Genomic DNA, 144179 nt, shown 5'->3' on the forward strand with positions numbered 1-144179 from the left:
AAACAAAGGCCAAAATTCCATTTGCCTTCCCTACTACCTGCTAACTTTGGATGCTAGCTCTTTGTGATTCAGGGGTGAGGACTCCCAAATCCCTCTGTTCTGTAGCTTTTTGCACTTTTTCTTCACTTAAACAACAGTCAGTTTTGATTTGATTTTTATTATCACATGTACCTAGGTACAGTTAAAAGTTTGTTTCATGTGCGGTATAGGCAGATCATACCATATAAAACACATTCTGTAATAGAACAGAGCAAAGAATACAATGTAACGGCTGCAGAGAGAGGGAACAAAAAGTGAGATCAGCATTAAATTAAAAATTTGAGAGGTCCATTCAGAAATCTAATAACAGCAGGGAAGAAGCTGTTCTTGAACCTGTTAGTACATGTCTAAGCTTTTGTATCTTCTGCCCGACTGAAGAGTTTGGAAGAGGTTATAACCTAAATGGGAGTGTCTTTGATTATATTGGCTGCCTTTCTGAGGCAAGAAGAAGTATACATGGAGTCAGTGGACAGAAGGTTGTCTTGTGTGATGGACTGGGCTGCGTTCACAACCCCCTGCGGTTTCTTAAGGTCTCGGGCAGAGCAGTTGCCATACCACATGTGATGCATCCACATAGAACTCCTCTACTTTTCTTGCCAAAGGGCATAATCCCCACATTATATTCCCTCTGTCAATTCTTTGCCCACTCGTTTAACCGGTCTGTATCGCTCTGCAGACTCTGTCATTCTCATCCCTTTTCCTTCCCATCTTCTCATCCATAAACCTGATTGTAGTACATTCAATTTACTCATCCAAGTCACGAATGTATATTTTAAAAAGTGTAGCACTGACCCCTACATCTGTTGGCTTTTAAAATAAAGACTTCATTTGTATATTAAAAAAGTACTTAACCTACTAGATTCAATCATTTCAATTCTGCAAGAGTACAATGGAATTTACTGCACCCTCAGGAAACCAAGATTCAATGTCATTACCAATAGACTTGCATATCCCACTTGGAATAAACATATTACTGTGTGCAATACTAGAAACCAAGGTCATTGTTAGATCCAAACGACCCTACAGTCTATCCACATCACACTGGGCATGACTTACACACATGGTTTCTAACACTACTATTAAAAGCCTGATCTATCACGAGCTGTAAACCATTTGGCTTGTGGCTTTTAAATGATGGTTTTCTGTTTTGTGAGGTATGTTAAAAACATGAAATGTGGGAATAAGATCAATGAGGGCATCTATTCATAACCTACACCAAGGCATGTTAAATAGTACACATTGTTACGGACCAGACCAAACCCCCTCAAAATTTATTAAGAAGATACCTTTAAAATAAGAAAATGTTGGCGAGTAGGCTAAGTCTAAAGAGTTGCATTCCAGAAGCAATTCCAAAAGGTCAAATCACCGGTTTAAAGCCATGGCATCATCACCACATCAAAAGTTCAAACTATGGCAGTCTTGCAATGATAAGACTTTTCTCAACTCCTCCCCCTTTTTGAAACTACCTGCGACAAAATAGGCATAGGACACAAATATTATATTCCCTGCTGAAATATATTTTCCCGTGTGTAGTCATCTGCAAAGAAAAAATGGTGTGTGTGTGTGAGAGAGAGAGAGAGAGACTAGGTCGCTCCTGCTAATTATTGAACACAACCCCTGTAGATATGTGAAACTGAGTTCCCTCTCCGAAGGGACAACATCCCTCCGACAGCCAACGTACAATCTTCTCCGACGAAGTAGATAATGAAAGAAACCAGTTTAAAAAGTCAACCCCTTGAGGAGCGGGATTTAAAAACGTACAAGATGATTTGAACGTGAAAGCCCCATTATTTTCGTAGTCACGAGAAAATAGCTGTGAGGAAAGCAGATGATCCAAAAATGTTGCGGTAACAGGTTTCTGGCAAAGCTATCAGAAACAGGAGTAATGCATCCAAAAGTGTACTTCCATTCCAATCTAATACCTACAATAAATATTGATTTTGCTGCATCATGCTAATTCTACCTTACTAAAGGTGTAAATGAATACCTGCAACACAATGCACCATCTGATAAACGCAATCCTTCAGAAGTGACTCCCCCCCCCGTCAGGGGAGGCTGCTTGTTCCCTGATGGAAAAGTTAATTGGCCCTCGCGGGAAAAGCCGCTTGCCTAGATAATAAGTTACTGCAACCCGTGATCCTAGTCATCTGAGCTCTCGTCCAGGCGCTGGTACAGTAAGGGATGAAAGTTTCAATGTATCCCCGTGTTTGCATGTCAAAACTGAAACGTTCCGGTGATTTACCAGCGAATGACAACTGTTTAGGAATATAGAGCAGTGTTTAAAAGAAAAATAAATATTGTGGGCATTTCATCAAGAGCGATGAGGACTACAGTGACCCTGAGAGCTAGGAAAAGGAGAACAGATGTGGTTTTTCTTGTGGTGGGAGTTAGTGTGGTCCTGTATGGAATAGCACATCTTCTCCACGAACTAGCCGCCTCTGGATTGGGTACTGCTTCAAGAACTCGTCGAGATGTTTCGGGTATTTGATTTCTGTTAAAGTCGAAATGGGTTATTTAAAGAGAGTGTTGTCCTCGGTTGTTAGGCTGGTGGTTTGAGAAATTCTTGCCAGCGTTTAATATTTACGATCAGCAAGTTCGTGTGTCTGATTTGTGTGGTTGTTTGTGCTCACATGCTAATTCGAAAGCACTTTTTCTTTTCTCCCCCTCCCTCACTTTAAGCGGATAATGTAACCAAGTGCGTACAGGCTCCTTCATCCGAATTTCCTGAAGGATTCTTCACACTGGAAGAGAGAAAGCAGGGAGGGATCATTATTCATTTTATCATCATCCTCTACATGTTGTTGGCTATAGATGTCGTGTGTGAAGAATACTTCCTTCCTTCTCTAGAGGTCATCAGCGAGTGTAAGTTTTTCTTAAATGCTAATTTGTATATAATCTTGTATTTGCACTCGAGATTAAAGTTTTGCCAGGCGTCATCATACTTGTTAATTGTCGTTATAAATTCCTGTTTTCACTTTTTAAAAAAAAATGAGTTTACATAGTTTATTTGTTCATGAATGTGGGTGTCACTAGCCAGGCCAGACTTTATCATCTATCTGTAATTGTCTAGAGGAGAGTTCAGAGTAGGCTGCATCGCTATGGTTTTGGAGTCCAATAAAGGCCAGAGTTCCTTCCCTAAAGGACATTGGTTCTAAAACTATTTAGATAAATCGTAGTGCTGCAGGATATTTTGCAAACTTAAATTCTAACTTTTTTCTCTCTACTACCTAACTTTCATTTGACTTCTGTATTAACTATCAAAACATTTGTATAAAAAATGCTTTTTAAAATCTGCAATCCTTGATCCATCTCTTGCCTCTCAATGCATTTGTCCTCACTTCCTCCTAGTTGTGTAAGAGCATAGGAGGTGTACCTCTTTGTAATTAAGTAATAATTTCAGACTTTTGGATAAAGTAAGAGTTGAGAATTCTGTCAATTCAGTCAAATCTGTACTACCAATAAAGTGGAGAATACAGGTGTGCAGTTAATATTCTTTGCAAAATCTGATAGCAGCAATTTTTTTTTCTCTAAGGATTATATGTTCTGTCATTTGAAAATGGATTTGAATGATGTCAAGGAACAAGTTTGGTCATAATTGTTCCAAACTAAATATTGAAGACAAACTATAGGTGAAGACCAACACACATTCTCAGGGTACTAATTCCATCGAGTGAGATCAAACAAGTCTTAAGTATTAGTTCACACGTGATCCTGAGCTGAATGGCCGTGCTAATGCTGTCTATTTTCACCTCCTGCAGCTTTGTCCTTGGCTCAGTTAATTTTGCTGTTGCTAAAACCCTCAGTTATGCCTTCCTTACCTCTGGACTCAATAATTCCTAACTGATATCTCAATATGTTATGCTCCATAGACTTGATTATCCAAACACTCTCCATGCCTTAACTTCAAATCCCATTCACCTTTTGTTCTTCTCATCGACTCTCAAGTGCTCAATAAGAGTGTTTCTTTCAAAAATAAGATCATGCTGGAAAAACACAGCATGTCTAGTACCATCTGCAGAAAGAGAAACCGAGTTAATGCCGGAGTCTGGTAAAACTCCTTAAACTTTTATTTCTTAAGATCTGCTTCAGTTGTGCATGCATCATGCATTAACTTCTGTATTCCACCAACATTTATAAATGTGGTTAACAAGTGATCGCATAGTTCTTTTTTGTAGTGATATTGGTTGAGAGAGCGCCCTGGTGAAAACTCCCCTGCTCTTAGAAATATTGCCATGGGACCTGCTGTGTGCACCAGAATAGGCAGATGGGACCCAAGTTTGATGTCTTGTCTCATGAAAGATGTGCCTCAGTACTGAGGGAGTTCATGAATCAGCACTGTCAGTGTCAGGCCTGGTTTGACATGTTCAAGCCCTGCTGTGGGACTTTAACCAATACCTTGCAATGGGTCCTACTAACTAAGCCACTGGTGACTCATCTAATCAACTTGTTCAGCAGTCTTATTACACATCTCTGGAGAGGTGGGATTTGGACTCAAATCCCCTGACCAGAGATAGGGATACTACCACAAGAACCCCTATGGCTCTGAAACTGTCCCTACACTTTTTTTTTCCCCCTCATGCAGATGCTCTTTAAAACCCTTTTCTTGGTCATCTGATTCAAAGTCATAATTTTGTTTCTCCATGTTTCTATGAAGCACCTTGGGAAAAGTTCTAAAACTCCAAGGCATTTCAAATTGTTGATCATTCCTCACTCTGAAATTATGTGCATTTAGGATCACCTTTTTAAAACTAAGTGTCACATTCAAATTAATGTGTGCATTCTACATTTATTGAAGTTTAGTTTTAAATTATTTTGTCTTTGAAATGGTTTCAGTTTTTTTTAGTTTTATGTAGTGCACATTTTTATTCTTGACTTCAGGAGATAAGCTTTGCATTTAATGAAGGAAGAATTCATTGTACTTTTGACCAGAAAACTCAACTCTACTGCAGTGGAGCAGTCTCCCCAAAGTTATTTTCTTCAGGCTTTTTTTATCATGTGCTCCCTTTGCTAAGAAAATGCTTTAACTTTGTTTTTGTCCTCTACCGATGGCATACATTGTGCCTATTACTCGACCTGGCACAGAGTCAATAGCTTTAAGGTTTGAGTTGTAACTGATTGTACAAGTGGTCGTACAGTATAACTATGCAGTTGTTATCTCACTCTCTCATGCATTTGAGACAAACCATGTGAGACCCTACAGGCTGACCATCTCTCAGACTTGTGCTTGTTATTCTGTAGTGTACACAATTCCACTGCAGTCTGAAGCCAAGTTTGAAAGTAAATCTGGGCCTGCTGAATGTCAAACATTCTGTCGAGTTGTTACATTTCTAGCTGATTTCAGTTTAAGTGTGTACTTGATTCATTCAGAGAATTTCAGTGTTGGAATAATTGCATCTTGTCATTGATTGTTAGGTCTTGGTCTCTCCCAAGATGTTGCTGGAGCAACATTTATGGCTGCAGGAAGTTCTGCACCCGAACTGGTCACAGCTTTTCTAGGTAAAGTGTGAAATCTTCCTTTTTTTATGTACATGGGTAGATGTTTTCAAACTAATATGATACAAATGTTATTATGAATCTCTGGAGGAGGTGGGAATTGAAATTTGGTCCCTTGGTCCAGAGCTAGGGACATTACCACGAGTCCTTGGGTAATAAATTTACACAGCACATTCCAGTTAATCACTTGCATCTGGTATGGGTTTTAATTCAGCATTTTTTTACTTCATCTAAAATGTCAAGTAATAAAATTTGCTTTTAAAATTTTCCATGTAGAACATGGGGAAAATGCTTTTTTAATGTGTTTTGATTCCATTATTTAAAAATACCTAAATATTTCAAATGACCTGTGCTAGTTTATAATTGTATGAGGTGCAAATACATAAAATTACATTTTGAGCTTCTGATTAAGGTGTATCCTTCAAAACATTATTGAATATTTGCATTTTAGCTCTGTAAAACTTCTTACATGAGACAGTCATGGAAACCTTTTAAGATATGCAGAGTTTATTGTTTAACTATATATTTTGGGAATCTTCATTCCAGGATTTTTTTTTTGTCTGATATCTCTCTTGTATGCAGGGGTGTTTGTGACAAAGGGAGATATTGGAGTCAGTACAATAGTTGGGTCAGCAGTTTACAATTTGCTTGGAATCTGTGCTGCATGTGGATTATTAACTACCATGGTAAGTAAGGAGGATCTCAGTGCTGACATGATCAAGAGGTGAGAAAAGGTCACACCAGTATCTTGGTTTGGTACTTGGTGACCAAGTTGAAGATCTTTGCAATTTTTCTGAGTGCAGGAATAGCTAACCATTTATATCACTCAAATCTGGTAGGAGAAAGTGAGGACTGCTGATGCAGGAGATCAGAGCTGAAAATGTGTTGCTGGAAAAGCGCAACAGGTCAGGCAGCTTCCAAGGAGCAGGAGAATCGACGTTTCGGGCATGAGCCCTTCTTCAGGAATGCTCATGTGTTTCCAGCAACACATTTTCAGCTCTATCACTCAAATCTGACCAGTTCAAATTCATTTTAACTCAATTTTAGAATTTATTCAAGTGAAGCCCAGTTTCATAAGAATTATTGAAACACGTGATCACCAGTTGTGCATTGAAGTATTCTAGATTGGAGGTATACTTGTGGTATAAAACTTTTTTTTAAGTAATTTGGAAATTTATTTTGTTAAATGTCATTTATTGGGAAATGCCTCTTCAGAGCTGAAAAGTGGTTAAATTCCTGTCATGAGAATTTTAAAACATCTTTTCCAGGTTTGCAGGTTGACTTGCTGGCCACTGTTCAGAGATTGTGCAGCTTATGCGATCAGTGTTGCAGCACTAGTTCTTGTTATCTTTGACAATGCAATCTACTGGTAAGGAATCTGTCAATTATTAAAACATAGCTTTTTAAAAAAACTAATATTCTTCACCACCTAATTGAGTGTAAAACACAGTGAAATTGACTGTATGTTCCAGAAAGATCCCCAACTGTCATTTTTAGTTTACTCAATACTCACTTCTGAGTTTCAGCATAATTCTAAGGAGGGAGACTTTGCCCTTGGAATTATCAAAGGGCACCCTATTTTGGCTAGTTCAGAACATTAAAGCCTTCCATTCAAAGCTGTAGATGCTTCATCAGAGGGATCATGGAGGGTTTCATATATCAAAATCCCTAGTGTATCTTTTGCGGGCTGTGCTACAGTTAATCTAACGTTACTTCATCCAGCTATTGAAACTTTAAAAGAAAATAGCCATGTGACTGTGTGTGTGTGTGTGTGCTACCAAATCCAAACAGTGGGTTGTCAATCATTTACGTCCCAGAACCTATTTTTGAATCTGACTATGATTAGTGTGACAGTCAGATCAGTTCTCTGGAGCCTTGTAAAATAAGGTTAGGGTGGTTTCAATCTTGCGGCCACGCATGCTATTAAATTTACTCAGCAGCCACTGGATGATTGATTGTGGAAAAGTGAAAGATTCAGTGCTGCATGTATTTTTAAAAAGTCTCCTTTTAAAACCTGGGGCTGTGTGGAAGGAGTTTTAATCTGCATTTAACTGGCGTACATGGAAAGGCTTTTTGGCTAATGCAAGATGCCAAATAGTTAATTGATAGAAACATAGGAATATAAGTAGACCATTTAACCCGTTAGAGTGTGGTGCTGGGAAAGCACAACTGCTCAGGCAGCATCTGAGGAACAGGAGAATTCTATTCTTGCAGACGCTGTCTGAGCTGCTGTGCTTTTCCAGCATCACACTCTTTGACTCTGATCTCCAGTATCTGCAGTCCTCACCTTTTTTTTCTTTCCACCTCTTAAAATTTGTGGCCTATTGAACACTTTGCCCTTTACCCACATGTCACATAACTTCAATACTATTTACTCTGCCTTTAAATGTACTCAAGGTGTTCACAGCTCCTGGAGTAGAGAATTCTTGAGATTCAAAACAAATTTTTGTCCTTCCCTAAGTGTCATCACCCCTGTTTTGAGGTTGAAACCATGCCAGCTGTGATCTTATTGGAAGGTGGAACAGGCTCTGATGGCTGAGGAGCAACAATAGGCCATACATCTGGCTCTTGACTCTCTGACAGAGGAAACATCTTGCCTGTATCTATTCTGTTGCTTCTGTGAACTATCTTGTAGATTTCAATAAGGTTACTATTTTGTTCTTAACCACAGAATTCAGTTCCAGTTTACCCAGGCACTCAGGATAGTCTCTCCACGCTTCAGGCTCACTGCCTTTATTCCTGATGAAGGGCTTTTGCCCGAAACGTCGATTTCGCTGCTCGTTGGATGCTGCCTGAACTGCTGTGCTCTTCCAGCACCACTAATCCAAGTCAGGATAGTCTGCCATCCTAGAACAAGCTTGATGAACATTGTGCTCTAAGGCAGTAATATCCTTGCTGAGGCAAAAGGACCAGAGGACCAAAGCTGCACAAAGCAGTCCTGGTGTAGTACAATTGAAACAAAACTTTACTGTGCTGTATTTAAATCCTCTTATGATAAAAGCTAATGTTCACTTAGCCTTGCTAATGATTTGCTGCTCTTGTATGTTAGACATTTGGTTATCTATTGATGAGGACACCAATGTCTCTTTTACCACTTTAAGAAATACACTGCCCAATCCTACTTCATACCAACATGGACACCCTCCCATTTTCTCCATTAAATTCCATTTACTATGTTCTTGCCCACTCACTAAGCCTGTCCAAATCCCCTTGAAACCTCTTTACATCATATTTATAAAACATAAAGCTAAATGTGAATATCACATACACTTTTGATCCCCACCTCCAAATCACTGATGTATATTGTGAACATTTGGGGTCCAAGTACTGATTCTTGTATTACCCCTATTAATTAGGGGCCCTCTTGTGGGCTCAGTGGTAGTGTCCATAGCCCTGAGCCAAGAGGCATGGGTTCAAGTCCCACTTGCTCCAGGGATGCGTAATAACATCTCTGAACCAGTTAATTTTTTTTTAAAAGCACACGAGTCACAGTCTGCCTAGGCAAGAATAACCAATTTATTGCTGGTTTATTTCCCTTTTAGCCAGTGATTAAACCATTCTGGTTATGTTACAGCTTTATTCAATGTGCTTTACTTTTGTTAACCAACTTCGCTGGGGGACCAAAAGCATCATGAGAACCCTGGTGTACTAAGTCTTGTCAACTCCCCTTTTTGGAGTAGAGTGGTGCTGGAAAAGCACAGCAGTTCAGGCAGCATTTGAGGAGCAGGAAAATCGACGTTTCGGGCAAAAGCCCCTCATCAGGAATAAAGGCAGAGTGCCTGATGGGTGGAGAGATAAATGTGAGGAAGGTGGGGTGGGAGAAAGTAACATAGAGTACAATAGGTGAGTGGGGGGGGGCAATGAAGGTAATAGGTCAGGGAGGAGGGTGGGGGAAGGTAGCAAAGAGTACAATGGGTGGATGGGGGTGGGATGAAGGTGATAGGTCAGAGAGGAGGGTGGAGTGGATAGGTGGAAAAGATGATAGGCCAGTAGGATAGGTCATGGGGACGGTGATGAGCTAGAAGTTTGGAACTGGGTGAGATGGGGGAAGGGGAAATGATGAAACTAGTGAAGTCCACATTGATGCCCTGGGGTTGAAGTGTTTTTACCAACTCCCCTTTTTTTGCCAATTTTGTTAGTAACATTCTCAAAAAAAAATCTAATCAGGTCATTGATTATCGAAGTATCCATTCACTACATTTTTATAGAACTGAAGTGCTGAAGAAGATGCCTTTTGTGTCTTGAATTCATCAGGACAGTTTACAATATTACCTCTTCAATGATCCCTAACTGTTTTGAATGACCCTTTGAAAACTTTGCAAGCAGCCGCTCCTCTCTTGCAGGGCAGAATTGATGTTGCTACCTAGAAACTCTTGGACCTATTTGTTCCATAAATGTTACCAGTCTCAGAATGTTGCCTAGCTTAGAGCAAAAGAAGCCAATACAAATAGAGGATTTCATTGCATGAATATCGAAATTTTAAATGGGTAAAATGCTTTCAATAGGAAGCAAGATAACATGCAAGTATTCTCCCACCTTTCCTCATAATTTACCAAGGAGTCAAACTGTACCTCAAGACAGGTGATTTGTGAATCTGAATTGACCTTGGAACTCTAGCTTGAACCTCTTGGTCTGGTATCTATATACAGGAAGCCCAGGATTTAATACGATCATAACACTTTTTAGCTCTTGCATAGAAAATAAATCTGCTATTTTAGCTTTTTAAGATTTTTCTTTTCAGGAAAATAAACTGTTCTTCTGCTTGTTTGCACATGTGATGACATTATTGATACCTGCAATGATAAAATAGAACAGAACAGACCCTTTGGCCCACAATGTTGTGCTGAGCATTTATGTCAATTTGCCTGTCCAGCTGTTGCTTAAATGTCCCTAATGTCTCTGACTCTACTACCGCTGCTGGCAGTGCATTCTACACACCCACCACTGTCTGCGTAACAAACCTGTCTCTGACATCTCCCTTATACTTTCCTCCAATCACCTTAAAATTATGACCCCCTCATGACAGCCATTTCTGCCCTGGGGAAAAGTCTCTGGCTATCTACTCTGTGCCTCTCATTACCTTGTACACCTCTATCAAGTCACCTCTCTTCCTCCTTCTCTCCAGTGTGAAAAGCCTGAGTTCACTCAACCTCACTCTTCATAAGACAAGTTCTGCAATCTAGGCACCTTCCTGGTAAATCTCCTCTGCACCTTATCTAAAGCAACTACATCCTTCCTATAATGAGGTGACCAGAACTGGACACAATATTCCAAATGTGGTCGAACCAGGGTTTTATAGAGCTGCAGCAAAACCTTTCTCTCTTCAATTAATTCCCCTATGAATGAAAGTGAAAACACCATGCGCCTTAACAATCCTATCAACTTGGGTGGCAACTTTGAGGGATCAATTTATGTGGAGTCTAAGATCCTGCTGTTCCTCAACACTGCCAAGAATCCTGTCTTTAACCCTGTATTCAACATTCATATTTGACCTTCCAAAATGAATCACTTTGCATTTATCCAAGTTGAACTTCATCTGTCACTTCTCAGCCCAGCTCTGCATCCTGTCAATGTCATGATATAGCCTGCAACAGCCCTCTATACTATCTACAACACCACCATTTGTAATTGGCAAATCCACCCTTCCACTTCATCCAAGTCATTTATATAAACTACAAAGAACAGAGGCCCAAGAATGGATCCCTGCAGGACACCACTGGTCACTGACCTCCAGGTGGAATACTTTCCATCCACTACCACTGGCTGTCTTCTTTCAGCTAGCCAATTCTGTGTCCAGGCAGCCAAATTTCCCTGAATCCCATACCTCCTAACTTAAAATTTCAGGTACTTAGGACTGAAAACAAAAAATGCTGGAAATCCCAGCATGTTAAGCAACATCTGTACCTCTCTCCACAGATACCGTCTGACCTGCTGTGATTTCAACACTTTTTTATTTTCAGTACAGATTCCAGTATCTGCAGTAGTTATCCAGAACCTAGGATATGGGTTGACTTTTATATTCAGTATTGTAATACTTAAAATTAAGTAATGGCCACTATATGACTGAATTAGCTTAATTTTATGATTTTTGCCTGTTCTACCTTTTTAGGTATGAGTCTGCTTTGTTGTTGTTGATCTATGCACTGTACATCGTGGTTCTGTGCTTTGACATTCAAATAAATCAATACCTAATGGAGAGGTTTAGCCCATGCTGCACCTGTTTAACACGAGCAATGGAAGAAGACAATGAACAGCAGCCACTAATAGATTGGCAAGAGAAAACTGGGCCATTGGTACGTCGCCATTCTCGATCAGACAGTGGGATTTTTCAAGAGGATTCCGATTATTCCCAACTCTCTCTCAGTTTACATGGGCTCTCTGAAAAGATTGAAGGTAACAAAAATAGTAGCCATTTTGTTTTACAGGGAACAGTTACCATATGAATTCATCTCCTTTATGGATATGTAGAATTTTGAGGGCTTTGGCCAAAGTCAGGGATTTAAACACTACAAAATTATCCATTTGTGTTCTTCAGAATGTGTCCAAATAAACAGGCCACTACATATACCTTAAAGTATCTATTTAAAACAATTTGTTAGCCTCTACCTAATTTTTTTTTCTGTTTTGTTTTGCCCCAAGTCATACTTAAGTAAACTTGGCTATTTATTAAACTTTGTGCTATGGACTTCACCACATGAAAGGCCGTTTTTTTTTTCATCTGATATTGTTTCTTTAGGTTTTCATATGTCTAATCTCTTTAAACTTTTTTAAAGTATGCTTTTGTCAAGTGATGCTATTTTGTGTAGCATTGTCTTTGGTCTCCATTTATAGAGAAACAAATCTAAGTGAGTTTTGAGAAGATTTGTAGCTCAGGTTGAGGTAGTGGATGTAGATTTGCTTGCTGAGCTGGAAGGTTCATTTCAGGATGTTTCATTACCCTATTAGGTAACATCTTCAGTGAGCCTCGGGTGAAGCACTGCCGATAATTCCTGCTTTCTATTTATACCTTTGGGTTAGTGATGTCATTTTCCTGTGAAGTCACTTCCTGTTTTTCTCAGAGTTTTAACACCGAGTTAGACCCCATCTACCATCCCCTGAGGAAAAAGAATGGGAAGTGATGTCACCACAGGAAATGGCATCACCGCCCCAAAGAAACCCAAACATATAAATAGAAAGCAGGAATTATCAGCAGTTCTTCGCCTGAGGCCCACAGAAGATATTACCTAGTAGGGTGACGAAATGTCTGGAAATGAACCTTCCAGCTCAGCGAGCAAACCTACATCCACAAACAAATCTAAGACTGCACCTAGAGTGTTGCATACAAAGTTGAGGAGGGATGTAGTTGTACAGGAAGCAGTTCAGAGGAGATTTCCTAGATTAATTCCAGTGTGGTGACACTATAGCTTTCAAAGTTGTTTTTAAATATGTAGAAAAGTTCAGACAGATGATTAAGTTATCTTTTCCAAGCCAAAAAGTAAACCGCTTATGAGACCCTGGGGGTTTTTAAGTTTTTAGAACCATCATGAACATGGGAGCCTGACTCCATCCAGAAATAGGGTTTTAGGTTTTTTTGTTGTTTTGAAGTTGTGGTGTAAGCTGCCATACATCTCTTAGCTCATTAAAAGCTTCAGTACAGTGTGTGGTGATCAGTCGCTCATTCATCTGCCCCAGATTTTGTTTCCTCTTGTTCTTTCCACCTTTTATCTGGAGAAACCATTGCCTATGAGGCAATCTATTTTCCTTAATTTGCCTTTGCCTCGTCTCTTTATGGAATGTTACTAATATTGGAACAGTTGCTGTTTAGTAGTTAAATTAATCTGTTAAGTTCTCCAAAAAAGTTAGTCATACCAATTCTTGTTTGTATCTTAACTGGGCGGAAGAATAAAGTGCTTTGCTTAAAGTCTAGTGGTGTGACCAATTGAGTTACAGTTAGAAAATACCATCCGTTTTATACTTGGCTTTAAGTAAGATAAAAGTTAGGGTCTAGGCTATCTCCTTAGTATATTTGAAGGGGTTTGGGTTCATAATACCAGAGATAAGGGTTTTGTCTGATGAAAGTGAGCAGTTTAGGAGAATGAGATCTAACTGAGGCATACAAGATGCTAAAGGGGAATGACAAAGTAGACAAAGGATATTTTTCTCATGGGGCAATCGAGAAGGAAAGGTTATAGTTTCTAGGGTAAAGGATAGCAGATTTAAAACGGGTGGGGAGAAGTAACTTCTCCTAAATGGTGGTGAATCTGTTTAATTTACTATCCCAGAGCATATGAGTGCAGGGACATTGAGTAAATTTGAGGAGATACAGTTTTTTTTTATTTGAAGAGTTATGGAATGCAGGCAGGAACGAAGAGTTGAGCTGAGATGAGGTCAACCACAATTTGTCTCCAATAGTAGAATTGCCTATTCCAGCTTCAAATTCTTGTGTCCATAACAGGATGGAGTAGCTGAGTGGGTCTTGGATAATTCTGAACTGGCCATAGGTATGATAGATCGAATGAATGATTCAGTGTGGGATATTAGCTTGATATTATTTTGGAAGGCTGCATGAGATCAGCAGCTTGAAAGTGTCACAAGTGGTGAGCAAGCGTCCTGTAAGGGTTAATACTGTTTGAACGTTGCTCATGATATGACCTGATACGGGTGTATAGTTTTAGGATTTCAAATAGGCACTAGGTCTCTTTCTGCAACAATCACCACGTAATCCATAATTATCTGCTAACATGCAATAAATTAATTCCACTAGAAGAGCATGTTCCAGTTAAACCAGTAAGAAGTACTCTTCTGAGAGCAAACAGGCCCAGTACATTCCACCTTTTTTCTTAAGGATGGGAGGTAACCTACTCCAGTGAGGTATAGACTGTTTAACACATACAACATTAAACGGTGATTAAAATGGGCTGGTGAATGTGCAAGTGTTTTCTAGAGTGTTCAGAACTGAAGGAGTCAATGGAATTATCTATGTAGTATTTTCTAATTAATGAAAAATATCAAGAGAATTAATTAGTGTGCTAACGTGTGTGGAGCATCAAAAACAACTTTTTGGAAATAACTTGTGTTCATAATAGCTATAACTTCAAGCCACTGATGCAGCTTTGTACAAAGCATGTTTCCTCACCCCAATATTTTAATCAGTTGAAGGGATTTTGAAATGATGGTCATACATATCTGTATTTTCAAAAATGTATTGAGATGTTTAATTCTAGAAGGTAAGCAATTCTAGAAGGTAATAGCTCTGAAAAGATTAATGTTCATTGTCATATTGACTTCAACCATTCTACAGATTTCACCTACAGTCTATGGGTAGAGTCAAAGTTCTACTCTAGCTTTTTGGAGAGAGTAGATGTACCTCTGTCAACTATTTATGACCTAGTAATCATACGAGACAAACACAGTTGGACTACCACAAGGTATTAGCAATGGTCTTCTAGGGAAGTACAATTTAAACCATTTTTTACACATGGAAAGAAGATGGCAGCAATATCAGATAAGGAATCCAGAGCCCCAGTCTAAAATGCTCTGGGGTCATGAGTTTCAACTTCACAGATGGTGAAATTTGAACTTGGTTGCTCACTATTAGACTAGCTTTAATTAGAAATTGATTATGAAACTATTGTCAGAAAAAACGGATTTGTTTTCTTTTAAACAGAAGGAAATTTTGTTATCCTTATCTGGTCTGGCCTTCATTGTTCTAGGCCTGGAATTTCAATGTACACATTGTTCATTGTTCATTATAATCTATGAATGTATAACTTAAAGTATTTGTGTGAATACAAGACATGGTTTTAATTTTTGAAAGACCTGACTTATGATCATTTCCGGTTATTTTAAATAGTTGCTTTCCATCATCATAAAATCCCTACAACGGGGAAGCAGGTCATTTAGCCTATCAAGTTCACACTGACCCTCTGAAGAGCACCTCAGTTTATGTCACAAGTCGCAATTACACAATGTTCAGCGCCATTTGCAAACAAACTTCTCTCTTCATGTACTAAGGCTGCTGTGTACATCTGTGGTGATTACAGGTATCTGGATAACTTCAGGATTGGACTGATTTGTAGAGTAAATGTTACTTGCCAAAGGAGGATAGGTAATAACCATCATCCCTTAACATTCAATGGTATTACCATTGCTGTAACTTCCGATCAACATCCTGGGTGTTATTATTGACCAGAGACTGAACTGGACTAGTCCTAAAAATACTGCCAACAAGATTGGGTCAGGGTGGGAATGCTGTGGATGTAACCTGTTGGTGTTCCCCGACATCAACATGTCCATTCAGCATCCACAAGGCACAAATCAGGAGTGTGAAAGAATTCTCTCCACTTACCTGGATGAATGTAGAGCCATGAATATTCAAAGTTCAGCACTTGCTAGAACAAAGCAGGTTACCTAGTTTGTACCTCATCATCCAACACCTTAAATATTTATTCCCTAAATTGCTACATAGTGGCACTAATAACAAAATCACAACAGCAACTCAGTAAGACACCTTGCAATAGCACCTTCCAAGCCAGAGACATTTACTGACTAGCAGGAAAAGGGCAACTGATGCAAAGGGAACACCATCTCTAAGCAATACACATTCTCTCTTGAAACTGTCAGTATTGCTTTATGGGCATAGGATCAAAGATACTGGAACTTCTTTCCAAGCAGCATTGTGGAATAAGTATAGTGTAAGGATTGCAAAGGTGCAGGAAGACAGCTTAGCACTACCTCCACAACATTTAAACGTTGACCCTTGGTAGAGTCATTGGAGCGATTCTGTGTGGCAATTAGCAATTTGGACTATCAAATTCACACTAATCCTGTGAAGAGGATTTTACCCAGACCCAGCCCCCTACCCTATACCTGTAACCCTGCATTTCCCATAGCCAATCCCTTAACCTGGACACCTTCGGACTGTGGGAGGAAAGCAAACCACACAGACAATTGCCCGAGGGTGGAATCAAACCCAGGTTCCTGACACTGAGGCAGCAGTGCTAACCACTGAGCCACTGTGCTGTCCCATTTAGTCACCCTGATCTACATCTCATGAATGAATTTTTTAAAAATGTACATTCTATGGTAACTAAATGGAGTTGAAACTACTCTTAAATAAAAACCAAATGTGCATTTCACAGGATAATGATGCCAATTACTATTAAGTCAACCAGTGTGTTTCGTGGTTTCTGTGCCATGTAGATTTCGGACATTTTGTGACCTACTCTGGTCTGTCAGATATTGACCTTCATATCAATCCTCCATCCCATTTATTATTAAATAATCTTGTGTCCACTTGTTCTGCTGTCACAATTCAATATGGAGCTACCAATCTAAAGTGTGCATTTGTAACAAACAAAAATTTAGATTTCTAGATGAAATTGGGCCAGTGGACATTAGTTTTAAATTGATTTGGCAACAGCATAAGAAACGAAATAAGGTAATGGATACATGGAATAAAGAGTGAACTAGCCATTTGTATACAGGTCTGGCTGGAAGGTAGAAGACAGGGTACTAGTAGAGGGTATCTTTTCAGACTGGAGGCCTGTGACCAGTTATGTGCCAAGAGGATTAGGCTTGGTCCACCCGCTTTTTTGGGATGTGAACACAGGACGTAGGTTAGTAAGTTTGCAGAAAACACCAAAATTGGAGGGGTAGGGGACAGTGAAGAAGGTTACCTCCAAGTACAACAGGATCTTGATCAGATGGGCCAATGGGCTGAGAAGTGGCAGATGGAGTTTAATTCCGATAAATGTGAGATGCTGCATTTTGGGAAAGCAAATCTTAGCAGGACTTATACATTTAATGGTAGAGTCCTAGAGGGTGTTGCTGAACAAAAAGACCTTGGAGTGCAGGTTCATAGCTCCTTGAAAGTGGAGTCGCAGCTAGATAGGATAGTGAAGGCAGCGTTTGGTATGCTTGCATTTATTGGCCAATGCATTCTGTACAGGAGTTGGGAGGTCATGTTGCGGCTGTACAGGACATTGGTTAAGCCACTGTTGGAATATTGCATGCAATTCTTGTCTCCTTCCTATTAGAATGATGTGAAACGTGAAAGGGCTTAAAAAAGATTTATAAGGATGTTTCCAGGGTTGGAGGATTTGAGCTTTAGGGAGAGGCTGAACAGGCTGGGGCTTTTTTCCCTGGAGTGTCGAATGCTGAGGAGTGACCTTATAGAGGTTTATAAAATCAGGAGGGGCTTGGATAGGATAAATAGACAAAGTATTTTCCCTGGGGTCAGGGAGTCCAGAACTAGAGGGCATAGGTTTAGGGTGAGAGGGGAAAGATATAAGAGACCTAAGGGGGAACTTTTTCACGTAGAGGGTGGTACATGTATGGAATGAGCTGCCAGAGGAAGTGGTGGAGGCTAGTACAATAACAACATTTAATTGGAATATGGATGGGTATATGAATAGGAAGGGTTTAGAATGATATGGGCCACATGCTGGCAAATGGGACTAGATTTATTTAGGATGTCTGGTTGGCATGGATAAGTTGGACCAAAGGGTCTGTTTCTGTGCTGTATATCTCTGACTCTATGAAAAGAAAATTCATTGGAACCGGTGGTTAGGATTTGGAATGCAGTGTTTGACGGTATGGTACTGGCAGATGTGATTTTGTGCCACAAAAGGGAATTGGACAATTAGCAGAGGGGAAGAATATTCTCGAGGAGAAAAATATTTCCAAGGCTTTGAAAGGGGGTGGAAAAAGGTCAGTGTGGGATATTAGCTAAATTGTTCTTATTGACAGGAGGTCATTCAGCCTGCTGTGCTCTGGAGTTATTTTTCATATGGTTTTTGAACTCTACAGGGAGCAGAATGCTTTTGACAAGCCAGTGACCACTCGATTAAAGACTCCATTTGGACGTTGACTCCAGATTTGAACTCTAACATGGTAATATTGTTGAGCAGAATTCTGCTGGATAGAAACTATTGAAATTGCAGTATAAGGGGAACACTATGAACAAAATTAAATAGTTGTAAAATTTATGGTTAAAATTATCTCTCTGTCCCAAAAGAACCAAAATTGTATTGTGAATAGTGTAGTGTAATCCTATCAGTCAGTATCTGTGGGGAAATGGTTGATGTCTTGAACTAGTCTTTCTTCAGTACTGAGAAAAATAAACAAGTCTAATAATAGAATTGGAAAATGGGAGGGTAAAGAAAATGCCGTAATGTTTGTGGAACATCTATCTTTATTCGGTAACCTTGATGTAGGAATGCATCATCTCAATCAAATAATAGAACAAAATGCTGAAAAAGCTTTATATATTGAGGTGTGAATGGCCTGGAAAGTGGGTGATTTTTAAGAAAAAGTGAACATGTGAAGTGCTGAAGAACCTCCAATTTAAAAAAAAACAAAAGTTTAAAAAGTATCCCAGAAAAGAAGAACCCCAAAATAGAAAATTTTGATAACATGCAACTGTTCACTGAGGATGGATGGATATAATTTTTTTTTGGATATGTTTTTAGTCAAAACTAAAAGACCAAGTTCAAAATGAAAACACAATATAATGGATAAGTACATCAAATTTTAAAATGGAGAATAGTTTAAGAACATAACAACTAGGAGCAGTAGTAGGCAATTCAGCCTTCCGGCCTGCCCTGCCATTTAATGGGGTGTTCCTCCTGCCCGTCTACCTTTAGTACAATCCTGGCTGTTCTCATCTCGACCTTGTGCCTGCTCTCCATATCTCTTCAACATATTATTGATTGAAAATCTCTCTGTTTGTTCCTTTTAAATTTATTCAATGTCCTGGTGTCCTCCACACTCTAGTGTAGTGAATTTTAGACTCACCATCTCTTTTAAATCTGCTACCCCTTATCTTGATTCTATGACCTCTCATTTTTAGATTGCCTTGTGACAACAAACATCCTTGCATTCTTGGGAGTTTGAAGGATTGTGCAAAGCTGGATTTTTTTTTTAGATCAATGAAAGGGAAGTGAAACATGTTTTTATTTTCAGTCACCTTGAACAGTTTGTTTATTGTGAGCCCGCTGCCTGGGGTTGTACCTTCTGCTTCAGAGTTTGTTTATTGGTTTAGATTTTTCAGCTGGTGAATATCCTGCAGGAGAGAAGAGTTTCCCAGTTCAGATCTCCTTTTCCTGAATGAACTCTTGTTATGGGTCCAAAGTAGTAGTTGAAGCTTAGGTCTAGTTTGAACTCTGATTTGTCCTCCTGAAGAACAATCTTTATCAAGCTCTGTTAGTTGTGATCCCAGGTGACAGCCCAACTTTGTGTCCATGAACATCCGACCAGCAGACATCTGCATTATCCACAACCTATACTTTTCTTTAACTTCAAGAACTAGACATACTGGTTGTTTTTAACCCTGTCCTCCCCAACCCCACAGATTGAATCATTGCAAAGAAAAATCTGTTATTCCCTGTCACCTTCACCTTGTATGTGAGAATTTGTTTTAAATTAGTCAGAGGGTTAAGATTTATATCTTTTTATACTACAAAATGTTGACCAGTTTTGCATTGTCACTAAGTTTTCTTTGTTTATAGTCAATAATTTGGGCTTTTTAGTAGAAACCTGACTGATGGATTTTAAGTCTAATAGCATACAAAGGCATAAAATTGCCTTTTAAGAAACTAAGTAAAACCATTAAACCAGTGGAGTAGTGGGACCAGAGAGCGAGAGCACTCTTCCCATCTCGATCATAAACTAACATTTTGGATGAAAGTTCTTTCCTTGGATAAGATATACATTAGCCATGATCAAATTGGATGTCATATAGGTTCAAAGAGTAGCTGCTGTACATTTGATGACATTTTATCAAAATTATTCCAATGAAGAATATACCTGAAATGTCAGCATATCCACTGGGAAGTGAACTATTTCCATTGTTGTTTTGTTTCAATGTCATCAACTTAAATGTTTTATCTTTCTAACAGAGAAAATCATGACCAGGTTCTTCACAGAAATCCAAGAGGATGAAAATAGTTGAACTAGATCAGAATAATTTAAATGGATCTCATTGTGCTTTCAATATTGGAATCATATGATCAGGCCATTTTGTTTTCATACAGACAAATCCCATGTTTTTGAAGTGCCTGAATCAGATACAAAGCGAATCATGTGGGTACTATCGCTCCCCATTGCTGCTTTGCTGTCCATCACTACCCCTGATTGTCGTAGACATCAATGGAGAAAGTGGTTCATGCTCACTTTTTTCCTGAGTGCTGTGTGGATTTCTGGATTTACATATGTGTTAGTTTGGATGGTATCCATTGTAGGTAAGAACAACCTATTATTCAGTTTGTTGTCCTTTTGGTGCAAATTAAATATAAATGAGTCTTGCTGTTATTTACTCACTGCTATGAATGACCTTTTTCCTGTTCTTCAATTTGTCCAATCATCTCAATTATACAATGAACCATTGAAAACTAAGATGTGCATTCGATACATTCTCTCATGTAACTAACCTTGTACATTGATGTTTAGGTTGTAAAACTTCTACTTTTGTAGAATAACCTTACCCTGATCTTTGTATAAGTGGAAATACGTGTTGCACAACTTACTTAGTTACTTATTGACAAAGCAAGAGGCAAAGTATTAGGACACTTCACCCCATAGAGGTTTTTGTGTAATGTTTTGATAAACTTTGTGCAGAATATCAATGGACAAAATGGTTTCCATATCCTCATTGACAAATTTAACACATGGTTATGTAGATCTAAACATGTTGGTGACACTGCTGCACGAATCTTTAGTTGAAATAAATGTTGACAAATTGTTATATTTTGAAGATGTGAGTTGGTCAGGTCACAGGAAGAACTCCACTTTGAAGAATGGTATGATGTACTTTGAAACCAGTTGAGACTCCCCTTTGCTGCCTTAGCCAAAGATAGCACATCGACCTCCTTTGTTGGAGTAGTAAAACATTATCCGACCACTGTGTTCACATTTTGACCTCATTGTGCATTACAGTTGAGTAGTGCAAGAAAAATACATTCACTTTCCAAACCATTGTTAAAAATAGTAACTGTATATATTACATACCTGCAAACAGGCAAAGTAATGATTATCTAACTAGGCAAAGGCATATCCTTTTGTGGATCGAAATACAATGTTAACCTAACCTTCTGAGAATTGTCAGAACTTTTTGTTTCACTTTTTGTTTATATAGCATGTTGTACAATTGTGTTTTGAACTTGGTTTTTGTTCATGTAAATTAACTGAAAAAAAAACTACATTGGTAAAAGCTTTTTGAAAAATAACATGAGAGCCCAACATGAAAAATTAGCTAAGTCTTAAATTATGGCCATATGTTACAACTTGAAGTCTGAAACATATTTTTGTAGAACTTTTATTATTCAGATTATAACTAAAGGGGTAAGCATAATTCTACAACTTTCCTGATCAAATGTGGGCCTTGGACACTGAAAATTTGTATGCTCTTATCAAAACATGTCACATCAACTAATTTGAAATAACGTTATTGTGCTGAAATTGTAGAAGACAACCGTATCATATAATCAAACTTTATTTATTATAAAGAACTTGTCTTGTTTCACTTCAAAGATTTTGACTATTAATAAATACAGGCAGTGAGAGGAATGTTCCCTAACTCCAGACAACTCAACGTTACTTAATTACTTATTATTCAGGTGAAACTCTAGAAATTCCTGAAACAGTGATGGGGCTCACGCTGTTGGCAGCAGGCACCAGTATTCCAGACACAGTGGCCAGTGTACTTGTAGCCAGAGAAGGTATGAATACACTTTGTGAAAAGGTTAATGCAAAAAGCCAAGTAATCAATACTAGAAATGTGAATCAGCATATTAAAAGATAATGAATTTGTTCCTTACGGTATTACTGTACCAAGATTCTTTTTAAATGTGAAATTCTAATATAGAAAAAATTATAGCACAGAGAAGCCATTCAGTCCTTCATGTCTGCGTCATCTGAATAAACTAGCTGTCCATAACCTCCTACTCCAGAGCTGTGTAATAACATCTCTGAACAGGCTGATTTAGAAAAATAGGTCTAATACTACTTATCAGTACCTTGCAGATTGTAGCACTTCAGATGCAGATGCAAATTCCTTCTTTTAAATGAACATTTCTGTCTCATGCATCAAACCAACCAGTGAATTCCAGGGACCTACAATCCAGCCAGAAAGATTGAGGTTTCCTAGTCATTAAGAACAAAAGGATTTCTTCTTTAGATTAGATTCCCCAATATGGAAACAGGCTCTTTGACCTAACAGGTCCACACCGACCCTCTGAAAAGTAACCCACCAAGACCATTCCCCTACCCTATATTTACCCCTGACTAATCCACCTAACACTATGGGCAATTTAGCATGGCCGATTCACCTGACCTGCACATCTTTGGATTGTGGGAGGAAATCCTGAGACATGGGAAGAATGTGCGAACTCCACACAGACAGTCGCCAGAGGCTAGAATCAAACCCTGGTCGCTTGTGCTTTGAGGCAGCAGTGCTAACCACTGAGCCACCATGCTGCCCCATGGAGAAAATGAAATGATTTTAAAACCCAAAGAAGAATCCTTGTGTTCTATTATGATTCGGAGGATCATAGCCCTACTTGTACTCAAGTTATATCTTGTCTGCTGCATAAACTGCTCTTGGTGAAAGTACAAGGCAAGTGATGGTAGAAAAGACCTGGCAGATGCACGTTATAAAAATTGTGGCTCTCCATTAATTTAATACAAGAACTGATTATTTATATTTATCTAACAATGGCACAAAAGTCCTTTTCAAAACTCCAGCTTTGGCATAAAAGTAAGGCTGATACGGAGTACAGAGAAGCTAATGTTAGCTCTCCTCAGCTGAGAAATTAGATTAGATTCCTTAGTGTGGAAACGGGCCCTGCAACCCAACAAGTCCACACCGATCCTCCGAAGAGCAAACCACCCAGACCCATTCCCCTACATTTATCCCTTCACCTAACACTATGGACAATTTAGCATAGCCAATTCACCTAACCTGCGCATTTTTGGACTGTGTGGAGGGAACCGAACACCCAGAGGAAACCCACACAGACATGGGGAGAATGTGCAAACTCCACACAGACAATTGCCTGAGGCAGGAATTGAACCCAGGGCTCTGTGGCCTCATTAGTATTATTCCCATTATCCTGGGCAAGAACTATGTCTAAACCAATATTATGATGACTGGATCATCTGTTTTTAGTAAAGTGCTGTTTGTGGGTGCTTGCCTTGTGCAAATTGACTCACTTGATTTACATGCACTTTGGCTGTAAAGTGCTTTGAGGTATCTGGTGGTGATGAGACGCCATACACATCTTCCAAAAAGCACAAACTGCTGGAAAATATCAGCAGGTCTCACAGCATCATGGAGAAAGGGTGAATGGTCTGATATGGCAATTCTTCAGAACTTCACCTTGGAGTTTAATAAGTTATATTGGACTCAACATTAACTCTGCTGTGAGACCTATTCAGTTTTCTCCAGCATCCATGATATTTTGCTTTTTATATAGATTTTTCTGCCTGCAAATTCAAAGAAGGTAAGCCAATAAGAAATTAAGTTTAAATAGAACAGGTTTCTCCTAGGACATAGATACCCTTAAATCTAGTCTAAGGGTTAGACTGCAATTCAGACACCCTTGCTCTGGAATAGTGACTTTTTAAAATTAAAGAATTTTTGAAGGAGTTTGGTCAATTGGTTTAAATTTCCTGATTTGAAGTTATTGTTTTTTAAAAACAAATATTTCTATCACCTCTTCCAATGGTTATCGCTGCTATTGACCTTCAGAGCTGCAAATTCCATCTATTAAACATTAAGGCTGAAGCTGTTGCCTTCAGTACCTACCAATAGTTTGACTATTTGTGAATCTTTGGATATGTCTTTTTTTCCATGATTTTGTCTTCCTGCCAGCTAGTTTCACCTTTCTTCTCTAGACTTTAACCTCAGCATTTCCTCTAGTTCTAAATGAAGCTTTATACTCTGTGACAAAGCACCACTTTTATCTCTATCCCATCGCCCATTCTGTTAGAAACCTCAACACTACCATTTCAGTACTGAAGCTTAATCAAAATTTTACACACTTAATCATACATCACCTTAGCATCTATATTACAGAAGCTGGTATACCATAATCATCTTGAATCTCTTCAACGCCCCACCTTTCCATCTCTAAGTTTCAATAACCCTCAACCCCAGATACTGTTTCTCTTAAACATGGTCCTTTGATCTCAGAAAATACCTTCACTTTTGACAACTTTCAGATGCAATTCTTGTACTGTCTTGTCTGAATTCAGACATTTTGTTTAAATAACAACATAAGGTATTGGAAATGCATTGCTCTAATAGTGAATACAATTTTTTTTTAATACAGGCAAAGGAGACATGGCCATGTCGAACATTGTTGGTTCCAATGTATTTGATATGCTCTGTCTTGGAGTACCTTGGTTTGTTAAAACTCTATTTGTGGACCCATCACCTGTACAAGTGAACAGCAATGGCATGACCTATACAACTGCTTCTCTCCTCCTTTCCATTATCTTTATATTTGTGGCAATTAAAGTTAACGGATGGAAGTTGGACAAAAAACTTGGAACTGCATGTCTGCTTGCCTATGTGGTTTTTCTCACAATCTCAATTCTAAATGAGTTGGGAATATTAGGCAATGTTCTTGTAAGAACATGTGACTAATGCTAAAGTTCAATTGACACTTGGCTATAACCAAAGCTGAAATTTTTAACTTTTATCCTTTTTAAAATTGGAGTTTGAGGATAAGTGGTATCAGCTCCCATCATCTTCAATCTCTGTTTTCACTCAGGCTACCATTTACCTCTGAAACCTTTTGCCCAGTTTTCTCAACTCTGGTTTGAAGCTCAAGTATCCTTCCTACCATAGTCTTAGATCTCAAATAACATGCTTATTGTTTTCTGTTGGTCTGTAACCATGTTAATCACACCATCCACTTGAACACCTGTCCAGTGGAGTATAGCTACGTGGCTATATATAGCCATAATTAGAGAGAGAAAATCACTGCACAATGCTCTTTTCCACCATCTATCATTCTTTCCCTTGTTTTCTAGGCTCTTGGTACCAGCGTTATGCTGATAACTGTAATTGCCACCTTTTCTAGTATGATGTCAGACTTTTATTATCCATGCCTGGAGGGGCCAAATTTTCTCTTGTTTAAATACCAGGATTTGGCATCATTAGAAAGTTCTTCCTGAGGCACAAGCTGGACCCTTCAATCTGGGACAGCAGCCAGAGAACCACTGAGCTGATGATCTAACATTTACCTCGGTCATAATTACCCTTTCATTTCACTCCTGCCTCTGTTCAAACATCCTCCCTCCTTTGAAATTTGTTCATCCATAACATTAGGATACAGGTAGCAAATACTGTGATTTTTGACCAACATGGCTTTAGCCCACCAGCTTCCTAGCTCTAACCTGAAACAATGTTTTGACTGAGTTTTGGGAGACCTCCTAAAATTCAGCTTTAGATCCATGTCCACTTTTACATTATTCTTGAACGTTTGGGATGTTTTACAGCAAATGGTTCTATTGACATACAAGTTGCTGTTGATTAAAGGTGACAACTTGCCATGGACCATTTTTGCATGTAAAACTATGAATACAAGAATTTGGTTCAACAAATGTTGGTAGAGGGTTCCTAAGAGTAGTTGGGAACTTTCTAGACATAATGAATTTGTATGATGTGTTAAACTGTATTGTCTAGAGATTTTAACCTTTAAAAACCAAATCAAAATACCTCTTGTGGGATACTTAGTGTTTATTTAACATACTGAGATTTCATTTTGTGCTTGTTCAAAAGACCCCTTTTTTCACAAAGGGACATCTAGGAAAAAAAAGACAATGGATTAGAGTTTTATTCCAAGCCAATTTGGGGCAGAAAGGTCATTAAGTTTTTGTGATGCTGAAAAGATAATCAACATGTGAGAATAAGCTTTTTAGGGTGGCATAAAAGGGCAGTTAGCAAAAAACATTCTTGACCTATGCAAGGGAGCACACATCATAAAGATCCAACACAAACATTTCCTCACACTTACAAACAGCTATTTTCTGCTTCATTGCACATCAGGGGTGTATTTATTCTCCACTACAAAAACAAATTGCTGGAAAAGCTCAGTAGGTCTGGCAGTAGGTCTACAAAGATAAAATCAGTTAACATTTCAGGTCTGGTAAGCCGTCCTCAAGGGTCTGAGGAATTGTCATTGGACCCAAAATGTTAATTCCGACTTCTCTTTACAGATGCTTTCAGACCTGCTGAGCTTTATCAAATTTGTTTTTGTTTCTAATTTATGGCATCCACAGTTCTTTCAGTTTTATTATCCACTACTTTGTCTGGGGAATTGGCAAGAGATTCCCCAAGAGAGCATCACAAATGGCTTGAAGCAGAATAATTAATTTGCCTACATACATCATAAGTTTTCAAAAATGCACAAACTTTTAATCCTTCATGCAGCATTTAATTTACTTTGTGAAAAGCAAAGCGAAAGGTAAACTTTTCAGGTATACTCATAACTCCAAATCCTCCCTGGGAACAAATTTGGCTGAAGTAAAAATTGCATTAAGTGCTACATTTACTGAATGGTTATTAGAAATCGATGAGGATTTGCCAAAGCTTTGTTCTATAGCAAGCTCAAAAGACTCATTTTGGAAGGGAAGGAAGAGGAAGAAAAACATTTGTGACTGTAGGTGATTGGCTACACGAATGATGTTATAGTCACCGTCAGTAAAAAGTTTAATCTGACAACATTTTATTAGAAACAGTTCATCCATTCAAACAGAAGTGATCAGCGATGTATTGTTTATATATATAAAAAAATTAGACATCAACAGAAATTACAAACATACACCAGTCTCAATGTTCACTTACAAAGGTTGGCAATCTTTAAAATTACTTTATAGCTCTCAGCAGGCAAGCTTCCACTAGGCTGTTGGAAATAATTTCAGTATAAAACAAAAAGTGGAACAATAAAGCTAATCAGACATGCTATAATTTTCCTGTACATCATATGGTTTTCATTCGTGCATTGCGATCCATGCGTACATCTATCTCTCTGCCATTAATTTTTGTGCCATTCATCATCCTACATGCTTTCTCTGCAGCTTCTGGGGAATCAAAACGCACAGTCCCACAACCCTTGGATTTGCCATTTTCCATTTTTATTTCAGCAAACATAACGTGACCTGAAATAGGATGAAAAAATTAATAAGAGTAAAAACATTAGGGTACAATGAAAGCATTAAGTCAAAACAAGAATAAACACTCACCACACTGACCAAACGTTTCCTTTAGCTTCTGCCACGTTAGGTCATACGGTAGCTGAAAGAGGAGTTTACAGTTATTTGCACATGTGCCTTTCATTTCAAAAGGAAAAGCTTGGGGAACAAAGTTATGTGCTGCTTACATTTCTTGCAAAAATCTGGCAGCCTCTGAAACTACTTCCATGGTCTCTTCCACTTCCCATTGATCCACTGTTCAAGCCTCCAAATCCACGTTCCATTTCTGCAGTCCTGTCAATTCCTACGCCCATTCCAGTTGCCATTCGGTCAAGGTTGGAACCCATACGTTCCATACCTATCGCCATGCCTCCTGCTATATTGTTCATGGCAGGCATTCCACCACCTAAGCATACAAAAACAGACCAAAAAAGTATTGAAGAGGCGTGGATATACTTCAAATAAAAATACCAAATTATCTTACAAGCATGACTGCTTTCCTGAACTGAGGCAGAATGTGTTGAAAGGTTGTGAACTCAAGCCCTCCAGAATCTGGGGTACATAAGCTGTTAAATCAGTGCAGCAGTATGTGATCAGATGGGCAAGAGAGACGTTTGTGAGATAAGTATCTACCTCCTTCGACCACATCGCAAAACAAAGTTATCACATCATAAGTATTTTGTTTGTCATACTTACCACTTGCAATTTGGTTGCCACATTTCCAAAGTATGACAGTGACTACATTTAAAGTGCTTCAACGTATGCAAAGCTGAGATGTCTTGCATTTGCAAAAGACGTTATGCAAACACACATTAAAATGGAATCACAGAATCCCTACAGTGTGGAAAGAAGCCATTTACTCATCGATTCTCTGAAGAGCATCCCACCTAGACAGAGCCCCTGACTCTATCCCTGTAACCCCACATTTTCCAAGGCTAATCTACCTACCCTGCACATCCCTAGACACTAAGGGCAATTTAGCATGGTCAAACCATCCACATTACACATCTTTGGACCGTGGAAGGAAACCAGAACACCCAGAGGAAACCCAAGCAGAGACGGCGAAAACGTGCAAACCCCTGACAGACAGACACCAGAAGGTGGAATCAAAGCCGGGCACATTGAGGCTGCTATGCTATCCACTGAGCCGCTGTGCTACCCTACATCTAAGTCTACATTGAGATATTTAGCCAAATTCTAAAAACAATTCTTTTTACATTAAGCACCTAAAATTACCAGCATTACCAATTCAAAGAAAGAACAGAGTCTTTGAATATTAACAAAGTATCTCTCAAATGTGACTTCTCAACATTACACTTTCCAGAAATCATTTTGTCTTAATGAGAACATTTTTGGTGCCTCAACCTCATCGAGGCAGGAACAATTAGATAAATACTCTACTTGTTTCTGGATGCTACAAACAAGACACAACATTGAAATAACAATGATTGGCCTGAAATTGGTATCCCCAGAAGTCCGTTTGGTGCTCAACTTTTCATGTTTATTAACAACTTGGATGAAGGCAGAAAAGGTGCATAACTGAATGTGATGATACTAAGCAGTGCGACTTTCTGCTTCCATGGGGCAGGCAGATTAGGTTTGTCAGATTTATGTCAAATGGTGTTCAACAGGAGGAGGTCACTCAGTTTGAACTGCAACAAGACGTATCTATACATTTTCTACATGACATAGCAGTACCCACGTAGGAACAAGTGGAAAACAATGCACATATCATGAAAACCCTGATTTAAAAATTAAAACAGCTTAACTGAACATGGAGGAGTTGGACCGAAGCTTCTATTTCTGTGCTGTACCTCAGACTCTACAGTCTTCAGCTTAATGGAATTGTAATGTAAAAGGGAAGTAAATAGTATTAGAGCCATATAAAGATCTTTTATTGAACCCCATCAATAATGGGGCTAGTGTGACTACTGAGGTTATTATGGTCACCATATGGAATACAGGGACAACTAGCCATTTAGATACAGAACTGGCTCAAAAGGTAAAGACCGAGGGTATCTAAGCTGAATGCTTTTGGAACACAGCACATTAGTATCGGGGGTTGTCGTTTGGATCAGACAGTGGACAGGATGCCTTGTGGACCCCCAACTATTTCTTCGTAAATCAACCACCTGTTTGGCCTATGTGAGGAGTTAGAGCTGATGGATATTTAGATGTCTTCACCCTACCGGCAGAGACTTCACCTTTCTTTCAAACCCACATAAATGTCACACGAGGACTGACCTCTTTCTGGCTCCCTCGGCCGTTCTGGATTCGATTATGGGTTGTAAAATCGCGAATATAGGTGTCTCTGATCACGAGGCAGCATATTTGGAGATTAAGGCCAAGAGTGAGGGGCTAGGTTTGCAGTACTGGCATTTGGACCCTTTTCTCCTTAAGGAATCCAAATTTGTGGAATACTTTTTCAAGGAATTTCAAGAATTCTTGACTATCAACTCAGGCACAGCTAGTAGTCCAATCTTTGCTATGGGAGACTGCTAAGGCCTTTGCTAGGGGATTATCTATTTCCTATTCGGTGAGCCAGAAACAACAGAAGGAGGAACAGCAGCGTCTACATGAGATGCGATTGGAAGCCGCCGAGGCAGCACATTTTGCGCGGCCTTTGGTGACTAAACTACAGCAGATCACGACCTTCCAGGCAGCCTTGAATTCAATACTAACACAAAGTGCAAAAAAAACCTTGCTTTTGCTAGGCAAAGGCAGTTCAAATATGGCGATAGGCCAGGGAAGTATTTAGCATACTTGACTAGGAAACAGCATGCTCCCCAATCCATTACTGCAATCAGAGACAGCACCAGGGTCCTTACATACGATATTAAAAAGATTAATGGAGCTTTTACTCTGAATTGTATCGATCTAAAGGTTGCAAGGATAGGAGAGCTAAAATGGAGGCCTTAAGAACCTGGACCTCCCAGGGGTAACCTTGGAATGGGCACCTCTCCTTCATGTCTCCTGAATTTCCTGTACTGTCAAGGGGGCAACTAAGCACCTTCAGAGTGGAAAAGCACCGGGCCCTGATAGAATCCCTATAAAACTCACCCGGGAGACTGTCAGGGCCGATGTTGGAGATGTACAATCATTCCTATATGCATGAATACCTACCACCATCTTGGAGAGAAGCTAATATTTCCTTCATTCTTAAGGGGAAGGTTCCTGAGGATTGTGCCTCATACAGGCCCATCTCTCTATTAAATTCAGATTTCAAGATTCTGTTCAAGATTGTGGTGCTGAGATTGGAAAAGACGTTGCCCCATATTGTTAAAGAGGACTAAACAGGCTTTATAATGGGCCATAGGTCCTCTAATAATATTAGAGAGTTGCTAAATATGATCCAAGTTTGTCAGCAACAATCGATTCAGGGGTTGGTGATTTCCTTAAATGCCCAGAAAGCATTTGACAGGGTGGAATGGCCATACCTTTTTTAGGTTTTAGAGCAGTTTGGGTCGGGTGGGATTTTTGCTAGGTGGATGGAAGTTTTATATCACTACCCTCTGGCTGCAGTCATCACCAGAGTAAAATCTAGGAATTTTAGGATGGGTAGGAGTAGTCTGCAAGGCTGCCCCTCTCACTGCTGTTTATGTTGGTGACAGAAGCCATTTGTCGGAACGTCCACATAACTGCTCTGGGAGTGGGATCAAAGGCACACAAAATTACATTGTCTGCGGATGACGTCCTTCCGTTTTTAATCGGACGCAATGACCTCTGTACCCCATTTGATACAATGCATCAATTCATTTGAGGCTATTTCAGGATATAAGATCAACTTTGCAAATCGGAGGCTATACCTTTAGGGAACCTCAAGAATGTGCCAGAAATTGAAGGTGGCCCTAAGTTCCCTTTTAAGTGGTCACGGGCAGGGTGACCTAGGCATTTTCATTACCCCCGAAGTTTGATCTGTTATTTCGGACTAACTTTGCTCACTTGCTTGACAATATTAGGGGAGGCATCCAGAGATGGGAGGCTCTACCAATTTCATGGCTGGGTCAAATATCTCTCATTAAGATGAATGTTCTTCTTTGCTTGCTTTAACCCATGTGTATACTCCCTATAATGTTTCCCAATTCAACACTGTGGAAGCTTTGGGATGGTTTGGTTCCTTTGTCTGGCATAGTGTGCGGCCCCTGATCAAACTTACTAAATTGCAGTTGCCTCAAGGAGGTGGAGGAGTTGATTTCCCAGACATCAGGAGGCAATAATTGAGTTCCCCGCTGTCCTTTGTCTGCGATTGGGTAGGTTACGATCCAAACTCCATATGGCTGGATATTGAGGCCTCCCAAGCAAAGTGCCCTCTTATTAACCTGTTGTTCATGGATAAGATAAGGACAGTTATGGACCACTGCCGGAACCCCTTTGTCGTCATTAGTACTGTCAAGGCACGGAGGGTGATGCGGCAGAGTGAAGGTTGCTTATTCAAGACTTCGCCACTTACACCTATAGTTGGCATGCCAGGGTTCCAACCAGGGATGATGGGACTCAGGGTTCAAACTATGGGCAGCGAGAGGAGTTTGTTTGAGGGGGATGTTATGATGTCTTTTGAGCAACCGAGCCACAAATACAGGTTGCCCAGAGATCTTCATAGGTTTTTTTTTCAGGTTATGGATTTCATCCAGAAGAAGATTACACTTCTCACTAAGCCCGATACAGAGAGGTTGTTGCTACATTCCACAAGCACCCTTTTGGTTAGTGCCCTCTATCACCTGCTGGGTAGCAAGGCCTAGCAGGATATTAACCGGTTATGCGAGGTCTGGGAGCAAGAGCTTGGAGTGGAGATCTCTTCTGAAACATGGGAGAATGCTTGAAAGATCTCAATCTGTAATAGGACGTGCGCTACGCAGTTAAAAGTTCTGCACAGGGTTCATATGGCACCAGACCATCTGGTGAAGTTTAAAATAAAAGGGGCATCTTCAGTGTGCCCCAAATGTAAAATAAGTGTAGGTACTCTTATCAATTGCTTCTGGACATGCCACAGGCTCAGTGTTTATTGGAGCACGTGGCGGGAGAGATAGGGAGGGTATTGAGGACTGAAGTCAAAGTAGACCCAATAGCTCTCCTCTTAGGAAAACCAAATTTACCATCTTTAGACGGGCACGGGAAGAAACTAATTCATATTCTTGCATACTGTGCACAGAAGAATATTCTGATGAACTGGGTGCCTGAGAGCCTGCCAGGCTTGCTGGGATGGCAGAAATTAATTATGGAGCACATTCCCTTGGACGTTTTTTTTTTAAAATCAAAAATGGTGCATCACACAACAGACCAACTTTTATAAGACACAGCAGCCCTACTTGAGTTATTTAGATATTGATTTGTCAGTCATCTTAACTAGGGCATTTGTTTAACCAGAATAGTTAGATTTGTCAAGCCCTGGGCCCTGAAGGAGGGTCTCCTGAGTTAATATCAGTATATATACACAATGCTCCCGTTCCTCTGTTTGGGAGTTTTGTGCCGAGCATAGCTCTTTTGTATGCTTTCTGTTTTTGATCTATTAGTTATTTACTTATTTATTCCTTTAGATTAGATTCCTTAGTGTGGAAATAGGCCCTTCGGCCCAACAAGTCCACACCAATCCTCTGATTTACCCCTTCACCTAACACTACGTGCAATTTAGCACGGCCAATTCACCTAACCTGCACATTTTTGGACTGTGGGAGGAAACCAGAGTACCCAGAGGAAACCCACACAGACACAGGGAGAATGTGCAAACTCCACACCGACGGGAACTGAACTCAGGTCTCTGGCGCTGTGAGGCAGCAGTGCTAACCACTGTGCCATCGTGCTGCCCACAATTGGTGTTGCTTTGCAGAGTGTTATGGTTTGTTTTGTATCATAGGGTAGGTTAGTAGTTTGTATTGTATTGTAATGTAATGTAATGGGTGTTTTTTTTCTTTTTATTATGCTGATATTTGTTACTGATTATAAACATATAAAATTATTGAAAAATACAAAGTTAAAAAAATTTGCTAATTAATATATTTACAAAAAAAAAAGGGTGGTGATGGATGATTGCTTTTCAGACTGGAGGCCTGTGACAAGTGGTGTACCAGAAAAGGTCCGTGCTAGGTCTGCTGTTTTTTGTTATTTATATAAATGATTTGCATGTGAACATAGGAGGTACGGTTAGTAAGCCTGCAGGTAAAACCAAAATTGGCAGTGTAGTGGACAGCGCAAAAGGCTACGTTAGAGTACAATGGGAACTTGATCAGATGAAGCTTAACTTGGTAAATGTGAGACAGTGCATTGTGGTAAGGCTAAGCAGAGCAGGACTTATACACTTAACAGCGAGGTCCTGGGGAGTGTTGCTGAACAAAGACACCTTGGAGTGCATGTTCATAGTTCCTTAAAGGCAGAGTCACAGGTTTCCATGTTGTATAGCTCTATGACATGCTGAAAAATCCACCTTAATTCCAACTTCAGATTTCTATTGTAGTGGAGAGGAATGTCAATGTTCAACACTCATTTTTATCTGGAAATAAGATTTGAAGCAGTGATAAAAGTCAGCTTTCTATAAACCTATGGACTGTGTGACAAGAACTGATGGTTTTGTGAAGGCAGCGAAACTTTTACAAAGCCAGAACTGAGAAAGCTGGCATGGACTAAATTTTCATCCAGGTTTCATATCTCAAAACAATTTAACTGCAGAGTACTTTGAGTCGTAATAAGCTGTTAATAATACTGGCAACCAAGCCATCAATTATCACAGAAGTACCCCAATGTAAAAGTCTGTTGTTGTCCACCCAAACAATTCACAATTTTTAAACTTCTTGTAATATTGTTATTGCACTTACAGGTCAAGGATCTGCTTCAAAGGGTAGTTTTATGAACAGGTGGTCATCTCCCAGGACAAACAAACAATTTGAAAATTAGATGCGATGCATAGTTATTAATGTAATTTGTGACAATTCCTGGTTGGAAAGCAGGAATTCCTGATTACGAATTAAAACTTACCCAATCCAGATGCCATTGGGCCCATACCAGTAGTACCCATTCCACCTCCCATGTTTCCCCCAAGACCTGCAACCATTCCACCTCCTAAAGGAATAAATCAAATGTAAAATGTTTATAGATATCTCACTTAAAACAAAAGTACAATTTCTATATTGTGAAAAACAGTTAGACTAACTTGCAGCCAACATTATTTCTAAGCTGCACACATGCAGCTGCTCCATTTACCAGATTTGAAAGACACTGCAATGCACAGACCTTAGACAGCCCGAAATAAAATTAGTGGGAATGCAGTTTATGGCCTAGCCACCGAAGGAGGTAAAAATACATTTGTAACTCATTTTCTCATAGCAAAGTTTTGTAAAAGAGAGTCAAAGTCACAGAAGTACAGCACAGAAACAGACCCTTTGGTCCAACTTGCCCATGCCAACCAGATATCCTAACCTAATCTAGTCCCAATAGCCAGAATTTGGTCCATAGCCCTCTAAATCCTTCCTATTCACGTACCCATCCAGATGCCTTTTAAGCGTTGTAATTGTTTTCAGTCTCTACCACTTCATTCCATACACACACACAACCCTCTGCGTGGAAATGTTGCCCCTTTAGGTTCCTTTTAATTCTTTCCCCTCTCGACATATGCCCTCTAGTTCTGGACTCCCCCACCCCAGGGAAAAGACTTTGTCCCTCATGATTTTATAAACCTCTATGAAAGGTCACCCTTCAGCCTCTGACGCTCCAGGGAAAACAGCCCCAGCCTATTCAGCCTCTCCCAATAGCTCAAAATCCTCCAACCCTGGCAACATCCTAGCAAATCTTTTCTGAACCCTTTCAAGTTTCATAATGTCCTTCAGACACGAAAGGAAACCAGAACTGCACACAATATCCCAAAAGTGGCCTAACCAATGTCGTGTACAGCCACAACATGACCTCCCAATGCCTCTATCCAATGCTCTGACCAATAAAGATGATCATACCAAATGCTTTCTTCATTATCCTATCTACCGTGACTCTACTTTCAAGGAACTATGAATCTGCCCTCCAAGGTCTCTTTGTTTAGCCACACTAGAACCTTACCATTAAGTGTACAAGTCCTGCTCTGCATACCAAACGCCTTCTTCACTATCCTATCCACCTGCGACTCCACTTTCAAGGAGATATGAACCTGCACTTTCTTCAGCAACACTCCCTAGGACCTTACCATTAAGTGTACAAGTCCTGCTAAGATTTGCCTTTCCAAAATGCAGTACCTCGCATTTATCTATATTAAACTCCATCTGCCACTCCTCAGCCAATTGGCCCATCTGATCAAGATCCTGTTGTACTCTGAAGTAACTTTCTTTGCTGTCCACTGCACCTCCAATTTTGGTGCCATCTGCAAACTTAGTAATTATACTTCTTATGCTCACATCCAAATTGTTTACATAAATGACAAAAAGTAGTGGACCCTGCACTGATCCTTGTGGCACTCCGCTGGTCACAGGCCTCCTGTCTGAAAAACAACCCTCCACCACCACCCTCTGTCTTCAAGCCAGTTCTGCATCCAAATGGCTAGCTCTCCCTGTATTCCAAGAGATCGAACCTTGCTAAACAGTCTCCCATGGGGAACCTTGTTGAACACCTTACTGAAGTCCCTCTGAATCATGTCCACTGCTCTGCCCTCATCAATCCTCTTTGTTACTTGTTCAAAAAAACTCAATCATGTGTTTGAGAGACACGATTTCCCATGCACAAAGCTATGCTGACTATCCCCAATCAATCTACACTAATATTTCAGATCTTAAAAAGGTAGATAGCATTCAAGGCGATATGGTTGAGTTTATGCTATTAGTTTTTGATAAAAAGGCCATGCATTTCCCTCTAAATTCACTGCAAATAGATGAAGAAAATATTCAAGCAAAATAGATTGGGCGTCTCATCTCAATAGATTGCAGCAGCAACCATTTCATTTGAGAAATGAACATGTAGCATGAACAGCAAATGTTGAATATTCAAGCGGAAGATAAACAAAGAAAAAAAAAGGTGTCACTTAGAAAAATAAATTTTCAGCTCCAAAACAAAAATACAAGCATGGTTTGTTCAATTAAATTAGATAAAAGGGATCAATTTAAGCACTTAACTCTTACTGGTAATACTGAAAGTAAAAATATTTCAATCAATTTCTATAAGTTCTCCACTGACTAGACATAACTTCTGTCTTCAGCAAGAGAAGAGATTTTTACCAGGAAATTGATCAAACCATTTGTGCATCCAGAATGGTGTAAGTATTTTGCATGCTTTGACTAGCAATTCCCATCAGCCCTGCTGTTAAAGGGGAAGGCAGTGACCTCAAAATAATGCCACTGGACTAGTAATCCAGAGCCTCATACTAATGTTCTAATTTAACAGAGGGAGAGGTTGAACTCAAAAATCTGGATACACTAATGTCCAACCCTTTCACCAATGCAGTTTAAAGGAACAAATATGATGTACTTAGCTGGAATGGCCTACAATCGGACTCCAGATCCACAGACATACTCCTAATGTACCAGTCATTCCAGGACAATCAGGAATGTGCAATATATGATTGCCTAGCCGAAGATGCTGACATGTCATGAACAAACAAAAAGCATCTCTGCTGCAGTGTCTCTCTTCTTACATTGGCTTTGATACTCTTTCTTAGGCTAATTTTGGAAAAGCTTGCACGGAACAAAAAGGTCTTAGCTTCTTACCCATTCCTCCAGATGAGTCCCCAAAGCCTCTGTTCATTCCCATTTCACTTCTTGCAAATTCTCGATCAAAATTGACTCCCATGCCGGTTGAGCCCATTCCTGCACGATACAGATCTGAAACAATTACAGAAAATTAATATTCTTGATGTGAAAAGCAAAACATTGTTAATTTTGATGAGGTGGCAGCAGGAACCAAAGTTTCGAAAGGGCTTTCCCACGTGTTCAAACTTTGCTGTTTACTAAAACAAACCCCAAGAAATGGTGAGTTACATAGCTGATTCAAGTTTCTGAGAATTGGAGTTTAATTCAGCTCTTCGTACTTAGTCCCATAGAATTATACAGCATAACAACAGATCTTTGATGCACATGGCCAGACGTTAATAATTTAGAGCATTAGACCATCTGATTCAGAGCTCCTCTAACATTCCTCTGAAGTACTATCCAGTAAAGGGGTTGCTGGACAGTGATGAGGAACAGGCCCTCTGACCCATTTCCTCCCAAAGTAACAAATAAAAAGCCCAGGAGACTGAAGGACACCAAAAGTCAATTGGTACACTCCTCATACTAAACTATACAAAACACTAACTAAACTTTTGACGTTCTTAGTTTAAGCTCAGAGTCAGTGTATAAATTCATTGAGCATTTGGGGAGTCACAATGTGATTTAGCTTGATGTTCATTTAATGAATACATCAACAAACTGACAAGATATAAAAGTATGAAAACATTCAATGCACTACAAAACGTTAAAAAAGAAATCTTACCTGCTACATTGCTCCCCATTCCAGCTACACTGTTTCCCATCCCTCCAATGGCACTCATGTTGTTGCCCATTGCTCTCATATTTCCACCTAATCCTGGCATGTTTGCCATTCCTGCAGCCATATTTCCTCTGAACTCATCCACAGTACCCATACCTACAAGACGAAATGAAAAGGTCACCCAACATCTCAAAACATAAAGCATCAAGACAAACAAAAGAAATAGAAAAATTACCTGCCATTCGACCCATATTTCCCATGCCCCCCATGTTTCCGCTACCATATCCAATATTGTTCATTGGATCCATTCCACTGTTGAAACTACTGTGACCAGTCATTCCTTCAGGGAGTGAAAACAGAAAAAAGGAGAGAGATTTGCAGTAAAAAGATAAATAAACAAATTTACACTTCAAAAATTGGGTCAGCACTCAAGACAACTCACCTCCTCCCATTCTGTTCATTCCTCCAGAGGAATTGGAATGGATGGACCAGCCTAAAACAAAAAGAAGAGGTAAACTAGTAATAGTTAAGTACCAGTAGATTAGATTATTTGTAGTGTGGAAACAGGCCCTTCGGCCCAACAAATCCACACCGATCCATTTCCCTCTGACTAATAAGCCTAACACTATGAGCAATTTAGCAAGGCCAACCTACCTGACCTGCACATCTTTGGATGTGGGAAGAAACTGAAGCACCCGGAGGAAACCCAAGCAGATAATGGGAGACTATACAATCTCCACAAAGACAGTCGCCAGAGGCTGGAATCGAACCCGGGTCCCTGGCGCTGTGAGGTTGCAGTGCTAACCACTGAGCCACCGTGTACTGTACAAAAATTTTAAAATGTTCCTACAAATATGGTCTGCAATTTTCATTCAGAAAATATTTCTGAATGCCATACCTCCAGATCCCATATTTCCCATTGCACTGTTCATATTCATTTGATTTGCAGCTATTGGCTGGCCACCAGGTCCAAGACCCATTCCAATACCTCCAAGCCCACCTGAAACAAATATGAAAATCAGCACTTTAGAGACATCATGCAAATCAGCAAATTTCTTAATGTCAAGCACATCTGAACTGATTTCTTAAATGGTTCATAGGGCAGTATTTTGTATTCGACATACGAGGTAACTGTGAGGTTTTGTCATCCACGGAACGAAAGTCATCATGTGGAACGGATCGATCATCCTGCATGACAAAGAATTTGGTTTGTAACTGGAGAACCAATCTACTTCCAAGCTCTTCCACATCACAATTGTAATGTATCATAATCACTCTTACCATTTTCACATGCATTGGTCTGTCAAACAAAAGTTGTCCATTGAACATAGCTGTAAATGGGTCAAGGAAACTACAACAGCAACAAGTTGGCAGTGCCAAAGAATAAAAAGGGAGCTCAGCTGTTTAGGAAATACATAAAATTGCAAGATGTGCCCATCACATATTCCAACAAAGATGCATCATTTGTACAATTTTATTTTAACATGGAGTGTAATTAGTTGATTTAGAGCTGAAACTGTATTAGTTACTTTGCCCAAAGTTGATCCCTTTGCTAATTTTACTTAGTAACTTCAACCATGTAATACTAGCTAGACTTCTACCCAATTGTACACAGAAGCACCTATGATCAGAGGCAAACTCAAGGATGGTTAATAAAAACCCTTGTCAATGTCACACCAAATTAAAAAGTTGCAAAGATAAACAGCAGAACTGATGATTTTATTCTTGCCATTAGGTAAGTTTTCCTTTTGTCTGTTATTATGCCCCTTTTTCCAGTCAAGTCATGAGTAATGGTGACATGGGCGATAAACATTCTACTGATCTTGTTCACTGGTATATTGCAGGCTTCACAAAACAGTGCAATGAAGTATCAAACATTGAGAAAAGGTTCAAATAGCAAACTACTAGAGGATAACAACTCACTGCCATGCAAACTCTGAAGTTTCTCAGAAATGTGGGTATTTGCCTCTTCAAAATAAGGAAAAGGGCTTGTTTTCAGAATTAATGAACTCACTGAAGCAATTTTCAGTATTAACCAGACTGAGGTTATGAGCAGACAATTGTAGAGATCACTTTTTCAAATGTCATGACGAATAGCAATGATGCTATTGCATTAAATACGCAATTGCATTAACTTAGTGAACAAAAATAATTGACTAGAATTATCTGTCTAACAGTGTACTCTGTGATGCCCCACCCAAGAAAATTCTTAGCCTAACACCTTGCTAACCTGTTTGGATTTCATAGGCGAAAGTGAGTACTGCAGATGCTGGAGATTAGAGTCAAGAGTGTGGTGCTAGAAAAAGAGCACAGCAGGTCAGGCAGCATCCAAGGAGCAGGAAAAACAAATTGACATTTCAGGCAAAAGTCCTTCATCAGACCTGATGAAGGGCTTTTGCCCAAAATGTCGATTTTCCTGCTCCTCGGATGCTGCCTGACCTGCTGTGCTTTTCCAGCACCACTCTCTTGACTTTGGATTTCATGTCAACATTTAAAGACAATTATGGCTCCTCCTTTAAACTGCAGATACTGAACATTACTTAGGAAAGTATTTGCAAAAGTGTTGATCTTAAATAAGTTTGGAGGAAAAAGATACAGATAGCTTGAACAGCTTCCAGAGGCTGTTCAAAAATCACAGTGCCTATTCCACGACTCTTGCCATCCTGGTTTTCTTTAATATCTGCTCGTTTTACTGTCCCAGCCATGGAAAATACTTCTTTCAGCTTCTTCCAACCTACTTTAAAGTCAAGCTAAACACAAAACAGGTCATTGAACAATTATTTAAAAATAGCAAAAAATTGTCTTTCAATTTCTGTAAAGGAAATAAAAAATATATTGTACTCACATTAGCAACAAATACAGTCGGTAGAAGTCTTCCAGCCTGCAGAGCAGTCAGAACCTCAGGGGGAATATTTGGATTATTGACAAGATTTCGAGGCAAGTTGACAATTGGTGAACCTATATCTGGCCCAGGTCCACCAAGGTACAATCCACCACCTCCACGCTGCATCGCCCTGCGGGCATGCTGTCCATCAGCATCCTACATAAGGCATCAAAACAATACAAATTGCATTTTCCAAGAGTCACATCACCTCAGAATTGTTATCACTGCTTCAGATGAACAACATTGAAGCTACTCATTTATGCCTATTTTTGTGACACCTAACTTTGTACATATGTTCTAAAAGAGGAAAATTGAAAAAAGTGATCTGCCTGTGATACACTACTGAACATAGAAGGAATCGAGGGATAGCAAGGTGACAGTTAGCAATGTTCTTCCCTCTTGCACGCGATGCACTTAAGAAAGAGGAGCAAGAGTAGGCCTTTCCCTGCCATCCAACAAAATCACAGTTGATCTGCCCCAGGTATTAATTCACCTTGTGCCAACTCATCTAAATCAATCAACTCCAATATTTCAAAAATCTATTTAAATGCTTTCACTAATTAAGTTTCCACAAATTTTTGGGGTAGAGAATTCCAGATATTCACTACTGTCTCAGGTCGGAGAAAGTTCCTTTGCATCTCAGTTTTAAAGGAGTTTCCTCATATTCTACAAATATAACCTCTTTTTTTGAAATTTTCCCACTAATGAAGCCTGCTCAGAATCTTATGCTTAAAAGACATTTGGGTTTTAGATTACAAATGTTTCATAGACTTAGTATCACAAAATTCCAGGCAAGCTTCTTCCCCTGCTGAACCATTACCTACCAACAGCTGAATAAATTGAAAACAAGATCAGAGATTGAGCAGAAAACTTTTGAGTTTACTGGAATGCATCACACTATCACAGGGCAATTTGGATTTCATCAAATGGGATCGAACATACAGATTCAAACCATAACCAGGTGTTTAATTAATAGTGCCTGCATAATTTAAAATATTTTTTAAAAACTTGTAAACCCCACAAGACTCAAGAATTTAAATAAAACCCGAGTATCTATAACATATTACTTTCATCATTTATTATTACAGCATCAGGCAATATTTATCAATAACATTAAAACCACTGAGCCAATCTTTTTAAGTCCACTTAAAACCTGTTAAAACTTCCCATGTCCACATCATTAGACATTTATCAATATTAGATCACTATGCCTTGTGAATTAATTTTTTTTAAACACATTGGACTACAGAAATTACTCAATACTCACCTCTTTTATATTAAGTGGTCTTCCACCAAGATCGTATTTGTTCATAACATCTAGAGCTTTTGAAACTAAATCTTCAGTTTTGAACTCAACAACTCTGTAGGTTTGAATGAAAAAAAGTTATTTTTTTTAAAAAAGTGGAGTAACTTATCCATTTTTAGATAGTACAACAGTGGGTCAGTGAATGTGGGATCATTTCGTGCATCTTGCACAGATTAATATCTCGATAACCTAAGAATTAGATAACATATACAGCTCAACACTGATAGCAAATCAGCAATTAGCTAGGTGCTTCAAAAGTAGCTGAAGTTATATATAGGTTTGTCTCATACATGTTAAATAAGCCACATTTTCTTGAAATTATTAAACAAATACTCTGGACACTGGAAAACAGTGGTCAAATATGTGGTAACTTATCTTTTCCATAGGTTTCCAACAGACTTTCAAAACGTTTTTAACAATAGGGTGTGCAAGACCAAATTGCTAGCAAAATACAAGACAGTTCTTTACAGGATGCTAAGCTGTTTGAGTAATGCAAAAAGAAAGTTCTTAAATAATACAGCATTGCAGCATCAATTGCAAAGGATAAATTTTGCTGTTGGGTTTGAAACCTATTTTGTAAACACACACAGACCAAGTGTCAGGAACTGGTCATTCAGCAGCAATCCCCAAGTAAATCTGCCTGATCCAATAAGATCATTCATCACCAACAGGTATTCATGGTCACCAATTTCAGTAGTGAATCCAAGAAGTTTTAAATGAGATAATTCACAAGTTTATGCAGTCTGTACCCTGGGAAGAAGCAGCACCACATGCACCCCTCTGATGCCAAAACAAATGCGGATACTAAACCATCTACATAATTATGGAGTCTAGAGCTTTATGCAGAGTTCTTATACATGATACACTGAAGTGTATTACTCCAGGGAACAAAAAGGGGAAATAAGTGTAATTTTTAAATATATAATCACATGAAATGGAAAGAAACACCAAAACTGATTAACAAAGATATTAGTAACTTACCCACAACCCTAAATTCAGATGACAGGCAATGCAAAAGGAGAAAGAAGAAAAAAATAGTTATAGCACATGAACAATTTAATGTTTTATTTTAAAATGTTACAATATGTAGGACAGGATTAAAAAAAAAACTGTTGTAATTACTATAACAGGCCCTTGCTGCAACTACCTCCTATATTTTAGGATTACTTTTCTGTAAAAGCAATGCATTACAACTTGTTTAAAGTAACACCAGTCCAATCAATTAAACATGAAAATATCCACTACAGGCCTGCAGATTATCCCTTTCTTAGTGCCAGACAACACAACCAAACTCCAGCATAAGCAGAGTTGGCAATAAATACAAGGGTATCCTAGCTAACACGACACCTTAAAATTGAGCTACCTGTACTAAACAATAAATTTTAAAAAAACTGCTGAGGACCTTATGAACCCCCAAGCAGATTTTCCCACTTACCCTTGACTTTCCTTCAGCATCCTTAAAGAGTTCCACGTATATAACATCACCAACTACATGAGATATACAGAGGGGAAATACCAAAAACAATGCATTTAAAAGACCACACACTTACTTCACTGTTGCCGCTTACACAACACTACAGAGGAACAACCCATTATTCACCAACAATCAACACCAGACCAGCACACCTCCTAGTAATTACAATACATACAATTTTTGAAATGAAAATCAAAGATTTGTCACCTGCATCATCCAAATCAGATTCAAACAACATTTACTATCATATAACAGCTACTTAAACAGATTTGGCCTGTATGATATAGTTGGTGAACAAATAACAAATATTGTTACTACCATTTAATAAACAATCCAACATTGCTAAAACAAGTTACATTATCCTATCAAAGCCAACTTTGTGGCAGTCAAAATACACTGTTTTAAGGTGACAAAACTTACAACCCTGGATGTGTAAAGTCACAAATACATAAACACAATACTGCAATGAAAATGCATATTGCACAACACACAAAAGCAATAATTCAGCCATATCAAGGCATAAAAGTCTAAATGCAAATCCAAGACATTGAGCGTCACAATTAAAACTTTGTGTCACCTTACAACAGATGCAAACATCAAAAATTATATTGTACTTAGCACAAGATCATTTTAAGCTCCAACAGTTGGCTCAATAGTAAAGGAATTAATAATAACAATACTTGGAACCAAATTCCATCTTACTTAATAAAAAGGACGATAAAGGAAGTAAATCAACTTCCAGGTTTTCTCCAATAACTTAAAAAAGGCAAGCATCAGTAATTTTCTACTTTTTCTTGTCCAGATGCAATTTCCTTTCACCAGAAAAACCCTACATTGCCATATGCACAATATGGAAATTTCACCGTCTATGTATTTAGAAGTTACAATGCTCAACTATCTATTACAGGACTTCAATAATCCATTTTGAGGCCTAAGCAAAGCCCAGAATTATACAATTGGCTGCAAACAAAACAAATCCTGATTTAGGCGGCCTTTACAATGTTAGATGCCTGGTCTCCCATGTCCACACGGCTCTGCTAGACAGTCTCAAAATTACTCTTGGTCATTCATCAATTGTAAAGTCAGTTTGCACAAAATATGCAGTTTTGGATAATACATTTTAAAAATTATGCAGTTTTAAGTTGTAATCATCCATGATAAACTTCTATCATTTACCAACACCACTGTCGCAAAGTGTGAAACATGTCAGTACATTACTTTAGTAACCTACCATAGCTGCAATTTTTAAAAAAAATGCTCTCTAATATAGTTCAGACAAATAAGACAGTTAAAACTCTAAGAGAAAATAGGAATGCTGTCCCTTAAGAGCTTTGTATCATGCTGTCATCAAGTGCTCTACCTGTATCCATTTATTCAACATTCGGTACATCCTGGAGTCGTGAAAAATTCTAAGAATAAATAAGGATTTGTCTAGTTATAATTGAAGAGGGGAAATAAAGAGGGGACCTTTGCATGTGGAACTGAACAGTACAAAACAAAACAAAACAATGAGGAAATACCACATCTATATCAGGCATTTAATATTCATCCTTTAAACATAATACTGAAACTTGTTGAAAGTCATTGGCCAACCAGCTCAACTGCAAAATTACCCAATGCGTGAAGGTTATTCAGAAAGGACTCACCATCAGAAGAATGTGTTGTTGCACTGAACAGCTGAGATGGATTTGTCACAAACTTTCTTAATAGATCCCTAACAGCCAGGCGGCAATACACACCAGACAATGTCATTGTCATTAAAAAGGAAAGCATTAGCAAAACAAAAACAAAACACAACTAACTATCTACCTACTTCTTTCACTGCCCAAACATCAACTTCCCTTCGATGCAAATCTGGACTTTTGAAACAGGATTTCTCAAACAGAGATTTCCAAACTGCCAACTGATGGAATCTTTTAAAATAAACATGGCTGTTAATGAAGCTCAACACTCTGGATCTGAAATTTTAATACGATGACACCACTAAGTGTGAAACTACATTCCAAGAAAGCTGACAAGGAGCATAAAAACTCCAACCATGTCTTCCAGCAAAGACAGGCAATGGATGAAATAATTACCAACTAAATGCCAAGCAAGCAATTTGATAAACTCTTATTATACAATAACTAAGTCAATGCGCGGTCTTGTAATACATGGTTTCTTTCATCTATTTAAAAAATTACGAACCAAAGACACCTAGTTATGTCCTATTTTTCTCTTGATTTCTCAATCCCAGTGGTACACAATATGGATTGTAATCCACACTAACAGCAGACAAAAACAATTTAATTTTTGTATCATTAGGTGTTTACAATGCAAGGTCAAGATTCCAGGAAGTTTCTGCTAGAATTTTCAATCTATTTGAGGGGTGAGGGGCATCACCAAATTATATTAAAGCTCTATACATCTAGACAATATAGGCTATAGCTAAACAGTAGTTATTACTTCTTTTAGCTATTTTATTGCTTAAATCCTTTTTAAGATGCTTGTTCACAAAGAATACTGATTTCACTTAAAATATTCAGCTGCAAAGCATTGAGAAGGAGCATACAGTTCAGTATATATAAAGATTTCTTCTCATCGTACTAAGAGAGGTACATCCAAGTTCATATACTTCACTACTTTCACACGTCCCAGATCATAAAGGTCATTAATTTAGAATTTCACTGACAGCCAGAGCTCAAAGCTAAAGTTATCTAACCTCTTGGGTATGCCATCAAAATGGTCTACAACGTATTAACATCTTAAACCTCACTTTCAAAGAACCCAGAATCTTTAGAACCAATTGCCCAATTCAATTATTTTAGATATACATTTATATCCAAATCACCAGGCAGCTAGACCAAATATAGATTCCATTTAAACAATAATCGAGACTCAAAGTACCCAGTGGTGACCAAGTTGTACAAATGTGTGGCTTGAAAATGCAAAAATGTTGATGGACTTCCAGGGTCTAAATTTTTTTTGCGAAATTAGTAATTCTTACTATCCCAAGAGACTGACTTACCTATCTGGGATAGGGAAAGCAGGCTCAAGAAAGAGTTTGAGTTTGACCAATCTGAGGAGCAGCACAGATTCCATGAGAAATATTTCTCAGCCAAAAATGAATTTGTTTCAAATGACTCAACATGTAATCCACTGGAATTTACAACTCTCACGAAATGATGATTCCAAATTAATGCCAAGCAAACAGAGATGTCACTCTTTATTGCTAATGCATCTCTTAGTGCGAATCCTCCTTACCAAAGAAAATTACCCTTGTCTTTGGAAAAGAAAGAACACAATGCAAGTTTGCTTTGGAGCTAAATTTTGAAAGTTTCCAGCAGAATTTTGATGGCTATTAAAGGATTTTAGAATCACCATCTCAACAGACATTTCAATAAATAAACTTTCAATTGTACGATATCCTCAAAAGAGAAACATTTCAGTTGGTATCTTTTCAATCCCACGAGGAATATTTTTGCCTGACAAAATATCTTAGAACTGTAGCTTTCCAGTATTGAGGGTCTGATTATTTTCCTCTGCCATGTGTTTTTATAAGAAAGAATACACAAAGTCCTGATTGCACATCATGGAACTGATGACACTTTTGAATGAGTTCTCTGGACAACATTATCATAAAAGCTTCACTACATTCCCACTTGTAAAGTTAGGCAATTAAAGCACATGAATTAGCATGATGTCAAACCCTTAAAGTATTTCTTGTTCCACTCCACAAGGTACTTTCCATTTTTATGCATAATTGATTTTAAAATTACAGATAAATATTACATATTTGTTTGAAAGCAAAAGATCAACTTTAACATCTGCCCTGATGTTTCACATAAGCTAAACGTTTTAATGCTAAATTCAAAGCACAAAAAAGTCTCATTAGTGTTGACTGGATCACGAATACAAAGTTCTCCAATTTTATTTATACTTGCAGTTTGCTATACCATCACTAAAATTAAAAGAAATCTCTTAAACTTTAGTAGATGAAGAAATGTAAATTAATTTTGGAAAGTATTGTCGTTATTCATATAGAAAAAAAATCTTTCCATAAATTACCTTTTTCGCGCATAAGGTCTTTAATCACTTGCCACTTTGTATCATATGGAATGTTGCTGATAAACACTCTGTTCTGGTTATGACCCTTTTTGTCTCCATTTGTCACCTTCTCTTTTAAATATGGATGAAATCGATCAGACTTTTTGTTTCCTGTGGATTTTTCTTTCAAACTTAAAGTCTCTTCCTTTGGTGGCTCATCCTCTTCACTAGGTATTAAAAGAAAAATACATTAACTTCACAAAAAACTATTCAGGTGTTCTCAAAGGAGCCATTTGTTTCAAATGTTAAAATATTGCATCTTTCAACATAATAACCAGATCTTAAACGGTGCAAAAATTAGACAAAATTTCAAATCTTTTCATCATGTTCTCACAAGAAGCGGAGTTAAAATATATGACAGAGTTAAGAGAGCATGAGGGGAAGGTGGTGATTATGAGGCCAGCCTTGCATGGAGATGCAGAAAGATCAACCATCAATCTGAATTCAAACCAAACAGGTATATTCCGATTGGTCCGGGTATTGCCATGGGAATGCAGTAGCACTATGTTCACTTAAAAAAAGAGACTATGCAAACACAAATTCTTTTGTCAACATATAGAGAGTGTCCTGTGTGCCACCGCGTAGTGGCATTATCGCTATTAATCTGGAATAATCCAGCTAATGCTGTGGGGATCCAAGTTCAAACCCTGCCACAGCAGATGGTAGAATTTGAAAAACATTTTAAAAAAAGAATCTAAAACAAATGTCAGGTAACAACCACTGGCAATAACAGACAAACTAACCACCACCCTTGACAGTTAATGGTGTTACCATCACTGAATTCCCCCACTATCAACATCTGGGGGCGGGGGGGGGGGGGGTACCATTAACCAGAAACTCAACTGGACTCGCTATACAAGTACAGTGGAAAGTAGAGCAGATGGGGATATCTGGTCAGCGTGGAAGAGTTGGAACGAAGAGCCTGTTTCTGTGATGTATTGCTGTATGACTCTAAGAGCCGGTCAGAGGGTAGGAATACTGTAGTGAGTAACTCACCTTCTTAATTCCCAAAGCTATCAGGCATAAGTCAGCATTGTGATAAAAATACTCACCATTTGCCTGGATGGATAGAGCTCCAACATTCAAGAAGCTCAACATTATCCAGGACCACTTAACCAGATTGACTAGCATCATATCCACAAGTATCCATTACGTCCACCAGATGCTCAGTAGCAATAGTGTGTATGATCTACAAGATACCCTATAGAAATTCACCCAAGATCCTTAGAAAACACATTTCAAGCCACAACCGTTTCCATCTAGAAGGACGAGGGCAGCAGACACATGGGAACACCACCAAGCTCCCCCACATCATTCACCATACTAACTTTCTTCATTGTCACTGGGTCAAAAGCCCTCCCCAAGAGCTTTGTGAGTCTTCAAATTTTGTGCGAAGATTTGTAGCTCGGGTGCTCATTGTTGTGGTTCTAGGATGTCACCTAGACAGGGGACAAAACGTCTGCAACACAAATTCCCAGCTCGGCGAACAGAACCACAACAGCTTTGCGAGTCTACTTGTAGCATTTGGATTGCAGCAGTAGCTCATCACTACCTTCGAGAGCAGCTAGGAATAGGCAATAAATGCTGACCAGCCAGCAACACCCAGATTCCAGAGAATTAAAAATGTACAGTGTCACAAATGCGCAAACGAATTACATGGAGTGGATTTTTTTTCCTGCTTGGTGACATGTTTTCACGCAGAACTATTAGGGCAGGCTGAATGAATGTTTAGATTTAATGGAATCATATGGTATAGAAGGCGGCTACACTGATAATCTTAAATTGGTTTCTAGTGTGATTCTTTGCACAGCCTTAATTAATTAATGAAGGATTTCCAGTAGCAGAATCTCATATGGTGGAGATACTTTTCTCAGGTTTGCAAGCACAGACGGGTTGAGCACAATCAGAACACTGCAAATTATCAATGGAACATGCTGAGAATTACACCTTAAAAAAAAATTTAAAGACCACTGCACTGTCATGCATTTGCAGATTGTACAAATTCCATAAATTCAAAACAGTCCCTGTTTTATGTAACCAAGAAGAGCTTGTATATTCATTGCATTTTTTCATGGAATTAAAATGGGTTATGGAAACCACAAATCTCTGTTGCTTTCTCATGACAACATCCTGACCACAGTCTGGTCTAAGAATTAAGATTAACTGCCCTTGCTGCATTTTCATGCCAATGATAGCAGAATCAATATCACTTTCTTCTCAAGCCGTATAAATTGGTAGCCGTTTTGTCTTCCCTAAATATGTTGCTCGCATACTCGCTCTACTAAGTGCACAACTTAAAGCTTAGACTTTCTTCTTTTAGCAATGTTTACTTTTTGTACTACCAAGCATTTATTATACATATCACTAATAATATTATTCTTAAATATGAAAAAAAATCACTTTACACATCAGAAAGTTTAATATTAAACACTTCAAGATGTTTCAGATAGAACTGAATTCCTTCCACAAACAGAATAAGTCTGGACCAGGAACTAGTTTTATGATTCATGAGCTAATAGTCTATCCTTGCCCCAACTCTCAACTTCTCATCCTCCCTTGTTAATGATAATAAGCTTTAAAGAACTGCCTGAAGGATACTAAGAAATAGAAACAGGATAGGTCATACTGCACTTTGGGTCTATACAATTATGGTTCATTGATTAGCTCAACTCCACCAACCCATGCCATATCCTTCAATTCTTGTTGTATTGAAGTATCTGCCTTATGCATACAGAGCATATATGACTCCATTGTACAAGAAAATTCCAAAAGAATAATTACAACTCTCTGAAAAAAAAATTGTCATTTCAGTTGCAAATGGTTAAATACCTTATTTTGAAGTGGTGACCCCAAATTAGAGATCCCCAATCCAGGGAAACATCTTTCTAGTATGCACCCTGTCAAGCTCCTTAAGAATTTTATATTTCAATCAGATTTCCCAATATTCAAAATGACAGAACATAATCCTAGTCTACTCTACCATTCTCAAAGAACAGTCTCTGCCATCACAAGTATCAGTCTAGTCAACACACATAACACTCCCACAAAAGGCAAATATCTTTTCTTTAGGTAAGGAGTGCTAACTGTACATTGTTTTTCCAATTTGAGCCCTTCCGGTCCCTTACACAATTGCAGCAGTATGTCTTCACTGTTACACTATAACCACATGGTAACAAAATCTAAAATACCATCTAATTTCTTCCAATTAAATGTTGGCTAGTGGACCACGTGTTTACAGATCTCACTCAAAACTTTGTTCTCTGACAACAATCAGAAATTAAACTAGTTTGCTCACAACTTTGAGTCACATTTAATTCTGAAATGAACTTCTGACTTCATTTTCCTACAACCAAGATTGCCTTCGTCTACCTCTGGAAGCTTGCCCAACTTTGCCGTGATCTTAGTTTATCTACTACTGAAACCCTCATTGATGCACTTGTTATCATAGAATGTCTCGTGCAGAAACAGGCCATTAGGTGCAACAAGTCCACACCAACCCTCCAGAGAGTAACTCACTCAGACATACTCCCTTACCCTATTATGCTACATTTATCTCTGGACAAATACACCTAACCTACACATCCCTGAACACTGTGGACAACTTCGCATGGCCAATTCACCTAACTTGCACACCTTTGGATTGCGGGAGAAAACCAAAGCACCGGGAGGAAACCCACGCAGACACGGGGAGAACGTGCAAACTTGACTCAAAGTCGGCCCAGGCTGGAATCAAACTAGTGTCCCTGGCGCAGAGGCATCAGTGCTAATAACTGAGCCACCTGTCTCCACACACCCTCAGCTGGTATCCCACATTCTACTCTCAATTTGTGGTCATCAAAAACTCAGCTGTTTCTGCGTTAATTTGCATAAAGTTCTGTTCGCTATCACCTTTTTGACAGACTTACACTGGGTCCGGGCAAAGCAATGCCTTGATTTTAAAACGCTTATTGTTTTACAATTCCTTCATAGCACTGCCTTTACCAACCTCAGACTTCTTCCAATTCCACAACCCTTCCTTAAATTACAGCCTCATTAATTCCCAAGTCATAACTGTGTCATTGCAATGGCTTATCTTTGCCATACCTTCAGAACAAAAGAATTAAGAGTTTACAGCCCAGGAATAAGCCCTTCGGCCCTCCAAGCCTGAGCCGATCCAAATGTACTGTCTAAACCCGTTGCTCAATTTCTAAGCATCTGTATCCCTCTACTCCCCACTTACTCATGCATTTATTCAGACATCTTAAACATCTCTGCTGGCAACGCGTTCCAAATGCCCACTACCCTCTATGTGAAGTAGAAAGTCTTCAACCATAGACTTTCTATCTAGTCTTATTCTTTATCACTCCTTTAGAACTACCTCTGACCAAATTTTTGGCATTGCTTTACATGCTACAGTATCATACCTTTTTATAAGTTTTGTTTGAAGTGGTTTGGGATTAAAGGCACTATATAAATGCAAGTTGAAAACTGCATGTTGTACCAGCAACTGACAGCACACTATAATTGTAGGCTGCAGGGGTCTACTATAGGCAAAAAAAAATCAAAGGAAGTCATGATTTTACAAAATCATGGGTAAGGATAGGAATATTGTGTTTTAGAAAGCAAATTTAAGAAACTTATAATCCAATAGGCCAAATCTCTTATATGACTGAATTTTAAAAAAATAAGCAGGTGTTTGATGAAATGAAAGGACACAGTCAAAAGTTGAAGTTCAGACAACCAAGACCAGCAACCTTGCCACATGTCTCCTTTATATTTTCAAGGGACGAAGAGGCAAAGCCAGCATTTATTGGCCATTCATAATTGAACAGGATGGCTTGCTTAGCCATTTCAGAGGAAATCGTGGCCTGACAGGATTGACCTGGGTCTCTGAATAACTAGCCCAGTGACTTTACCACTGAAACACCACCTTGCCTGCACAGAGGATACAGATAATGGGATGATGGCATAAACGTAACATGATAATGACAACTCTCGTCGATTGTTGTAAAGTTCCATCATTAACGTCAGAGAGAAATCCATCATCCTTATCTAGTCTGGCCTACATTCAACTCCAAATCAGCATTGTGGTTAATTCTCAACTATCTAAGTAGCCCCAGAGTTACTTTGTTAAAGTACAATTAGGGAGGGATCAAATGCTGGCCTTGCCAAGGACCCCACTTCATATTAAAGAACAGAAAGGCAACACAATAATTCCCTACTCATGGGAAATTTACATTTTCACAGCTCATCTTTGTGACATTAAATTTACCTGGAGGTTATTCATGTGGGGAAAAACCACAAAACTCTACTCTCCACATAATATGATGGGATCTGTCATGTGTATTTAAGATCCTTTTTTTCACTTCACATTCACATGGCACTTCTAATATAGATTAGATTACATTACAGTGTGGAAACAGGCCCTTCAGCCCAACAAGTCCACACCGAACTGCCGAAGCACAACCCACCCATACCCCTACATTTACCCCTTACCTAATGCTACGGGCAATTTAGCATGGCCAATTCACCTGACCTTTACATCTTTGGACTGTGGGGAGGAAACCCAGGCAGACACAGGGAGAATGTGTGCCCCACACAGTCAGTCGTCTGAGGCGGGAATTGAACCCGGGTCTCAGGCACTGAGAGGCAGCAGTGATAACCACCGTGCCGCCCACAAATAGCACATCTGCAGCTCAACTGTGCTGACCCTGCAACGGGACTGGAACCAACAACCTAACCTGGAATAATGCTATTAACCGAATCTTGTAATTTAAAGTGTGTGTGTGTGTGTTGGGGGGGTGGGGGAAAGAGTGGGTACCAATCATTATCATCTCAACTATTAAAAGCAATTTGACTCTCACAAAAACAAGACGCTGCTGCTTATATTGCTCAGTTCGACAATGCTAAATTGGTTGTTTTGGCGTGGTGCTGAAACAGACAGGAATGTTCCCTCCCAGTTGGGGGAACACTTCAGGACATTCGACCTCGACCTTCAGGTGACCATCCTCCAAGGCGAACTTCGGGACAGGCAGCAGAGGAAAGTGGCCGAGCAGAGGCTGATAGCTAAGTTCAGTACCCATAGGGAGATCCTCAACCAGGACCTTGGGTTCATGTCACATTACAGGTGACCACCATCGCACCCCACACACACACAGGCATCCTCTCAGAGACTTAGACGACTCAACATTCATGCACATACTCTCTCTCAGACACTCAACCCCCCACCCCAGACACACACACACATTCCCACACTCACAATCCCCAACCCAGACAGACACACACAGACAAAATCCCACACGCACACATTTTGTGGGGTGAATTTGTACTAATAGTTACATTGTACTTTGCTCAAAAGTGCATGAATTCATGTAAAACTGTTATCTCACTTTTTAGATTAGAATCAAATCTAGACATAACATAGACAGAGAAAACAGGAGACTAACACCTTCAACATATTGGTAAAAACAATGACTGCAGATGCTGAAAACCAAATACTGGATTAGTGGTGCTGGAAGAGCACAGCAGTTCAGGCAGCATCCAACAAGCAGCGAAATCGACGTTTCGGACAAAAGCCCTTCATCAGGCATATTGTCTAGCTATCACCCATTGTTACAGCTAACCTGAGAATGCAGCTTTTTAAAAAAGGGTTTTGTGATTTACACATGAAAGAAGTGAAACAATCATGATATTCAAACAGATGAAAGACTTAACAGACATCAAGGTATTTTCCAATGTATAATTTCAGTTACATCACACAGTAAATTTTTGCTAAAAATTCTGATTTAGGATTGAGTCCTCCACTATCACCTGAAGGAGCGACGCTCCGAAAGCTAGTGCGCTTCCGATTAAACCTGTTGGACTATAACCTGGTATAGTGTGGCTTTTAACTAGGAAAAATCTGTAAACTGTGGAATATATTAGATAATTATCTGGCAGCTTGATAAATCGGGGTTGCACTATTAGCTAGAAACAGAAACAGCGTTCCAATGGAACTAGCAACAGGGAGACGATAAATCGGCTAAATTCATTACCATAAGTTGGCTATTGGATAAAAGCTACTTGTACCGTTGCAAGGACTGTACAAAACACCTAAGCAATCGCAATTTTCATTAGGACAGTTTTCCCACAATCAATCGTAGAAAATGCTCTCATCCTCAATGTTACTATTAAAGTGCCTTATTGCAGGCCGAGAAATATTTTATTTCCAATAGGCAATTTTGTTGTCTACTTATATTTAAATATGTAAAACGTTTACCGAGAACCACGTGCGCATTTCTTTGTTAGACGGACAACGAAACAGTTGCAGCAATTCCCCCAGATTACGGGGGGAAAAAAAAGTACAAGAATAAAGAGGAAAATATTTCGAGAATAAACGGAAAAGAGAGTTGGAGCCAGGTCGTGTGATGTGCAGTTTAGAAACGACTACATACATTAACTTCCCCACCTACATTAGGAGAATTTATCTCAAAAGGACGAACAAATTCCTTTGCCCAAGGCTACAAGTAAAACTGCCTCCCGCCACACTGTAGCAGCCACAATTACAATTCACGTTTCCACATTGTAACTACCTTCCCATCAAACTGGAAAAGACAAAAAAAAAACGCGAATTTACGTTGTGTATAAACTGTAGAGAGAGAAAAAAAAAACCCCGCGGGGTTAAAACATCAAATTTTCAGGCGATAAAGTAGAGGTTCGGATCAAACTGCACCACAAAGCGAATACTACATGGCGCTAACTGTGACAGAGGGGTTAAAAAGACCGGCTTCTACACCGACTGGAAACTTCAGGCCTCCGAGAGGAGCCGGACACACAGTCGATTTAATAGTAACAATTTTAAAACGGGACAGAGAGAGAGGGAGAGGGAGGGGGGGGGGAGAGGGAGGCCGCCTGAGCAGACAGCCTGGCCCCCGAGGCCTGGAACCGGGGGCCCAGGGACACTCGCGAATGGACCCCGCGGCTGGATGCGACAATATTCATTTACATTTTAATGGGCGCCTCGTGGTCTTCGTGCGGAGTATTTTCCGGGTTCGGCTCTGGCTGCGTCTCCTCTTTAAGCTCCTCCATCGCGATTCTCGTTGAAAGGGAGAGCGAGCGAGCGATCGACCGTCCGAGTTCACGGCCTTTGAGGCAGGAGCTGCCGCCGCCACCGCGCGCCCCTCCCCCCACGTCACGTCACGTCACCCTCTGATCTCGCGATAACTCCCGACCCCTCCACTCACAAACACCCAGCCTCCCCACCCTACAAGCCTCAGCTTCACACAGCAGCACTGGGGTCTTCCAAAAATCAGCCGGTTACACCACAGGCTGGTGTCGTGTGATTTTTTTATTTAAATTTTGTCCAACCCCGCCACCTCCAAACCTGAACAATCAAAGTGCTCTCTCTGCCAGTGGTCAGCACGTAGCGTCCTTGAGACCCTTCGGGAAAAGGAGAGGGCGGATCCTGTCGAGCGGTTCCCTGAGCAGACTGTCAAAGCCATTTGGCAGAATGCCTCATCGCCAGAACTTTCCAACAAGCACCAAGACGTGGCTTGGCTGGTGGTGAGAAGGGCTCTGCCTGTGAGATCCTTTATGCACGCCCGGACTCTCTGCCGCACCGCACGCTGCCCTCGAAGTGGCTGCGGGGGGGACGAGACTGTCACACACCTCCTTCTGGAATGTGCCTATGCAGAGGAAGTCTGGAGAGGAATGCAGTGGTGCTTGTCGAGGTTCGTCCCGAGCAGCGCCGTGACGCGGGACTCCGTGCTCTACGGCCTGTTCCCCGGGACTCACACCGAGACGAACATTAACTGCGCCTGGAGGATCATCAACTCGGTGAAGGACGCTCTCTGGGCGGTCCGAAACCTGTTGATCTTCCAGCTGAAGGAGTTGACCCCGACCGAGTGTTGCAGACTGGCACATTCCAAGGTCCAAGACTACGTGTTGAGGGACGCGCTGAAGCTTGGGGCAGCTGCCGCCAAGGCGCGGTGGGGAAAGACCACTGTGTAAGATCGGCCTGCCGAAAGAAGAACAGGGGGCCCATACAGACGTTTTTTTGGGCTCTGCTGATGCCTCAGCCAAATATATGTATATATACAAGATTGAAAAAATGCACAGGATTGTAAAGGACAAGAATAAAGTCGAATCTGTGTTTGTAAATATGGACATATGTATGGCATGATCCAATGTACAGACCATCAAATCATTTATGAATAAAGTATATTTTTGAAATAAAAAAAAACAATACAGTGTACCCTAGGGCTGTCAACAAGGTAAAACCTCTCTGTGTGCTTGACAGGGGGTGAAAATTCCTTATGTTCACTTTATTTGTGAAATTTAATCACTGGAAGAATTTTCCTGATCACATGTATGTTCTAAAGAGAAGGGTCTGTTTCCATGCTGTACAGTTCTATGACTCTATAAGTGTTGTGGACTTGAAACAGTCTGGTCGTACCAGACTTGCTGAATTCCTTCAGACACCTGTTTTTGTGCGTTACTGGAGTAAACTCGTTTGGTTATGCATCTTATACATGTCAACTTTGGTCACGTCCTTTATTTATGTAAAAACCGGAAGAACTCCGGCTGTTCTAAATCATTTATTTATATATTTTTTATGTAATACAGTATATTTTTGAATTCAAAACTGCTTCTCAGATGCTGTGCATTTCCAGGATTATTTTTCAATTTTGCCATCAAATAAACGGTTTGACATCCAGTAATACCACACAAATAGAAAAATAACTGATTTCTCCCATTGTTCAACTGCACATATTTTAATAATTATATGGAAATTATGTCAAAGAAAGAGACTGACAAATGGAGAGATACTACTACAATTTTATTCAACACTTCTTGGGATCAGAGTACATGAATACTTGTCCATAAAATTTGTGCGGGTGTTTGCACTTGAGGTTACAATTAACATCCATTTCAGGGTAACTCCCTCCACAGGGGATCTGAGACGTGGGAACAGAATAATCAGCATGGGTAATGAGTCATGTAGAGTCTAAATCAGGCAATGCAAGTTATTACAAATAAAGAACTGCAGATGCAGGATAGCTAAAATAAAGACTGCTGGAGAAACTCAACCAGCAGCATCTACAGAGAGAAAAAAAAAGAGTTAATGTTTCAAGACAGATGTGACTCTTCCTTGGAAATGAAGGGGGCAAAATAAGGTTGGGGAGGAAGAGTAAACATAACAGATTGGCGAGGCTCATAGCAAAACACAAAAGGATAGTCCTAGATATTTTCAAGTCACTGTATTCAAAGATGCTACAATACACCCTAACAGCATCTGAGACTTGAACCCAGGCATCCTGGCTCAGAGGTAGGGACACTATCACTGCACCACAAGGGCCTTAAAAGGTGGTACAATGGTATTACAGGACCATCATAGATGTCTAACAGGTGCAGAAAATTGGTCAATTCTGCTGAAAGCAAACCCATTTTCATGCCTAGTAGAAAGTGAGGACTGCAGATGCTGGAGATCAGAGTTGAGACTGTGGTGCTGGAAAAGCACAGCAGGTCAGGCAGCATCTGAGCAGCAGGAGAATCGATGTTTCGGGCATTAGCTCTTCAGACGTTGTCATGCCTCACTAAGTTCATGCACTGGAAATAAAGCCTCACTATTTCCCAAAGTGTCACAAAAATTAAAATTTTCTTCAGATTACACAAAGTCCCGATTTACCTGCTGGATAAACCTAAGCTTGGTTAGGGTCAAAACAAAAACTGCAGATGCTGGAATCCAAAACAGACAGGCAGGAGGCTGGAAGAACACAGCAGGCCAGGCAGCAACAGGAAGTGGAGAAGTCGATGTTTTCGGTGTAACCCTTCTTCAGGACTGGGTGGGTGTGGGGGGAGCTGCAGATAAAGGGGGTGGTGGAGGCACGGGTGAAGTAGAGATAGGTGAAGACAAGTAGAGAGTATGACTTGGTTGGTCAGTGGAAAGAATGAATCCAGTTGGTGGCAGGGACCAGTGGAAGGGAGGAGTAGGGGCCTGGAAGGGAGGTTGTTTGAAACTGGGGAACTCAATGTTGAGTTCTCCGAGCTGTAGGCTGCCTAGGCGGAAGGTGAGGTGTTCCCCTAATTTGTGCTGTGGTTCGTTTTGGTAATGGAGGAGGCCAAGGACGGTCATGTCGGAAAGGGAGTGGTTGGGGGAACTGAAATGGCCAATAACTTCCCTCCTCATCCCTGACTCCCTTCCCAGCCCCTCCCCTGTTCCACTGCTCCCTACCACCAATTGGATTCATTCCTCTCCCTGTCTTCACCTATCCCCATTTTATCAACCTGCCCCCCTACCACCTCCTTTATCTGTAACTCCTCCCCACACTCACCGCCAGTACTGAAGAAAGGTTACACCTGAAACATCGACTTCTCCACGTCCTGATGCTTCCTGGCTGGATAAACCCAAGCTAACAGAAAACATTGACCAGATTTCTGTAGTTAACAAAATCAATGTTTTATTCCAAGTAAATAGATCTTAATCACAGACAAACAACTATAAATTGTCAATCTGTAATTACAGTCATAGAGTCACAGAGATGTACAGCATGGAAACAGACCCTTCAGTCCAACCCGTCCATGCCGACCAGATATGCCAACCCAATCGAGTTCCACCTGGCCCATATCCCTCCAAAACCTTCCTATTCAAATGCCCATCCAAATGCCTTTTAAATGTTGCAATTGTACCAGCCTCCACCACTTCCTCTGGCAGCTCATTCCATACACATACCACCCTCTGTGTGAAAAGGTTGCCTCTTAGGTCTCTTTTATATCTTTTCCCTCTCACCCTAAACCTATGCCCTCTAGTTCTGGACTCCCTGACCCCAGGGAAAAGACTTTGCCTATTTACCCTATCCATGCCCCTCAATTTTGTAAACATCTATAAGGTCACCCCTCAGCCTCCAACGCTCCAGGGAAAACAGCCCCAGCCTGTTCAGCATCTCCCTATAGCTCAAAACCTCCAACCCTCGCAACATGCTTGTAAATCTTTTCTGAATCCTTTCAAGTTTCATAACATCTTTCCGATAGGAAGGAGACCAGAATTGCACGCAATATTCCAACACTGGCCTAACCAATGTCCTGGACAGACACAACATTACCTCCCAACTCCTGTACTCAGTACTATGACCAATAAAGGAAAGCATACCAAATGCCTTCTTTACTCTCCTATCTACCTGCGACTCCACTTTCAAGGAGCTATGAACCTGTACTTCAAGGTCTCTTTGTTCAGCAACACTCCCTAGGACCTTACCATTAAGTGTATAAGTCCTGCTAAGATTGGCTTTCCCAAAATGCAGCACCTTTCATTTACCTGAATTAAACTCCATCTGCCACTTCTCAGCCCATTGGCCCATCTGGTCAAGATCCTGTTGTAATCTGAGGTAACTCTCTTCGCTGTCCACTACACCTCCAATTTTGGTGTCATCTGCAAACTTACTAACTGTACAGAGTCTAGATTAGAGTGGTGCTGGAAAAGCAAAGCAGTTCAGGCAGCATCTGAGGAGCAGTAAAATCGACATTTCGGGCAAAAGCCCTTCATCAGGAATACAGCTAACTGTACTAACTGTACCTTTTATGTTCGCATCCAAATCATTTATGTAAATGACAAAAAGTAGAGGACCCAGCACCGATCCTTGTGGCTCTCCACTGGTCACAGCCTCCAGTCTGAAAAACAACCCTCCACCACCACCCTGTCTTCTACCTTCGAGCCAGTTCTGTATCCAAATGGCTAGTTCTCCCTGTATTCTGTGAGATCTAACCTTGCTAATCAGTCTCCCATGGGGAACCTTGTCGAACGCCTTACTGAAGTCCATATAGATCACATCTATCCCTCTGCCCTCATCATTCCTCTTTGACACACATATACAGACAGACAAATGAACCACTAGTTATAGAGTCATAGAGATGTACTGCACAGAAACTGATCCTTTGATCCAACTCGTTCATGCCAACCAGAGATTTGTATGTGAACACAGGAGGTACATTTAGTAAGATTGCAGATGATATCAAAATTGGAGGTGTAGCGGACTACGAAGAATGCTACCTCAGATTACAACAGGATCTTGATCCGATGAGCCGTTGAGCTGAGGAGTGGTAAATGGAGTTTAATTTAGATAAATGTGAAGTGTTGCATTTTGGAAAGGCAAATCAGGGCAGGACTTAAGACACATAATGGTAAGGTCCTGAGGAGTGTTGCTGAACAAAGAGACCTTGAGGGGCCCAGCAATCACTGCCCTAGCTTCCCAGAGTTCTAGGTCATAGAGTCCGACAGCATGGTGAGCAAACTGTTGACCAAAACACCCATCAACACTAACTCCACTTGGCCCATATCCTTCTAAACCTTCCCTCTCCATGTTTTTATCCAAATGCCTTTTTAAATGGTGTTAATGTACCCGCCACAACCACTTCCGCTGGCAGCTTATTCCATATTCATACAACCCTCTGTGTAAAAATGCTACCTTTTTATTCTTTCCCCTCCAGCCTTAAACTGATGCCTTCTTGTTCTTGATTCCCTAATCCTGGGAAGAAAACAGAGTGCATTCACCCTATCTATGCCTCTCATGATCTTATGCACTTCTACAAGATCCCCCCTCAGTCTCCTATGCTCGAAAGAAAGAAGTCCTAGCTTGCCCAACCTCTCCTTATAACTCAGGCCCTTGAGTCTCAGCAACATCCTTGCAAATTTCATCTGCACTCTTTCCAGTTTAATAACATCCTTCCTACAGCAAGGTGACCAAAACTACACACAATACTCTAAGTGCGGCCTCACCAACGTCCTGTACAACTACAACATAGCTTCCCAACTTCTGTACTCAGTGCCCTAACTGATGAAGGCCAGTGTGCCAAAAGCCTTCTTCACTGCCCTGACTACCTGTGATTGCATTTTCAGAGAACCTGAACTCCACTACACTCCTGAAGGCCTACCATTCACAACTAAACTCCTCCCTTGATTTGACTTTTCAAAGTACAAGACATCACACTTATCTATATTAAACTTCATTTGCCATTTCTTGATCAGCTGGGAAAGCAGGCCAAGGTCCTGCTGCAAATTCTGAGAACCATCCTCAATGTCCACGATACCACCTATTTTAATGTCATCAGCAAACTTACTAATCATGCCTTGTACATTCTCATGATATAGATAACAAACAACAATGGAACCAGGACTGACACCTGAGGCACTCCACTAGTCACAGGCCTCCAGTCTGACAAGCATCCTTCCACTATTACCCTCTGCTTCCTACCATCAAGCCAATTGTGTATCCAATTTGCTGGCTCCCCCTAGATTCCATGCAATCTAACCTTGCAGAGAAAATTACCACGTGGAACCTTATCAAAGGCCTTACTTAAATCCATAGTGACTATGTCTACCACCCTGTCCTCATCAACCTTCCTGATCACTGCATTTGTGTTAGCATGATTTCCCACGCACAAAGCTATGCTGACTATGCCTACTCAAACCCTATCTTTTCAAATGTACATGTATCTTATCTCTCAGATATTTACTTACCACAGATGTTAGGCTCACTGTTCTATAGTTCCCAGGTTTTTCTTGCAGCCCTTCTTGAATAAGGGTACAATATTTGCTACTCTCCAGTCTTCCGGGACCTCACCTGTGGCTAATGATCATGCAAAAATATCAGCCAGGGCTCCTGTAATTTCTTCTCAAGCCTCTTGCCGCGTTCATGGATGTATCTGGCCAGGACAAGGAGATTTATCCACCTTCATACATTCTAATACATCCAACACTTCCTCTACTCTGATTTGGACATTCCAAAGTATCTCCACTAACCTCCCCAAGATCTGATGTCTTCAGACTTTCTCCATGGTTAACACAGAGGAGAAATATTCATTGACAGCCTTGCCCATCTCCTGCAGTTCAACACATACATGTCCACATTTGTCCTTGAGGGGTCCTATTCTCTTCCAGTTATTTCTTTTCCTTTAATATACTTAAAGAACCTCTTTCGATTCACCCTAATCTTCTCAGCCAAAGCTATCAGGTGCCTCATTTTTACCCTCCTGGTTTCCTTCTTCAGTAAATTTCTGTATCCCCAACATACCTTTAGAAATTCCCTTGACTCAAGCTGCCTGCACCTGAGCCATACCTCCTTTTTTCTGGTTAAAGCCTCAATAACACTTGTCATCCAGGGTTCCGTATTCCGGTCAACCTTGCCTTTCACACTCTCAGAAACGTACAGACTTTGAACTCAAGCTATCTCAGTTTTAAAGGCCTCCCACTTGCCTTAGATCTCTGCCTGCAAACAAACTAATCCAATCAAACCCCACGAACTCCTGTCTAATTCCATCTAAATTTGCCTTATCCCAAGTTAGAACTTGAACCTGCGGACCAGTTTTGTCCCTCTCCAAAACTATTTTAAAATTAATAGAACTATGGTCCCTGGTCCCAAACTGCTCCCTCAATGTCACCTCCAACACCTGTCCTTCCCTATTTCCCAAAAGTAGATTGAGTTTTGCCCCTTCCCAAATAGGACCCTCTATATACTGCTTGAGGAAACTTGCCTGAATGCACTAAACAAATTCCACCCCATCTAAATCCTGAATGCTCTGGCAATCCCGATTTATGCCAGGAAAATTAAAATATGTTGACGATGACAACCCTATTGCTCCTGCAAGTCTCCCCAATCTCCCTACATATTTGTTCCTCTAATTTCCATTGACAGTTGGGGACATATAGTACAACCCCAATAACACCACCATCCCCTTATTTCTTAGCTCCACCCACAAAGTCCCACTGGATGATTCTTCAGTTATTTCATTGCTGATTACTGCTGTGATACTCACCTTAATCAAAAATGCAACTTCCCCTCCCTTCTTTCCACCACCTGTGCCCCACCTAAAGCACCTGTGTTATAGGTGGAGGAAACAACTGAGAAAGCAGTTAAATAACCCCAGTCCACATCGTTCACTAAAATAATTCATTTGTTTGCCATCACTTTCTGTTCTTCATCAATCTCTCCTCCAGGTTCTTTTCACTACTTCACAAGAGGCACAGGCAATTGGTACACTAAATGCAAACCCTCTTACTGGTAAAAGGCCACAGTTTACAACAACTGATGAGGGAAAATAATCAGCTCTGTTCAAGCTTTAGGTATTTTTCTGGACAGAAAGACAAACTATCTGTCTTTGCAGCCATCCAAAGGCTTCTGCTCCAATTGTTTACACCCACAAGCTATTCAGCTACCCAGCTGCAAATCATGTAGTTTTTGTCAGGCTGATGGTCTGTGGCATCCACAATGAGTCACAACCCCAATTAGCTAGCTGAATCTCATTTGGCACACACCCCTGGGGTCAGCCCATCTACAGACAGCTTCCCCCACTGCTTGAATGAAACAGCAGTGTTAATAAATTTACATTGAGTTTCATTGAGTTGCATTTCCGTCCACAATTCTTGGTTTTAAAATAGTGCTTTTCCTATTTCAGTCCACAATCAAAAGTACAGAAAAATAAGAAGCTACAGTCTTTACACCATGGGGTGGGGGAGTTGTAATCAAAATGGAGGACACTGTTCATGGATTGAAGTTGTTGAACTCATAAATGAAAGCTGTAAGGTACATAAACAGAAAATGAGGTGTTGTTTCTCCAGTTTGCACTGTGCTTCACTGGACCACCACAGCAGGCCCAGGATAGAAACGTTATCATAACAGCAAGATGCTGTATTGAAATGGCAAGTAACTGGATAGTCTGGGTCAGTCAGAGTCAGAGAGTCATACAGTACGAAAACAGGCCCTTCAGCCCAGCTCATCCATGCTGGCCAGATTTCCAAAACGGAACAAAATGCGTTTACCTGTGTTTGGGACATAGCCTTCTAAACCATTCCTATCCATATATACCTATCCAAATTTTTTTTAAAAGTTCTAATTTTTTTCGTCTCTACCACTTCCTCTAGAAGCTTGCTCCATATACATAGTCTAATGGCAGAATGAAGGTGTTCCACAAAGTCACCCAGTCTGCACTAATCAGTCCATAAGACATAGGAGCAGAAATTAGGCCATTCAGCCCATTAAGTCTATCCTATCATTCAATTATGGCTTATACGTTTCTCAACCCCATTCTCCCACTTTTTCCCCTTAATACTCAAGAACCTATCTATATCAGTCTTAAATATACTCAATGACCAGGCCTCCACAGCCTTCTGTGGCAATGAATTGGTTAGATTCACCACGCTCTGGCTGAAGAAGTTTCTCCTCATCTCTGTTCTATCTTCCCTTTACTCTAAGACTGAGCCTTTGGATCCTTGTCTCTCCTACCAATGGATACATCTTCCCAATAACTACTCTGTCCAGGCCATTCAATAGGCTGTATGTTTCAATTAGATCTCCCCTCATCCTTCGGAACTCCACTGCGTACAGACCCAGAGTCTTCAAACATTCCTCATATGTTAAGCTTTTCATTCTTGCGAACCTCATTTGAACATGCTCCAGGGCCAGTCTATCCTTCCAGAGATATGGGACCCAAAACTGCGCACAATACTCCAAATGTGGTCTGACCAGAGCCTAATGGAGCCTCAGAAGTACATCCCTGCTTTTATATTCAAGTCCTCTCAAATAAATGCCATCATTGCATTTGCCTCCTTAACTACTGACTCACCCTGCATGTTTACATTGAGAGAATCCTGGACTAGAACTCCCAAGTTTCTTTGCACTTCAGACTTCTGAATTTTATCCCTATTCCGAAAACAGTCCATGCCTCTATTCTTCCACCCAAAGTGCGTGACCTCACATTTTTCTACATTGTACTCCATCTGCACTTTGCCCACTCTCCTAACCTGTCCATAACCTTCTGCAGCTTTCCCATCTCCTCAATGCTACCTGTCCCTCTACCTATCTTTGTATCAGTTACATGCTTAGCCAGAATGCCTTTGGATCCTTCATCTAGATGGTTAATGTATAAAGTGAAAAGTTGAGCCTTGCGGAACGCCACTTGTCATCCTGAGAAGGACCTGTTTATCCCCACTCTCTGCTTTCTGCCAGACAGCCAAGCTTCTATCCATGCTAACACCTTGCCTCTAACACCATGGGCCTTTACATTACTCAGTAGCTTCCTGTATACCAACTTGTCAAAGGCCTTCTTGAAGTCCAGGTAGATAACATCCATTGGCTCTCCTTGGTTTAACCAGCTTGTCACTTTCTCAAAGAATTCTAGCAGATTTGTTGGGCATGACCTCCCCTTAATGAAACCATGCTGACTTTGCCCTATTTTACCATAAACTTTCAAGTATTCAGAAATGGGATCCTTCACAACCAATTTACCCACGACCGAGGTTAGGCTAATTGAAGTATAATTTTCCATGTTTTGTCTTACTCCATTTTTAACCGGGGTGTCACGTTAGTGATTTTCCAGTCTTCTGGAAGCCTCCCTGATTCTAGCGATTTCTGAAACATTTCCACTAATTCAAGGTTCACGTAAAAATTTGTAGCTCGGGTGCCGTTTGACTTAGTTGTGGGTATGATCGCTAAGCTGGGAAGTTGATTTGCAGAAATTTTGATCCCTGTCTAGGGGACATCTTTAGTGCTTTGAAGCCTCCTATAAGCCGCTGCTGTGCTGTGTCTCTGGAATATATTTGGTTCTGTTCCTGCTGCTTCCAGTTGTTCATTGTATTGGCTGGTATATTGGTCTATGTGCTTGTTGATGGAGTCGATGGATGAGTGCCATGCTTCTAGAAATTCTCTTGGCTGTCCTCTGTTTGACTTGTCTTATGATAGTGAGGTAGTGAGTTACATTGTGGAATGTCCTCATGGATTTGTTTGTATGTTAGGCATCTGTGGATGAAGTTGCGGGGATATCCATTCTTGGTGAATACTCTGGAGAGGTGTTCGTCTTCCTCCCTTCGTAGGTTGGAAGTGTTGTAGCCCTTTTGAAGAGGATCCTAATGCAGCTTCTTTTGTACGTGTTCAGGTGGTTGCTGTTGTAGTTCAGGATCTGGTCGGTCTGTGTGGCTTTCCTGTGCACTTTTCTGGTGCATTACCTCTCTGTGTTCTTTCTACTGTTATGAAGATGTGGAGGTGCTGTACCTTTAGGAGAGTTAAAAGCTAGCAGTGACAGTACCAAGTGTTCTCAATAAGATACAATGTAAACATGGCAGTTACTCAAACACTTGGGTGTGTCAGAGATACAGACAAATGCAGTAGAGGTAGAAAAACTTAAATTACAATTGAGGAAAATTGAGTTACAAGATAAACAAAGGGAAAGTGAGAGAAGAAAGAGCAAGAGGAGAGGGAGAGAGAGGAAAAAGAGAGAGAGAAGGTTCTTGGCTGAGCAAAGAGAGAGAAGAAAGGGAGAGAGGAGAGAGAGAGAGAGAGAGGAAAAAGAAAGAGAGAGCAAGTTCTTAGCTGAGCAAAAAGAGAGAGCATTTGAACTTGAGAAGTTGCGACTTAGCAAAGTCAAGTTAACAGGATGGAGATTAAAAAAGAAGGTAGTAATATAAATAAATATGTCAAAACTCTGCCACATTTTAATGAGAAATATGTTGAAGCCTTCTTTATTTCATTTGAAAAATTGGCTAGACAGATGAAGTGGTTCGAGGATTTATGGGTAATGCTAGTTCGAACTAAACTGAAAGGCAGAGCTAGTGAAGTATTTGCTGCACTGTCAGATGAGGTGTCAAGAGGTTAAACAGGCTATTTTAAGTGTTTATGAAGCATATAGAGAGCGGTTCAGAAACACAATGAAGGAACCAGGTCAGACTTATGTAGAGTTCGAAAGAATTAAACAAAGTCATTTTGATTGATGGGTGCATGCCTTGAAAATAGACAGGACACTTGAGGCTCTCAGAGAGATTATTCTGCTGGAGGAGTTTAAAAACTCACTTCCAGAGATGGTAAGAATTCACGTAAAGGAACAGAAAGTTCAGGAAGTGAGAAGGGCAGCAGAATTAGCAGATGAGAACACGTTGGTGCATAAGACAAGCTTCAGGCCAGAATTTCGACCTGAGAGGGATAGAAGTTGGGAGAAGGGGAGATCCTATACTATGAAACCGAGAGTATCTTATCACAGGATAAAAAAGAAACCCAAGAGGATGGAAAGGAGGTGAAAAGCCTCAGGTATTTCTACTGTGGTAAAATGGGACATGTAATCTCATGGCGCTGGTCGTTAAAGAAAGGTGCTGTGAGAAAAGATGTGGTAAAGGAAGCTAAGCCAGTGGCATTAGTGAAGGTAGTAAAGGAGACCCCAAGAAGAGGCAAGGAGCTACAGGAGAGTGCACAGTCTAGGCAGGGGCTGGGTATGGAGTTAGTACCTGATCTCTACAAAGAATTCACCTCTGTGAGTTTACTCAGAAAGGACAGGGGGAGAAGGACAAGAGTTATGATTTACAGAGATACAGGATCTAACCAGTCGCTGATAGTAAGAGATGAGCGAATATGCACTCTTTCTGATATGTTACCCAAGAGTGTGGTAATTTGTGGGATAGATGGACAGAAATGTAGTATTCCCCGAGCAGGTTGGAGTCCCAACTCCAGACTGAGGAAGTTACAGTGGGAGCGATTGACAGAATGTCAGTTCCAGGAATTCAGTGTGTTCATGGGAATGATTTAGCAAGATCTAAGGTGGGAATGACACGCCTTGTTGTGGAGAAGCCCAAGAAACTGAGGAATTAAAACAAAGATCCTGGCATTTTCCGATTCTGTGTTGTAATCAGAACCACTATCCTAAGTCAAGAGAAAGATGAAGGAGTTCGGGTTCAGTTAGCAGATACCCTGCTGACGTAATGATGCAGGGAAAACCTGAACAGGCAGAGGGTCAGACAGAAGTGTTTAATCCTGAAAGGCTAAGAGACTTGCAACAGCAAGACAAGACAATAAAAGATATAAATGCAAATGCATACTCTGAAAAGGAGGAATATTCCAGAGGGTTATTATCTGAAAGATAGAATCCCAAGGAGAAAATGGAGATCACAGCAGGTTAGTGCAGTGGAGAACAGAGCCGAAGTGCACCAGATTGTGTTGCCAGTAACATACATGTAGGAGTTATTACGGGTAGCACGTGAACTACCTGTAGGAGGTCACCTAGGGGTACAAAACACTCAGGCTAAGGTACAAAACCATTTTTATTGGCCTGGAATGTACAAGGATGCGGTTAACTTTTGCTATACATGTCATACATGCCAAAGGGTAGGTAAGCCATAGGCGGTAATAAAACCAGCACCGTTGTTGCCAATTCCTGCATTTGAAGAACTTTTCACACGGGTTATAATTGATTATGTAGGTCCCCTCCTGAGAACTAAAAGTGGGAACCAGTACTTGTTAACAATTTCCGGACGCAATTCCATCACAGAGTATCAAGGCAAAAAGGGTACATAGAACATTACAGCGCAGTACAGGCCCTTCGGCCCTCGATGTTGCGCCGACCTGTCATACCAATCTGAAGCCCATCTAACCTGCACTATTCCATGTACGTCCATATGCTTGTCCAATGACAACTTAAATGTACATAAAGTTGGCAAAGCATCCCATACCTTACTACTCTCTGAGTAAAGAAACTACCTCTGACATCTGTCCTATATCTATCACCCCTTAATTTAAAGCTATGCCCCCTCGTGCTCGCCATCACCATTCTTGGATTGTCTCTACTCCCCTTCTTGAACAGGGGAACCACATTTGCTATCCTCCAGTCTTCTGGCACTATTCCTAGATAACCTGTCAGGTAGGGAGGAAGCTGTAGAGTGCGTGAGCTGTGGTTTAAGAAGGAAGTGGAATCTCTGGTCAAGAGGAAGAAGGCGGCTTATGTTAGGATGAGATGTGAAGGCTATTGTAGACAACGACGATTTAAAGATCAATGCCAAAGGCTCAGCAATCTCCTCCCTGGCTTCCCAGAGGATCCTAGGATAAATCCCATCCAGCCCAGGGGACTTATCTATTTTCACACTCGGCAGGATTTCTAATACCTCTTCCTTGTGAACCTCAATCACACCCAGTCTAGTAGGCTGTACCTCAGTAATCTCCGCGACAACATTATCATTTTCTAGAGTGAATACTATTGAAAAATATTCATTTAGCGCTTCCCATATCTCCTCTGACTCCACACACAACTTCCCACTACTATCCTTGATTGACCCTAATCTTACTCTCGTCATTCTTTTATTCCTTAAATACCTATAGTAAGTCTTAGGGTTTACCCTGATCCTATCCGCCAACAACTTCTCATGTCTCCTCCTGGCTCTTCTGAGCTCTCTCTTTAGGTATATCCTGGCTACCTTGTAACCCTCAAGCGCCCTAACTGAGCCTTCACATCTCATCCTAACATAAGCCTTCTTCTTCCTCTTGACCAGAGATTCCACTTCCTTCTTAAACCACAGCTCACGCACTCCACAGCTTCCTCCCTGCCTGACAGGTACATACTTATCTAGGACACACAGTAGCTATTCCTTGAATAAGCTCCATATTTCTAATGTGCCTACCCACTGCAATTTCCTTCCCCATCCTATGCTTCCTAAATCTTGCCTAATCGCATCATAATTGCCTTTCCCCCAGCTGTAACTCTTGCACAGTGGCATACACCTATCCCTTTCTATCACTAAAGTAAACATAACAGAATTGTGATCACTATCACCAAAGTGCTCACCTACTTCCAAGTCTAACACCTGGCCGGGCTCATTACCCAGTACCAAATCTAATGTGGCTTCGCCCCTTGTTGGCCTGTCTACATTATGTGCCAGGAAGCCCTCCTGCCACACTGGACAAAAACTGACCCATCTATAGTACTCGTGGTATAGTGTTCCCAGTCAATATTTGGAAAGTTGAAGTCCCCCATGACCACAACCCTGTCTCTCTCACTCCCATCGAGAATCATCTTTGCTATCCTTTCCGCTACATCTCTGGAACTATTCGGAGGCTGATAGAAAACTCCCAACAGGGTGACCTCTCCTTTCCTGTTTCTAACTTCAGCCCATACTACCTCAGTTGACGAGTCCCCAAACATCCTTTCTGCAACTGTAATACTGCCCTTGACCAACAATGCCACACCTCCCCCTCTTTTACCGTCTTCTCTGTTCTTACTGAAACATCTAAATCCTGTTCAAGAAGGGGAGTAGAGACAATCCTGGAACCTACAACAACCATTCCTGTCCCTGCTCTAACCATGTCTCCGAAATGGCCACAACATCGAAATCCCAGGTATCAACCCACGCTGCAAGGTCACTCACCTTATTCTGGATGCTCCTGGCGTTGAAGTAGACACACTTCAAGCCAACTTCTTGCTTGCCGGTGCCATCTTGCGTCCCTGAAACTTGATTTTGGACCTCCCTACTCTCAACCTTTTCTATACTCAAACTACAATTTTGGTTCCCATCCCCCAGCTGGATTAGTTTAAACCCACCCCAACAGCCTTAGCGAATTTCCCCCCCAGGATATTGGTACCCCTCTGGTTCAGATGAAGACCATCCTGCTTGTAGTGGTCCCACCTACCCCAGAAAGAGCCCCAATTATCCAAGAACCCAAAACCCTCCCTCCTGCACCATCCCTGTAGCCACATGTTCAACTCCTCTCTCTCCCTATTCCTTGCCTCACTAGCACGTGGCATAGGCAACAAACCAGGGACAACAACTCTGTTCGTCCTAGCTCTAAGCTTCCATCCTAGCTCCCTGAATTTCTGCCTTAAATCCCCATCTCTTTTCCTACCTACGTGGACCACAACTTGGGGCTGCTCACCCTCCCCCTTAAGGATCCCAAAAACACGATCAGAGACATCAAGAACCCTGGCACCTGGGAGGCAACACACCAACCGTGAGCCTCTCTCGTCCTCACAGAACCTCCTATCTGTCCCCCTAACTATGGTTTCCCCAATGACTACTGGTCTGCTCCTCTTCCCCTTTCCCTTCTGAGCAGCAGGGACCGACTCTGTGCCAGAGCTCTGTACCCCACTACTTTCCCCTGGTAAGTCGTTCCCCTCCAACAGTATCCAAAATGGTATACTTATTGTTGAGGGGAATGGCCACAGGGGATCCCTGCACTGCCTGTCAGTTCCCTTTCCGTCCCCTGGCTATACCTTAGGAGTGACAACCTCACTGTAACTCCTCTCAACAACCCCCTCTGCCTCCCGAATGATCCGAAGTTCACAGCTCCAGCTCCAGTTCCCTAATGCAGTTTTCAAGGAGCTGGAGTTGGGTGCACTTCCCGCAGGTGTAGTCAGAAGGGACACTAGTGGTGACCCTTACCTCCCACATTCTGCAGGAGGAACATTCAACTGCCCTAACCTCCATCCCCACTATCCTAAATTCCCGAAGAGACTGTTGAAAAAAATAAGGAATAAAAAAGAACTCGTTACCTTACCAATCTGGCGCACAGGTCCTTTTTTTTGGTTAGAGGAGGAGGATGGGTGGGAGACACTACCTGAGTGGTGTTTCGGGTAATGCAACCACACAAACTTCCCTCGGTAGTAGAGAGTTAGTAGCTTTCTTCACATGGCATGAGCTACATCAGAGAAATTCAATTGGAGCAAGGGTCAAATTTTATTGGTAGGCTCTCTAAGGAGGTTATGGATAGCTTAGGTATACAGCACTTTAAATCCAGCGTGTATCATCCTGATTCCCAGGGAGCTTTAAAAAGGTGGCATCAGACCTTGAAAACCATTTTGAGAGCATACTGTCAGGACTACCTGAATGATTGGGATAAAGGTATCCCATTCATATTGTTTGCCATGAGAGATGACCCAAACAAATCTACTCAGTTAACTCCCTTTGAGTTAATATTTGGTCATGAAGTGAGAATCCCTTTGAAATTAATTAAAGAAAAAGTGACAGGACCAAAGTCTGAGATCTCACAATTAGATTACGTATCGGAGGTGAGGGAGAGACTAAATCAAGTAGGTGAGTTAGCTAAACAGCGCTGAAAGAGGGCACAGAGTAGAATGAAGCAGGTGGCAGATAAAAGCTCTGAGACTTGGACGTTTCCCGAGGGGATGACGTGTTAGTACTGTTACCAGTGATAAGAGATCTGTTCAAAGCAGGGTTTCGTGGTCCCTATCAAATTGAGAAAAAGTTGAATCAGGTGAACCATTTAGTAAAGATGCCAGGTAGAAAAAAAATGTATCAGATATGCCATGTGAACATGCTGAAACCATATTATACTAGAGAGAAAGAACGAGAGAAACAGGTGTTAGTTACTTCCCTGCAGAATGAGGAATCACGATTATATGGATTTTGATCTGCCTCAAAATAGATTAAAAAGGAAGGAGTCCTTATTGAATGGAATAGGTTAATAAGCTATCTGCTTCAGGAGCGTAGAACGCAATTGAAAGATTTGTTACTGCATATAAGGACTTACCAAAGAATCAGGTAAGGAGGAATAATGCTATTGTACATGAAGTAGACATAGAGAATACTGCTCCAATAAAACAACACTGCTATTGGCTTAATCCTTTCAAAGCCAGACAGGTCCAGAGGGAGGTGGGGACCATGCTCAACGAGGTCATCATAGAACCAAGCCAGAGTGAGTGGAATTCACTGAACATCTTAGTTCCCAAATCGGACAGAACTCAATAATTCTGCATGGATTATCGGAAGGTCAATACCATTACAAAATCGGATTCATATCTAATTGAATATGAGGATTGGAGGACTGTATTGAGAAATTCAAACAAGCTAGTTACATCACCAAGTTGGACTTAATGCGTGGTTACTGGTGGGTATCTTCATCTGAGACGGTGAAAGAAATTTCTGCATTTGTAACCCCAAATGGGCTATGTCAGTTTAAAATGATACCCTTTGGAATGGAGAATGTGCCCGCCACAGAGTTGTGGCTAGGTTAACAAACTGCGCAGTCTTTTTGGACAACATAGTGACCTTTAGTAAGTCCTGAAAAGATCACATGGTACAGTTGGCAGAGCTCTGGAAAGTCTCCGATACAGTCACATAGATGGATTAATTCCAGGAAAGGTAAGAGAGGTAGGCAGCCAGTGCAGTAGTCTTTTGTGGATATACCGGTTTCAAAGAGGTATGCTGTTTTGGAAAATGTAGGGGGTGATGGATTTTCAGGGGAACATAGCACGGACAGCTAAGTTCCTGGTATTAAGGTTGGCTCTAATGCAATGAGGGGTACATCGGGTTCCAAGAGATCAATTGTGTTAGGGGATTCTCTAGTTCAAGGTACAGACAGACATTTCTGTGGCCAGCAGAGAAAAAGCAGAATGGTGTGTTGCTTCCCTGGTGCCAGGATCAAGGATGTCTCAGAGAGGGTGCAGAATGTTCTCACGGGGGAAGAGAGGCCAGCAAGAGTTCATTGTCCACATTGGAACCAACGGCATAGGAAGGGAAAAGGTTGAGATTCTGAAGGGAGATTACAGGGATTTAGGCAGAAATTTTTAAAAAGAGGTCCTCGAAAGTAGTAATATCTGGAGTACTCCCAATGCTTCGAGCTAGTGAGGGCAGGAATAGGAGGATGGAGCAGATGAATGCATGGCTGAGGAGCTGGTGTATGGGAGAAGGATTCACATTTTTGGATCATTGGAATCTCTTTTGGGGTAGAAGTGACCTGTACAAGAAGGACGGATTACACCTAAATTGGAAGGGGACTAATATACTAGCAGGGAAATTTGCTACAGCTGCTCGGGAGGATTTAAACTAATAAGGTGGGCGGGGGGGAACCCAGGGGGATAGTGAGGAAAGAGGTCAATCTGAGACTGGTACAGTTGAGAACAGGAGCGAGTCAAACAGTCAGGGCAGGCAGGGACAAGGTAGGACTAATAAATTAAACTGCATTTATTTCAATGCAAGGGGCCTAACAGGGAAGGCAGATGAACTCAGGGCATGGTTAGGAACATGAACTGGGATATCATAGCAATTACAGAAACATGGCTCAGGGATGGGCAGGACTGACAGCTTAATGTTCCAAGATACAAATGCTACAGGAAGGATAGAAAGGGAGGCAAGAGAGGAGAGGGAGTGGCATTTTTGATAAGGAATAGCATTACAGCTGTGCTGAGGGAGGATGTTCCCAGAAATACATCCAGGGAAGTGATTTGGGTAGAACTGAGAAATAAGAAAGGGATGATCACCTTATTGGGATTGTATTATAGACCCCCTAATAGTCAGAGGGAAATTGAGAAACAAACTTGTAAGTAGATCTCAACTATCTGTAAGAATAATAGGGTAGTTATGGTAGGGGATTTTAACTTTCCAAACATCGACTGGGACTGCCATAGTGTTAAAGGTTTAGATGGAGAGGAATTTCTTAAGTGCATACAAGACAATTTCTGATCCAGTAAGTGGATGTACCTACTAGAGAAGGTGCAAAACTTGACCTACTCTTGGGAAATAAGGCAGGACAGGTGACTGAGGTCAGTAGGGGAGCACTTTGGGGCCAGCAACCATAATTCTATTAGGTTTAAAATAGTGGTGGAAAAGGATAGACCAGATCCAAAAGTTGAAGTTCTAAATTGGAGAAAGGCCAATTCTGATGGTATTAGGCAGGAACTTTCGAAAGCTGATTGGGGGCAGATGTTTGCAGGTAAAGGGACGGCTGGAAAATGGGAAGCCTTCAGAAATGAGATAATGAGATTCCAGAAAAAGTATATTCCTGTCAGGGTAAAAGGAAAGGCTGGTAGGTATAGGGAATGCTGGATGACTAAAGAAATTGAGGGTTTGGTTGGAAAAAGAAGGAAGCATATGTAAAGCATAGACAGGACAGATTGAGTGAATCCTTAGAAGAGTATAAAGGCAGTAGGAATACACTTAAGAGGGAAATCAGGAGGGCAAAACAAGGACATGAGATACCCTGGCAAACAGAATTAAAGAGAATCCAAAGGGTTTTTACAAATATATTAAGGACAAAAGGGTAACTAGGGAGAGAATAGGGCTCCTCAAAGATCAGCAAGGCGGCCTTTGTGTGGAGCTGCAGAAAATGGGTGAGATACTAATTGAGTATTTTGCATCAGTATTTACTGTGGAAAAGGATATGGAAGATATAGACTGTAGGGAAATAGATGGTGACATCTTGCAAAATGTCCATATTACAGAGGAGGAAGTGTTGGATGTCTTGAAATGGTTAAAAAGTAGATAAATCCCCAGGATTTATCCTGATCAGGTGTACCTGAGAACTCTGTGGGAAGCTAGAGAAGTTGTTGCTGGGCCTCTTGCTGAGATATTTGTATCATCAATAGTCACAGGTGAGGTGCCAGAAGACTGGAGGTTGGCAAACGTGGTGCCAATGTTTAAGAAGGGTGGCAAGGACAAGCCAGGAAACTATAGACCGGTAAGCCTGACCTCAGTGGTGGGCAAGTTTTTTAGATTAGATTACTTACAGTGTGGAAACAGGCCCTTCGTCCCAACAAGTCCACACCGACTCGCCGAAGCGCAACCCACCCATTGCCCTACATTTACCCCTTTTACCTATCACTATGGGCAATTTAGCATGGCCAATTCACCTGACCAGCACATCTTTGGACTGTGGGAGGAAACCGGACCAACCGGAGGAAACCCACACAGACACGGGGAGAATGTGCAAACTCCACACAGTCAGTCGCCTGAATCAGGAATTGAACCCGGGTCTCTGGCGCTGTGAGGCAGCAGTGCTAACCACTGTGCCACCGTGCCGCCCACTAAGTTGTTGGAAGGAATCCTGAGGGACACGATGTACATGTATTTGGAAAGGCAAGGACTGATTAGGGATAGTCAACATGGCTTTGTGCGTGGGAAATCATGTCTCATAAACTTGATTGAGTTTTTTGAAGTAACAAAAAGGATTCATGAGGGCAGAGCGGTAGATGTGACTTCAGCAAGGCATTCAATAAGGTTCCCCATGGGAGACTGATTAACAAGGTTAGATCTCATGGAATACAGGGAGAACTTGCCATTTGGATACAGAACTGGCTCAAAGGTAGAAGTCAAAGGGTGGTGGTGGAGGGTTGTTTTTCAGACTGGAGGCCTGTGACCAGTGGAGTGCCACAAGGATCGGTGCTGGGTCCTCTACTTTTTGTCATTTACATAAATGATTTGGATCCGAGCATAAGAGGTACAGTTCATAAGTTTGCAGATGACACCAAAATTGGAGGTGCAGTGGAAAGTGAAGAGGGTTACCTCAGATTACAACAGGATCTGGACCAAAGGGCTGAGAAGTGGTAGATGGAGTTTAATTCAGATAAATGTGAGGTGCTGCATTTTGGGAAAACAAATCTTAGCAGGACTTGTAAACTTAATGGTAAGGTCCTAGGGAGTGTTGCTGAACAATGAGACCTTGGAGTGCAGGCTCATAGCTCCTTGAAAGTGGAGTCTCAGTTAGATAGGAGAGTGAAGAAGGTGTTTGATATGCTTTCTTTAATTGGTCAGAGTACAGAGTACAGGAGTTGGGAAGTCATGTTGCAGCGGTACAGGACATTGGTTAGGCCACTGTTGGAATATTGTGTGCAATTCTGGTTTCCTTCCTATTGGAAAGATGTTGTGAAACTTGAAAGGGTTCAGAAAAGATTTGACAAGAATGTTGCCGGGGTTGGAGGATTTGAGCTATGGGGGAGGCTGAACAGGCTGGGGCTGTTTTCCCTGGAGCGTCGGAGGCTGGGGGGTGACCTTATAGAGGTTTACAAAATTATGAGGGGCATGGATAGGCTAAATAGGCAAAGTCTTTTCCCTGGGGTCGGGGAGTCCAGAACTAGAGGGTATAGGTTTCGGGTGAGAGGGGAAAGATATAAAAGAGACCTACAGGGCAACATTTTCACACAGAAGGTCGTACGTGTATGGAGTGAGCTGCCAGAGGATGTGGTGGAGGCAGGTACAATTGCAATATTTAAGAGGCATTTGGATGGGTATATGAATAGGAAGGGTTTGGAGGGATATGGGCCGGCTGCTGGCAGGTGGGACTAGATTGGGTTGGGATGTCTGGTTGGCATGGACGGGTTAGACCGAAGGGTCTGTTTCCATGCTGTATATCTCTATGACTCTAACTACAACAATCACCACTAATGCCTCCACTACATCTTCAGCTGTGTCCCCTAGAACTCTGAGTGGTCCAGGTGATTTCTCCATCTTCAGACATTCAGTTTTTTTTTAGCTCTTTCTCCTTGGTGATGACCACCCTACTCAGCTCTACCCCCTCTCTCTTGAATTCTTGGGATAGTACTTGTGTCTTCCACTGTGAAGACTGATGTGAAGTAATCATTCAGTTGTCGGCCATTTCCTTGTTCCTCACTGCTAACACTCCAGCGTCATTTTCCAGTGGCCCAATGTCCATTCTTGCCTCTCTTTTGCCCTTTATATATCTAAAGGAACTCTTATAATCTTCCTTTACATTACTGGCTAGCTTATCCTCTTATTTAATCACCTCCCTCCTTGATTTTTTTTTGTTGCCCTCTGTTGGTCTCTGTAAGCTTCCTAATCCTCTGGCTTCCCACTGCCCTTCGAAATGTTATATGCTTTCTCTTTTGTTTTTCTGCTATCCCTGACTTCCCTAGTCAGCCACGGTTACCTCATCCTCCCTGTACCATGCTTCATTTTCCTTGGGATAAATATCTGCTGTGTTTCCTGAATTACTCCCAGAAACCCCTGCCATTACTATTCCACTCACTGAGGACGAACGATCAGTCCTCAGCAAAGGACTCACCTTCATCCCCCTCCGTCCACGCATCAATGAATTTAATACACGCCGTGACATCGAACAATTCTTCTGTCGCCTCTGCCTCCGAGCTTACTTTCACAATCAGGACTCCCGCCCACCTTCCGAGGACCCCTTCGCCCACCTCCAACACACTGCATCCACCTGGACACCCCGCGCTGGCCAATTACCTGCCCTCAACCTCTTCATTTCCAACTGCCGCCGGGACATTAACCGCCTCAACCTGTCGACCCCCCTCCCCCACTCCAACCTCTCACCCTCACAACGCGCAGCCCTCCAATCCCTCTGCTCCAATCCCAACCTCACCATTAAGCCAGCGGATAAAGGGGGCACAGTGGTAGTCTGGCGCACTGACCTCTACACCGCTGAAGCCAAACGCCAACACGAGGACACCTCTTCCTACTGCCCCCTCGACCATGACCCCACCCCCCATCACCAAAGGAGATTTCCCACCCACAGCTTCCAACCTCATAGCCCGGGAACCCAGCACTGCCCGGTTCTACCTCCTTCCCAAGATCCACAAGCCTGACCACCCTGGCCGACCCATTGTCTCAGCATGCTCCTGCCCCACTGAACTCATCTCTACCTACCTCGACACTGTCCTATCCCCCCTAGTCCAGAAACTCCCCACATACGTTCAAGACACCACCCACGCCCTCCACCTCCTCCAAGACTTCCGTTTCCCCGGCCGCCAACGCCTCATCTTCACCATGGATATCCAATCCCTCTACACCTCCATCTGCCATGACCAGGGCCTCCAAGCCCTCCGTTTTTTTCCTCTCCAGACGTCCCCAACAGTACCCTTCCACTGACACTCTCATTCGTTTGGCCGAACTGGTCCTCACCCTTAACAATTTCACCTTTGAATCCTCCCACTTCCTCCAGACCAAAGGCGTAGCCATGGGCAGACGTATGGGCCCCAGCTATGCCTGTCTCTTTATTGGCTATGTAGAACAGTAATTACACCGGCACCAATCCCCACCTTTTCCTCCGCTACATTGATGACTGCATTGGCGCCACCTCGTGCTCCCGCGAGGAGGTTGAGCAATTCATCAACTTCACCAACACATTCCACCCTGACCTTAAATTTACCTGGACAATCTCTGACACCTCGCTCCCCTTCCTGGACCTCTCCATCTCCATTAGTGACGACCGACTTGACACTGACATATTTTACAAACCCACCGACTCCCATAGCGACCTGGATTACACCTCTTCCCACCCTATCTCTTGCAAAAATGCCATCCCGTATTCCCAATTTCTCCGCCTCTGCCGTATCTGCTCCCAGGAGGACCAGTTCCACCATAGAACACACCAGATGGTCTTCTTCTTTAGAGACCGCAATTTCCCTTCCCACGTGGTTAAAGATGTCCTCCAACGCATGTTGTCCACATCCCGCACCTCTGCCCTCAAACCCCACCCCTCCAACCGTAACAAGGACAGAACACCCCTGGTGCTCACCTTCCACCCTACAAACCTTCGCATAAACCAAATCATCCGCCGACATTTCCGCCACCTCCAAAAAGACCCCACCACCAGGGATATATTTCCCTCGCCACCCCTTTCCGCCTTCTGCAAAGACCGTTCCCTCCGCGACTACCTGGTCAGGTCCACACCCTCCTACGACCCACCCTCCCATTCTGGCACTTTCCCCTGTCACCGCAGGAACTGTAAAACCTGTGCCCACACCACCTCCTTCACCTCGATCCAAGGCCCTAAAGGAGCCTTCCACATCCATCAAAATTTTACCTGCACATCCACTAATATCATTTATTGTATCCGTTGCTCCCGATGTGGTCTCCTCTACATTGGGGAGACTGGGCGCCTCCTAGCAGAGCGCTTTAGGGAACATCTCCGAGACACCCGCACCAATCAACCAAACCGCCCCGTGGCCCAACATTTCAACTCCCCCTCCCACTCTGCCGAGGACATGGAGGTCCTGGGCCTCCTTCACCGCCGCTCCCTCACCACCAGACGCCTGGAGGAAGAACGCCTCATCTTCCGCCTCGGAACACTTCAACCCCAGGGCATCAATGTGGACTTCAACAGCTTCCTCATTTCCCCTTCCCCCACCTCATCCTAGTTTCAAACTTCCAGCTCAGCACTGTCTCCTTGACTTGTCAAACCTGCCTATCTCCTTTTCCACCTATCCACTCCACCCTCTCCTCCTTGACCTATCACCTTCATCTCCTCCCCCACTCACCCATTGTACTCTATGCTACTCTCTCCCCACTCTCCTCTAGCTTAACTCTCCATGCTTCAGGCTCACTGCCTTTATTCCTGATGAAGGGCTTTTGCCCGAAACGTCGATTTCGCTGCTCGTTGGATGCTGCCTGAACTGCTGTGCTCTTCCAGCACCACTAATCCAGTAATTACTATTCCACTGTCTTTCCTAAGCTCCTCTCCCAGACAACTCAATCATATTATTGCAAGTCTGATATAATATCAAGGCTGCCTTGTTAAACAACATTAAATCCAGTATTGCTTGTTCCCTCGTGGGCTCCACCACAAGCTGCTCCAAAAAGCGGTCTTGGAGACACAAATTCCTCTTCTTGCAATCCACTACCAACCTGATTTTCCCTGTCCCCCTGCATATTGAAATCCCCTATGATCACTGTAACTTTGCCTTTCCATACCTGCTTCTCATTTCCTGGTGTATCTTGCGCCCCAGCTCCTGACTACTGTTTGGAGACCTGTACATAACTCCAGCTATGGGTTTTTAAAAATCTTTTGCGATTCCTCAATTCCACCCATAAAGATTCTACACCATCTGACCCTACTTTATTTCTTACTATTGATTTAATTTCATTTCTTACTAATAAGGCAACCTCCCCCCTTCTGCCCACCTGCCTATCTTTTCAATAAGATATATATTGGCCTCACCAGTGTAGAGAAGGCCACAGAATGAGTGGCAAATCCAATTGACTGGATTGATAGTACTACAAGTAAATCACACCTTACATGGAAGATCTGTTTGGACCTTTGGATAGTGGGGAGGGGGAGACTAGAAAGGGAAATGTTATACCATCTGTGATTACATGGGACGGTGCCATGGAGGGGAGTGTTGAAGAGGAATTAGGAGTAACAGTGGAATGGACCAGGGTATACTGTTAGAATTCTATAGATTTCTGAGATCCCTATCATTCTTTTAAACTCCAGTGAATGTAGTCCTAACTGATCCACTTTCTCTCTATATGTAGTCCTGCCACCCCAGGCTTCTGTCTGGTGACCCATCATTGCACTCTCTTCATTGCCAGAACATCCTTCCTCAGGTAATGTGACCAACACTGTACACAATATTCTAGGTAATGGATGATATCTTATATATATCTTCTGAGAGAAGATTGGACAGGCTAAGCTGGTATCTGCTGGAGTTCAAAAGAGAAACAGGCAACTTGATTGACAAAATTATAAGATCTTGAGGGGTCTGAACAGGAGAGGATGTTTTCTCTTCAGCAATGATTTGATTAAATAGCAGAACAGGTATAAGGAACCAATTATTACTTGAGGCTGAGATATTTAGATTCTTGATTAGTAGGGGAATCAAGGGTAAGGCAAAAACACAGAAAAGTGGACATGAGGAATGTCAGACCACACATTATCCTATTCAATGATGGAGCAGGCTCAAGGGATCTGACAGCCTACTCCTGTTTCTATTTCTTATGGCTTTCAATAGCGTAGTCCTAATCCTTGTTCATACTTTTGCATATGTTTATAAAATGCTAAGTTTCAGCATCAGGATCTAGTTGTTAAATATAGCAAGTTCACATTTTTTTCAGTGATAAGTCAGTGAGACATTGCGATAACAAAGCTTTTGGATAACAGGGAAACTCATGGAGAAACTTACTGATTGCTGCAGTTAACTGCACAGACGATTACTGGAAGTTACCTCTAGATTTGACACTGCCTGAAGGCCTCCCATCTTCTACCTTTCATAAACTTGGCGTCATCCAGAACTCTTCTGTCCATATTCTAATGTGTTCACTAATCACCCGGGTACTTAATGATCCACATTGGTTACCTGAAGCTCACAAATTCCTTCCCTCAATCTCTTCTCCCTTCTGCATCTCTTTCTCCTTTAAGATATCCTTATAAACAATCTCTGATTAGCTTTTGTCACCTACCCTAGTATCTCCAGATATGGCTCAGTTTGAATATTGCTGAAAAACAGCATATTGTGTAAAGGTTTTCATTTTGTGCCCATCAAAATAACTCTCAAGAATAGCATATCAAGGGGAAAACCAGCATTTATACTGCATGAGAAGAGAGTGCTGATTGGTTGACAGGTGTATTCAGTAAAGAAGTTCTCCACTTCTATTCAGGGCCACAGAGATACATAGCACAGAAACAGTCCCTTTCTTCCCTCATCCATGCTGACCAATATTTTTCGGTGTTCTACGAATTTCAGATAATTAATCTCACTAGCCAGAGAGTTGCAAAAATAAATGTGTTTCTTTCACTTGTTTTATTACCTATTGGGGAATCCCGTTTCTTTCTTGAAATGAAATAATTTCTCCAGGCACAACGCTATATATTGGGAAAGCAACCGAACTTCTAAAATTGTTATGGATTTTGTGCACTCTATGGAAAACAGCACAAATCTGGACAAAAGTAAATCTGGCAGCATCGGTGGAAAGTAAAATGGAGATAATATTTCAGGTCAATGACCCTTCATTAGAATCAAACAAAGTTAGAGCTGTTTCAAACATTACAGAAATAGGGAAGGTGGGAGAAGAAAAGAACAAATGGTTGACAGTGCCCTCAACTGTTTTAGTATAATTTCTTGCATTTCTGCTGTCACTTCTTTTCCTCTTTTCAACAACCATGACAAAGTCATATTAGCTTTACTTTCCATCCCACCAGTCTCCATATCCAATAAATTATCCTGAATCATTTCTGCCATCTCCAGGTGATACCACTTACCCTTCAGAACTGCAAATAGATTATTCCTGAACTACGTGTACTTGTGTATCATGCCCAACGCACTCTCCCTTACAGCAGTACTTCCTCTACAAGAGCAGAGGTTGAGAAACCTGCCCTTATACCTCCTTTTCCATCATCCAGGATCCTAAACACTCTTTCTAGGAGAAACAGTTATTTATTTGTCTTCCTTTCAGCTTAGTATCCTTCTTTGCGGCTTATATTAATAAACTTGAGAATACCACCTGATCTATTGATTAAGCAATTTGGAGTCTTCCGTTCTCAACAGTGAGTCCAACAATTTCAGAGCTTAACTTCTGCCCCCATATCTGGAAGAGCTATTTGATGGTTGCCCTATTCCCATCATTTATTTGACACATTACTATCTCATTTAGCTTTGCATATATTCCCTTTTGTCATTTGAGTTTATCCACATTTCATTTTAACAGCTGTTCCTTTTGCACTCCTTCTTTTCTGCTTCTGTACGTGATTAAAACCTGTTACAGTCCTACCTTTTTCAAGTTCCTGAATCCAATCAAAGTCCAAAAAAAAATTGAACCTGTGTCGCACGTTTCAGAATTACTGGATGTATCAAAAGGCTTCATAGCCAATGAATTACAGAAATCATCACCCTAAACTGTTAATTTCATCTGACCCAACAAATGTTTCAGAGTGCAGGAGCACTCCGATGCCAGGAATGGCACCTGGCACATCTAAAAAAATGATGTCAACCCAATGACGCTATGAACCAGAACTACTGACATGCCAAACAGTACAAGCAGCAAATGATAGACAAACCAAAGCAATTTCACAACCAAATCAGACCTAAGATCATCAATCCTACCACATCCAGTCATGAATGATAATGGACAATTAAACAACTCTCAGGCAAATAACACAACCAACCCAGTGAAATTCAGACCTAATAAGTATGCTCTCTATAACAGATTTGCAACAGCACTTTGCAAAATTAAGGATTTTATTCTATCACATGACATTGTAAACAGATCTCAGAAGCAAAGACAGAATGCTTTCATTTGCTTTACATGATGCTAAACGTTTGTCCAGATCTTGAATCCACAATAAAGTAAGAACCCCTGCACGGTGGAATTTGATCTTTGTTCTATTGCAAACTGTAAAGTCCATAAGTAAGCCTGCCAAACTCTGAGGTTGCTTTTGCCAGGTAATGGTTGATTTTATCATCCTGTGTGGTACTTCTGCAATGAATGGAGGAAGTGTAGTGACTGGAGTATGTGGCCAGGGGTGCATTGATATAGGAACTCTGTCTCCTCCAGACTTATTGTCGGGACAAAGCATTGTGTGACTAGCAGAAATTATTCTGAGCATACTGTCCTCTGGAGCATGTATTATCACAACATGGTTGACCGCAAACAACATTCAATCAGAAGCTGTTTAAGCTTCATGCAAGACTTGAAGCTTTGCAAGTTGAAGTTGCCATTTGCCCTGAGTTGAATGCATACTGAGGTATGGTAGAGATGCATATGACAAACAGAGTTGGAGCCAATACACTGCTTTGCTTAGTAGTTATTGATAGGATAGGCATCTATTGACATATCATTCTGCACCAACCTGGCAACACCTGAAACAAGTGAATTATACCGATTATCTATTTGGAGCAGCCCATATTTACACAGAACCTTTCAGGTTTAGTGTCAAAAGCTTTGACCAGGTCAACAAACACCATTTACATGTACGCATTTATGGTTGTATGTTAATATAGAGGCCATTAATTTTCTTGAATTTGATGTGCTGAGTGATCATGTCTGGAAGCCACACTGTGATTCTGAATACAAAGATTCATCGAGGAAGTCATGATCTGATTAAGAGTTATCCTTATAAGAACAACTGTTAAAAGAAGTGAATCTTTTTGTACTTGAATACTTCAGGTGAGATGCCATTAGTTCCTGACAACATGCCCATAAAAAGCAACTTAATGGTCCTTGTGACTTCTGCCTTAGAAGGATTGGATACAAACTGATCCAAAATGCAGTGCTGTGCAAGTGACTCAATGCCATTACTGCACATAATGGATTAGGAGATTACTGAAGGGAATCTTATACCTGTTAGTTTAGAACTGACTGCCACCTACTCAGAGGATGTACACCATGTATTTGCTTTTGGGGCCACAAAATGATCACAGACCTAGAGTACAGCCTTCAAAGCATTATTATCATTAGTTTCTTGAAGCTCATCAACCTTGTTTCCCTACCATGTGTGCGCTGTATCTCTTAATTTGACTTGCAGCATGTGTTTTGCACAATGGCACCTTGCATCCTTGCTGATGACTTCTCGACAGATTCATAAAATCCGTGGGTGTTGTGTACTTCATCCACAAGCTTCCTTATATCATGGCCAACATCATTGAATGAGTCTTAGTGCTTCCGTTTAACTAATCCTTGGATTTCCAATCATAAACTCTAAATAAGATTCTTACCCTTTTTTAGAATCTTCAGTGGCAATATTGTGCTCCTAAATATCAACAATTCTGGAGTAATTTCTGCTCGGTTTCTTGGTTATGCTATTAAGACGGTGACATCAAGCTTTCTACATGACTTGCTCTAGGCTGAACTGCCTTAGATATTAACTTCAAGACATAATACACCTGATAAACTGATGTACCTCAACAAAGCTGGTTGAACGCACATCCTTCAGATTTCTCATACAATAACATAGTGCTCAGATCTGGGCTTCATCACTGTTTGTTGCTTGCTAGCAGATTGTGTTTGTAATAGTTTAGGCAAACTTGCTGCACTCAGAGAGAAGAAGCTGGCCATTGGAGGTTGCTTTGCCGATACTGTGGTGTCCTAGCACATGTAGTAAAGTCTGTGCCCACTTGGCCAAATAAATCACCAACAATATTAATGATGTGGAGGTGTCGGTGTTGGACTGGGGTGGAAAAAGTTAAAGATCACACAATACCAGGTTAGAGTCCAACAGGTTTATTTGGAAGTACTAGCTTTTGGAGCGCTGTTCCTTCATCAGGTGTGGAGCAGGATCATAAAATATAGAATTCATAGCAAAAGATTAGTGTCATGCATGCAACTGATATGACATATTGAACAAACCTAGATTACTGTTAAGTCTTTCATCTTTTAGAATGGGTTCCAGGTTTTGGTTCATTAATATATAAATCCCCAAAATTCTTTCAAATCACATTTTCGAGATAACAAGTTTTATATAAAAAAGGTGACAGCTCAGCTCAGCTCAGACAATGCGTTAAAGGTGTGTCTCTATCCTAATCTCAAGTGAGACTAGTTCTATTTCCATAGAAATTCCTGATGAGGGGCTTATTCCTGAAACGTCGATTCTCCTGCTCCTCGGATGTTGCCCGACCCGCTGTGCTTTTCCAGTCTATACTCTCAATTCTGATCTGTAGCATCTGCCGTCCTCATTTTCTCCTATCACCTGCTATTGAGAGTTTTTTTTAAACAACACAGTGTATTAAGTAAATCCTGATGAGGTACTCTTATCTTGCTGAGGTCATCACAGAACGCTTCTTTGACACTTCACCTGAATGAGTCATTTTGGAGTATATGTGTTAATGAGCTTTGTATACTGATTACCTGCATTGGCAAGACTTAATCAAGGAAACACAAGTGAATTCATAATTGTGATCATCAAGACAGCACTCCATTAAGTGTGATCTCAAGAATCCCTTGTAAATTGAGCTCAACAGGGATAAAGGGCTAAGTTTTCCGGGAGCAAAGTCACATGGTTGTGATTGTTAAAATGAGATTTTCAGACTAGATATTTTCTAATTAACCTGATCAGGGATGTTATTACATGTTTTTGGAGCAGATGGGACTTGAACTCGGCCTTTTGGCCCAGGTCTTCAGATATTTTAATGAAATTCAGATTTTACATAAACCATGGTGGGATTTGAATCCATACCCCAAAGCATTGGGCTAGGGTTTTAGATTGCTACTCTAGTGACATTAACACGACATCATTAACTACAATCCAGTCAAAGGTGGTGTCTTATGCCCAACTATCTTCAGCTGCTTCATCAATGACCTTCTGTCCATCATAAGGTCATAAGTAGGATTTTCACTGATAATTGCAATTTTTAGTTTTATTCACAACTCCTCAGATAATGAAGTAGTCCATCATTGCATGTAGCAAGACCTTGAAAGCACTCAGAGTTGACCTTGTAACTTAATTAATTACACAAGTGCAATGAATGAACAACACATCTTATCTTGACATTCTGCAGCACTACCATATCCCAATTGCTATCCTTCAACATCCTTGCCATTTTTAACTAAAAACTAAACTGATTAGCTACACATAAAAGCCAAGCCTACTGAAAGAAGTAAGGCACTGGATATACTGTGGCAAGAACCTCATCGCCTGGTTATCTAAAGCCTTTGCAGCATCTACAAGGCACAAATCAAGAATGTGTGGAATGTTCTCCATTTGATTGAATGGGTGGTACTGCTTCAACTTTCAAGAAAACACACATCTCTCTTATGCACAATCTCATGCTTGCTCACACATTCAGACATACTCACTCTCAGACACTGTCTTTATCAGACATTCTCTCCCACTCACAACACATACATTGTCTCTTGCACGCATGCACACAAACACAGTATGTGTGAAAGTGTACAGTCTCCATCAGCCATGCGCAATCTCACTCTCGCACACGCAATTACACTCCCTCACACACAGAATATGTATGCACAATGAACGACACGTGTTTGTGGGTGTGAGTGTACATCCCTGAATAATGTGTGAGTAAAAACCAAAAGATCTGCAGCTGCTGTAAACCAGAAACAAAAACAGAAGTTGCTGGAAAAGTTCAACAGGTCTGGGAGCACCTACGAAGAGAAATCAAAGTTAACGTTTCAGGTTCAGTGACTCTTTCTCAGAACTGAACTGAAATCAGTTCTGAGGAAGTGGCACCTGATCCAACACGTAAACTTTGATTTCTCTTCACTGATGCTGCCAGTCCTGCTGAGCTTTTCCAGCAACTTCTGTTTTTATTCCTGAGCAATGTGCGTGTGTGTGTACACATCTGAGAGAAGAAGGTTATCTATAATTACAACAGGATCGTGATCAATTAGACCAATGGGCTGAGGAGTGGCAAATGGAGTTTAATTTGGATAAATACAAAGTGTTACCTTACAGTAAGATGAAGAAAGGCAAGACTTATACAATTAATGGTAGGACCCTGGGTAGTGTTGTCAAACATGGAGACCCAGTGATTCATGGACATAGTTCTCTGAAAGTTGCATCACAAGTAGACAGGGTAGTTTTGAAAGCATTTGACACACTTATGTTCACTTCTCAGATGACAAAGTATAGAAATTGTGAACGTTATGATGAGGTTGTACTGGATGTTGATGAGACCACTTTTAGAGTATTGTGTACAGTTCTGATTGCCCTGCTATAGGAAGGATATTATTAAACTGGAGAGGATTCAGAAGATATAGATAAGGATGTTGCCAGGACAGGAGAGTTTGAGTTTTGTGGGGAAGGTGGAGAGCCTAGGAGGCTGAGAGGTGACCTTCTTGAAGTTTATAAAAGTATGAGGGGAATAGATAGGTGAATAGACAATAGATGCAGGAGTAGGCCATTCAGCCCTTCGAGCCTGCACCGCCATTCAATATGATCATGGCTGATCATTCCCAATCAGTATCCTTAGGGTCAGTATCAATAGCTAGGGTCTTTTCCCTCAGTTAGGGAAGTTCAAAACTAGAGGGCACAATTTTAAGGTGAGAGGGGAAAGATTTAAAAGGGATCTCAAAGGGAGACTTTTTCACACAGACGGTGAAATATGTGGAATGAAGAGCCAGAGCAAGTCGTAGATGTAGGTACAGTTACAACATTTGGACAGATAAATGAATAGGAAAGGTTTAGAGGGATGTAGGCCAAAAGCAGGCAACTTGGACTAATTTAGTTTTGGAAACGTGGTCAGCTTGGACAAGTTGGATCAAAGGGTATACCTCCATGTTGTATGACTCTATGATCAACCAGAAAAGAATATTTGATTTGATCAACAGCCCCTCTTAAACACATGCTTTATGTCCCAACACCACACCATGGTGGTCTGTAACATCCACAGATGAACTGCAGCAACCTATCAATATTTATTCAATAGCACCGCCCAAATCCAATGGCTAGAAGGGTAAGCCTATCTATCATACGGGAACACCATTACCTCCAGTTCCCTTCAAGATAGACACCATCTGACTTGGAAATGGATTGTCACTGGGTCAAAATTCTCTGTGGAATTATCACACGGACAACAATTGTTCACCAATTTTTCTCAAAAACCAACTAAGAATAGGCAATAAGTCAATTAGCAAATCAATTTTTAAGTTTACAGAGGCAATAGTTTTAACAGAAAAAAAAGTACGCTTTTATACTTCACTTTTCATCATCTGAGGACATCTCAATGTATATTAAGTTCAATTCAGTACTTGTTCATGGTCTTGTTGTAATGTCAGAAATATGTCAGCTACTGTGTGCACTGCAAGCTCTGACAAAGAACTGCAAAGCTCAAGATCAGATAAACATTTATGAACGATGCTTTGAGTGCCCAAACTCTTGCATCTGCCCCATAAATCTTTCTGGCTCACTCTGTTTGCCAAGACGCCTTTAAAACCAATACATTCTGTAGTTTGGTGTCAATTAGCTAAAGCAGCAATTCTGAGAATGGCTCACTTCATGACTCCCTAAAGCCTGCCCACTATCGACAAAGCACAAGTCAGAAGCATGATGGATTACACCTCACGTTCCTCAATTGATGCGACTCCAATAACATGCAAGCATCCCAACACCACCTGGGACAAAGCAGCCTGCTTGATTGATATCACAGCTGTTGCATTAATCACAAACTTCCTTCACCAATGTGCAGTGGCAGAGGTCTATATTAGCAACAAGATGTACTCTTGAGGGGCAATTTTTTCATACAGAGAAATATGTGGAATGAACTGCCGGAGTAAGTGGTGAATGCAGGTACAGTTACAATTGAAAAGATATTTCGACACTTGCATGGATAGAAAAGGTTTAGAGAGATGTGGGCCAAATGCAGACAAGTGGGACTAGTTTTGGGAAACTTGCTGACATGGACAAGTTGACCAAAGGGTCTGTTTCCGTCCTGTATGACTCTATGATTCGATATAGGCTGAGGAATAAATATTGGTCAGGATATCAGGGAGAACATCCCTGCTTTTCTCTGAAATATTGCCATAGGATCTTGTACACTCACCTGAGTGGGCAGGTGGATTCATAGTTTAATGACTGAAAGAAAATGCTCTCAACAGTGCATCACTCTTTCAGTAATACATTGGTATTAACATAGATTTTATGCTTGATAGATACTGATTTAACTTATTGGTAAAATATATCAACATGAAATCATGGAATGTTTATGTTTACAGCACAGAAGGAAGCTACTTGGCTCATCAGACTGTGCCAGTTACCTGGAAGAACAATTCACCATAGCTTTTATCACTGATTTAGAATTTTAATTACCATAATTTATAGTCAGAATCCAAAATAAAATTTCATTTTAAAATTACTGTGATACAAACCACTTCAATATTCCTATTATGAAGTTCACAGTTAGTTTTATGAGTTCACAGATTTGGTGGTTTTCAAAAAAAAAATTTACTTGTTTTCTGCACAGTTTGAAATCTTTCCTACCATCCATTCTTTGTTAATTGTGTCCTCATCCAATCAAAGTGGTCAGAAAGGTTGACAGAACTGTTCAAAAAATGCACCAATGAAACAAAATATCCTCTACATTTTGAGGCAAAGTCTCCAATCCATTTCTGTGTCACCTTGGTTAACCTACTTATCTTCCTCCCTGATCTCGTATCACTTTCCACTACAAAGCTAAAGCACAATTATAAAACCTTACCACTACAGTTGAGATCACCAGCTCAGGAGAGTTAGAATCATGCCAGGGATTGTTCTCAAACCTACCTTATATGAAATCCCTTCTACCCATTATTTCTGGGAACTCTGATTCATATCGCCTTAGCAACTGTTGATTTTGATGGACACTCACTCACAGGTCTTGATTCCTACAGAACGCTCATTGTGTCTTATCCTTGACATTTGTCATGAACTGAATGCCCCCTTAAGCATTAGGATTGGAAAATTGAGCATATTTACCATACAATAGGCTTCATAATCCATCTGCAAACCTGGCTGGAGAACATCAAACATTTATTAGGCTCCACACCATCTACTAAAACTGACCATTACTCATCCCATAGTTCCAACATAAACCTATGTAAACATAAACTCATCTTCCTGTAATAAATTGCCTTTACCCAATTCAACTCCAAAAAAGAATTAAACGTGGATTGTCATCAGAGATTGCTGTTATGTGTTCACCTGCTCCTACTGCTGTTCTTTCACCTTGCTCATTTAGTCAAATATTTTCCTGTTCCTTTCACCAAAGCTGTAATCTTTGTGTTTGATCCTGAGTTGAGCTTCCAAACCTTCTCCATCATAAAACATGCATAATTTTACTCTACAATAACAGCTGAATTCCTCTCAAATCTCAGACTTCCAATGCCAATACTGTCTATGGGGTGTTTAAATCCCTCTGTAGCCTTCCCCATCTGATCTTTGCAATCTTCTCCAACCTCATAATTCTCAATAATATTTCTATTCCAATGCATTACTGGAGGACTGTTTCATAGTCAGAAGTACTGCTTTCAAATGAGACACTAAATTGAGACTGCATCTGCTCTGTTAAACAGATTTAAAATATTGCATGAAACACTTTTGAAGAAGAGCAGGAGAGTACACCTGGTGTCTTAGCTTAAATTTTATCCTTCAATCAAAATCACTAAAACAAAATATCCAGTCATTATCATACTATTGTAAGGGGAACCTTGCTATGGAGTGTTGTCAACATACATGTGGAACCCAAGGCATCATAGAGTTAGGAAATAGGAAGGGGCCAGGATTTTTGGGAAGCACCAGAGGTAACCTTACTGAAGTGGGAAGCTGGCCCTGTATGTCAAAGAAAAACACTATGGGTTCTTGGAATGTTGTTTTGTTCCATTTTGTGAAGTTGATATTGGTGGATTATACCATGCCAGCTACAGACAATTCCTGATGATTTTGGTATGCAGTACCTAAAAAGGGTGATGGAATCACCTTTAACTATAAATGTTTACAAAGGGTAAATGTACAAATTCTTGAAGGGGAAGAATTTGCACGGCTATGGGAGGCACAAATTGTTTAGCTCTTTCAAACAGTAAACACAAACCAAATGAAAATAATGGCTGCTATCTGTGCTACGTGATTTTATGACTAGGACAGACTTGAAATTATGTGGGTTTGTAACCATGACAGGAGATGGATTGACTCATGTCAATTGTCGTTGGGCTATGTGGAACAACGCAGGTAGTGAACAACCTCAAATTAAAGGCATAAAGCGGGTGATAACCAATTCAGAAAAACGTGGCAACAAAATAAGGATAAGCAGCTTGGCAATTTTAGAATCCACTGAAAGCTTAACAGGGAACTGTATGCAGTTAAACTCTACAGTGAGGGAAGAGGGTAAAAATAACTTGGTTCTGTTTCAGCATCCTTGTGAAAGTCAAAATCATCTTCCATCCTGATCCTTTCAGCCTTCCTCATCCAGCCTTATGCCTCCCTTTGAGATTTCTCCTGTTGTGTTGTACTGGAAGAATGCTGCATTGTCAGAAGTGCCGAATTTTCGAATAAGGTGGTAGACTATCACAGAAGTGTTAGATTAGATTACTTACAGTCCCAACAAGTCCACACCGCCCCGCCGAAGCGCAACCCACCCATACATTTACCCCTTACCTAACACTACGGGCAATTTAGCATGGCCAATTCACCTGACCTGCACATCTTTGGACTGTGGGAGGAAACCAGAGCACCCGGAGGAAACCCACACAGACACGGGGAGAACATGCAAACTCCACACAGTCAGTCGCCTGAGGCAGGAATTGAACCCAGGTCTCTGGCACTGTGAGGCAGCAGTGCTAACCATGTTATGACGTAGGGATCCATTCTGCCCACCATGTCCTCTTTTTAAATGAGCATCATTAAGCTTGTCCCCATTCCCTTGCACATTATTTCCATCCAAAATATCTTCCAATGCCCTCGAGTGCCTCGATTAAACTTGCCTCCGCCATACTTCCACATAGCACATTCCATACCTTAACAACTCTTCGCGAGAAACAGTTTATTTCTCCCATCACCAAGACCCTTGACTGTACTATCAGATGGTCGTCAAAATGATAAATGGCGCATTGTTAAAATACTTTTCTTGTTGGTGTGGGGTTGCAAGTCGAGAATATAGCTAATTCGACGCATCCCTGCCATGAAGAAGCTCGGCGGTGTATGACCCACCTGGGTTCCCAATGCGCCTCTCCACTATCACCATCACTGGCCTATCCAACATGGCGCGACCTGTGCCCACGTGACGACCGCACCCAACGGCCGCCGGACACCAACCGGAAGTCTTAGTTTGACCCCCTGGAAAGAATCACTTCCGGGGGTGGTAACTGTGCGTCAGTGACGTTGGACAGGGTCGGATGGCGGTGGCTGCGGAGGAGCGGAATTGTTTATTTATTTCTGTTTCTTTTCGTGTGGAACTTTATTAACTTTTTTTCTTCCTTCCTTCTGGTGGTTGGGGGGGGGGGGGGGGGGAGAGGCCGTCCTCGATCTTTCAGCCCTGACTCCAGTCCCGCTTCACCGGCTGAGTTCGAGGTTTTCAGACGGGAGGCGGTTAGGCCCTGTCGGTTAGTTGGGCGGACGGACGGACCCCAACCCGAGGGTCGGCTCCCAGCTGCCCGCCCGCCCGGCTAACCGACTCCGGGCCAGACATGTCGTGCGTCGCGGTGATGTGTACCTGCTCGTCGGCCGCTCGGCTCCTCCGCTCGTCCATAACTTCCTCGGGACTGGGTAAGAACCGGGCTCGTCTCGGAGCATTTCTCCCCTTTCCCAAGCTCATCCGTTCACCCGCTTCACAAGGAGACCGTTGGTAACCGGAACGTGGTGGAGGTGGCGATGGCGATGGACAGGGTCGGCGTAATGTGCGCTTGAGTTTCAGCTCAGTGAATATATTCCGTCGCCTCTGAGTCCAGATGTTGTTGACTCAACGACCAGATCGAAGTTGCATTTTAGGTCGGTGTTACACTGTCAGAGATGCTGCTTTTTGGATCAGGTTCTGCCTATTTTGACAGATGTGCGGAAAGGTTCCACGCCGCGTCTCCTGAGTTGTTATCCCTTGTCCCGGCTGGGATTGTTTTTAACCCTGAGTCAGCTCATAAAACTGATGATCAGGCTATTTAATGTTTGAGCGATTTTGGGTATGTAAATTGGTTGTTGTATTTCATATGTTATAGTAGAGACTACACTTTGTAAGGTTTTACATTGGCTGTAAAGTGTTTTGGAGTATTATAAAGTATTCCATATCAATTTAAGTAATCTGTCTTCATGCTTTGGACTTATTTATACTGTTTTATTGAAGGCTGCAGTTTTTGGAGGAAAGGTATTGGTGAACTTGACACATTTTGGGTGAACAATGCAATTACATAACACTTTATTGTGTCATGTATGTGATGCAATGGTGATAGGGCATGTGTTATCATGATGGTTGTGTTTGTTCCAAATTTCCACGTTTGTTTGTTTCATTTAACATTTCCTGCTTTTGTGCTGTCAACCTGTTTGACAGGCATGTAGTCCTGCTTGAGTCGCAATTTCCTTGTGTTAGACATTGGCCATTGTCTTTATATCTAGCCACAGACTAAGTCCACCTCACTCCCTGCACAGTGTCTTGCATTAAAGTGAACATTTGTACCCATGGCATCTTATCAACAAAACCTCTGGAATTACAGTGATCAACTGTCCCCAACTTTCTCTGGGCTGTCCTACATTGGAACTGCAGGTCCTAGGTTGTCTGCATATGTTTGTCCCATACTCAGCGTCTGATCTGTATGTTTATATTCGACCCACATCCTCCTGTCAGTCTTCCCTGTTGCTCTCAAACTTCCAGGTTTGCCAATACACTTCTCCCCCTCTCTTGCACACCCACCCCTCTCACTCACCCCTGAAGTAGGGACAGCAACCCCCCCTCCCAATTTAGCTCCTGAGTTGGTTAGACTATGTCAGATACCCATTTCCAATGGAATTCTAGAACAGATACCGATAAATCAGCCTCCTCTTTGTGATATTCTTTATAATCAGAATGTGGCACAGAAGACTACCATTTTGCCTGCCTGTGCTGGTTTTTTTTAAAGGAGCACTTTATGTCACTATTGCTGCTTTTACCAATTACCTTCAGTCTTTTGTCTCCTGTTAAACAATTTCTCTGTTTTGTCCAGACCAATCCTGACTGCATTGTCTCAATGCTGTCTTCTCAAGAGGAACAGTTCTAGCTCTCCAATCTATGAAAGGAACTGAATTTTCTCAGTTGTGGCATCATTCTCATGATTTTTTTCTGCACAGTTCTACTGCCTTTACGTCATTCCTAAAGTGTGATGACCAGAACTCTACTCAATACTCCCAACTGAGACCAAACAAATAATTTTACTGTGGTTTTATTAACTCCCTTACAGTTTTGCTCTTCCTATTTACAAAGACCACGATGTCGTTTGATTTATTAATGGCTATTTCAACCTGTCCTGCTTCTATCAGTGATTTAGCACATAAACTGTATATCCAGGTCTGTTTCTCCAACCTCTTTAAACCTGAACATGTTACTTCATTTTGCCTGTCCTTGTTCTCCTACCAAAATGAATCACTTCATGCTTCTTTTAAACTTTACCTGCCACTTATCCACCCATTCTCGCAACCTAACTAGTTGAAACTGGTTGAAAATTAGATTGTAGCTTTGAACTGGTTGGTTTATATTTAAGTATGAACTGATTTCTAATGCTGTTCCCAGTAAATTTGATATTGTTGTGCTGCTGACAAGAATCCTTTGCTTTGTAATGACTAATACTGCACAGTGGCACGTCATGGAAAACAGATTTATTCATGTGCAGTTATCTTGGAATAATTTGTTTCCTTTGCTAATAGTTCTCAAAACCTCATGTTGTCTTGATATTAAATGTAAATTAACTATATCTACTGCATAAAGATCAGTAATCTCGATTAGATTAGATTACCTAAAGTGTGGAAGCAGGCCCTTCGGCCCAACCAGTCCACACTGACCCTCCAAAGAATAACCGACCCAGACCCATTTCTCTCTGACTAATGCACCTAACACTATGGGCAATTTAGCATGGCCAGTTCATCTGACCTGCACATTTTTGGGCTGTGGGAGGAAACCGGAGCACCCAAAGGAAACCCACGCCGATACTGGGAGAATGTGCAAATTCCACACAGACATTCGCCCGAGCCTGGTATTGAACTTGGGTCCCTGGTACTGTGAGGCAGTAGTGCTAACCACTGAGCCACCGTGCTGTATCCTTTCAGGATAAAGTTACTATCAAACTCTCAAAATCATGAGGCTGATATTTTGATAACAATGAGATGTAGAAGATCAAACTGCACAACCAACATCCAATATAATTTATGAAGTAATTACTATGTATGCAGTAATTACTACTCAAGTTGAGGAGGGACTGTCAAACTTAACCATTTTAAAAAATCAATACCTAATGATATAATATCAAAGAATAGATGGAAGAAACAGAGTTTACATCTCTGGAATATTTTATGGCAGCATTTTAATAGTGAGTTTGCATTCGTTTTCAGGTTTTGCACGATTCCCCTTCCCATTTTTGGGACACTTTGCTTGCTTTGAAACACAAAGAGGAGCAAAAGTTCCTTGCAGAGCATTTGGTGAAGCTGTTACTCTACTTGCGTCAAAAGATGGTGGCACTAAGGATACGTCAGGAGATAGCAACAAGGTATGCTTACATGTTATTGATAATAGTGCTGAAATTCATTTTCCTGTAGTTTTATAACTAAACTGTTAATAAAACAGAATTTGATTACGGATTGTTTAGTTACCATTGTAAGTTCACTTTTTATAATGAAATCTGAATTTATGAAACTTGTGCACTATTGTGAACTTGGCCTGAATCCTCAAGTTAATGATCCACACTTTAACATAGAACTTATAATTTCTCACTTATTAAATGTTTGCAGAAGTCTGTCAGCGAAGGGGGTAGCAAACGATCATCTGGATCAGGTGGTTCAGGGAAGGGTGGAAGCCAACTACGGTGTCCTAAATGTGGTGACCCATGCACACATGTAGAGACCTTTGTCAGTAAGTAACATATAAATCTAACTTTGTCTTTGGTCACGAGTCAGCACAAATATAGGATATGTTAAATTTCATCACGGAAATTAATTTTCATTTTAAATGGAAATTCTTCTTTCCCTTTTGTGTTTATTGTGCCTTTATCATAATGTCATTAAGACAGCTCTCTTTCTTCATTTCTCCCCAACTCTCATGTATTACTCCCAAATCCAGTTTCAACAAAACTATTCGCTGTCCAACTTTCTTTTCATCCCTTTCAAGAGTGATGTGATGCCTCTTCTTTCCCTGCCTTCTTCCCCAACACTACCACCACCAATGGCCTTTTTGCAATTTCATTGTATAACTTGTCTGCATTTTCCACTTGTGCTCTCAAATCTACAACGTCTAACATCTGTCATTGTAGTTGATCTCTCCCATATTCTTGGTTTGAATTTTTATCTGATCAGATCTTTGTCCCTGTCTCAGCATGGAAACAATTCTAACTAAATCATGAAAAGCAGTGTTTTTGTAACTGTTGGATTATCTCTCTTCAATTTGTCTGTAACATTTGACACATTCAACCTTGCCAGCATCTTTCAGTACATCGTCTGTCCAGCTCAGGAGTAGTATTGCTTTGTTTTGTTTCACTTCCATCTAATTAAGCATAGGCACGGTATCTGTCGCAATGACTTCACTTTCCACATAGTTGCCTTTGGAGTCTCAAAGTTTTTAATGTGTGCTCTCTTGTCCATCCACATGCTAACGATAAGTTGTGAAATGTTTGGACTTTGCAACACTTTTTGGCATTGTGAAAATGGGCATGAGATATGAACCATACCAACCATTAGGTATGATTATTTAACATGATGATAAGATCAGATCCCCGTAATGGTAAAATCAGACACATCACATGTTTTGCGATTTAGCTGCTCTTTAATTAATTTAGAATATCTATATACTGAATTCACATTAAGTTAGAGCTAAACATTGAAAATGTTGTCAATATGGAAGCATTTGAAAGCCATTTGATACAAATTAATTTGTATTTGATTGCTAGTGGATAGAGTCAACTCTGTCATTGTTAACATCACTTTTATTAAAAACAATGCTAAATGTATGATTTTTAAATAATTGGTCTGGTCACAGCATTGTCCACTCAAGAGGCTCTAGTATTTAGTTGATGGCTGGATAAATTTGCATAAATGGGGGAAACTTGCAGATCAGTATCTAGTTTCTATATGAAGTAACAGTCACACTAAAATTTTGTTGCATGTAGTGACGGCAAGATTGGCAGTATAATTTCTGTTCCTGGTCTTCCTGGTAAAAGTATGAGTCAGTGCTATTTAATAGTCTGTTTTCTTATGGTTTTTTGTGTTTCTCGATTCACTGTTTTGTAAACATACCATAGTGACCAAAGGTTGTGTATGAAATTTTTGATATAACCAAGTCTTTGCCTGTTGAAGAGTTTAGCTTGTTGATGACTTAAGACCACTGATTCTATTTATGTTTTTTTTCCCCAACCTCATGGCTAAGTTTCCCATTATTGACATTGATATTGGAGTTGCTCGGTGGATCTCTTATTCCCACCAGATTATGTTATCCAGGAATGTGTTATCGACTCCAACAGAGAGTTGTCAGACTGGAGCTTTATTGGCAGATGTCTGGCAGTGCTTTCCTTCCCTTCAGCCAAAAGGATATGCCTTTCACTAGGTGAAAATGATGTTGACAATAAATCTAGTATGAATTCTTGTTTCTGAAGAGTTGTACAAGACTTGAAATGTTAAATCTGTTTCTTTCTCCACAGATGGTGCCAAATCTGCTGAGCTTTTCCAGTACTTTCTATTTTTACTTCAGACTTCCAACATCTGTAATACTTTTTTTATCAGAGACATTAAGACATAGTGTTGGGATAGGATTTTTTAAAAAACCTGTTGAATTGTCTAGGTCTATGTAAAGCTGAAATATGCTTGTTCAGGGAAAATCTGTTTTTGTTTATTGAACATCAGTCATTGAAATAGTGGAGATGTTAACTGTAGAGCATTAGCCAGTCAGCCAGCAAGCAGTTTGTTTGATGTTTAGAGGTAAAGGTAAAGTCACCATTATCTTGCCAGACAGTGTGACTGTTTTTATTAGAGAGAGAAAGATAACTGGTGGTGGTTTAACTTGAAGGTGGCCATGCCTCAGGCAAAGAGAAAAGTTGAGAAGGAGAGTCTTTCATGGTAACCTCAGTCAAGGCGAGAATTGACCCTAAGCTGTTGGCATCACCCTGGACTACAAAGCAAAAATCACATAACACCAGGTTAGAGTCCCAACAGGTATAATTGGAAGCACACTAGCTTTCGGAGCGACGCTCCTTCATCAGGTGATAGTGGAGGGCTCGATCGTAACACAGAATTTATAGCAAAAATTTACAGTGTGATGTAACTGAAATTATACATTGAAAAATTGATTGTCTGTTAAGCCTTTCATCTGTTAGAATACAGTGATAGTTTCACTTCTTTCATGTGTAAATCACAAAACCCTTTTTTTTAAAGTTGCACTCTCGGGTTAGCTGTTAACAATGGTGATAGCCCCCTGTGTTCTCTGTCTATGACCTGATGTTTAGATTGATTCTAATCTAAAAAGTGAGATAATAAGAGTTTTACATAAATTCATGCAGTTTTTAAGCTCAGAATTCTACATGAATGTGTGCAGTTTTTGTGCAAAGTGCAATGTAACTCTAAGTACAAATTCACCACACAAAATGTGTGTGTGTGTGTGTGTGTGTGTGTGTGTGTGTGTGTGTGTGTGTGTAGTGAGTGCAGAGTGTCTTAAGTCTGTAAGGGGGTGCATGTGAGAGTGTGGGACAACGGATGAATGGGCACCGCACAGCAATCAACAGACAGGAGGGTTCCCTCCCAGTTGGGGAACACTTCAGAGGTCCAGGACATTCAGCCTCAGACCTTTGGGTGACCATCCTCCAAGGTGGACTTCGGGACAGGCAGCAGAGGAAAGTGGCCGAGAAGAGGCTGATAGCTAATTTCGGTATCCATAGGGAGGGCCTCAACCAGGACCTTGGGCTCATGTCACATTACAGGTGATCACCATTGCACTACGCACACACACAGATATTCCTACACACATACACTCTCACATACACATAGACACAGGAACACACAGACACGCACACACACCCTTATAGACACACACACTCCCACACTCTCACATGCACCCCCTCACAGACTTAAGACACTCTGCACTCACTATACACACACACACACACACACACCACACACACACACACACACACACACACACACACACACACACACACACACACAAAGACCCACATGCACACATATACTTGGAGGGGTGAATTTGTACTTGCAGAGTTACATTGCACTTTGCACAAAAACTGCATACATTTATGTAGAACTTTGAGCTCAAAAACTGCATGAATTTATGTAAAACTCTGTTATCTCACTTTTTAGATTAGAATCAATCTAAACATCAGGTCATAGACAGTGGACACAGGGGGCTAACACCTTCAACATATTGTCTAGCTATCACCATTGTTAACACCTAACCCGAGAATACAACTTTAAGAAAAGGGTTTTGTGATTTACACATGAAAGAAGTGAAACTATCACTGTATTCTAACAGATGAAAGGCTTAACAGACAATCAATTTTTCAATGTATAATTTCAGTTACATCACACTGTAAATTTTTGCTATAAATTCTGTGTTACGATCGAGCCCTCCACTATCACCTGATGGAGCGCCGCTCCGAGAGCTAGTGTGCTTCCAATTAAACCTGTTGGACTATAATCTGGTGTTGTGTGATTTTTAATCCCTGTCCAACATCGGCATCTCCAAATCATCAATACAAAGCAGCCATTCAGTCAATTGAGCTAACTAACCATTGTTCAGAGGTGCCTTCCTCTGTTTTGCATAGTTAATGATGTGCATGAGCAGTAATTTTTTTCTGAAAATGCTGCTGTGAACCCATTTTTATTCTGAATCCTGCTCTAATTTAGCTTCTAGTTTCTCTTCTTAATTTAGACAGACACACACTTATTTCATGTGGGCCCCCTAGTCTTTTGAAACAGAAACTAAAATATGGAAGCTTGCTAAAAATCTGGTTGAGAATAATAGTTGTACTTTTATGTGGGAATATTCCATTTATTTTCAATGCAAATAAATTGAAGCTGATTTACCACTTTGTTATAGAAATATGTTTTAAGAGTCATCTCATCTTATCTACAGCTTCCACTCGCTTTGTGAAATGTGAAAAATGCCACCATTTCTTTGTGGTACTATCTGAAGCAGACTCCAAGAAGAGTTTAAACAAAGAGCCAGAATCAGCAGCTGAAGCTGTGAAATTAGCTTTCCAACAGAAACCACCACCACCTCCAAAAAAAGTAAAGTTTATCCATGTGCTTTAGTGTATAAGTGTACATATTTCTACAATTTTTGCAAACTAATCTGTACTAATCTTTTTTCCCCAAACTGAAGTTGTACTGTCACTCAAGTTACGTCTGAATATCAATGTTACTTATGATGCAAGATATTGTGATGTTATTATTTTTAATTTGGATTGCTTTTTTAAAAAAAAGAGGCAGATTGAGGGTGTGAGAGTGTTGAGAGATTTTAAAAGGTCAAAGTCATTCCGAAACATTGATTTAAATCTAGTTTTGCTCAGAAAATCTGTTTGCAGACCTTTGTGATGTCAATGGAAATATGTTTGACAGGTAGTATAAACCCATTTAAGGTCATTAATTATCTTTTCAGTTCAGAAAACACCAGAGTTGAAGCACGATGTTCAGTTCAATTCAGACAACACCAGAGTTCAGAGGAATGATGTTCAGTTTAGACAATACCAAAGTTGAGTTCAAAAACAAGTTTAAATTTCTCCCCATATGAATTTTTCAGTTCATGGGAAGCCAATCGTCCAAACAGAAGTGTTTAGTTTGTGAAGTTTCTCGGTCAAGAGTTTAGTTAGAAATCTGAGTTTTTGAGTTGAAAAAATTAGGCCTTTGAATTTGTGAAAAGTTTGTGACAGTAGTATCAGAATGAACTTTCAGTCGATACAGTCCATAGAAAAGAGCTTGAATGCAGTCAGTTAAATAGAAACCTATGTAGTTAAGATAGGAGTGTAATTTCTTGAGAGTTGGGTCACTTATAGGTGCTGTTAGGAAACAGGTTGAAATTTTGTTCTCATGAACATGTTAAGATCTTTTTAACTTGTTTATGGAGGTTGCATTATTATGCAAAAAGAAAACAAATACCCAATGTTTGTTGTTAAAAAACATCTGCAGCCTCCTCTGAAGATATTTTGCTAACTAACCACCAAGTTAATTAACTAAACAAATCAAAATCTGATCTATCAGACAGGTTTCATTCTGGGATATGATTTCTCCATTACTGGCAGTAGCTGGGATCATAACAATATTCATTTAAATTGAAGAGACTTTAGCATTTCCTTCCAGCAGTGCTCCCATCCTACTTTTCAGAAATGTCATGATACATGCACTGGAAGTCCAGCCAAACTATTCGGGGGCGTCCTCACAAATATGAAAAGATTTAATCAAAGTATCCAAAGTCCCCAATTTACCTGACTGACAAACCCAGGTTAAAAGAAAATGTCCATCGGGTTTCTGTACTTAGCAAGAAGCAGCTACTTATCACAGACGTGTTTTTAAACATAGTAAAAAAAACTATAACTCTGTACTTAAGCACTGCCCCTTTTTAGAGAAAAAAATACGAATACAAACAAAAGTACAGTTACTAGACATGAATGTTACAGGTGTGGACAGTAATATAAAAAGAAGTCAGTGAAGCATAGTTCTAGCAGAAGTCCAAATACAGGCTCCAAGGGGATGTTTTCCTTCAGTTCCCTTTCAGTCCATTTATTAGGGCATGAGATTGTGGGCACATCATTTCATGTGGATAAATATGTGCATGGAATGTAATTGTTGTAGTATATGTTGTTCCTTTATCCATTCATTCACATTGATTACACAACATATGGCAATTCATTAATGTTTAAAATAGCTGACCTCTTGACTTGCTCTTACCATAGTATATGTTTGTGCATTTATCCAACTGTCTTATATCTCACACCTACCACTGACCAAATCTATCTTGTTTTTACAAGTGGCAAACAATTGTATCTTCAAGTCAGAGAATACAGTTGCACTGGTTCTCTGATTTCAATATTTTATAGGCTGGATTTGCCTATTCACATTTGGTCATAGAGACATAGTAATGTACAGTATGGAAATAGATGTTTCAGTCCAACTCATTCATTCGACCAGATATCCTAAGTTAATGTAGTCCCATGTGCTAGCACTTGGCCCTTATCCCTGTAAAAGCTTCCTACTTGTATATTGATCCAGACACATTTTCAATGTTGTTATTGTACCAGCCTCCACCAGTTCTTCTGGCAGCTCGTTCAATTCACGCACCACTGCACAAAATAGTTGTCCCTTAGGTCTCTTTTAAATCTCTCCCCTCCTCACCTTAAACCTGTGCCCTCTAGTTTTGGACTCCCCTGCCCTTGGAAAAAGACCTTGACAATTCACCCTATCCAAGAACCTTATGACCATGAAAGATCACCCTTCAGCCTCCGCTCCAGGGAAAATAGCCTGTTCAACCACTCCCTATCGTTCAAACTCCAACCCTAATAACATCCTTGTAAATCTTTACTAAATCCCTTCAAGTTTCACAACATTATTCCTTTAGGAAGGAGACCAGAATTGGTTGCAGTATTTCAAAGGTGAACTAACCTGTCTTGAAGGCAAAAGAATAAATTAGCAACAAAGCATTGCAACAGTAGTCCAGATGTCTAAGAAACGCCAAGGGCAGGAGTACGTGAATTCATTTGTATTATATTGGTGTTATGATCCCAGCTGATGGTAAACTGGACATGTGGCTTGATAGGTCATACTTTTTTTTGGTCACACTTTGGTTACTGTGGTGGTTTGTCACTGAATGAGGTGACAGGGATTCACGTGAGGTTGTCAATGTTCTCTTAACACAAGAACCAAAGTTTATTCAACCAAAAACATCATCTAAAAGGCAATTTGGAAAGATCTTAAAATAAATAGCAAAGACAAAGATTCAGCTCTTTTCTTGGCAATATCATTTGCAGAAACTCAATTCCAGACAAGTACCACTCCTATCTTAACACTTTCATTTTTTCCTTAATGGAGTATTTCCAGTTTTAACGTCAGAGAATTCTTTCCAAATCCTAAAAGCCTGAGCTGATTTTCCATCTGATATCCAGGAGATGTATATAAACCCTCAAACCCGGAGATTCTTCAAAACAACAAGCCTCCCTTCTCCAAGGAGGAAACTGTTCTTCTGAACTGAAACCTGATTCTTCTGAATTGAACTTAAACTACTACTGGTTCTGATCATTATTTTTTCTGTATGTCACAAAGCCAGCATGGTAAATATTTAGCCAGCTAGCACAACAGATATCTTGCAAGGCCTCTAAGTTGCATGCTTTCTTGGAAATGATTTATTTAGTTCACCAAATGAGTTTCTTATCTATTTTTAAAAAGAAATGGTAACTTGACTGAGCTGAAACCACATATTAATTTTCTGTACTTTAAAATCAAATTCCTAAAGGATAATACGTTATAAACCTTGAAATCAAAATGGCCTCTTCAGAAAGGTACTAGAGAGCAGGGATTTCCATTGAAACATTTGTTAACAAAATATATTCAGGTAAAGAGCAGAAAAATTATGAACATTTGTAACAGTATATATTTAATATGGTCTGCTTCTTGTTTGACAACTTAAATAAAACAAAAGGAGAAGGCAACGTCATGGAGATGTCATGTCAGTAACAAAGATGAATTGACATGTATGGTCCGTCCAAACTGGCTATCATTTGTCTGTAAGAGGTGTTGATTCCATTAATAATAGTTTGTGTGGCCATATGGCCCTTTTATTGCAGTCTGAACAAGACTGATCACAACACTTTGACTCTTGGACATAACCACTATAATTTTTGCCTCTTGAGGATTGTTTAACCAAAAATAGGTTTATGATTCTGCTAATCTTTCACCATTTGGGTTAAGTCTCGAAATGAAGCTTTGTAGTTAATGATTACAACTGAAAAAGATGATACTAGTTATGTAATTTGAAATGATGCATTAGAAAACTAACTGGGTTATATGTCATCCTTCTGGTACATTTGTACCAATATACTGTGCTTTCTTTGTAATGTGATATTCAACACGTGTGTGTGCGCTCGCTCGCTATGTGTTCTTATCAATCATTTATTCTCTTATCCTTGAACCAAATAATTCCTTTCTGATGTGACTCTTTTCATCTTGTGTATAATTTTTACCTACTGTCACTGTCTTGTAAGTTTGCATCTCAGTATATACTAAAAGTCTTTTTGGATTAACTATTCTTGACATAGTCTGATTTTAATTTTATTTTAGATTTACAGTTATCTGGACAAATATGTGGTTGGTCAGTCCTATGCCAAGAAGGTGCTTTCAGTTGCTGTGTACAACCACTACAAGCGCATCTATAACAATATTCCAACTAGTCTGAGGCAACAAACAGAAGTGGAAAAACAGGCCTCCCTAACACCTCGAGGTTAGTATTTTCTTATCTTTCTGACCCTTTTGTTAATTTGCAAATTTAAGAGTTCAGAGTTTTGAGTTGGAATTGCACAATGGCCCCGAGTATAAGTTTTGCAAGCCTTGACATCGTTTTAGAAATTTTGGCAGATAATAAGTGGAATAAAATGTGACTGATATAATAATACTGAACTAAACATCTGGTGTAATTAAACACATGTTCTTGCATTTTAAAAACATATGTTCCAAATATATTAGGTAGACCAAATAAACAGCAACTTGGGAACTGTGTATAGCAGTGTAGTCTGGAGTTATGCATTGGGTGTACGCAGAAGTCATCTTGCAACTGACTGCAGTAATTGCCTGGGAAGTTGAAACTTCCAATTGGCAATTACCCAGCAAAAATATATTAGAGAAAGTGTCCAAGTCTGATTTGGAGTGGAAGGCTCTTTGCAGGGTTCCAATTTACTAATCTGCACAGTAGACAAGAAAAGTTGGAGGAATTTAGAAAGCAAGCTGTAAAGTCTGGCTAACTAATTCTGAACCTTCTTCAGTTGGGTACCACTTGCTAATTAATTTTGTCGTGCCCCCTCCCATGAACTTATCCTGTTATGACACAGTGGTGAACCCCTCTGCTAATTAAAGCAAACACCCATAAAAGCTCACCTTGCCTCATGTTCTGTTAAAGTATGAGTGACAGAGAACTCCCAAATTCCACTACTTAAAAGAAAAAAATATTAGTTTATTCATTAACTCTAAAAGTGAACATGAAACAACAACTATTTACAACTCTAAGCCTCCTTTCTCCTAACTGCTTGTGGGAGGAAACTGGAGCACTTGGCGGAAACCCACGCAGACACCGGGAGAATGTGCAAACTCCACACAGACAGTCGCCCGAGGCAGGAATCGAACCTCGGTCCCTGGCGCTGTGAGGCTTCAGTGCTAGCCACTGAGCCACCATGCCACCCCAGGGGTGCTTCGGGTGGGAAGACTCTGAGCCTTGAAATTCACGAGAAAAAGTGCGGTAAAAGTAAGTGGGCAATTTTTAACCCGATCTAGGTCAGAAATAGGGATTCTGAATGATTTGCGTCTAATTCTCATCCACATCATCTTTATTTGGTACGTTATAGAAGCACAACAGCTGTCGGCCAATTAATAATTCTTTAACTTGCGTATTTGACGGCAATATCCAATTATAAATGATTGTCATTCTTGACAATCCCTGCTTAAATTTGTTAATGCACTCTATTGTAAATGTTTGTTTGTCATTTTGCTACATAATTTATGAAGCATGGACCATGTCAGCAATTTACAATGAATATAAAAAAAATCTTATCAACGTGAGCTTGACTGATTCATGGTCAAGCGTCAAATATCTCTCAATAACATGGCCAGTTATCACCGTTGGCATGCCCTACCAAATGCAATCTACTTTCAACTTCAATTCCTAGAATGAATCTTAAAATTATCAAATTGTTAAATAGGCCATGACATTGCATCTGATACCACTATCAAGCTCTTTGCTTGACATTTTCTGAAGTATGAACAAGAAAAAGATATTCTTTCCTTGGTAATTTTCACATTCACAGTATAAACACGTATAGAATGGAAAGTTCGGTTATGTTTGGAAAATTGGTTCATGCTAGAAAAATTTGGCCTATTCCGAAGTGTGTCTCCCTCCTGTTTTTAGGATTATTGTAGGCCTGGATTTTGTTGTAAACCGTGTAAAACAATGTATCCAGGTCTGGCACAACTACAGAAAGCAAAATTCTGGCAGAAAAACTTCTTGTGGTTTTATTTTAATTGAGTAATTGATTTAGCCAGCGATGCATGTTCGGGTTCAAAGAACAATACCATTTAAAATTAAACTAACATTGAATAAACCAGATTTCAAAGGCTCTCAAATGGAGCTTCCAATTTTCTGTTTGCATTGCATGTATGTTATTATTTCTCTTGAGCAAGAATGTATGTTTGTAGTCTTCCCTAAAAGAAACGTCAATGAACTATCAAGGTTAAAACCAGCGGTTAAGTTTCTTTGTGTTGTCTAAGTTATGCAGACCTATAACCCTAAAAGAATCTTTATTTGTATGCATCGCACAACAAAGTATTTGTGTCATGCAAAAGTGCGTGGGCATGGGTGCAGCAAAATCAAAGCTTGACTTGTTTGGTGAACAGTAAAAATTGTCAAAAATGGTTGATTCAAATTTTGTGGGGAAAGTGTTAAAGAAGGCTTGGATATTTTTGTTACAATTGTTACTTGTTCAGAGCATCCTGGAACATTGTAGTGAATAAAGTTAGCGCATATTATTGTCAAAAACAGTCAGTTTTGACATCAAACAAAATCTCAAATGTTTTCAGTTTTATGTTTCTTAATCAGCTGTTGCAAGTAGGCCAACAGAATTTTAAATTGTTCATTTGTGACTTGAACCAATGAGATTCAAGGAATCAGAAATGCAATCCTCTGAAAACCAGTACAGGCCATTAAAAGAAGATTTGATTCAGAATCCCATCTGTATGATTGAAGAAAAGTTGAAGGTGTACATGGAGCACTGTTAGATTTGACCTTTGCATGTGATTTTGGTGTGTTTGGGCTAGCAGCCTGGAAAAACCCGGTATATTTTGCTACATAGTCATGACTGGGTCCATTGAAAAGAAGTACACATTGAGCAGAGCTCTCAATTCTTTGTTGCAATGTAGTTTATGGATAATTTGTGGTATGCTAAGGTTGCAGTGAGAACAAATTCTTAAAAATAATAATTTGGTTCAATTATTGCACCTGTAGTCCTAACATCATTTGAAGATGCAGCATTAGCTTTTGACACAACCACTACGTCACCATGCAATTCCTTAACTGTTGCTAAATTATCACACTGCTTATCTGACTGTAGTACTGCAGGAGTAGAAATTTCTTCCAATTAAATATTGGAATTGCAAACTGAACTGATTTCTCCTCTTATCCCTAACTCCAAACCCCAGCCTCTGACCCTAGTAGAGATTAAGTTAATCGTTTTGCAACCTTGTTATCACGATTCATCTTGAGATGAGCTCGTGATCATACCATTGCTAAAGTTGTCCTTCTTCATCTTTTGTAGCATGATGTGACTGTGCCCTGTCACACTTCATTTACTATTGAAACATTTATTCCTGCTTTTGTTACCTCTGGATTCAGTAATTCCAGTGCACTTCAAGCTAGTCTGTCTTGTTGTGTCTCTGCAAACTTGAGGTCACCAGAATTCTGGTAATGTCTGGACTTGCAGTTAGTCTGGTTCAACGAGAATCCCTTGTGCCTGAACTACATAAGCTGCTGGTAAAATTACAAGTTGATTTTAAATTTCTCATCTGTTTTCATTGTTCCATGGCGTCTCTCCTCCCGATCTCTAATCTCCGGTGCTATGATCCTTTGAGATATCTGCAACCCCACCCCATTTTAATCTCACCACTATTGGTGGCAGTTACTTCAGTTGCCGGTGCCCAAACTTGGGAATATCCTCTGTACTGCTCTCTGCGTCTACTTCAATTTCTACTTTTAAGACTCTTTTTTTAAAATCTAGCGTTTTCTTCATATGAATTAATGTCTCCTCATATAGCTCAGTATCATACTTTGTTTCATCATGCTTCCTCAACATTGTTTGTAATATTTCATTATGTTGAAGATTCTGTCTAAGTAACACAAGTATAGAATATAATCTGTTGTCAGTATGCTGTTTTCCACATGAGCTAAGTCCAACTTTTTAAGCTCACTGCCATTGAATAATATTTCTCAAGGCAGAATTGCCTTTGTTATTGAATTTATGAACTCATGTTTGTAGTAGAGATTTTTACAATTTAAGCATCAATTCCTGTGCCAAGATATTGTGCTATTGAGTAAGACTGTTGAAGTCAGCTGCAGTAAATTGGCTTGAATACAAACTCAGCTTAAAAAAAAGTCAAATAAGCTTGGTTACTGTGCTGTAAGCATGGTAAAAATCTGTTATGTGATATTTCTGATGGGTACGTTCGATGCCTAACCAATCTATTTATGCTGAGGATTTTATTAGCCACCTAATCAGATTGCCCTTTAAGACTGGTAACACATCCTGTGGTACAGTATTTGTTGTGTTCTTTTGGTTATCAATTATACGTCAGAGCTTCTAATAGCAGCTTCTGTTGCCAACTTATTTCCATCAAATTTATTACATAATGCATTTTACCATGCTTACAACAGAGTATTCGGAGAATTCTGTCAACCTTTTTTAGGAGTGAAGTGCATTTGTGGTATTTATAAATGGACTGTGCTGTAAATTGTGGACAATAAAAATCCTGTTTATAATGGCATAACCTGGGCATATGTTTGGAGATTTAAGCAGTGAATGCTAAACCCCTGTAGTATTTGCTTTGAATAGTTGCCATTATACTTGCTGTTTGGTAGAGACAGTGAGACAAAATTATAATTGAAATAGAATTGCTGGGGTTTTTTTGAGTTTAAGACCGACTACTTTATCAGTGGAATATCAGTTGCTATGTATTGTAAAAATCCTGCTTTCACCTGTAATATTTGTTGTAATAACTTATCTGGTTAGCTCATGTCCTTTCGTGAAAATAAAACTGCAGTTCTTGCATGGTGTGGCCTACATGTTTCTCCAGACCCACAGAAATGTGATTGACTCCTAACTGCCATGTGAAATGGCCCAAGCAAGCTGTTCTGTTCAAGAGAGTTTATGGATTGGGAACAAATCTTGATCCTGCCAAGGACACCCATATTCCATGTAATCCGAAAGAAATAAAACTTATCACTTAATTTTACTTTTAAGTCAAGATGTCTGCATGGATTGTTAGTTGTAAACTTTTTTCTGTCTGTGAAATTATTAACTCTTCCTTGTATGCAGAAGATTTAAATGTTGCAAACTATCCTTTCCTGAATCAAGGTTCACGAAATAGGTTTTGCGTTGAAGAATGTCCATTGGTCTTCTATTTCAGATCTCTTTATAGTTTATGCTCCAAGTAATAGCTAATGTTTATTTTGAAAAATATAAGGTGAGCAGTTGCTCTCACTGCAGTATGTTATTCCAAATAATATGGTAAAAATTAACCATAAAGTTTTTCAGATGCTGTTCTTTCATTGAAAGATGTGATGAATATGTGGAGTAAGTGGGGAAATAAAGAGCAGCAATTTGACCCTTGAATGTGGGTTGGGAGGAGCAAAGTTCCAAATGATAGGAGGTTACTTGCGACTTTGATTGTATTCTTGTATCACCTGTGATGGCAATTACTCTTGGAAGGTTTGAGAGTCCAGGATGTATGGACTGTTGGCTTCTCGCCTGCTTTATCTCTGACTAAAATATGCCACTTATTTATTTTTGCCTTCAATGTACCTTTGCCCATTTCTGTCTGTCATTGGCGCATCTTCACTGTCCACTTCACTGGCCTAGCTTTATGGTATCATTTCTGGCTTGTAATCAAGTAAATTGTCAGTATAAGTTAATGTTCGATTTGCTTTGTCTGTTGCTACGTTGTGTTTTGGCATGTTAACTTTGCCCCAGTTTTAAATGCAATGCATTACTTGTAAAGTCTGTTTTGCTGTCCAGTATGCCTTTGCTTGATTTGTCCATGTTGTATTTCATCTACTAGATTTGTCTAAATGTGGATTTGTAAGTCTGTTCCACCAGTTTAGTATCATTTGGAAACTTGTGATTGAGCATAGAAATAAAATGCACATTCTACACTAAAAGTAACACCAGTTTCTTTTCATTTTTTGAACCAAAGAGTACTTAAATTCCATTTTGTAGGAATTTAATAGTTGGAATAGAAGCTGCTGAACTTTCAATTACTTTTTCGACCTTTCCTCCCTTCAACTCATTGAAACATTACAAACTCTAATCCACAAAATAAAGACTACAAAATATAAGTGATAATAGTGGTATAGATAGTCAGTGCTTGTTCTCACCCAATCAGCAGCTTCCATTTGTCCTTGTCATCTAATCAAGCAGAATCAGCATGGCTTCATAAAAGAGAAATTGTGTCTGACTAATTTATTAGAATTTTTAAAGAAAGTCTCAGAGTAGATAGAGGGGAACAAGTAAATGTATTGTATTTGGACTTCCTGAAGGCATTGAACAAGCTACCTCACAGAAGATTAAGTCGTAAGGTAAGAGCCCATGGTGTTGGAAGTTGTATATTGGTATGAGGAAAGAATTGGCTAATGGGCAGGAAAACCTGGGGAAAAAGGAATTGTTTTACATTTTGGTGACCTGTGGCCAGTGGGGCTCCCCAGGCATCAGTGCTGGGACTGCAACTGTTTGCAATATATGTTATGACTTTGGAAGAAGGAAGCAAATAAACTGTAGCCAACTTTGCAAACAGTACAAAAATAAGAGGAAAGGCAATTGCGAGAGGGGTGTTAAGGTTGAGGTTAATTCAGTGGACAAAAAGTTGGCAAAATGGTGTTTTTTGGGAAAATGTGAAGTTGTTCATTTTGGAAGAGAACAAAAGAACAATATTAATTAAATAGAGAAAAACTGCAATTTGTAGGAACGCAAGGGATTGAGGGTACAAAACACAAAAAGCTAGCATATAGGTGCAGCAGGTAATCAGGAAAGCTGAAAGAATGTTGGCCCTTATTTCAAAGGAGTTGTAATATAAGAGCAGTTATATATAATTACTGCCACTGTAGAAGTGCTGGTGAGACCACATGTGGAGTACTGAGTGATTTTGGTTCTTACCTATGGAAAGATTAGTTCATTGGATTCAGTTCATTAGGACGATCACTGGTATGGAGAGATTGTCTTAGGAGGTAAGGCCAAACAAGTTTGAGATTCTACTCTTTGGAGTTCAGAAGAATGAAAGGTAATCTCGAAACATGGATTCTGAAGGGGCTTGACAAAATAAACACTAGAGGATGTTTCCCTCTTGGGAGGGCCAGCAGACATGGTCACAGAATAAAGGAACGCCAATTTTAAACTGAGATTAGGAGGAATTTCTTGTGAGGGTTGAGTGTCTTTGGAACTTCTTGCCACAGAACTGTGGGGGGTAAAGTCCTTCCGTATACCTAATGCTAAGAAGTTCTTGATTCATTGGGAAATCAAGGTTTATGGGAAAATGGCAGGAGGTGAATGTGAAGAATGTCTGATCAGTCACAATCCTGTTGAATGGCAAAACAGAGGCCAAACAGCTACCCTTGTTGTAATTTCTGTGGTCTAACCTTCAGATTTAAACAGAAAAATTAATTAAAATGAACCTTGACACATACAATTAAAGTGGATATTTAAAATTTGTAAATAATTTGGTTGTGCATAACTGCCTGAACAATGGCATAATTTGTTATAACTTCTATAATGATAAAAGAAACAAACATTTTGTTCAAGTCGTTTGAAGACTTTTTATTATAAAAGTATATACTAAACAGTCTTTCTGAAAATGGGAGATGTCCAAAATCCAGGAATTTTATAAACTGCCAAGCATGACTTTTTGTCTTGACTGAATAAAATAATTGGCTTATTCACCTCGGTACTACACTGATGTAATGATGCATGTGGGCTAGTTTTACAGGTTCGTCTTTTCCCTGTTTTCTCAATGTGTTCCATGAGACCCTTAATCTGAAACAAAAATTGGTATCTTGCAAAGTCCATTCTGATTTGAGACACTTCCTCTAACCAGGCTGCAGTAGCTAAATAGAATGTATATTTTTCATTTTCTATCTGTACTCTGTTGCAGTAGAAAGTGTAGTTAGAATTGTCCTACCCACACCACCCTAAAAATCTCTCCTTTACATATATTTTGACAAATGAGTTGTTATAACATTCTTTTGTAAGGTGGGATATGGCTAAATGAGACTGACATCACATGAGCAATCACTATCCAGTTAGGCTCCTCCAGTATGGATCTGTTTTGTGTATTAAAGATTTGTAGACCCGTGGGATGAAGTAAACACACAGATATATGTATTTAATGTGCACATTGAAAGTTCATCTATGCCTGTTGCCGCTTTGTTAGTTTGTTATTTAATACTTCTAACCTTTCTCTGTAGAGTTAGAAATCCGAAGACGAGAGGATGAGTACAGATTTACAAGTAAGTTGACTCCATCTTCTCACCTGTGCCCTTTTTTTTGGGGTTTTTTTTTGTTTGAAACTGAAAACAGTTCAATCGTCACTGAATTGTGTAACCTACCACATGGATAATCCCTTGGTGGTCTAAAAATGGACACAGGTGATCTAACAAATTTATAATTTATTTCTAATTGAAGCTTCTTCTGAAACCCTTTCGGAAGGACATAGATATCGTGTGCAGCATTTGAAAATATCGGTGTTCATTAAATAGAAGATTATACAAAATGAAGCACAGACTGAAAGCAGCTCATACTTTTATTGAAAATACTTGATGAAATTCTTCATTGATTTCTAGACTTTTATAACTTGCTTCAAGACTCTAATGTGGTCTGACCTGTATTTTTACGATCCTCTACTTCAAAAAAATAGTTTCAATTTATGATTTACTGCTTTTTTCTTCAAAAAAAGTTGGCACTCATTGCAAGCTTGATTTGAGAAAAGCTTTTCCTTGTTTGTTTCCCTGTATCTGAGGCATATTCTGAGCATTAGTAGCTGTCTCAAAGTTTGTTCCATGTGCTAAACTCCAACTGTGGTCTTTATGTTAGCCAATAAAAGTTCATAATCAATTCACTGCATTAAAGCAATATATCTGTAGTTTACAATCTGTATACTAACCTTTACAAAACCTTTTGAAAAGATGGAAAATTAGCTCATTTCATCTTTGTCGATTGGGCTATTTAAAGTAATATTAGTATTTTATTTCTTCATTTGTATGTTAAGCCATTGAGCCATAAATGCAAGATTGAAAGATGTCTAACTCCACAGATCAGTCGCAATATGACCTCCCAACTCCTGTATTGAATACTCTGACCAATAAAGGAAGGCATACCAAATGCCGCCTTCATCATCCTATCTACCTGCAACTCCACTTTCAAGGAGCTATGAACCTGCACTCCAAGATCTCTTTGTTCAGCAACACTCCCTAGGACCTTACCATTAAGTGTATAGCTCCTATGAAGATTTGCTTTCCCAAAATGCAACATATCGCCTTTATTTAAATTAAACTCTATCTGCCACACTCAGCCCATTGGCCCATCTGAGCAAGACCCCATTGTAATCTGAGGTAACCTTCTTCGCTGTCCACTGCAGCACCAATTTTGGTGTCACCTGCAAACTTACTAACTATACCTGTTATGCTCATGTATGGCTGTCCTGCGTTTTGCCTGTTTGTGTGTACCTGTATGATGTGAAGGCCAGTGTTGTTATCTAAGGAGTAATTTGACCCTTTGTAAAATAAGAACAATATCTTTTGAAACTTGACTGATTTTAAGAAGTTGAAATGAGAAAAGATTATTTAGACATTCCAACTTCTCCTTCAGGTTCTGATTGGGTTCTGTCGCTCTTTCATCTTCCTGCCTTTGTCATTCTCTGTTTTGCTGACTCAAATTGATACTTCATTCTGAATTCTTCAATCTACTGATAACAATTCCAGAAATGTTGATGGTGGGTGGATTGTAAACACCAACTGTACACCTTTAGTCAGATTTACAGCCTAATCTGAAGGTGCTGCCGGAGCCTGAGGCATCTGTGCTGTCAGCCTACATAGAATATTGTTTCATTGGTCTCTGCAGCACTTACTCCATCCTATTGCTGTTTGCATTAGAGACAGTTGAGGATGGCCTCTTAGTGCTGTGAGCTAAACAGGAAGGGATCCTTGACTCAGAATTAATGTTGGCAGTGAGATTGAATATTTTATAAAAGTGAAAAAGAATTGTGAACCTATCATAAATTGGTGAACTTGTTGCAATACGCAATTTGACTGTATGCTGGAAAAAATGTTCCTTAGACTTTAAATTTTCTGACAAATCATATTCTCTGAATCTATTAATGTATCTGAACATAGATTGCTTTCTAAATGCTATCATATTCTTTCCTTGGCAGATTATTGTATCTAATTTTTTGGGACTGAATTTCATTAATAATGAGCCCTTCTGTTTATGCAATTATCTTTCTGCTTTTTGTTCAGAATCTATTGGCTGCTATTTCTTTGTGGGTTGGTAAGACCCTCTGTATTTTACTACTTAACATTTCACATTACTTCAGCACTTGACATTCTATATTTTCTATAGAGGTATAATTGCTTAGAGAAGGTTTTTACTTGGCTGTCTACTATGTTGTCAGAATTCTCATTCAAATTAAGGTATGTTATTTTCCTAATTACCAGCTTCAATTATGGTGAGCAACAAGGAACAAGAAAGAGCATTAATAATTCTCCTTTGTAGTTGTGAAGGGCCTTAAGAGGTACATTTTATAATCTAGCTGGTAGAGAGGAAAAATTCTTTTTTATGATGTGCGTTCTGACGCAGATTTGACATTTGCACTGGACTTTAGACCATAAGGCCATAAGATAAAAGAGCAGAATTAGGCAATTTGCCTCATTTCTTCTATTCAATCATGGCTGACCTGTTTCTCAACCCATATTCCCATCTTCTCCCTTTGATTCCCTACCTACTTTGTCTTAAATACACACACTGACTTGGCCTCCAAAGCTCTCTGCAGGAATAGATTTCACAGATTAACCATTCTCTGGCTGAAGAAATTCCTCCTCTTCTCCATTTGAAAGGGTCATGTCTTTACTCTGAGGCTGTGCCATTTGGTCGTAATCTTACCTACTAGTGGAAACATCTTTGCCATATCTACTCGATCCAGGCCTATCTATGAGTTTCAGTGCAATCCCCCCCTCTTTCTTCTAAACTCCATCGAATACAGTCCTCAACTGCTTCTCTTATGACCAGCCCTTCATCCTGGGACTCATTCTTGTAAACCGCCTCCAGACCCCTCCACATCCTTCTTTAGATACAGGGAACAAAACTGCCCATAATATTCCAGATGTGGTGTGGATAGACCCTTACACTTCCTCAGCAGTGTAGTCCTGTTCTTGTATTCTAGCCCTCTTGAAATGAATGCTAACATTGCGTTTGCCTTCCTAACTGCCCACTGAACCTGTATGTTAACCTTAGAAGAATTCTGAACAAGGATGACCAAGTTTCTTTGTGCTTCAGATTTCTCAAGACTTTCCTCATTTAGAAAATAGTCTATGATTTTCCCTTTCCTACCAAAGTGCACAACTTCACACTTTCCCACATTGTATTCCATCTAACACTTCTTTAAGGACTCTCCAAGTCTGTTCAATTCCTATTGCAGTCTCTCTGCTTCCTCAACATTACCTCCAACTATCCTTATGTCATCTGAAAACCTAGCGACAATGCCCTCAGTTCCTTCATCCACATCATTAATGTTTAACGTGAATAGTTATGGTCTCAATGTGATACCTGCAGAACTTGACTAGTCACTGGCTGTCGTCTTAAAAAGACCCCTTTATCACTACTCGCTGCCTTCTGCCAGTCAGCCAGTCCTCGATCCATGTCAATATCTTCCCCCGAATACTAGTTACGTTCAATAGTAAATAACACCTATTAAGGCTATATTCAAGCTTCAGTGATTAATAACTATCTCTATCAGTTGAGTCAGCTACTTATTAAGCTTTTCACCAGACTTCCGAATTATAAACTTTTAAGAAAGATTTCCCAGTTCTATTCCCATGTTGCCTCCCAATTCCTTGAACTGTATACTCACTTGATATGATCTCTCCTCCCTGACCGTGCAAAGCTTACTTTGGTAAAGTTGTCCTACTTCCAATGAAAATCAAATCAGTCTCAGTTGAACCTGATTCAGGGTTGACATCAAAGGTTTAGTTTATTTTTTTAAAAAGTGAAATGAGTTCTGAAATCATTGTCATCTGTGTAACTGTCCAACTAATAGTTCAGCTCGAGGCAATGTCTAATTTGATCTAGCATTGACCAAATGTATTCCATTTTGAAGTGAAGTAGCAACTGCATTGTCCCTTACAAAACCATGAATACAAGAGGCCACACTGTAGCTGGCACTTAAACCTAATCATTAAGTTTAATGCTACCAGCCCAATTTTCTCCCAGCAGAATTGTCACCCTCGGCTCTGCTGTTATAAAACTTTCCATTAAGTTGCTGAATCAGGAATTCTGGTGCATGCAGTCTTTGGGAAATCTGACCTGCCGTACATAACTTCTGCAAGTTATTTAGTCTCAGTTGCTGCTAGGATCAAATTAGTCAGTTTGTTTATTTGAAAACTGTGACTTTCACTAGCCTTATATAATTTATTAATTATATATTTATGTTGCAAGTAAAATATACTAATCATCTATTTTGCTTTAAACAATGATTTTATCACTTCACATATTTTTCCATTTCATCATTTACATTTGTACTTACTATTTTAGTTCAAGCATATTGGCATAATTTAAAAAAAAAATTAGAACTCTGGCATATATGTTGCACATATTTTGAAAGCAGTGACGACACCTGTGTATAGGTTGTCTTACAGGTTGAAACCCGAGGCTATTCCTCAGAATGAGTATAATTTTCACATTCTGAAACTTTTATTTTTCTTGTACCAACTATCTTGTTCCAATTGCTGTTTTCTTTTAGTACTGTTAAGTTTTAATAGTTTATTAATCAACCCAAGTTTAAATCTATGTTTGGTCTCTGTGTGCACTTGAAATGTCTCTTTAAAGAGATATTGACTACATTTGCCTTTATTGGTCAATGCATTCATATAGCGGGCATTCATTAGGCTACTTTTGGAATACTGCATTCAATACTGGTTTCTCTGCTGAAGAAAGGATGTTGTTAAATGTGAGAGGATTTAAAAAGGATCCACTAGGATGTTGCTAGGGTTTGACAGTTTGATCTATAGGGAGAATAGGATGGGGCTTTTTTCTATGGAATGTCAGAGGCTGAGGGGTGACCTTAGAGGTTTATAAAATCATGAGGACCATGATCTTTTCCCCAGGGTAGGGGACTCCAAAACTAGAGGGCATAGGTTCAAGGGGAAAGACTTAAAAGCGACACAAAGGGCAATATTTTCAAACAGCACGTGATCTGTATATGGAATGAACTGTTAGGGGATGTGGTGGAGGCTGATACAATTATAACACTTAAAAAGCATCTGGATGGGTATCTGAATATGTTGGGTTTAGAAGAACACAGGCCAAGTGCTTGTAAATGGGGCTCAATTAATTTAGGATATCTGGTTGGCATGGAGAAGTTGGACCGAAGGGTCTGTTTCCTTGCTGTACATCTCTTTGGCTCCATGTTGACATACCACTTGGTTGAATAAGTTGCAAATTCATTTGCTGATGGGAATGACAACTCATTCTGTACAAAGATGTCTTCTAATGTGCGCCTTTCAATCAAATCACTGTTATGAATGCAGTTATTGAGCTTAACATCTTTAGTCCTTGTGTTGTTTGCATAGATAAGACAATGAACTAACCTAAAAAGCTAACTTCTCTGCCCTTTGAATATCCTCAAAACACTGATATTTAAAACCATGCTTTTGGTTATCTTCCAGAAATTTATTATCTTTTTGCTCTACCTTTGGCTATTTTCTCAGACACTTTATAAATACAAGTTTTTTTTTGTGATTTAGCAAAATGATGTTGATGTGTATAGTTAACAATGAAACATTGTATTTAGTAACATCAATACCTGGTGTGTGGGAATTACTGAATGGCTGTATAACATTTATTCATTCAAAGTTAGAAATGGATGTAACCATAGAAAATATATATAGGAGTGAGCCATTCAAGCCTGCTGCACTATTCAATATGATCATGGCTGATCATCCAATTTGGTAAGCTCTTGCTTTTGCCCCATACCCTTTGATCCTTTTAGACGCAGGAACTACATCTACCTCCGTCTTGAAATATTCTGGTTTTGGCCTCAACTAGCATCTGTGGCAGAAAATTAGAAGGTTAGTTAGAATTACAAAGGTCATCCATCTCTCTCAGCATTGGGGCTTGAGTTTTGTTTCTCTTCTGTTATTGGAAATTTTGCTGGGGCCTTTGTTGTGAATTACCAGCCTGTGTTGATACTGTGTGAGGTAATTTGTGAAAATTGTTCCAATTGCTCTACTGTGGATGAACAGTATCTGCAGCACATCATGATAACCTGTGTCAAACAGCAGTGAAATGGCAGAGGAGCCTAAGCTGGAGAGTTTCAGATCTCATGCATAAATTTTGTGTGAGAGATAGCTGGGATATGGGGCTCATTTCTTCTATATCCATAGAGTTTGGCTAAACACAGTATACCTTGCAAATATATCCTGGTAGTAATCATAGAGAAAAATAGCACCACTGCCACATTTTGAAATTTTAATGCCTACTTTGTTTAATTAATGGTGTAAAATCATATGAAACATAACCTGAGACCACAGTGTGGTTTGAATGTCGTTTTATTAAGTCACTATTGCATACTTGTACCTGGGTTGAGTTCAAGTGCTGTGGCCTGAATTGTTTGGTCAAACAATTAATTAGAGAATGACAAGTGACCACCTGTTAAAGGTGCTTAGATGTAGGGACAACAGCAAAAGTCAAGGGGTTGTGTGGTGCTGTGGTAGTGTCTCTATGTCTGAGCTAGAAGGCCCTGGTTCAAATCGTCTCCTTCCGTGGAGATGTATCATTAACATGTCTAAATTGTTTATTTTGTCTAAGAAGTTCAAATGTGCAACAGCATGAGTTTCAATCTGAGCTTCAACAGCGGGACGTAAGGGAGGAGTAAAATTGGGTAAACAACTGAGAATATGGAAGGTTTATGTGGGTGTGACGAATATGAAATGAAAATAGAGTACAGAGGAAGCTCAATTGTCCGAACGAGGTGGGTGGGCACTATTTCGTTTGGATCATTGATTATTTGATTAACTGATTCAATGCCTCTCCTCTGGGGCTCGGAGTTTTCTGAAGTTTCCTTTTTCCTCGCTCTGCCTGCCTTGTTTCCTCTGTGTCTCAGGGTTTGTTTCTAAGCAGACACACTTATGTGTAAGGGACCTGCAGCATTGCTGAAGCCTCTCGCACCCCCCAATCAGTTCAATGGGATTAACACAGCGAGCACTTGCTAAGTCCGACCCACTCAGGAGACTAGGCACCAGCGCGCCACGCACGAGGAGCAGGAAAATCAACGTTAGAGCAGGAGGTCTGCTTCTCAGATGCTGCCTGACCTGCTGTGCTTTTCCAGCACCACTCTAATTTTGACTCTAATCTCCAGCATCTGCTGTCCTCACTTTCACCTAATTAGTTTTGGATGTAGGGTTGCTCGCTGAGCTGAAAGGTTCATTTCCAGACGTTTCGTTACCTTACTAGGTAACATCTTCAGTGGACTTCATGTGAAGCAATGCTGAAAATTCCTGTTTTCTATTTATACCTTGGGGTTTATTTGGGCTTGTGATGTCATTTCCGGTGGTGATGTCACTTCAGGCAGTGATGTCATTTCCTGTGAAGTCACTTCCAGTTCCTTTTCTCAGGGGGTAGTAGATGGGGTCTTACTCGATCTGTTTGTTGATAGAGTTCCTCTCTCACTAGTTTCCTCGCATACAGATGAGGGAGGACACCACTTCGACTGGGATAATACATCCAACCTAGGACAAGCCAAACAAAGACACGCACGAGAATTCCTAGAAGTATGGCATTCCAACCGGAACTCTATCAACAAACACATCGAGTTAGACTCCATCTACCACCCCCTGAGAAAAGTAACAGGAAGCAACTTCATCACAGGAAATAATATCACAACAGAAAATGACATCACCAACCCAAAGAAACCCAAACATATAAATAGAAAGCAGGAATTTTCAGCATTGCTTCACATAAGGTCCACTGAAGATGTTACCTAGTAAGGTAACAAAATGTTTGGAAATGAACTTTTCAACTCAGCGATCAAACCTACATCCAAAACCTCAACTTGAGCTACAAATCTTCTCAAAACTCACGTCACTCAATTAGTCCTGCAAGTTAATTTGAAGCTCTATTTCTTTTGATTCTCAGTATCCACAGTTGTATCTATGTTTACTCAAACAGCATTTATGTAAACAGAATCTGACTGACTTCCAAAACTCAGGGCTACTGAGGCTAGTTGTGTCCCTGATTATTATTACATCTGGCATTAGTGAACTTTATACATTAAAATGAAGAAACGTGTTGCCCTCCTGCTCTGTATGGTCCAGCTACTATACCAGTGTGTTCAGTTAATCAGTGTCAGAAACCTTGGAGTTGTTCCTAAATGGTTGTGGGTCACAAGCTCCTAGAATGAGGAACTGATATTTGAAAAAGAGATTCTCAAGTTTGAGGAAAGAAAAAAATCTTTGTCAGTGCAAACCTAGAAATGCTGGCAGTAGTCAGGATTTACATTGTTTGCGATTCTTTTTAACCATAGTTGCAGCAGTCTCATGTGTTTATTTCAGAATTGGAGCATTTTTTATTTTTTTTCTCAATCTCATGAGCTGGAGATTACTTACTGTAAATGGAATAAGTTTCACAGCAACTGACTAGCATTTATTTTTCTTCAGTACATGTACTTTATTCAGATTAGGCTTTACTGTCCCTGTATTATTCCTGGTGTGCTTGATACAGAAACTTTGTGTATAATTGGACAATCTTTTGTTCTGCATCACTGACATCTTGTGTTGATCCCCACACACCCTACAACCATGGAACATGTAAGCATTTTATTACTCAGTCCTGCTTTGGCAACAAATCATTACAAAAACTTTTTCTTTACATTTTTAATCCAAGTACAAAATTTTGAAAAATACGTTCTGTATTAATCAACATGTGTGATTGAAGTTTGTAAATCCTTTTGAGTGATAATTTTAAAACATCTCTGAATCACTGGTATCTTTTTAATCTGTCCTATTTCATTAGGCACATGCTGGCGCAAATAACCTGCTAAATATTTAAGGTGTAATGAATTAAATTACTTAATGTGATTCTACAAACATGTTAGAAAAACCATCATGGTTACCATTGCAATGCACATTTCACGATTACATTACCACAATCCTAATGTCTGCAGAATCTGTGGAAATAAGTGTAAAACGCTGAGATTCTTTTGTTTTACTTTTTGCTCCCTGTAGAGTTGCTGCAGATTGCAGGCATTAGTCCACACAGTAATGCACTTGGAGCTTCTATGCAGCAGCAAGCAAGCCAATCAATTCCTCAAGAGAAGCGAGGAGGAGAGGTTCTTGACTCAACTCACGATGACATTAAGTTGGAGAAAAGCAACATTCTGTTGCTTGGTCCCACAGGATCAGGTCAGCTTAAAATGGGGAACAAGTATTTATAGTGCTGCAATAAGCTTTACAGTGATCACAGTGCAATGCAGTTATTCGAGCTTAACAAGTGTTGTCATAATTATACGTCATTTGAGTTTAAATCCAAGCAAGTACCCAGAATAAGAGAATTTGTTCTGTGTAAGATCAGCGTAGTGTTAATAGTTCTTGCAGTTGGATGGCTGCAGGTTTTAGATCATTTTGGTATGCTTCCTTTTAGACACCATGCATTGCATTTGCATCGCATGATGAATCAAACCACACTTTTGAAATAATTAATGTTCTCTATCAATCATTTGAATGTTCTTTAGACTTTTATGTAGTATTTTCTTTTGTGTACGCACACTATTATTTTCTGATGTAGTACACACATTAGTTCTGTGAACGTGACTATATTACCATACCAACTCTGTCCTTTGGATGGAAGTGTTTAGTTGTAAAGATGGTAAACATGTAAAATAAAAGACTTTCTTTCCGTTAGGCAAGACCTTACTAGCACAGACCCTCGCCCGATGCCTCGAGGTTCCCTTTGCCATTTGTGATTGTACTACTCTGACCCAAGCTGGATATGTCGGTGAAGATATCGAATCAGTTGTTGCAAAGCTCTTGCAAGATGCCAATTACAACGTTGATAAAGCTCAGCAAGGTAGGATTTGTGGAAAATTAATCTTATCCATTTTAAGGTTTGAACAGCCTAAATTTAAGCATGCACTCCAAGTTTAATTTTATATTCTAATCTTCATATTGCCCAGTCAAATTTAATAAAAGTAATAGCCTCACAGCATTTCACTGTATATACTGTTTTTTCAGATATTTTATTAATTACTTTGGTAACAATCAAAATTCAATTTTTAAGTGATCTTCCAGAGGTGATGAAAGGGCATTGATTGATTGTCTCATTATTTCACACACCTGATAAACTTGAAGCATTTGCTGGTACAGTATTCTGTGGATGAAGCTTTTACCTTTTATGTTGGCAATTTTTCAATGAAGAATGTGTTGATATTTTAAGCTTATTCATGAACTGAAATTCAAAAAAAGAAATAATGCACAGATTACTGGGAGATTGAAAGAATTTTAAAGAATACGGGCAATGCTCCATCAAGTTTTCCTTTGTTTAATTTATCTATAAAAAGTATCACTCTTTATTCATCCTGGGGATGTGAGTTTTGCTCACTGACCCAGCACGTATTGCTTAGTCCTAGTTGCAATTGAAACTGCGGTGATGAGCTGCCATCTTTAAATAAAATACTTCCAAAGTATTTATTCGGCGACATAAAAGGAACTTGCAAGTGATGGTGTTACCATGCATCTGTTGCCCTTGTTCTTCTAGACTGTGGTAGCTGTGGATTTGAAAGGTGCTGTCTAAGGACCCCAGTCATGATGAGGTTTGAATTAAGGTCTTTAGATCAGTAAGTCACAACTCTGAATTCAAAGACTAATACTTTGTTAAAAGAATACTTTCAATACATGTATGAATCATGGTGACCAGGGTGTTTCACCAAGTGAAAGAGTCCCACATTTAATGCTGTTCTTGATAAAGATGACATTGGCTGAAAGGTTATTTTACTACCACTGCGCAACATCATGACTTGCGGTTTCTGGGTGCTGTTGACTAACCCAAAATGAGATGTCATCTTCTGCAAAATTAATACTGATCCTTTTAAAGTCCCAGAGCACATTATTATTCACAGGCATACACCTGAAAGAAAAGGCTTTCACAAGATTTTAAATGCAAAAAATTGAAATATAATTTATATTCCACCTACCACATCAAAATTTAATTCGTTCTAGTAAATACCTCAAACTCCCTCTGCACCAGTATACGTACAGGATGTATCACTCTGTACTCATGTACTGGAAACAATAATATGATCACCCCATTTCTTTATTTCAGTTCATTCTGGACATTTATGCTTTAACTATGTATGGCTCTACTCTTTCACTCTTGACGATGAAAAACCACTGCAAAAGCACCCAGAGCTGTCAAGGGTCGATGGTGCAATCCGCACTGAAGCCACAGACTAGTCCATGCAGCTTGGCATGAGGATTTTAAAGTGATCTTCTGTTTCGCTGGTTCCTTTGTCATCACTATCACTGCAAAAATAGTAGCTAGTAGCACCACTACTGACCAAAACTCCTCAGTAGTGTAGCTGTAATTAGCCTGTCATTACACAGGTGGGACTTAACCTTTAGGCCAGGAGGCCTAGGTTCATCTTACTGCCACTGTGCAACATCATGACTTGTGGTTTCTGGGTGTTGTTGACTAATTCAAAAGTTGGAATCTTTGATATTATCTTCTCCATCAGTGATCCACTATCCGCTGTCAGACATTAATTCACACTAAGTCATTGATTCCCACATTTCCTACATATTAATAATAAATTAACCAGTACTTAATTTTATGTATCTTTAGGGAGTTGGAGATAAATTATGCAACCTTCTTCATAATTAAACTTGAAATCAGATGTTTATGGGCTTAATTCCCACTGCAACCTTGAGCAAATGATCTTGACACTTCCTGATAGCAATACTGAGTGGTCCTGTAATATTGCTGGTGGTGTTTTTTGAAATGAGACATCAAGCAGCAGTATCTTCTGCCAAATTTAAAAAAACAATCTGTAGCAATTTTTTCCATTCTTTGTGTAATGACTGACATTTACAGCACAGCGATCAGCAGATAGATATATTGGTCATTTGGCTAATTGGTGTTTGTGGGATTTTGTGTGCATTTTACTGTTTTATTGTTTTCCAGGAATAGTTTTCTTGGATGAAGTAGATAAGATTGGCAGTGTGCCAGGGATTCATCAACTACGTGATGTGGGTGGTGAAGGTGTTCAGCAGGTAAGTGACAAGGAATTTCAATCAAATGAGCTAATGGGAAAATATTTTTAGATAAGCACTTTTCAACATTCTTGAGACAAAATAATTTACTGATTATTTATTGTTTATTGTTTTTTTCATTTTTGGCTTTGGAGGACAAAGAAGTAGGCAAGAGGTGGATAGTACAGTTGGCAGGTGATATTATGACCCGAACAGAGTCTCAGAACTAAAGTTTTTGTGCTATAATATTTTCATAAGAAACTGAGGTTAAAAGTGGCCATTAAGTGCAGTTAATTCAACATCATTTATGGAGAAGATTTTGGAAACCTTGATCCAAAAAGAAGTTAACACCCATTTGGACAAGCAATCAGGGAGGCAGCGGAATAATTATATTAACATGGACTAATAATCTATAGACTCTGGAAGCCTGGGTTCAGATTTTACCGTGGCTGATGGTGGAATTTAAATTCAAAAGGAAATCTGAAATTAAAAGTCTAATGGTGACCATGAAACCATTGTCGATGGTCAAAAAAATGCATCTGTTTCATGAAAGTCCCTTAGGAACGAAAATCTGCTTTCCCTGTCTGCTCTAGCATATGTTTCACTCCAGACCCACAGAAATGTGGTTGTTGCTTAATTGCCATCTGAAATGGCCTAGTAAGTCTTTCTGTTGTATCAAATTGCTAAAACACCTCAAAAGAATGAAACCAGGTGGAAACCTTTCGCATCAACCCAAGCAGCAGAAACAACAATGGCATACTCAGCCCTGTTGACTCTGCAAAGGCCATACTAACATCTGGCAACTAGTGCAAATTTAGGATAACTGTCTCTCAGATGGATCAAACAATTCTCTGACATGATCATGAGAGAATTGTACCTTGTAGATAGTGACCCAGACAATCCCAGGTAAGTCTTACCACACTTGCGGGACAGACAATAGAGATTGTAGCACAGTGTTGTGCAGTTGAGTGAATTCCCCTGGAAGTCCTCAAAGTTGCCTCCAGACTTCTGAAGTCTCCTGGCACCTTGCTAAACAGGGGCAAGGAAGCTATCTGCTGATTATGATAACATGGTCACATCCACACCCAGCTATTAAATCAGTACTCCTTCACGTTGAATGCCATTTGGAGGAAGCATGGAGAGTACCACAGGCAGAAAATATACTTCAAAGGTAGAATCTTCAAAGTTCCATCACCAAGATAATTCCGTATCACCACTGCTCATTGTTAACGAACTCTAAATAACAAGTCTGTGGTAGATGATGAACAAATCAATAAGAGGGAAAAATATTTAATCTCATCCTCAGCAATCTGCCTGCCACAAATGCATCTATCCATGACAGTCGCAGTTGGAATGACCATCTCTCAGCACTTGTTAAGACAAAGTCCTGTCTTCACATTAAGAAAGGCCTCCATCGTGTTGTGTGGCACTGCTACTTTGGTAACTGGGATGGGTTTTCTAAGAATTTGAAGCCTCTTAACATGGCATATCCCCGACTCCTCCATTAACATCCCCTGGTTGAGGCCAGTCCTTGCAGCAAGAGGCATCAAGCAGGAGTTCCTCCAGGTAGTGTCCTTGGCCCAGCCATTTTCAGCTGCTACTTCAATGAGCTTTTACCGTGATATCAGAAGTGGGGGTGCATACAAATAATTGTGAAAAGTTGAGCATCATTCATAGAACATAGAAAAATACAGCGCAGTACAGGCCCTTTGGCCCTCGATGTTGCGGCGATCCAAGTCCACCTAACCTACACTAGCCCACTCTCCTCCATATGCCTATCCAATGCCCGTTTAAATGCCCATAAAGAGGGAGAGTCCACCACTGCTACTGGCAGGGCATTCCATGAACTCACGACTTGCTGAGTAAAGAATCTACCCCAACATCTGTCCTATACCTACCACCCCTTAATTTAAAGCTATGCCCCCTCGTAATAGCTGACTCCATACGTGGAAAAAGGTTCTCGTGGTCAACCCTATCTAAACCCCTAATTATCTTGTACACCTCTGTCCTATACCTATCACCCCAAACCTTCTTTTCTCCAATGAAAACAGCCACAAGTGCCTCAGCCTTTCCTCATACGATCTTCCTACCATAAAAGGCAACATCCTGGTAAACCTCCTCTGCATCTGTTCCAGTGCCTCCACATCCTTCCGATAGTATGGCGACCAAAACTGCACACAATACTCCAGGTGCGGCCGCACCAGAGTCTTATACAACTGCAACATGACCTTAGGACTCCAGAACTCAATTCCTCTACCAATAAAAGCCAGTACGCCATATGCCTCCTTCACTGCACTATTTACCTGGGTGGCAACTTTCAAAGATCTGTGTACGTGGACACCAAGATCCCTCTGCTCATCCACACTACCAAGTATCCAACCATTAGCCCAGTAATCCATCTTTTTGTTACTCTTACCAAAGTGAATCACCTCACACTTACCCACATTGAGCTCCATTTGCCACCTTTCTGCCCAGCTCTGCAGCTTATCTATATCCCGCTGTAACCTGCCACATCCTTCCTCACTGTCAACAACTCCACCGACTTTCGTATCATCCGCAAACTTGCTCACCCAACCTTCTAGCCCCTCCTCCGGGTCATTTATAAAAATGACAAACAGCAATGGTCCCAAAACAGATCCTTGCGGAACACCACTAGTAACTGCACTCCAAGATTAACCTTTACCATCAACTACTACCCTCTGTCTTCTTCCAGCCAGCCAATTCCTAATCTAAACCTCCAACTCACCCTCGATGCCATACCTCTGTATTTTTTGCAGTAGCCTACCATGGGGAATCTTATCAAACGCCTTAACTAAAATCCATATACACTACATCTACCGCTTTCCCCTCGTCCACCTCCTTAGTCACCTTCTCAAAGAATTCAATAAGGTTTGTGGGGTACGACCTGCCCTTCACAAAACCATGCTGACTATCCTTGATCACATTATTCCTATCCAGATGTTCATAAATCCTATCCCTTACAATTCTCTCTAAGACTTTGCCCACAACAGAAGTGAGACTCACCGGCCTATAGTTACTAGGGTTATCCCTACTCCCCTTCTTGAACAAGGGAACCACATTTGCTATCCTCCAGTCTTCTGGCACTATTCTTGTCGAAACCGAGGACATAAAAATCAAGGCCAATGGCTCTGCAATCTCCTCCCTTGCTTCCCAGAGAATCCTAGGATAAATGCCATCAGGCCCAGGGGACTTATCTATTTTCACCCTTTCCAGAATTTCCAACACTTCTTCCCTACATACCTCAAAGCCATCCATTCTACTTAATTGTGACTCAATATTCACATCGGCAACAATGTCCTGTTCCTGAGTGAATACTGACGAAAAGTATTCATTCAGTGTCTCCCCAATCTCTTCAGCCTCCACACGCAACTTCCCATTACTATCCTTGACTGGACCTATTCCTACCCTAGTCATTCTTTTATTCCTGACATACCTATAGAAAGCCTTTGGGTTTTCCCTAATCCTACCAACCAAGGACTTTTCATGTCCCCTCCTTGCTGCTCTAAGCTCTCTCTTCAGATCCTGCCTGGCTACTTTATAACTCTCAATCGCCCCAATTGAACCTTCACGCCTCATCTTTACATAGGCCGCCCTCTTCCCTTTAACAAGGGATTCTAATTCCTTATTAAACCACGGCTCCCTCACACGACCCTTTCCTCTCTGCCTGACAGGTACATCAAGGACACTCAATAGTTGCTCCTTGAACAAGCTCCACATATCGATTGCACCCTTCCCTTGAAGCCTACTTTTCCAAGCCACACATCCTAAGTCATGCCTCACCGCATCATAATTTCCCTGCCCCCAGCTAGAACTCTTGCCCTGCAGTGCACACTTATCCCTCTCCATCACTAGAGTAAAAGTCACCGAATTGTGGTCACTGTCCCCAAGGTGCTCACCTACCTCCAACTCTAACACCTGGCCTGGTTCGTTACCCAGAACCAAATCCAGTATGGCCTCACCTCTTGTTGGCCTGTCTACATATTGTGTCAGGAAACCCTCCTGCACACATTGGACAAACACCGACCCATCTAACGTACTCGAGCTATAGCTTTCCCAGGCAATATCAGGAAAGTTAAAGTCCCCCATAACAACCACCCTATTACTTTCACTCTTCTTCTGAATCATCCTCGCAATCCTTTCTTCTTCGTCTCTCGGACTATTAGGAGGCCTGTAGAAAACTCCTAACAGAGTGACCTCACCTTTCCTATTCCTAACCTCAGCCCAAACTACCTCAGATGGCGAGTCTTCACCCATCATCCTTTCCACCGCTATAATACTATCTTTGACAAGCAATGCCACACCTCCCCCTCTTTTACCCCCACCTCTGACCCTACTAAAACATTTAAACCCTGGAACCTGCAACAGCCAATCCTGTCCCTGTTCTACCCATGTCTCCGTAATAGCCACAACATCGAAATCCCAGGTACTAACCCACGCTGCAAGTTCACCTACCTTATTTCGTATACTTCTCGCATTGAAGTATACACACTTACTTCAAGCCACTTTCCTGTTTACAGGCACCCTCCTTCGAGATTGATGCCATGTTCCTAACCTCCCTACACTCCAGGTCCTGCACCCTAAAGCTACAGTCTAGGTTCCCATGCCCCTGCAGAGTTAGTTTAAACCCCCCCAAAGAGCACTAGAAAACCTCCCTCCCCCAAGGATACTGGTGCCCCTCAGGTTCAGGTGTAGACCATCCTGTTTATAGAGGTCCCACCTTCCCCAGAAAGAACGCCAGTTATCCAGGTACCGGAATTCCTCCCTCCTGCACCATCCCTGTAGCCACGCATTTAACTGCTCCCTCTCCCTATTCCTCGACTCTCTATCGTGTGGCACTTCAGGTGATGCAGCAATTATGTCCAAGTGCAGCAAGACTTGGGCAATATACAAGCATTGGCAAGCATGTGGCAAGTAACTTTTGCATTACACAATGATCAAGGACCATTTCCAATAAGAGCGAATCCAAACATCGCCCTTTGGTGTTCAATGGCGTCATTGTAAAGTCCCCCAGTATTTCCCCTCGGTGGTTGCTATTGATCAGAAAAGAACTGGACAAGCCCCACGAGTTCACAGATTACAAGAGTAGGTCAGAGCCTGCAGTGAGTAATACACCAGCTGACTCCTCAAAGGATGTCCACCATCTACAAGGCAAGAGTCAGGAGTGTGAGGGAATGGTGCGGCTTCAACAACGCAAACTTGATGCCATCTGGGAAAAGCAGCCTGCCTGATTGTTTAGATATGCTTCACTTCAGTAGCATTAATGTGTATCCATTGACACAATACACCCCAGAAAATCATCAAAGGTCTGTCGACAGTACTTTCCAAACCAACGGCTATGACCATCTAAAAGGACAAGCAAACAGATACATGGCAATACTACCACCTTCAAGTTTTTCTTCAAGCCTAACTTAGAAATATTGGAAGCAGTTTCCTTGGGGAAATTCATGGGATTGCCACTGCTGTATTTGTTATGCAGTTTGAACTCGATGCCAAAATGTGCAACTGAGATAATGGTTGGAAGACTAGTAAAACACTGAGGTAGTATGTGGAGTTTTATATCTGTTCTCTTAAAGCTTTTCCGTTTTTTAATTGTTTTTGTTCTCATTTGATGTGACATTACCTGTTTTAACATCCCTTACTTCTTGATTGTGTATTGTCATTATATCTCTCGGACCATAGTGGGCGGCACGGTGGCACAGTGGTTAGCACTGCTGCTTCACAGCGCCTGAGACCCGGGTTCAATTCCCGCCTCAGGTGACTGACTGTGTGGAGTTTGCACGTTCTCCCCGTGTCTGCGTGGGTTTCCTCCGGGTGCTCCGGTTTCTTCCCACATTCCAAAGATGTGCAGGTCAGGTGAATTGGCTATGCTAAATTGCCCGTAGTGTTAGGTAAGGGGTCTGGGTGGGTTGCGCTTCGGCGGGGCGGTGTGGACTTGTTGGGCCGAAAGGCCTGTTTCCACACTGTAAGTAATCTAATCTAATCTAATTACAAGGACCATTGATTGAACTGCTGGAGTTTGTGTTGTTATGTCTGCGCACTGTAGTCAAAAATCATCTTGTAAACAGCTGTTATAGGTTCTGAAGTAACTTTGTTTTAAATATTTATTCTTACATTTCTCTTACATGTACCTGTAGTTGAGGGACATGTGCTGTAAATTTCTTGAAATCCTTCCCTACAATAAAGAAGCGTATTTACTTCGCTGAAGCTTTCCTTGCTTTGGTTTGCAAATGATTCCAGCTAGGAATGCACAGTGCAGCACACATATGGTATGGATTTCAAGTTTTGCAAAGTCTTTTTTTCTGACAGACGTTATCCTTCAAAACCTAACTCTGGCTTTAACATTAATCCCTATGGGAATTCATACTTAAAGTTGTAATTTTCAAGAATGTAACCACTAATCAAGGATACTCGATACATTTCAGGAGCATGTGCACTGCTGGAATAGGCAAACAATATGGCAAAGGAAATTCTGCACAAATGTTTAGTGATATATTATTCAGTGTAAAGAGGAGAGGAGAACTAATACATGCTGAACTGTAATTTTAAGGGGAGTGTGTAAGAAAGAGGTTTTTTTTTTGTGCACAAATAGCCATAGAGATGTACACAAATAGCTATACAAACAGACCCTCTCGCTCCAACTCATCCATGCTGACCAGATATCCCAAATGAATCTAGTTCCGTTTGCCAACACTTGGTCCATATCCCTCTAAACCCTTCCTATTCATGTATCCATCCAGATGCCTTTTAAATGTTGTAATTGTATCAGCCTCCACCACTTCATTCCATACACAAACCACCCTTTGCTTTAAAAAATTGCCCTTTAGGTCCCTTTTTAATTCTTCCCCCACCCCTCACCATAAACATATGCACTCACACAATATTCCAAAAGTGGCCTAACCAATGTCCTGTACAGCCACAATGTGACTTTCCAACCCCTATTCTGAATGCTCTGACCAATAAATGAATGTATACTAAATGCCTTCTCCACTATTCTATCTACCTGAGATTCCACTTTGAAGGAACTATGAACCTGCACTCCAAAATCTCTTTTCGTTCAGCAGCATTCCCCAGCACTCTACCATTAAATGTATAAGTCCTGCCCTGATTTGCCTATCCAAAATGCAACACCTCATAATTATCTAATTTAAACTCCATCTGCCCCTCCTCAGCCCATTGGCCCATCTGACCAAGATCCCATTGGACTCTGAGGTAATCTTCTTTGCTGTCTACTACACCAATTTTGGTGTTATTTGCAAACTTGCTGACTATACCTCCTATGTTAATCTTTGGCACCAAGACTTGTTAACAAACCAGTTAACAAAATGTATGGAATTCTGGACATTGTACAAACAGCCATAGAGTGCAAAGGGCAGGACAGTGTTCCAAGCTGAACTAAAACATTAGTTCAGCCCCAGCCAGAATATGGTCTACCTCCAGGTACCATACTTGGGAAGGATATAAAAACTTTCAAATTGCCATAGTAGAGATTCACTGAAATGATTCTAGGAATGAGGACAGACTGAAGAATTTTTGCTCTTCCACCGGAGTGTGGAGAAGGCTAAGAGAACATATGGCAAAGGCATTGAGGATAGAGTCATTAAAAGTTTAGATAATTTCTCTATTTCCAGTGGCTTGAATGTTTGATAACCAGAGCCACAGACTTATGGAGAACCAGTGGCAACATGAGAAAACATTTCTTAAGTAGTTAGGATTTAGATTGTACTATTTGAAATGTAGTGGATAGAGATTCAATAGATTTCAAAAGGGAATTTTTGATTTTTTTTTAGAAGGAAGAAATTGCACAGATGTGAGACGAGAATGGGATTGTCTGAATTCCTCTTTACAGGCTATTGGCGATTCACTGTCAAATGACCGCCTCTGCATACTGTTTTACGATTGCTAGCTGTTAGTAGATTATTTTCTATTTAAACTGCTGTAAGAAGGTAACAGTAGCACACAGCTGAAGTATGAATAATTCTGGTTGAGTTAGTCGACATGATATGTATATGTTTGTAAAGATTTAATTTTCTTTCACACAGGGGCTATTGAAGCTGCTTGAGGGGACAATTGTAAATGTTCCAGAAAAAAATTCGAGGAAATTACGAGGAGAGACTGTCCAGGTGGATACGACTAATATTTTGTTTGTGGCATCTGGTGCTTTCAATGGTCTAGATAGGATTATCAGCAGGAGAAAGAATGAAAAGGTATGGCTTCTCTGACTTGTTCCCTCTATTTGTTAGTTATGAGAAATCAGCCACATGTTTTTGCAATCAGTATTGTGTTCCCTTGTGTAACCTTATTCAAATAGTCATCCTCAGGCAGTCAATGCCTTCAGATTTCTTTGGAGCCAAACTTAATAATTATCCTTGAATAATTTCTGCACATGATATATATTAAATACTGATTTATTTTGTGAAAAAGATGATGGTACTGCATTGGACACTGATAAACATGTTGAAGCGTACAACCCTTTATAGAGGGTGGAAATACATTGGCAAAAGGAAGTTAAATAATTTCCATACTGCTCTTCTGAGAGCATCAATAGAATGATCAACTCTATCATAATTGAAATTTAGCTATTCTAAACAAAATTCTTGCGATTATAGATGTTTCTCTTTTTGACAATGTAAATAATTTGCATGTGTTGGCATCGTAATTACAGTTTCTGTCTCTGTTTCTACAGTATCTTGGATTTGGCACTCCCTCTAACCTCGGCAAAGGGAGAAGGGCAGCTGCCGCTGCTGATTTAGCAAATACAAGTGGTGATAATAATACCGTGCAGGAATTAGAAGAAAAGGACAGATTACTTCGCCATGTTGAGGCCCGGGACCTGATAGAATTTGGAATGATTCCAGAATTTGTAGGCCGCTTGCCTGTGATAGTTCCCTTACATAGTTTAAATGAAGATACATTGGTGCGAATTCTAACAGAACCTCGAAATGCTGTCGTTCCACAGTACCAGGCTTTGTTTAGTATGGATAAGGTGTGAGTCACTTCTCTCTCTTCTCTTAGTTAACAAAGAGGGAGTTTCTTTTGCCTTTTTTTCCTCTGCATAGTAAATGGCATAGCTTACTTTTTATTTTGATCATTTGTTTTTGATGTGGAACATGGGAGGAAAGAAATGGAAAGACCCTGCTTTCCCGCTTAGGGTCCATTTATATAACCTCTTGTTAATCAGTTTTGCAAGCCTCATTGGAATGCAGATTTTCATTGGTTTCTTTGCTATTTACATTGCTCATGATGTGATTAAACCATCTGAGAATTACTTTGCTGGAAATGAAGGTGATTTAAAAATTTCCTAATGTCTGTGCTAGTCCTTAATTATGCCTGATTTTTGTGTTTGTTTTAATGTGAAATACCTCTTCGAAATTTTCTTTGGGGAATAGATCATCCTCCACTGGGAACCAGCTATATACCTTCTCAAACCAGTTGCGCAAAAGTGGTATTTGAATTTTAGCTTCTGCTTGACCTTTTTTTGGCATTGCAGCATTGTGACAGCTTTGGCTAAGAATGACAGCTGCTAATTGTCTATGCATTTATGTTACCAGTTGGTACAGAGTTAGCATTTTACAAGCTTCTCTGTCATGTTTTAAATGTAAGAATATAATAACTGAATCAGTAGAAGATTTATTATTTAAAATATGCACTGCAAATACTCTTTGTGTAGTGAATGATATGTAAAAATTGAAAAACTTGAGCTAAGTGTGAACGTGTCATAAAATAATTTCCACTGAGTCTTTTTAGAGAATATATAATTTAGATTTAACCATTTGACTTAATAGTTTTCTCTGGAGACAGTAATTTGTGAAGTGTTTTTTTTAGTGAATGCGTTGCTGACTTTAATTTTTAATATTTTGTTTAGTGTGATCTTAATGTATCTGAGGATGCCTTGAGAGCTATAGCTCGACTGGCTCTGGAAAGGAAAACTGGTGCCCGGGGCCTTAGATCAATCATGGTAAGATACTACGAAGGTTCTTAAAAAGTCTAGTTATGACTGTTACTGTTGTTCCTTAATTAGTTTGTGAAGAGTGAGAGATTGGGGCTTTTGACTGTGTAGGCTGGAGTGTCTATTCAATATCAAATGTAAACAAACCACCAATTAGTAACATATATTTTAAACCTAAACTTGAATTTTATAATTAGCTGGTTATTATGGTGGGATGTGCAGTATGTTTTTGAGACAGGGTTGCTTTCTGTAGTATTCTTGCAGTTTTGTGAAATCTTAAGATATATTTCCTATAGTCTTCTTTCTAAAACTAAGGATTGCAAAGCAACAATTGCATTTATATCACCCCTTTTAAGATAATGATCCATTGTGCTTCACAAAAGGGTAATCGAACATATTTTCACAGAGCCACCCATGGGGTTGCTGGGGACTACTGGATGCTTGGCATCAAAGCAGCACCTTCAAACTGGTGTAGCCATTTCTAGGTAGAATTAAGTGAAATTTTCAGAAGTCTTAAAGACAACCAAGACTTACTTGGGAGGTTCTGTGGTTAGGAAAATTGAGGCGGGGGTGAGGAGTGTGATTAAGTGGAACTATAACTTGTAAAAGCAAAATGTATTTTCAGGAGAAGTTACTGTTGGAGCCAATGTTTGAAGTGCCAAATTCAGACATTGTAGCAGTAGAAGTGGACAAAGATATTGTGGATGGAAAGAAACCACCAGCATATATACGGTAAATTTTCAATGGTTGTGTAGCTTTGGATAACGTGAAGATTTCACTGAATCTGCCTCATGCCCAAAATTTACGCATGATTCACATCTGTTCTGTGTATTTGTATAATTGAGTCTGGGCTACACTACTTACCAGATGGATAAACGCTCCTGTTTAATACTGGTAGCCAATTTTAGTTCTCCACAGAACTAGATTATTATTAGCAGCATCACAGTTAAAGTTCTGGAAATGCAGATTTTCCCAGAGAACTCTCTGAAATACATTGGTCTTGCAGTATCTTGGACTGTGAAGTTCTTTGTATACTTGCCTATCAGTCCTGACTAACTGGAATAAGCTATTTGTAACCCTTGCACAATGCTGTGTTCAATAGATCTTGATTTTCCCTCAAATCACAGTCTGGAAACAAGTCAAATCCACTTGAGATTCCTGAAACAATGTTTAAGACTTTTCTTGTGACTATCAGCAAGCACAGTGGTCTCACTAGAAACTTTCATGTGGCCTATCTTTGTTTTAATTAATTTGTTTTCAATTAACTCAAATCTGACTCAATATATTGATTCTGCTTTATTTTCTTCCATCCTCCCTGAAGCGTATAGGGTAAACTGTTAAGTCCTTTCTGGCAGCAAATAGTTCTGCCATGATGCAATTTTCACCTTTATTGATTTTGTAGATGGAGTACAGTGTATGAGAAAATGTAGCACGGGGACTAATGAGAGCAGAGGTTTGGATAAATTATTCTGCGGGACTTGGGACCAAATCTTTCTGGAGAAGTCATGTTGTGGAAAGTTCTGTGATTTTCAGAAGAACCAAGCCGAAAAATTGGTCATGACAGAAAAGCCAAGGGAAGCTTGGTTTCTAAACCTGGCTTAGTTCAATTGTAACTGTACCAATTCTTTCAGACTTCATTTGTTATCTAGGGTGGATTGTCACATAAATCAACAAAATTCCATCGACAATAAAGCAGTGGCTTGGCTCTTCATGGAAATTGGTTGCTATGAAACTGTGTTTTAGTGTCATTTTTCATGTGCTTTTGCAGCATGTGAAATATTTTGTATCCTGAGAGAATTCATCAGGATTGACTGGCTTGTCCCCATTTCCCCCCACCAACCTCACAAGCTTTACATATATTGCAGTGTTCATAAACTGTGGGTTTATGAACACTGCTGATACTTAGTCTGGATTGTTACTTTTTACTGTTGATTCAATTTAGTCTGCTTGCCCAAAGGACATCATGACAGAGTGATCAGCACAACTTTTTATCAAGTGTTACCTGAACTTAACCACAGTCAGTACCAGCTTAGCAGTACTGCAGTGGAGTTGAGAAATAAATTTTGTTACAACCCCTAAATATTTCATTTTTAGCAAAGTGATAGATGAAAGAATTTTCTAAAAAATCAGTTTTGCTGGCAGGTTTGCTACTGGAACAAATGGTTTGAAATGTTTTTTTAAATATGTGCATTCCTCCAGTAATTTGTTTTCACCTGAATAAATACTTTATTGTGTTTAGAGCCCCGTCTAAGGAACCTGTTGAAGAAGAATACGATTCTGGTGTGGAAGATGATCGATGGCATCGACAAGCAGATGCAGCTAATAATTAAACAGCTATAATTTGGAACAATTTGTGCAAAAAATGAGTCTCATACAATACTGAAAGTATTTTATTTTATTTAATTTTAAATGTGTTATTAACCCTTTACGCTCACCAGAGAGTTATCCTTTAAAGAGAACAGCTTTTTGGAAAGGGCTGAAAGTCTCCCCTTGACATGATCTCAGCAGACTAGTGAAACTCATTATGTATTTGTATAATAGCAAAATTTTGTACAGTGGCCATTATGCTCTGTGAATTTTACTGTAAACACATTTATGGATGTGTTTATGTTACAATTTTTAGCAGCTGCTTCCCTCCAGTAACTGTTTAGGAACAAAATATGAATCCCTGCACCCCATAAAAGGGACAAGATATTATTGAATATCCCTTTAATTTTCTCTCGTGCATCTAGAAATTTCAGTGTTACTTTGAGCTAGATGTGCTGCGGTCAAATCACAAAGTTTTTTAAATTTAGAATCCCTGTTTGCATTTAGGATTTAGGAATCAAATTGAGGCAAAAGGGGGTCATAAGAAGTGTTGATGGAACTAAATAATAAACAGGTTTTACTAACACAGATATTGCAGGGATTTCAGCTTCAATTTTTGATTACAATAGTTTGGAAATGATTTTGGTTTCATGTTGCTTGTGCTAAAGTGTACGTAACATTGTTTTAGATGCATTTAATAAGCTGCACAAGAAACAAACCCTTACCATATTTTTTCTGTACTTCCTTTAATGCTGTTGTTGACCAGAAACAGGATGGATTTTTGTCCTTTAGAAGTTGGCCTCTTGGAACACTAAAGGATTTAAAAATGAATTATTGTAAATCTCTGGTTATACAAATAAAGTGTACAGTAAGCACTTTACAAACTGTGACATTTTTGACTGTTGAAATAGACGGTGACCAGGTACACATGGAACAGCTTAAACAATTAATGGGGACTTGGGAGGGAGAATAAAAATATCAAAAACGGCACACATTTGGAGCAGTATGTGTAAACTAGAGTAGATACTATATACAGTATCTGCAGCAGGGAAAATGCCAGATGGCATTTGTCTTAAATTTGGGTAGAAGTAGTGAATAATACATGAAGTCTGTACCACAATTATCATAATTGAGCAGGAGGATTTAGAGGACCAAATTTTAGGGGAGGAACAGTGTCAGAGGAATATTTACTTTTCTTCATTTAGAGTCATAGAGACGTACAGCATGGAAACAGACCCTTCGGTCTAACCTGTCCATACCGACCAGATATCCCAACCCAATCTAGTTCCACCTGCCAGCACCCAGCCCATATCCCTCCAAACCCTTCCTATTCATATACCCATCCAAATGCCTCTTAAATGTTGCAATTGTACCAGCCTCCACCACTTCCTCTGGCAGCTCATTCCATACACGTACCACCTCTGCGTGAAAAAGTTGCCCTTTAGGTCTCTTTTATATCTTTTCCCTCTCACCCTAAACCTATGCCCTCTAGTTCTGGACTCCCCGACCCCAGGGAAAAGACTTTGTCTATTTATCTTATCTGTGCCCCTCATAATTTTGTAAACCTCTATAAGGTCATCCCTCAGCCTCCCACGCTCCAGAGAAAACAGCCCCAGCCAGTTCAGCCTCTCCCAATAGCTCAAATCCTCCAACCCTGGCAATATCCCTGTAAATATTTTCTGAACCCTTTTTCAAGTTTCACCATCTTTCCGATAGGAAGGAGACCAGAATTGCACGCGATATTCCAACAGTGGCCTAACCAATGTCCTATACAGCCGCAACATGACCTCCCAACTCCTGTACTCAATCCTCTGACCAATAAAGGAAAGCATACCAAACACTTTCTTTACTATCCAATCTACCTGCGACTCCACTTTCAAGGAGCTATGAACCTGCACTCCAAGGTCTCTTTTTGTTCAGCAACACTGCCTTGGACCTTACCATTAAGTGTGTACGTCCTGCTAAGATTAGATTAGATTACTTAGTGTGGAAACAGGCCCTTCAGCCCAACAAGTCCACACCAACCCGCCGAAGCGCAACCCACCCAGACCCATTCCCCTACATTTACCCCTTCACCTAACACTACGGGCAATTTAGCATGGCCAATTCACCTAACCTGCATATTTTTGGACTGCGGGAGGAAACCGGAGCACCCGGAGGAAACCCACACAGACACGGGGAGAATGTGCAAACTCCATGCAGTCCGTTGCCTGAGGCAGGAATTGAACCCAGGGCTCTGGTGCTGTGAGGCAGCAGTGATAACCACTGTGCCTCGTGCTGCCCATTTTTGCTTTCCCAAAATGCAGCACCTCGCATTTATCTGAATTAAACTCCATCTGCCACTTCTCAGCCCATTGGCCCATCTGGTCCAGATCCTGTTGTAATCTGAGATAACCCTCTTCACTGTCGACTACACCTCCAATTTTGGTGTCATCTGCAAACTTACTAACTATACTTCTTATGCTGACATCCAAATCATTTATGTAAATGACAAAAAGTAGAGGACCCAGCACCGATCCTTGTGGCACTCCACTGGTCACAGGCCTCCAGTCTGAAAAACAACCCTCCACCGCCACCCTTTGACTTCTACCTTTGAGCCAGTTCTGTATCCAAATGGCCAGTTTCCCCTTTATTCCATGAGATCTAACCTTGCTAATCAGTCTCCCATGGGGAACCTTGTCGAACGCCTTACTGAAGTCCATATAGATCACATCTACTGCTCTGCCCTCATCAATCTTCTTTGTTACTTCTTCAAAAAACTCAATCAAGTTTGAGAGACATGATTTCCCACGCACAAAGCCATGTTGCCTATCCCTAATCAGTCCTTGCCTTTCCAAATATATGTACATCCTGTCCCTCAGGATTCCCTCCAACAACTTGTCCACCACTGAGCTCAGCCTCACCGGTCTATAGCTCCCTGGCCTGTCCTTACCACCCTTCTTAAACAGTGGCACCACGTTTGCCAACCTCCAGTCTTCTGGCACCTCACCTGTGACTTGATGATACAAATATCTCAGCAAGAGGCCCAGCAATCACTTCTCTAGCTTCCCACAGAGTTCTTGGGTACACCTGATCAAGTCCTGGGGATTTATCCACTTTTAACCATTTCAAGACATCCAGCACTTCCTCCTCTGTAATCTGGACATTTTGCAAGATGTCACCATCTATTTCCTTACAGTGTATATCTTCCATATCCTTTTCCACAGGAAATACTGATGCAAAATATTCATTTAGTATCTCCCCCATTTTCTGTGGCTCCGCACAAAGGCTGCCTTGCTGATCTTTGAGGGGCCCTATTCTCTCCTTTGTTACCCTTTTGTCCTTAATATATTTGTAAAAACCCTTTGGATTCTCCTTAATTCAATTTGTCAACACTATCTCATGTCCCCTTTTTGCCCTCATGATTTCCCTCGTAAGTATATTCCTATTTTCTTTATACTCTTCTAAGGATTCACTCGATCTATCCTGTCCATATCTGACACATGCTTGCTTCCTTTTTCTTAACCAAACCCTCAATTACTTTAGGAGAAAGTGAGGACTGCAGATGCTGGAGTACCAGAGTTGAAAAATGTTGTGCAGGAAAAACACAGCAGGCCAGGCAGCATCCAAGGAGCAGGAGAATCGACGTTTCGGGCATAAGTTGTTCTTTAGTCATCCAGCATTCCCTATAACTACCAGCCTTCCCTTTCATCCTGACATCAATATACTTTCTCTAAATTCTTGTTATCTCATTTCTGAAGGCTTCCCATTTTCCAGCCATCCTTTTACCTGCGAATGTCTGCCTCCAATCAGCTTTCGAAAGTTCGTCAAAATTGGCCTTTCTCCAATTTAGAACTTCAACTTTTAGATCTGGTCTATCTTTTTCCATCACTATTTTAAAACAAATAGAATTATGGTCTCTCGCCCCAAAGTGCTACTCCCACTTACACCTCAGTCACCTGCCCTGCCTTATTTCCCAAGAGTAGGTCAAGTTTTGCACCTTCTCTGGTAGGTACATCACATACTGAATCAGAAATTGTCTTGTATGCACTTAAGAAATTCCTCTCCATCTAAACCTTTAACACTATGGCAGTCCCAGTCGATGTTTGGAAAGTTAAAATCCCCTACCATAAATACCCTATTATTCTTACAGATAGCTGAGATCTCCTTACAAGTTTGTTTCTCAATTTCCGTCTGACTTTTAGGGGGTCTATAATACAATCCCAATAAGGTGATCATCCCTTTCTTATTTCTCAGTTCCACCCAAATCACTTCCCTGGATGTATTTCCGGGAATATCTTCCTTCAATACAGCTGTAATGCTACCCCTTATCAAAAATGCTAGTCCCCCTCCTCTCTCGCTTCCCTTTCTATCCTTCCTGTAGCATTTGTATCCTGGAACATTAAGCTGCCAGTCCTGCCCATCCCTATGATATCCCAGTCCCATATTCCTAACCATGCCCTGAGTTCATCTGCCTTCCCTGTTAGGCCCCTTGCATTGAAATAACTGCAGTTTAATTTATTAGTCCTACCTTGGCCCTGCTTGCTCTGACTATTTGACTCACTTCTGTTCTCAACTGTGTACCAGTCTCAGATTGATCTCTTTCCTCACTATCTCCCTGGGTCCCACCTCCCCACCCTCCCACCCCCTCAGTCACCCCCCACCCCCACCTTACTGGGTTAAATCCTCCCAAGCAGTTCTAGCAACTTTCCCTGCCACTATATTAGTCCCCTTCCAATTTAGGTGCAATCTGTCCTTGTACAGGTCCTACTTCTACCCCAAAAGAGATTCCAATGATCCAAAAATGTGAATCCTTCTCCCATACATCAGCTCCTCAGCCATGCATTCATCTGCTCTATCTTCCTATTCCTGCCCTCACTAGCTCTAAGCACTGGGAGAAATCCAGATATTACTACCCTTGAGGACCTCCTTTTTAAATGCCTGCCTAACTCTCTGTAATCTCCCTTCAAAATCTCAACCTTTTCCCTTCCTATATACTGGTTCCAATGTGGACAATGACCTCTTGCTGGCCCCTCTCCCCCATGAGAACATTCTGCACCCTCTCTGAGACATCCTTGATCCTGGCACCAGGGAAACAACACACCATTCTGCTTTTTCTCTGCTGGCCACAGAAACATCTGTCTGTACCTCTGACTACAGAATCCCCCAACACAATTGATCTCTTGGAAGCCGACGTACACCTCGTTGCAATAGAGCCAGTCTCAACACCAGAAACTCGGCTGTTCATGCTACGTTCCTCTGAGAATCCATTACCCCCTACATTTTCCAAAACAGCATACCTGTTTGAAATGGGTATATCCACTAAAGACTCCTACCCTAGGTGTCTACCCCTCTTACCCTTCCTGGAGTTAACCCATCTATGCGACTGTATCTGAGACTTTCCCCCCCCTTTCTATAACTGCCATCCATCACATACTGAATTAATTGGATACCATGTCCAGAGGTACCAGAGTTCCGAGAATACCTTAACAAATGCTATGAACTGTTCCATCCTGGATTGCAGAGCAACAGAGAGACAGTGAGGTCTGCAGATGGTGGAGATCAGTTGAGTGTGTATTGCTGGAAAAGCACAGCAGGTCAGACAGCATCCAAGGAGCAGGAAAAATCAACGTTTCGGGCCAGAGCTTTCCTGATGAAGGGCTCCAGTCTGAAACGTCAATTTTCCTGCTCCTCGGATGCTGGCTGACCTGCTGTGCTTTTCCAGCAACACACTCTCAACTCTGCATCGCAA

The 144179-nt window shown here is 40.4% G+C and overlaps 3 protein-coding genes across 5 annotated transcripts; 2 read left to right on the forward strand and 1 right to left on the reverse strand.

Moving 5' to 3' along the window:
• Positions 1-2209: 2209 nt before the first annotated feature.
• On the forward strand, positions 2210-26643 carry slc24a5 (solute carrier family 24 member 5). The gene is made up of 9 exons (XM_072565115.1): positions 2210-2519; positions 2719-2901; positions 5452-5535; positions 6115-6218; positions 6801-6901; positions 11642-11925; positions 20547-20753; positions 22128-22229; positions 24843-26643. The coding sequence occupies exons 1-9, from the start codon at positions 2360-2362 to the stop codon at positions 25157-25159; spliced, it is 1542 nt and encodes a 513-aa protein (XP_072421216.1). The 5' UTR covers positions 2210-2359; the 3' UTR covers positions 25160-26643.
• A 581-nt stretch (positions 26644-27224) lies between these two features.
• myef2 (myelin expression factor 2) lies at positions 27225-56031 on the reverse strand. Its single transcript, XM_072565122.1, has 18 exons — positions 55856-56031; positions 47854-48059; positions 43768-43820; positions 43314-43321; positions 42294-42387; positions 40988-41182; positions 40739-40892; positions 39424-39473; positions 39267-39330; positions 39041-39142; positions 38585-38635; positions 38378-38482; positions 38146-38298; positions 37383-37496; positions 34678-34761; positions 27900-28117; positions 27763-27814; positions 27225-27678 (listed from the first exon to the last, which is right to left on the reverse strand). The coding sequence occupies exons 1-18, from the start codon at positions 55936-55938 to the stop codon at positions 27500-27502; spliced, it is 1965 nt and encodes a 654-aa protein (XP_072421223.1). The 5' UTR covers positions 55939-56031; the 3' UTR covers positions 27225-27499.
• Positions 56032-93997: 37966 nt separating this feature from the next.
• Positions 93998-139332, forward strand: clpxa (caseinolytic mitochondrial matrix peptidase chaperone subunit Xa). Of its 3 annotated transcripts, none has more exons than XM_072565112.1 (14): positions 93998-94259; positions 97059-97213; positions 97455-97575; positions 101794-101948; positions 105987-106146; positions 114133-114174; positions 123157-123333; positions 123833-123997; positions 126107-126195; positions 134235-134399; positions 134879-135178; positions 136058-136150; positions 136767-136873; positions 138381-139332. In XM_072565112.1, the coding sequence occupies exons 1-14, from the start codon at positions 94181-94183 to the stop codon at positions 138469-138471; spliced, it is 1899 nt and encodes a 632-aa protein (XP_072421213.1). In that variant the 5' UTR covers positions 93998-94180; the 3' UTR covers positions 138472-139332. The 3 variants fall into 3 exon arrangements, with proteins under 3 accessions (XP_072421213.1, XP_072421215.1, XP_072421214.1); XM_072565113.1 differs by lacking the exon at positions 93998-94259 and adding an exon at positions 94385-94481; XM_072565114.1 differs by lacking the exon at positions 114133-114174.
• The last annotated feature ends 4847 nt before the right edge of the window (positions 139333-144179 follow it).

The sequence above is a fragment of the Chiloscyllium punctatum genome, chromosome 48 (assembly GCF_047496795.1).
Source record: "Chiloscyllium punctatum isolate Juve2018m chromosome 48, sChiPun1.3, whole genome shotgun sequence".
In the NCBI taxonomy this organism is placed as follows: Eukaryota; Metazoa; Chordata; class Chondrichthyes; order Orectolobiformes; family Hemiscylliidae; genus Chiloscyllium; species Chiloscyllium punctatum.

Excerpts from the sequence above, each read along its gene's own strand:
- clpxa (XM_072565112.1), top strand. The coding sequence starts at position 94,181 with ATGTCGTGCGTCGCGGTGATGTGTACCTGCTCGTCGGCCGCTCGGCTC. Across the intron at positions 101,949-105,986 it reads CACCACCACCTCCAAAAAAA|ATTTACAGTTATCTGGACAA; the intron begins GTAAAGTTTATC and ends ATTTTATTTTAG. Across the intron at positions 123,334-123,832 it reads GCTTGGTCCCACAGGATCAG|GCAAGACCTTACTAGCACAG; the intron begins GTCAGCTTAAAA and ends TCTTTCCGTTAG.
- myef2 (XM_072565122.1), bottom strand. The coding sequence starts at position 55,938 with ATGGAGGAGCTTAAAGAGGAGACGCAGCCAGAGCCGAACCCGGAAAAT. Across the intron at positions 39,474-40,738 it reads GGAAGCTGTTCAAGCTATCT|CTATGTTCAATGGACAACTT; the intron begins GTATCTTTTTCC and ends ACCCATTTACAG. Across the intron at positions 27,815-27,899 it reads GCCAGATTTTTGCAAGAAAT|CTACCGTATGACCTAACGTG; the intron begins GTAAGCAGCACA and ends CTCCTCTTTCAG.
- slc24a5 (XM_072565115.1), top strand. The coding sequence starts at position 2,360 with ATGAGGACTACAGTGACCCTGAGAGCTAGGAAAAGGAGAACAGATGTG. Across the intron at positions 5,536-6,114 it reads ACTGGTCACAGCTTTTCTAG|GGGTGTTTGTGACAAAGGGA; the intron begins GTAAAGTGTGAA and ends TCTTGTATGCAG. Across the intron at positions 20,754-22,127 it reads TTGGATGGTATCCATTGTAG|GTGAAACTCTAGAAATTCCT; the intron begins GTAAGAACAACC and ends CTTATTATTCAG.